This window comes from Rana temporaria, chromosome 2, assembly GCF_905171775.1.
Source record: "Rana temporaria chromosome 2, aRanTem1.1, whole genome shotgun sequence".
Lineage (NCBI taxonomy): Eukaryota > Metazoa > Chordata > Amphibia > Anura > Ranidae > Rana > Rana temporaria.
The window spans coordinates 140,992,589-141,136,429 of record NC_053490.1 but is presented as its reverse complement, the minus strand read 5'-3'; the positions used below and the strand labels follow the sequence as shown (position 1 = coordinate 141,136,429).

Sequence of the window (143,841 nt, the reverse complement as noted above, 5' to 3'; positions counted from 1 at the left end):
TATTTATAATAACAATTATTCAATAATGTAATCAAATCAAAATCACTGAAATTTGCTCAGTTGCAGAATTGTCGCTGTCATTAGTTTTATTTTTTTATGATGAATTTCCCCACAAATCGCTATTGCACAATTCTACAAGTGATTATAATTTGATATCGCTGTTTTCTAGCTGGTCTAAAACCATTTTTGACATAAAGGGACACTTTTGGTTGCTATGGACAATCTACAGTTTGCAGGCAGAAAGAACATTTTTTATTATATAAAAGTACATGCAGGGCACTGGGCAGACCACTAGGGACAAGGGGGGTGTGTATTTTTTACATACAGTACTGTAATCTATAAGATTACAGTATACTGTATGTAAGGTGTTTGTTTACCTTTTTGAATTTGGCGCCGTTCTCCGCTCCCGTGCGGCGTAACGTCGCAGGGAACGGAGATCGGCAGCACAGGAGGACACTGTGTGAATCGAGCGAGGTCCCGCTCGCTCACACAGCGCTGGATCCAGGAACAAGGTAAGCCAGCACGCGCTGCAGGCTCTGCATAGCTACCCCGAGCGTGACTCGGGGTTACCGATTTTAGCACAAAAAATCCACCCTAAGTCACGCTCGGGAATACCGCCAGGAGGGTTAAATTATATTAAATTTCCTAAATGAGTAATACGTAAAAAAAAAAATGAATGACACTCACTAAATTAAGTATAGAAGAGTGCTTCAGGACCATACACCCTGTATGATGAAACCTCAATACCCTTGACAATAATAGAGTACAAACACGCAGATATAATGCAAAGTAGCCATGTGAATTATTTTGATTGGATTAGGAAATGATCCTATGTCTGTGGGCACTCTGCAGACATCCCATGACTGATGATCTAAGGCAGGGGTCCACAAACTTTCAAAACAAAGGGCCAGTTTACTGTCCTTCAGACTTTTGGGAGCCAGTCTGTGGCCAATGTGAGTAGAAAATTCCCCAGCATCAGTGGAAGTAAAACATGCCCCATTGTTGGTATCAGTGGGAATAATAGTACCCCAATGTTGATATCAATGGGAAGAATAGCGCCCCATCATTGGTGTCTGTGGGAGGGGTATTACCCAACCATTAGTGTTAGTGGAAGGAATAGTACCCCATCATTACTGTAGTGTCAGTTGTGGATGGATCAGTGCCTGTATATAGGCAAGCAAAGGGCCACAGTTTGGAGACCATTGATCTAATGGGAATACGTTTGCCTGAGTTGGAATTTCCAAGCCTATCACTACTGCTCTTCCAAGGAAAGTGAGGCACTGAAGTTGCCCTTTAGTGAAAGAACAAGTACATCTTAGTGAAAGGCCCCGTACAGACGAGCGGACAGTTCCGATGAAAACGGTCCGCTGGACCGTTTTCATCGGACATGTCCACTCGGAGATTTCGGTCTGATGGTTGTACACATCAAACCAAAATTCGCGTGGACAGACAGCGCGGTGACGTGGCCGCGACGATGACGCGGCGACGTGCGCGACCCTGGAAGGTCAATGCTTCCACGCATGCGTCAAATCACTTTGACGCATGCGAGGGATGGCGGCCCAGCGGACATGTCCGGTAAGGCCTCGTGCACACGGACGGACTGTATGCTAAGAAACATTTGTCCGCTGGAAACCTGTCCGATCCGCCGGACATTTGTCCGGTCGGCCGTACACACGACCGAACATGTCTGCTGAAACTCGTGTGTACGAGGCCTTACTAATATGCATGTTCATGTTTATGCTATGATTGTTCCACAGAATGGTGAATGGATTTCCTGGTGACCATCTCATGGCTATGTGCAACTCAACATATCAACAGACCAGTTCCCCCTGATTATATGGTGCTGAGACTGCAGTGCATCTTCCCCCCAGCCACAAAGAATAGGACGCAGCCGACTAATACAGTTGCTTGTGTTTAAGGATGTGTTTAAGGATGCATAAACACAGATGCCTGGGGGCATCTAAATGTACCAAAAATGATTCTGCCCGATGCAGGGTGAAAATTGGACTTTAGGTTTACCGCTAGGAGCAGATAACAAGTATTTAAAGTGGATGTAAAGCCACTCTTATCCTTTATAAACTACTGCCATAGTGCTGATCTATAAGATATACACGCCTCCTGCATGTATCCTTACCTGTCAAATGTCTCCCCTCTGTCTGTTATAAGAACTGAAAAACTGCAGATTCTGTGGGTGGGTCTGTTGTCTGGAGCTCGGTGAGTGGAGTCGTGATGTCAGTAGACTCCTCACCCACCTCTACACACCCCTAATGCCCCGTACACACCATCACTTTATGTGATGAAAAAAAAATGAAATTTTCTGTGAAGTAAAAAACAACGTTTTTGAAACTTCAATTTTCAAAGACGAAGTTGCCTACACACCATCGTTTTTCTCACAATGTTCTAGCAAAGCGAGGTTACGTTCACCACGTTTTTCCATTGAAGCTCGCTTCATAACTAGCTTCTGGGCATGCGCGGGTGTAAAAACGTCGTTTTGAAAGACGTTTTTTTGCTACACACGGTCAATTTCTGTGAAGTAAAAAACGACGTTTTGAAAAACGACACATAAAATTGAAGCATGCTTCAATTTTTTTTGGTCGTTTTTTACAAGACATAAAACAATGTTTTCCCCCACACACGGTCATTTAAAGTGACGTTTTTAAAAACGTCGTTTTTTTTCATCACATAAAGTGATGGTGTGTACGCGGCATTACACTAAATTTTGCCATGATCACTAACATCCAGTCAAAATCCAGAAAAGTAACCACATGACTTCAGAAAAGGAGTGGGGGTGGGAATTAAAACATAATGCCTGTCTCAAGCTAGTGCATGAGATTTGTAAATAACTTGTCATTCACAGCAAGGGGGAAGAACGAACAAAAGTATTTTCCTGTTTGTCCGTTTATCTCACTGAAAAAAGAGGATTGCTCAGAGCTGGATTAACTCTTTGTGGCAAGACTGGGCACAGATGATAGGAAATCTTATACTCTACATTGTGACATCAAAAAATAAATACATTTGGGTTTACATCCACTTTAACTACTACAGACCTGGGCCATAGTAAAAAGACAGCCTCCAGGTGGCTCTATAAATCCGGGAGGCCGTCTTTTTACAGCCTCGGGTCCTCCGGCCACTGGAGGGAGGCGGCACCCGCGCATGCCCGGCGCGTCACTGCGATGCGCGTGCCTGGCGGCCGCGATGTCCGCCAGGTGCCCGCGAACGGCAGTTTTAGAGCAGGGACGTGGAGCTCTGTGTGTAAACACAGAGCTCCACGTCCTGTCAGGGAGAGGAGACTGATGCTGTGTCCCTTTAACCCCTTCTTCACACCCTAGTGTTAACCTCTTCCCTGCCAGTCACATTTATACAGTAATCAGTGCGTTCTTATAGCGCTGTTCGCTGTATTAATGTGAATGGTCCCAAAAATGTGTCAAAAGTGTCCAATGTGTCCGCTATAATATCGCAGTCCTGACAAAATTCGCAGATCGCCGTATTACTATTAAAAAAATAAAATAAAATAAATGTCAGAATTCTATCCCCTATTTTGTAACCACTAACTTTTGCGCAAACCAATCACCATACGCTTATTGCGCTTTTTTTATTATTTTTTTTTTTACCAAAAATATGTAGAAAACATATCAGCCTTAACTGAGAAAAAAAAATAGTTTTTTTTTTTTTTTAAATGGGATATTTATTATAGCAAAAAGTAAAAAATATTGTGTTTTTTTCAAAATTGTTGCTCTTTTTTTGTTTATAGCGCAAAAAATAAAAACCGCAGAGGTGATCAAATACCACCAAAAGAAAGCTCTATTTGTGGGAAAAAAAGGACGTCACTGTTGTTTGGGAGGCACGTCGCACGACCGCGCAATTTTAATTTAAAGCGACGCAGTGCTGAAAGCTGAAGCCTGGGCAGGAAGGGGGTATATGTGCCCAGTAAGCAAGTGGTTAAGTCCCCAAATGCAGTCTTTCTTGCTTACTATGTGGATCGCATTCTTTGTAGAACAAAGTAGGTCTGTCTGTTCATGATTATTTTATTTAACATACATGTGATCATAAACTCAAGAGAAACATGATTATGGGTATAACTCATAAAATAAATACACTGGTTCCTGAGTTCAGTGTTGGGAACCTTTTTGATAGAAAAGCACTCTTCCTATGTATATTTTGCTTGGCAATTTCAAATGGCAACTATCCAGGGCATGCCAATAAAGGGTTGTCCCTGCATTCTGGAAACAAGGAACAGGGCGGTGTCTAATGGCAAATTAAGCAATGGCACATTAAGTTAAAAAAAGCAATGCGTTAGCAATCTGGTAGTTGTGACTATGGAGCTTATTTGCTAAAGAAGTTTCGAATCTGATAAACTGTGTAAAGATTACCTTAAATTATCCAATCATGTGAAAAGAATCTACACATCAGCTTGCCAACAAACCAACATTGAAACATGAACATAAGAACAGGTCATTAGCACAAGATAATGCAATAAAATGGTCAAATGGTATAGATAATATTGTACACATATAGACTGGGCAGCACAGAGCAAACTAATGAGAAATAGATGTAAAATTGTATCAAAAATGATTGAATATATCTGAATAGAATTCCCTCACAAGGCTTCTAGTCTCTTACTTATAATTCCACTACATTTGGTGATTGAGATTCTTCTAACCACACCTTCTAAGCTTTACTCTCCCATCACGTTCACTCTTTCTTGGTTTTCACTACACCATCACATTTATACACCCCCTGGCTTCATTAACAGCACCCCTTTTCTTTCCATTCTTTTTTCTTTCTCACACCTGTCGCCCCATTCTAATGGATTTATATACCCATTAGAGACACTCACTCACTACCTTCACCAATCACTTGGTTACACCATGGAGATGGCAACCTGTGATTTGGGGATGACACCTGTGCGCCCTGCCATGTACTGGACAATTAATCACCTCAGCTCCCGAATGGACAGCCTTTTCGGTCCAGCCCCCACGCATACCATTGTCCGCATATGTTCGTGAGTACCCAGAATCAGCATTTTGTCCTTTTTTTATTATACTTAGTCAACCATTTGACTGCATACTACTCTGTTATTACAGATACCCTATGGCATCCGCCCCTGAGGAAGTGTTTTTTACACAAAACGCGTCAGATGTAGCTTTATGCCAAATAGGATTCTATTCAGATATATTCAATCATTTTTGACTCATACAATTTTACATCTATTTCTCATTAGTTTGCTCTGCGCTGCCCAGTCTATATGTTGTGACAGGAAGTCAGGTAAATCTGTGGGTGTTGTCACATATGGGACATACATTTCTGCCTTATTTAGACAATACACCAATTGTTATTAGGCGTCGGCTGCAAACATAGCCAGAAAAGGCTAAAGGCCGTTGAAAAACTTCAGCTGTTCAGAATGAGGCAATTAAGGCCTCTATAAGTAGTCCAGACGGCTACTAAGTACCAAGAGCTGTGTTATAAAATTCTCACACGCTGGTATAGAGTCCCATCATTGTTGCATAAAATGTATCCGGAAAAGACGAATATGTGCTGGCGTTGTGGTGTGGCAGAGGGCAATATGCTCCATATTTTTTGGTCGTGTCAAAAACTGCAGGCATTCTGGGCCAAGGTCCGAGATATGATAAGACAGCTGACAGGTCAGGACCTGGGTTCTGAACCAGCCAGATACTTGCTCCATCTTTCAGAGCTTTCTAGGCGTAAATATAGTAATTTGATGACCGTTCACCTTCTGAATGCAGCCAAGTCATGTGTATCAGCTCTCTGGAAGCGGGAATCATCTCCCTCTGTCTCGCAGTGGCTTAAAAAATAGCTGAAATATATACTATGGAAAGAGGTAGTGCTACTATTCAAGGCAGAGAAGAGAAGTTTAATAAAAAATGGTCAACATGGTCAGCGTATGTCTGCTCTAGAGAATATGGCTGTGCGCTGGCGGAGGCGGAATAGAGGAATATTTATTTTTTCTTCTTTTTTTTTTCTGTTCTGTTTTTGTTTTTTGTTGTGCCGGTTTGATAAATAGGAAGGACGATGAAGATTATATATACCGTCAATATATCTAGAAAAGGAAAAAATTTGGAACTGAAATGCTCTGTAAATTCCTTCTATTGCAGAATCGATTTGAGATATGTTATATATGTGATACGTATGCAATTGAAGTGTGTTTGTTTGTATAAAATCGATCAAAAAACAATAAAATATAGAATTAAAAAAAAAAAGTAGTCCAGAGGATTACCACTGATTTGCTGCATGCTGAGGCTTTCTGAGTGAAAGAGAGCAGTACTGAAAGTCTTCTGAAGAGGTGAGGAGAGGATTAATTTTTCTGTGTGATAAAAATCAAAAGACTATTGTTTTTCTGCTGAATGACCAGCACTGTCTACCCAGCAGTAGGCTGTGCTAGATTCCATAGATAGGTTCCTGTGTGGAAGGTAGACGCCCAAAGTGGCCAGGGTTTATTTTATATTTGATTTTGTTTATGCTGTTTGGATGCTTGCACTTGTTTCCAGCAAGATGGAAGAATAAACCAAAATCTTTGTTTTCAACTGTCTTCGACTGCCTGTCTGTATAAATTCAGTGTGTGGTGAACCCATCCAGGGGGTCACACACCCCGCTGCCGAGCTAACCCCTTACAATGTGTACAATATTATCTATACCATTTGACCATTTTATTGCATTATCTTGTGCTAATGACCTGTTATTATGTTCGTGTTTCAATGTTGGGTGTGCATGCCACCCACAAACATGTGATACTATGTGCAGTTGCACATGCCATCTTCATACATGTGATACATATTATTATGCACCTATGCAAATAAAATGTGTTTATTTTGTACCCAACCCCAATCAATCAGCTGCTTCATTTAAAGTCCCATATTTCCCCCTTTTGTATTACCTTGTCTATTGGTCAGCACTTCCTGTATTATGATGCTGGACCCAGAACTAGCCTCATTGCCTTCCTGAAATATTAATTCTCATAGAGAGATCCTTAGATGGGGGAATAATTGGTGCAGGCTTTATCAAGCAACCTGACTTGGTACTCCAGATATTCCAGTAATTTGGATAGGTTCAGAGCTGTCAGAGATCATTGCTGAAACCGACTCACCTTTGGAATGTCTGTGTCAATACTCACAGTTAAAGCGGGGGTTCACCCAAAAAAAAAATTCTACCATTACATTGAGCCGAGTTGTGAGAATGAAATTATGCTGTTTTTTTTTTTTACTTTCACATACCGTTTTATCTATATTTTCACCGCGGCTTCCGGGTATGTAATCTGCGGGACTGGGCGTTCCTATTCACATGCTAATTGATTGACATGCTTCCGACCGGCGCATACAGCGCATCACGAGTTGCCAAAAAAGAAGCCGGCTTCTTTCGGCAACTCGTGACGCGCTGTATGCGCCGGTGGGAAGCATGTCAATCAATTAGCATGTGAATAGGAACGTCCAGTCCCGCAGATTACATACCCGGAAGCCGCTGTGAAAATATAGATAAAACGGTATGTACGGCAAGGAAATAAAGAAAAACAGCATAATGTCATTTTCACAACTCGGCTCAATGTAATGTTAGAATTTTTTTTTTTGGGTGAACCCCCGCTTTAAGGACAGAGTGCTTTTCCTCATTGATAACTTTACACACTCTAGTCCCAGATTCAAGCTGTCTGTACCAGGAGCAATCTGGATCTCCACTATGGTAGAAGAGGCTTGGAACTGAGGGTAGCCTCATGTGAGGTAATTCTTTTGGCCTGGTTTCACCCCAGGATTTTACAGTCCTCTATTCTTCGAGGGACAAGTTTACTCAGCCTTTGGTCAGCTGATTTCCCTATTCAGTGGCGGCTGGTGCTCAAAAATTTTGGGGGGGCGCAAACGAAAAAAACAAAAAAACAATTGCAGCCTCACTGTGCCCATCAAATGCAGCCACTGTGCCATGCCATCAAACGCAGCCACTGTGCCATGCCATCAAACGCAGCCACTGTGCCATGCCATCAAACGCAACCACTGTGCCATGCCATCAAATGCAGTCACTGTGCCATGCCATCAATTGTCACCACTATGCCATGCCATCAAACACAGTCACTGTGCCATGCCATTAAACACAGCCACTTTGCCATCAATTGTCACCACTGTGCCATGCCATCAATTGTCACCACTTTGCCATCAATTGCCACCACTGTGCCATGCCATCAATTGTCACCACTTTGCCATCAATTGTCACCACTGTGCCCATCAATTGTCACCACTGTGCCCATCAATTGTCACCACTGTGCCATCAATTGTTACCACTGTGCCCCGCAATTGTCACCACTGTGCCCCGCAATTGTCACCACTGTGCCCCGCAATTGTCGCCACTGTGCCCATCAATTGTAGCCACTGTGCCCCGCAATTGTAGCCACTGTGCCCCGCAATTGTCGCCACTGTGCCCAGTAAAATGCCCCCCCGGCACTTACCTTTCTGGGGTCAGCCGTGCTTCTACCGTCCCCCGATGTCCCTCGTCCAGTCCCTCGATGACGCTTCAGGTTACGGATTACCAGAATCAGATTACCTGATTGGCTGAGACGCCTGTCAGTCTTATCCAAGGAACGCACCACCGGTACGTCCCGAGGATAAGCATTCAGGAAGCCGACTACAGCCTCAGGGCTGTACACGGAAAGCCTGTCAGAGCCGCTGGGTCTGATAGGCACTTCCACACAGCCATCCAGCTGCCGTTATTCAGCTGGCTGGCGCTCAACATCCGGCAAGCTGAATAGTGGGCGGCAGCGTCGAAAATATATAGATTCATACAATGCATGAATCTATATATTTTAGTGGCTGTGCGAGAGCCAGAGGGGGCGGCGCTCCAGCACCCTCTATGGACGAACCGCTCCTGTCCCTATTGATGAGGGGTCTGGCTCTTGTGCAAGGAAGTCTCATCCTGTTTTAAGGAATTAAAAGACACAACAGAATGTGGATCATTCTGGGGAACAGACCTAGACACCCATTATATCAATGGGCTTGTCTTTGGCGTCTTGTTTTCCAAGGTAACGTCCAGAAGGAAGTAGGTGGTGCTACTGTCATACGTATTCTGCCATGGATAGGCACCAGGAAAAGAAAATTACGATAAGTATACAATTTTCTGTTTTTTTGGAGAGATTTATTCTCACTTCCTGTCCCACAGGCAGTGTTTTACCAGAACAAAAGTAAAAGGAAATTATCCTGGAGAGAACACAGCATACCTAGGAAAATTAAGGTAACTCACTGGCCATTATACATTAGTAACACACTGGCAAATGTGACAATACATGAGCAACAAAGGGGACAATCAAAACAATTCATGGGAAACAAATGGTCAGTGTTGACAATACGTGGATAACTTCCTATTCTGCTGGCCAGGCTGTGTTCTCACCAGACTTTACCTGAATGGTTTAACAGTCTATTCAAGCTTGTGTAATTTAGTGCTACTAATTTATATGCATGGATGGATGTAACTCTCTAAAGCAATGTAAATAACAGTAGGGTGGGCTGTTACTTTAGAGACTGAAGAAGGGCATTATATGCCCTATACCCACGGGGTCCTGGAACTTCTTCTCCAACGGCTGTGACTTTCTATCATCAGCAGGACTGGGACACTAATGCAGATTTTGCATTTGACCAGATATGTATTAGGCCTCGTACACACGACCGAGTTTCTCGGCAAAAACCAGCAAGAAACTTGCTGGGATTTTTTTTTTGCCGAGGAAACCGGTCGTGTGTACGTTTTTCGACGAGGAAACTGTCGAGGATCCCGTCGAGCCAAAAAGAGAGCATGTCTTCTTTTTCCTCGATGGGAATGGAGAAACTTGCCTTGTCGAGTTCCTCGACAGCCTAACAAGGAACTCGACGAGGAAAACGATGTGTTTCGCCCGTCGAGTTCCTCGGTCATGTGTACGAGGCTTTAATGTGCGTTCTAACATTTATAATAAACTGCCCACTAGATGGTTGCTTTTCCCTTTCTATACACATACACAAGAGCGGTGGGGGAAACTGCATGCGATTCGGACAGGAATCTCGCCACATTCCTGTTCAAATTGCATGCGATTCTTTGCAGTGCGATTTGCGTCAATTTATTTTGTATTGACACAAATTGCACTGCAAAGTGTCGGTACTCAATATCAGTGAGTACTTGACCGAAAGTATTGGTATGCGTAATCGCTGATAAAAAAACGGTATTGGTGCAACCCTACACAATACATTAGGCCAGACTCCAATGACAAAAATTTTGTGGCCTGCAAATAACACATCATGCAAAAAATAAATAGAAAAATTGCTGGTCCTATATAGAGGAAAGGGTGGTTCTGAAGTGGTTAACTCTGTAATCACCTCCTTGCACATCTCAAAAGAGGTAAAGATGCTTGCCACCTGCAACATTAATGCCAAGGAGGGGGTAGGCATGTCAATGCTGCCTGAAACCTGAACTCCTGAGCATTTGGAATAATTTCTCTGTGACACCCCTGAACCTGAGGTTCTGCATTTTAGACTGAGGCCCCGTACACATGGTCGGACCGAACCAATGAGAATGAACCGAAGTTCATTCTCATTGGACCAAACCGATGGTTAGTACAGAAAAGCATCGGTTCAAAACCCGCGCATGCTCAGAATCAAGTCGACGCATGCTTGGAAGCATTGAACTTTGTTTTATTCAGCACGTCGTGTGTTTGACGTCACCACGTTCTGACCCGATCGGATTTTGGACTGATGGTGTGTACACATATCAGTCCGTACGGCCACTTCAGAGGTGAACCGCTGAAAATGGTCCGACGGACCAGTCACATCGGTTTGGTCTGACCGTGTGTACAAGGCCTAAAGGGTTTGTTTATCAATGAGGCAGGAAAAGACCGTAAGCCCTGGTTCACATTGGTGGGTTTTTGACATGTCAAATCGGCAGCAATTGCCGGCAATGGCAACATCCTAATTCGTGCAACACTGCATTTGTGGCGCTGCAGCAATTTAAAAAATTTGTTTCTGTACTACTTTTTGAGATTTCGGGATGCGATTTCCATAGACATCTGTGCATAAACCCACTCAGATGTCTGTGAAATCACAGATTTATTCCTGCAGCTCAGTGTGAACCTGGGCTAAGGGCTAGTTAACACTTGCTTCAAAACAAGGCTTCAGACAGGCTTTGTTAAAACTGACAGTCAAAGCCCATGTATCTAAATAAAATGGTTAGCTTAAAGTCCTGTTTGCACCTTGCTTTGGCTTTGCTTCAAAAAGTATACCCCATGTAGCTTTAGTGGTGCTTCAAAGCGTTTTCAAAGCCTTCATAGAAGTTTATGGCAAAGCTCCCTTGAAGCTTGCTTGAAACACCTGCAGCTTTTGAGAGGCTTTAATTCAGCTTTAGCTTTGCTTTGGAGAAATTGCAGGTATGAGATATACACACACACAGGGCATTCCTAACCTTTAACAAAGTTTCAAGCACACCACCGAAGCATCACTAAAGCTTCATCGGAGCACCACCGAAGCATCAAAAACATATCATAAAAGCATGTTGAAGTAATAGGCACTTTAATGTGTGTTAAAGCCGCATCTAGTGTAAATGAGCTCTAACAATTTATTTCATGAAAAATAGAACAAAGCCATATACAGTGCCTTGAAAAAGTATTCATACCCCTTGAAATTTTCCAAATTTTGTCATGTTACAACCAAAAACAAAAATGTATTTTATTGAGATTTTATGTGATAGACCAACACAAAAATGTGAAGTGTAAAATTCTAAATGGTTTTCATTTTTTTTTACAAAAAAATATGTGAAAAGTGTGGCGTGCATTTATATTCAGCCCCCTTGAGTCAATACTATGTAGATTGTAGAACCATCTTTCGCTACAATTACAGCTACAAGTCTTCACTAGGGTAGGTAAGAGCTCACCTGAGACTGCCCCTACCACTGTTTGCCCCAAATGGCGCTGATCACCGCCATTACTAATTTAAAAAAAATGCCATTAATCGATCCCATAGTTTGTAGACGATATGGGCCAGATTCACAGTGAGAGTACGCCGGCGTATCTACTGATACGCTGGCGTATCTACTGATACGCCGGCGTACTTTCAAATTTGCCGCGTCGTATCTTTATTTTGAATTCTCAAACAAAGATACAACGGCATTTGGCTAAGATCCGACAGGCGTACGGCTTCGTACGCCTTCGGATCTTAGGATGCAATACTTCGGCGCCCGCTGGGTGGAGTTTGCATCATTTTCCGCGTCGGGTATGCTAATTAGCTGTTTACGGCGGTCCACGAAGCTACGTGCGCTCGTCGCATTCTCTTACGTCGGCTTTTCCTGTCGTAAAGTTACGCATGTTATTTCGATGGCTTATATTTAGACTAGCCATGTTAAAGTATGGCCGTCGTTCCCGCGTCGAATTTTGAATTTTTTTTTTTTTGCGTAAGTCGTACGGGAATAGGAAAGGACGTAACGCACGTCGCCGTTCAAAAAAATTACGTCGGTGCGACGTCATTTCGCGCAAAGCACGGCGGGAAATTACAAAACGGAGCATGCGCAGTACGTTCGGCGCGGGAACGCGCCTAATTTAAATGATACACGCCCCATTTGAATTAGGCGGGCTTGCTCCGGACGGATTTACGTTACGCCGCCGCAAGTTTACAGGCAAGTGCTTTGTGAATCAAGCACTTGCGCTGAAAACTTGCGGCGGTGTAACGTAAATGGGATACGTTACGCCGCCGGAATTCTATGTGAATCTGGCCCTATAACTTTTGCACAAACCAATCAATATACGCTTATTGTGATTTATTTTTTTACCAAAAATATGTAGAAGAATATACATTGGCCAAAACTAATGAAGAAATTCGATTTTTAAATACATTTTTGGGGATATTTATTACAGCAAAAAGTAAATATTATTTTTAAAAATGAACGCTCTTTTTTTGTTTATAGCACAAAAAAATAAAAATTGCAGAGGTGATCAAATACCACCAAAAAAAAAAGCTCTATTTGTGGCAAAAAAAAGGACATTTGGTTTGGGTACAGCGTTGCACGACCACGCAATTGTCAGTTAAAGCAATATTGCAAAAAATGGCCTGGTCATTAAGCAGGTAAATCTTCCGGTCTGTACGTGGTTAAACATACACTTTCTTTACATAACAGAACATAACCATACAAAACTTATCCGGATAACTGTCCCTGACAGTGCCATATTGCCAACATTTTGTGTCTAAGGCACCAGATAGCCGAGTTGCGACCCCAGCTGCAAAGTACCAGCTCAGAGCCTAAAGCCCGTTCCACATGGGGCGGATCCGCTTGCAGCGTTCTATAGAGAAGCATGGAGCGGCCGTTCAGGTCGGCCGAAAAAAACTGACAGGCGGAGCTTAAACGGTCCGGCAGTGTGAAAGGGGCCTAAACCAGCTGACCTCAGACACCCACCGGTCTTAACATCAATATGCATTATACTGTGCACACTCGAGGACTTCATACCTCAGATGGATCCCCACCCTTTTCCCAAAAAACATAAATAGACCTCCGTCAAGGACCCCAACTGTAAAATAATACAAACAGCACAACCATAAAATCAATAATAAAAAACAAAAGGGATGGGTAGGAATGATGCTCTTTCGACGATTTCCTCTTTGCAAGTGAGCCGGGACCTCCCCTTCCGGGCAACTAAACCCCAGCCCCTCCCCATCACACCGTCCTCTGGGCCAATAAGGTAAGTGTAAGGACTAACCATGCTACATTACAATAGTTAACCCCTGCCGACCGGTTCACCTTTTCAACCTGTCATGTATGCCCTTTACTGACTCCGTTCCTCCTCTTTTCTATGCTAGCCTTTTTGGGTATGTCTGCTTTACACAACTAGAGAGAAAAATGTTTGCCCATTCTTATTTGAAAATTAGCTCAAGCTCTGTCAGATTGGATGGAGAGAATCTGTGAACAGCAATTTTCAAGTCTTGCCACAGATTCTCAACTGGATTTAGGTCTGGATATTGACTTGACCATTCTTACTCATGAATATGCTTTTGATCTAAACCATTCCATTGTAGCTCTGGCTGTATGTTTAGGGTCATTGTCCTGCTGGAAGGTGAACCTCCGCCCCAATCTCAAGTCTTTGCGTTTTCTTCTAAGATTGCTCTGTATTTTGCTCCATCCATCTCTCCATCAACTCTGACCAGCTTCCCTGTCACTGCTGAAGAAAAGCATCCCCACAACATGATGCTGCCACCACCATATTTCACGGTGGTGATGGTGTGTTCAGGGTGATGTGCAGTGTCAGTTTTCCGCCGCACATCGTGTTTAGCTTTTAAGCCAAAAAAAAATGAATTTTGGGCTTATCTGACCAGAGTATCTTCTTCAACATGTTTGCTGTTTCCCCCACATGGCTTCATGCAAACTGCAAGGGTCTTCTTATGGCTTTCTTTCAACAATGGCGTTCTTCATGCCACTCTTCCATAAAGACCAGATTTGTGGAGTGCATGACTAATAGTTGTCCTGTGGACAGATTCTCCCACCTGAGCTGTGGATCTCTGCAGCTCCTCCATAGTTACCATGGGCCTCCTGGCTGCTTCTCTGATTAATGCTCGCCTTCCCTGGCCTGTCCGTTCAGGTGGACGCCCATGTCTTGGTAGGTTTGCAGGTGTGCCATACACTTTCCATTTTCGGATGATGGATTGAACAGTGCCTTGGGAGATGTTCAAAGCTTGGGATATATTTTTATAACCTAACCCTGCTTTAAACTTCTCCACAACTTTATCCCTGACCTGTCTGGTGTGTTCCTTGGCCTTCATGATGCTGTTTGTTCACTAAGGTTCTCTAACAAACCTCGAAGGCCCCATACACACCATAGAATCTATCCGCAGATAAATCCGTGCAAACGGGTTTCAGCGGATAGATTCTATGGTGTGTACACTCCGTGGGATATTTATCCGCAGATAAATCTCCCCTGGGATGGATTTCCAGCAGATGGATATTTGCTGACATGCTCAACAAATCCATCTGCTGGAATCCATTCCAACGGATGGATCCGCTCGTCTGTACAGACTTACCGGATCCATCCGTCTAAAGGGATTCCCCGCACGCGTCGTAATGACTTGACGCATGCGTGGAATTCCTTATATGACAGCGTCGCGCCCGTCGCCGCGTCATAATAGCGGCGACGGCGCGACACGTCATCGGCAGAGGATTTCAGCGCGGATTTCAATGCGATGGTGTGTACACGCCATCGCATAGAAATCCTCTGAAATCTTTGAGAGGATTTATCCGCGGATACGGTCCGCTGGACCGTATCTGCGGATAAATCCTCTCGTGTGTATGGGGCCTGAGGGTTTCACAGAACAGCTGTATTTATACAGAGATTAAATTACACACAGGTGACTTCTGAAGGCAAAAAAAAATTAAAACCATCTATCATTTTCCTTCCACTTCACAATTATGTGCCACTTTGTGTTGGTCTATCACATAAAATCCCAATAAAATACATTTACGTTTGTGGTTGTAACATAAAAAATATGGAAAATTTCAAGGGGTATGAATACATTTTCAAGGTACTGTAGTAGTGGATGTGTATGGGTTATTTTTTGAGAAAAATTATATCCTTTAGCTTAAGTTCACATTGGAGCAGGTAAAAAATCAGTACGGCGCCGCAAAGTCGGCGGTACACCAATTCGGACAGTGCCGTTGCCGGCAATAGTCAACGATTTAGCATGTGATTTGACATGTCAAATTGCTTCAATGTGAACCTAGGCTTAGGGGCAGATCCAGGTAGATCGGAGCATTCTTCCGTCTGGCGTAGCGTATCTATGATACGCTACGCCGCCGTAACTTACAGTTTTTTTTTGGTATCCTGAAAGAATTTCCGCCGTAAGTTACGGCGGCGTAGTGTAACTTAGGCGGTGTAAGGGCGCGCAATTCAAATCGATGTGATGGGGGCGTGTTTTATGTTAATACGTCGTGACCCGACGTAAATGACATTTTTTTTAACGGCACATGTGCCGTCCGTGGGGGTATCCCAGTGCGCATGCTCGAAATTAAACCGGAAAAAGCCAATGCTTACGACGGTGACGTCATTCTACGCAAAGCCCTATTCGCGAACGACTTACGCAAACGACTTAACATAGGATACGCCTCATATAGCAGGGGTAACTATACGCCGAAAAAAGCCTTACGGAAACGACGTAAAAAAAATGCGCCGGCCGGACGTACGTTCGTGGATCGCCGTATCTAGCTCATTTGCATACTCGACGTGGAATTCGACGGAAACGCCACCTAGCGGCCAGCGTAAATATGCACCTACGATCCAACGGCGTACTAAGACGTACGCCTGTCGGATCGATCCCTCATTCAGTCGTATCTTGTTTTGTGTATACAAAACAAAGATCCGATGGGGGAACTTTGAAATTACGCGGCGTATCAATAGATACGCCGGCGTAATTCGTTTGTGGATCTGGCCCTTAGTGTCATTTTACAAGCACCTTTTTGCCAGTGCTACCTCTGCTATGAGGAAGACAGAGAAATCATTGAGAAAGGCTATTTGAAAGAAAAGAAGAAAGAGACAGTGTTTTAACTCTTTTCTGCTCTATTCAAAAACTAAAATAAAGTTTTGTCTGTACATAACCATTTGTCTACCAGTGTCGTTTATAAATGGCTGATAGTAGACCAGGATTTTAAGCATAATGCAGAAGAGTGGGTCATCAAAACTGGAGCAGACAAAATCTGGAGCAGACAAAGTCTGGAGCAGCTGTACATGGCAACCACTCAGCATCTACTTTCAAATGTCAAACTTTAGGCACCTTTCACATAGGCTTGCAGATCAAGTCCGCCTGTCAGATTTTTCAGGCAGACCTGATCGGAGACGCCATTGACTCCTATGGAGCGGCGGATGTCAGCAGTGACATGTCCGCTGACACCCGTCGCTATCTGATCCAATTCTGTACACCAAATCCAGATGGATGGAAATCCTATTTTCCATTCGTCTATCGGATCGAATGAAATGTACAGGTGGTCCGTTTTCATCCGATCTCCCCATAGAGGAGAGCGGGGCTCTGACAGGTTTGTCTCAGCACAGTGAGCGGAGACAAACTTGTCATCTGCCTGCTCAGCGGGGATCAGCTGATCGTTTCCCCGCTGAGCAAGTGGAGTCTCTCAAATGGACAAGCCCATGTAAAAGGACCCTAACGGAACAAACTGAAGATGGGAGCTAATTGGTTGTCATGCACAGATGCTCAAAATTCTGTTTGATCCAGTTTTGATAAATTCCTTCCCTCTTCACAGTTTTTAAATTTGTTCTGCCGGTTGTAAAGCCACTGCCCACCGAAAGTACCACCCCCTGGACCCACCTCCACTGTCCCTCCCGTGGACCAATAACTAGCATGGCCATTGTTCATAGGTGGAACAGAGGGAGACCCACAAATGTAGAAGAACACAGAATTGATGTGTATTACACTACTTCCGATATCAACTGTTACTTTCCCTTCCCACTGTGAAGCTAATAGAGAACAATATGTGGTCCATTAGCTTCTGGAGAATGTAGGGAGACAGGAACTCATAATTACATTATGTTATTACATAGGGGTCTATTGCAGGGATATGCAATTAGCAGACCTCCAGCTGTTGCAGAACTACAAGTCCCATGAGGCATTGCAAGACTCTGACAGCCACAATCATGACACCTAAAGGCAGTGGCATGATGGGACTTGTAGTTTTGCAACAGCTGGAGGTCCGCTAATTGCATGTCACTGGTCTATTGACTCCCTATGTGATGTTAGGGCTGCATTCACACCTGAGCGTAGGTCGTTCGGTCGTTTTTTCCGGCGTTTTCTTGCACGTATTCATGCTTATTTGTGCATTTGCATACAGCGTCGTCTGACGTTTTTGTACTTCAACGTTTTTTATTTTAGCCAATAGGAAAAATTATCATCTTTTCATCACTTGTTGCTATGTTGGTAGATTTTTTTTATCTTCTGCCTGGGTGAAATGTTCTATTGATTAAAGCGACAAAACGCCCGTAGCAAATGCTCGTTGTCGCGCTAGTCGCTTGAATCGAGCGTTTCCATTACTTTCTATGGGAAATGGAAAAACGCCCAAACCGCCCGATACACGCGTCAAAAAAGGGTCCGGAACTTGTTTGAGCTTTAGGCGTTCGGCGTCAGGCGTTTTGGAGTGGAGATGTGAACCATCTCCATAGGGAATAATGTATTTTTTCCCCTCTAGCGTTTTTGAGCGTCGCGCTTCAGACGACAAAACGCTCAGGTGTGAATGCAGCCTAATAAAGTTGCTTGCATAAAAAACTACAAAAAAAAAAGTTTAGCAACATATAAAAAAAGAAAAAAACACAATAAAAAATGTTTAAGGCTTCATTCACATGTAATCAGGTGGAACAGAGCGCATAACTTTTTGAACGTTACGCTTAGGGCAACCCATTTTAATTCATTATTTTCTCACAAAAGGAGGTGCATGACCCTTTTAAAAATTGTGCCACACCAAAATTCATTGTACTTTGTTACCATGTGTTTTGGCGCTCACAAATGAATGTGCGCTATCAAGGTGCATGGCGGTGCCATTAGGAGTTAATACCACTACCTCGTGCCTGGAAAAGGGCTGCACCTTTATGTGCATTACGGTAACGCACAATTTTTGCATGCTTTACTGTAACACACAAATGTGAAGCTACCCTAAAGCCCCCATGTACAAGTTAAAATCAGGGGTTCCCAACCCCTTTACATCACAGTGCCCCTTTACAGTGCAGACCCCTTTATATCACAGTGCCCCTTGCAGTGCAGTCTCCTTTACAAAGCAGACTGCACTGTAAAGGGGCACTGTGATGTAAATGGGACTGCACTGTAATGTAAAGGGGGGCTGTAATGGGAAGAACTGAGGACACTGTTGGACTGCTTTAAAAGGGGAACTGTAAAGGGGGAAAACAATTGTGCTACATGTTACATATCGCTGCCATTGTCAAAGTGAGAGCAATAATTCTAGGGCCATAATTCACGGTCTAAGCTGATGACCTGTAGAAACCTTTAACCCTTTTACTTCCACCAACGTATAAACTATGTTAGTGGCAACAGGCTTGTGTAAATCACAACATGCTGTGTGTAAATCTGACAAACCAACTGTTGGCTAGCAGATGAAAGTGAGCTAGTGACTCTGCAGCTGCCAGATTGCTTCCATGCAGCCTGGTAATGGCTACCCCCTCCCCCTGCACTGCGTTAATTTCACCGGAGGTCTTTCAGACTCCTGATGTCTCTTTATTAAAGACAACCTGTTGCCAAAAATGCATCACATTGGGGACTTTCTGTGATAAAAAAAAAGTTTAATACAAAAAAAAAAGTTACACCCAAGCACTTCAATCCCATACACACACATACAAACAAATGTAAAGGCATACGTTGATTGTGCTACCTGTTACATATCACCCGGAGTCAGAGCAATATTCTAGTCCCATTATTCATGGTTAACTGTTAACCCATACGGGCATTTAAAGCATTGCCTATTTTAAAGTTCCTGAAGATGCCAGGAGCATCATATCAGGTCTTTTGGTGATGTCACTTCTGGGGGCCAAATTCTGGGCTTTGGAGTGCAAGTCAGCTCTGGGAATCGGAGTGGTGAAACGGATGCTTTCCAAAAAAGGCTGTCTATATTGGTGCCGATGTATGGGCACTGTAAAATGTGAGTGGTGTGGCTAATTAATTTTTAGATATGTACATTTTATTTTTAAAGGCTGCACTACGAGTATAAACTTACTGGCCACTTTATTAGTTACACCTTGCTAGTACCAGGTTGGACCCCCCTTTTGCCTACAGAACTTCCTAAAAGCGGAGGTCCGCCTTAAAAAATTAATATTAAAAGCCAGCAGCTACAAATACTGCAGCTGCCGACTTTTAATAAATGGACACTTACCTGTCCAGGGTGCCTGCGATGTCGGCAGCCGAAGCCGATCAATCGCTCGGCTCTCGGCTGTCCCCCGCCGCCATCCTCAGTGAGGGAATCAGGAAGTGAAGCATTGCGGCTTCACTTCCCAATTCCCTACTGCACATGCGCAAGTTGTGCTAGGCATCTTAACTGGTCCCCGCTGTCTTCTGGGACCTGTGTGTTTCCCAGAAGACAGCAGGGGGGGTATGGGAAGGAGCCTGGCCAAATCACATTGGAAAAAATAGAACATGTTCTATATCTAAACTCAGATGGAATTCATTGGAATTTCTGATGAATAAAAACTCAGATGGGGTTACACACGATCGGAAAATCTGATGGAAAAAGTCCATCGGAAATTCCGATCGTGTGTACGGGGCATCAGTTTCCTGTTCTTAGCTGAAAGGAGTGGCATCCAGTGTGGTCTTCCGCTGCTGTCGCCCATCTGCTTTAAGGTGCGATTCATTGTGCAGTCAGAGATGATATTCTACATACCTTGGTTGTAACGGGTGGGTATATGAGTTACTGTTGCCTTTCTATCATCTCAAACCAGTCTGCCCATTCTACTCTGACCTCTTACATCAGGGGTGGCCAACCAGTGGCCCGGGGGCCACATGTGGCCCGCGGAGCCCTCTGATGTGGCCCATGACCTCCTGCTCTGGAATGGTGGGTTGGAAAGCACAGATTGCAGGTTGCCGACCCGCTATACCACAGCATCAGTGTTGTGAATGAAGCTGGTGGTAGAGCCCCATAAGCCGATGCTTCCTCTACAGCGCTGGCTTTTGCCACATTCGGAGTCTATGGCAAAGTTCAGCTAACCCGTAGGATAGACACAGGTGCACTACACTGCATCCGCGGTGTGGGTAAACCGCAGCACATCAGTGAAAGCAGTCTTGGGCCCTTTTCACACGCCCAGCCGGACCAAATGGGACCCTCAATTCACCTCTATAGAGTGACAGATGTTTGTTTACGCCCGTCTACCTCCAATCTGAAAAACAGAAGGGAATTGTCCTCTTCCATCAGGGCGGATCAGAGGGCCTATAGAGTAGCCGTGACCTGTCATCCGCCCGCTCCACTCATTGTGGCCCGCGACTGGTTACCAAATTGCTTAAGTGGCCCTCGCTCTTCAAAAGGTTGGGCACCCCTGTCTTACATCAACAAAGCATTTTCTTCCACACAACTCCCGCTCACTGGATATTTCCTCTTTTTCGGACCATTCTCTGTAAACCCTAGAGATGGTTGTGTGTGAAAATCACAATAGACCAGCCGTTTTTTAAATACTTAGATCAGCCCATCTAGCACCAACAACCATGGTTGTTAATAAGTTCCAATGAAAGAGGAACCTATGGGACACTAATGAATGTCTGGAAGTCCTGGGGGGGTATACAGGACCCGAGTATTGTAAAACCCATCTCTGTCTGAAAAAGCGTTGAGTATCCTGTCTGATACTATCAGGGCCATCTCCGTGAGTGCACATTTTTGTCACATGTGGTGGAAGACTTAGTACGGTATTGAAGTAGAAAGGAACGAGGAGGAAACACAAGAGCGGGAATAATTCCTATGGCGTTAGGACACACTACACGTATTTATTGGACTTCCAATTATGAATTTTAGTGTTTGAGCTCTTTTTATTTGGATACATTTGTGTAACGTGACGTTACTTTACTGTTATTTTTAGTATCTATTTACTCACCTTTTTTTTTTGCGTTTGTGTGCGCTAAAATGAACTTTTGTTTTTTACGGAAGCTAAGCGTTAGATAAACACCTGCACCAACATTATGTGACATAAAAACATAACAACTAGCACCAATTTTTAATTCAATTCAGACAATGTTTGCGGTAGTGAAGCAGGTAATCTGTCTGAATGAAACTTGCAGCGTTCTGCTCCTCATAGTACCCCTCAGGATATAGTGAGGGGAATACACGTCCCCTCCTAGGAATAAAGCCCATTCCTCACAGCTGCAAGCCCGGGGACAGAAAACACCACAGACTGTAACCGAGTAAAATCTCAGCGGAAAGGCGGAAATTCGGCACGAGGGGGGACAGGCAACCACAGAATTTCCCAGCAGGCACAGCGAGCCGCCGGTGCACAGCCTGCCCTCAGTCGCCCCCTGTGTATAGCAGACACGGGAATGTGTCTATTTGCAGGCAGGGCCCAGACAGCCAGGCGCTTTATTAAATGCCGGCAGACAGCCACCGCCAGCCCACGCTGGCCCTTTAAGGCGCGCTCCATGCTCGACCCGAAAACGCGCTGCCCACCGACTCGAAACAAAAGATTCCTCGCCTGACGTCATGGGCTTCGTCGCCGCCTGCTCGCTGGTAAACGGGCGGGGCGTCAGAGGAGAACCAATCCGCGTCAGCGCCCTCCCCCTGGATGGGCGGGAGGGGCGCGCCGCGAGCGAGGCGTGGGACGCAGACTTTGCGTTCCACAGGTGAAAGGAGGCCGTACTGTGCGGCGCGCTCCCGTAGTGCTTGCTCTGTCTGGAAAGGCTTGTGGTCGCGCAGTTGAGTGGTCGCCGTGCGCTGGTTACTATGGCGGAGCTGCCGGCCTTCTTCGTCGTCGCTATGAACGTCCTTCTGCTCGGCGGCCCCGGTCTGACGAACGGTAAGCGGGACAATAGTGTATGGGTACGGGGGGAGCGAAGAGTGGGGGGGGGGGGAGGAGGCAGAAGAGGGGGGAGGTTACCTATACACAATGTATACATGGTGGAGGAGAGGGGATGGCTGCACTGTGAGGGGAGCTCTGTGTGGAGGGGGAGGGGAGCACTCCAACCTGTGTTTAGGGAAGTGCTGATTGCTGACATCACACTGCACTCCTTCACCTGGCCAGCTCACCTCTCTGGATTCTATGAAAACATCATTGTACTCAGTCCTAGCTCACCCCCCCTGTCTGACACAACACTCCATAAGGTTGTCCCATCCTATTAGATTATCCATTTCCTGTCCTATAGACACAACAGGAAGTGAGAGGGAATCCCCTCTTAAAGCTGTATTAAACCCCAAGCCAAATGTATTCTACAGATCTTTAGATGTGGTGGCTGCATTCTTTTTTTTTTTTTTTTTTGCCAGTAACACCCCTCCTGTATTAGCCTCTTGCACACAGTGCTGATGTTTGAAGAGCAGGATTTCTGGACATAAGTTCAGACTTTTACTTTGCGTGTATTTGTGCGTATTTACTGACCAGCAACGCAGATTATTATTTTGTAACTGATCTATTTGCAGTTGTTTACGCACATGTGTGCACAGGCTCAATGAAAACAATGGGCTGCATTTCAGATTGGTAAAAAAAGCCATTTTCCTAAAAATCTTTTTAAGGCAGCAAGAGGTCTTAGGCTTCATCTACGGCTTCTACACCAATGTTTCTCAACTCCAGTCCTCAAGGCGCCCCAGCAGGTCATGTTTTCAGGATTTCCCTCAGATGAAACGGCTGTGGTAATTACTAAGGCGGTGAAAGTGATCGAATCACCTGTGCAAGAAAATAATGGAAAGCCTAAAATCCTGACCTGTTGGGGCGCCTTGAGGACTGCAGTTGAGAAACACTGATCTACAGTACAGCTGCTAAACTGAAGTTTAGGAGCAGGGGGGTGTTGTTTTTTTCAGCAGCCCCTGAACTCTCCTATGTTATCTTATGTGTCACTGTCATAGTAGTTAAGAGGTGGTTGATTTTACCAAAGTTTTTTTGAAAGCAGTTCAAATGCAAAATGCTTATACCCGTGGTGAACTGTGTTTATGCACATTTATAAGCATTTTTAAAGGTGAAAACATTTCTGATTTTTGAACATATAACATTTTTGAAAAAAAAAACACAAATTACACAACATGCTGTTGCCTGCATCAAAGCTCCTAAACTCAACCCCAACAAACCTATGTGTCCATGTACACATACGTTTTTTGCACAGTTTAGGACATAGGTGCTCAACCTGTGGCCCTCCAGCTGTTACAGAACTAAAAGTCACATGATGTATGGGCTCCATATTTAGATGTTCCTGGGCTTGCCTTGGAGTATCTGATCACAGGCAGGCTACTTGGGCTCAATGTTGGTTGAAAATTACTCTGAACAAAATGCTAGTATTGTAACAAAATACTTTTATGCATGTTAGACTCTGAATGTATTGTCTGTCAGGGGTCTCTAACCTTTCTAAACAAAGGGCCAGTTTACTGTCCTTCGGGCTTTGGGGGGGGAACTGTGCCCCCTCGTTGGTAGGAATTGTGCCCCCCTCCCTCGCTGCCCCCTCCCTCGCTGGAGCCCGCTGGGAGAAATTGTGCCCCCCCTCCCTCGCTGGAGCCCGCTGGGAAGAATTGTGCCCCCCCCTCGCTGGAGCCAGCTGGGAAGAATTGTGCCCCCCCTCCCTCGCTGGCGCCCGCTGGGAGGAATTGTGCCCCCCCTCCCTCGCTGGCGCCCGCTGGGAGGAATTGTGCCCCCCCCCCTCGCTGGCGCCCGCTGGGAGGAATTGTGCCCCCCCTCCCTCGCTGGCGCCCGCTGGGAGGAATTGTGCCCCCCCTCCCTCGCTGGCGCCCGCTGGGAGGAATTGTGCCCCCCCTCCCTCGCTGGCGCCCGCTGGGAGGAATTGTGCCCCCCTCCCTCGCTGGCGCCCGCTGGGAGGAATTGTGCCCCCCTCCCTCGCTGGCGCCCGCTGGGAGGAATTGTGCCCCCCTCCCTCGCTGGCGCCCGCTGGGAGGAATTGTGCCCCCCTCCCTCGCTGGCGCCCGCTGGGAGGAATTGTGCCCCCCCTCCCTCGCTGGTGCCCGCCTGGAGGAATTGTGCCCCCCTCCCTTGCTGGCGCCCGTTGGGAGGAATTGTGCCCCCCTCCCTTGCTGGCGCCCGCTGGGAGGAATTGTGCCCCCCTCCTTTGCTGGCGCCCGCTGGGAGGAATTGTGCCCCCTCCCTCGCTGGAGCCCGCTGGGAGGAATTGTGCCCCCCCTCCTTCGCTGGTGCCCGCTGGGAGGAATTGTGCCCCCCTCCCTTGCTAGCGCCCGCTGGGAGAAATTGTGCCCCCCTCCCTCGCTGGAGCCCGCTGGGAGGAATTGTGCCCCCCCTCCCTCGCTGGTGCCCGCTGGGAGGAATTGTGCCCCCCCTCCCTCGCTGGTGCCCACTGGGAGGAATTGTGCCCCCCTCCCTCGCTGGCGCCCGCTGGGGGGGAATTGTGCCCCCCTCCCTCGCTGGCGCCCGCTGGGGGGGAATTGTGCCCCCCTCCCTCGCTGGAGCCCGCTGGGAGGAATTGTGCCCCCCCTCCCTCGCTGGAGCCCGCTGGGAGGAATTGTGCCCCCCCTCCCTCGCTGGTGCCCGCTGGGAGGAATTGTGCCCCCCCCTCCCTCGCTGGTGCCCGCTGGGAGGAATTGTGCCCCCCCCTCCCTCGCTGGTGCCCGCTGGGAGGAATTGTGCCCCCCCCTCCCTCGCTGGTGCCCACTGGGGGGAATTGTGCCCCCCTCCCTCGCTGGCGCCCGCTGGGGGGAATTGTGCCCCCCTCTTTCGCTGGCGCCCGCTGGGAGGAATTGTGCCCCCCTCCCTCGCTGGCGCCCGCTGGGAGGCAATGTTCCCCCGCTCCCTCGCTGGCGCCCGCTGGGAGGCAATGTTCCCCCCCTCCCTCACTGGCGCCCGCTGGGAGGAATTGTGCTGGGGGAATTGTGCCCCCTGTCGTTGGGGGTCATTGGGAGGTATTGTGCTCCATTATTGGTATGAAGTGTATTGAATGGCTTTGTTATGGGCTGTATATTATAAAACGTTGTCCCATGATGCATTGCAAGGTTGACAGGTACATGCATGATGGGAACATCAGTTGAGTGTACACAGGTTGAGCACCCATGGTTTACGAGCTGTTGCGTTTAGGTAAGCTTCATCTTCCCTCTCCTGAATATGGAAGAGTCGTGTTCAGGATAGCAACCTATTGACCGCTGGCTGCGGGAAACCGTGTTTTGCCGCAGTAAATGTAGGCCAGTGTACATGAAGCCTTAGAACCCCATACACACTATTGGGTTTTCTGCAGATGTTTGTCTTCAGATTAACCAAAACCATATAATATGAGGTCAAACCTTAAGAGTTTAAATTTGTATGCAATCAGGCAGGCCCTTGCACTACATTGTATTGGTAAATCTGAAGACAAAATCCTGCAGGAAATCTAAGGCCTCATTTCCACTGGCGTTTTTACAGCCACGTTTCTGAGCGTTTTTTACAGCTTAAAAACGCCTGTCCATGTTATTCTATGGCTTCATTCCCACATAGGCGTTTTTGAGCTGCAAGTGGCATAGACGTTTTTGAGCTGTAAAAAAAACGCGGGACCAGGGCGTTCTGAAGCTCCAGAGTAGAGCTGTAAAAACGCCAGACGTTAAAAAACGCGCAAAAACGCGCAAAAACGCGACCGCGGCATTTTTAAAGCTGCAGCTCACAAAAAAAAAATTTTTTTTTTTTTTTTTTTTTTTTTTACAAAATAAACATGGACAGGCGTTTTTAAGCTGTAAAAAAGCCTAACAACAGTGGCTGTAAAAACGCCAGTGGAAATGAAGCCTAATAGTGTGTATGGGGCTTTAGAGTGGCTTCACCCACAGTTTAGGTGTGCTCCCACTGAACTCTATTAGACTGCATTTTATTGAAAGCGCATCAAAGTCCTGCATGCTACCTCTTTGATGCACTTTCGGAAAATGCCCCTTCTAATAGAAATTAATGGGAGCACACCTAAAACCGCACACACAATTGCGCCGCAGCCCAGGCTTGATGGGAGGATCGTGCAAATTTCTTTCAAATAAATTTGCACTGTGTATGGCCTGCCTAACTCTGAGCCTGGGGTACACTCTTGTGGTGCGGAAACCAGCGCGATTCCAGTGTGGGTTCCCGCATTGTATCTCCCCCGCAGGCAGTTCATACTGCCCTCTGCAAACCTCTGCGGGACTCGATACAAAGTTAATGACACCCCCAGATGAGTTCACAGATCGAAGTGCGAACCATCGATTCGGTTGGCATGGGTGCGATTTTAGATTGCAGTGCGGGGGGAAAAAAGTCCCTGCGCTTTTTTGTGCGATTCCAAGTTGAACCATACAAACTGTATGGCTTAACTCGCACTGCACATGGCATGTGATCGGCACAGCAATGCGGGTGCGAATCACATGCAATGTCTGTGTGTAAAGGAGATTGTACAATCAGATAGTATAGTGTATGACCAAAAGCTGTGTAGTTTAAGGACCCACCTGACTGGATACAAATTGGGTAGTTTCAGGTAGGTATATAGTTTTGGTAAACCTAAAGCTCTTTGGTCAGATAGTAATATGTATGGTGGTCACATGTGCATCAGTTTTATTATCTGATTGATTTGAACATTAGGACTGAATTGGCAAATAATTGAATAGCCAGAACTCCTGATTGATTTAGATGCTTTGTTCATGAATTCAGTCATGTTCTAAAACAGATTAGGAGTTACATGGTAAAAGCAGAGATGCGATGAATAACTTGCAATCGTATCTTCCATCTATCGATTGAAATCCACTTCCCCGTGTGTGTCACACTGATCGATTGACTATAGATCAGAAAATAAATCCATCATTTATGGAAGTGTGTATGAACACCATATGGATGTATTTTCCTGTACAGCATGAAAACCTAAAGTATTTTAGCAGCCCGAAGTCATAATTGACAGGCTAAGATCCGCGGAGGCTGTGCTCACATCTGAGCGGTAATCGTGTACAGGGACCCTAAACGCAGAAAGTCATCTGCGGCATACGGCCTGTTACACAAATACTGCTTGGATATGCATTCTGCCGCTGCTTATTTCAGCCTGTCATTGAGTTTGACAGGCAGTGAGCGGTATGCGTCACCTGTGAAAACATGTCCAGTTTTAAACAAATCTCCTGAACACAAAGGCAGCAATATGAAGCTGGCAAACTAAAAAAAAATGTTTCATTTAGAAACCTATTAGCAGCTCCATTGTACCTGTTGAACACTTGCATTTTTAGGATAGCAAGCCACAGTGTTGTTTTATAGGAGTTATGTGCCTGGGCAGGGATAAACAATGCACAAATCCATCAGTGCGTGATCCTCTGTGTATTTATAGTGTTTGGTGTGCTTGTAGAAGGATGGATTGTACATACCGGTGCTATTCATTGTTTCTAGTACTGAAGACAAGCAAGGGAGGAATGTATGGTGGTGTGAATGAAGGCAGAGTGTTCTGCTGGGAGAGGAGTGTGATCTGCAAAACCAGTCAGTGGTAAATTATCAAAGGGTGCTCCGGTGTTCAAAACTGATCCTACAGTAGAGTACCGTCTGATCCTCCTTTTTATTTTATTTGCACTAACCATTAAATTTTCAGGGGAACTGCCACCTTCTTCTAAGGTCTTAGTACTGTACACATACAGCTTTAGCATTTTTTTTAAATCTCTGTATCCATACAGCTTGGACCTTAGGAGGTAGTTCCCCCTGAAAACGTGTCCTGAAATGTAAAGCCTCGTACACACGATCAGATTTTCCAACGGGAATTGTGTGATGTAAGATGTTGTCGAATAATCCGACCATTTGTATGCTTCATCGGACACTTGTCGGAATTTCCGACAACAAATGTGGGATAGCATACTTTAACATTTTCCGACAACAAATGTGTGATGTTGGATTATCCGATCGTGTGTACACAAGTCTGCTGAAAAAAATCCAAAGTACAAGCACGCATGCGCAGAAGCAATGCTCACCATGACACAACATTAGCAGAAGTTGCCCAAAGGGTGGCGCTAAAGAGCTGAAAAACCTTGTAGTTTTGTGTTTGTTGGCTGACAATTCTTTGCCGTTTGTATGTAATACACGTTCACGGCCAACGCGCTTCGGACATAAGTCCTACACTTTCTCTGTGGAAAATCTGATCGTGTGTACCAGGATTAACGGTTAGTGCAAATAAAACAAGTATCTGAGACAAGACTCAACTGCGTTGGTTCAAGTGGAACAATAGTGGCTACAGTCATTAAAGCATATTGTTATACAGGATTTATATAGACCTTAGAGATGCATTTTGTGCAAAGTTCTTATTGGACAGAACCAAATCTGTAGAACAGGTCCCAATCTCTCAGGCTGAAAACGCACAATAGGAGTCTATATAAGAAAAAATCACATAGCCATTCATTCAATGAATCTATATGTACATTTGTCATGTGCAAATTGGGCAGAAAACAAATGATGTGTTGGCTTTTTAATCATTTGCAGTAGTAATATACTTCATCATGGCCTCTAGACAGTGCTTAGGAACTACACGCATCTTAGGCCCCTTTCACGTGGTCAGACCATTCCGGTCCGCCGACAAAACCGACAGGCGGATCTGAACAGCCGCTCCATGCAATCCTATGGAGCGTCGGATGTCAGCGGAGAAATGTCCGCTGACATCCGCCCCGATCCAATCAGCCAAAATTGGACGTATGGCGATATGTCCCCATCCATCCATCCATCCATATTGGATCGGATGAGATCTGATGAAAACGGACATGCTGTCTATTTTCATCAGATCTCTCCATAGAAGACAGCGGCGCTGGACAAGCCCCTCCCAGCTCAGTGAGCAGAGAGGGACTTGTCATCTGCCGGCTCAGCGGAGCGATCTCCCGCTGAGCTGGCGAACTTTGTAGCGACGGAGTCCCCCTTGTGTGAAAGAGGCCTTAGTAATGAGATACAATATAACAGTTCTAAAGAATGTTGGAAGGATTAACACATGTGACAGTTGCATCCAATTGCTGATTACCTCTAGCGTTCTCTAGAATTGTTTAAATTTTAATGTTTGTTAGACATATTAATATTTCCTACGCTCTTCGGCGCCATCTAGTGGCCATAATTGGGTCTTTTACTACTGCAAAAAATAGAACTTATGGCCATAGGAGAAGCTAGCCTAAACCACAATTTTTTGGTCAAATTTACATACATATGCATTTTTTTTTCTATAAATAGACCACCAATATATAAACATTATAAATTCTCTCCTTAAATTTGTATTTGTATTGATTTTGTATCTCAGCGTTTAGTCTTTATCCAATTTCATATAACTTTGTTACTATTGTTATTAGCACATATGTAGGCCTAAAGCAGTTTTAGAAAGTTATATATTTCTGCTTCTATATTTCCGTGCATATCTTTATATTTATGTATTTCTTATTCCCGCTTTGTTTTTCTTGTTCAGTAAGTTTTATTGAATATCAAGGATAAGTTGCAAACTTCTATTGTTTCTGCACACAGAAATGTAATATTTCATCTGAATAAAAAAAGCAATCGTAGCGCCACATGCTCATAAATAACCTGCAAGTCTGCAATGAAAAGCTGTTTCTTCTGGAGTACTTTGGTGTTTTTAAGGCTGGAAACTATCGCATCGTTCAATGGATTTGAATCGGTTCTATGTGGTGTAACTTGTAAACTGCGCTCAGACAGGGCAGCAGGTTTTTTTTAAGGACGTTTCTCACATGATCTGGCAGCAGGTTATCTGTCCTTATAATATTCTACTTATTTTGTTATGTATCTGTGTTATTAGATATTTAGAAAATGGTTTTCTATTAGAAACCCAAACTTCATATGTTGTAGAATAGTTGTCCAGGTTACAAGAAACACTTGAATCCATTGAGTATTTTATTGGGCATTTAGACAGAATCTGTCTGCAATCTGTATCCCTGCTTTTAAAAATCAAATAGTCTTTTGCCTGTGCTGCTATTAAATTGCACACATGGTCCAACCATGAGATCAGGCTGCCCTGAGCAACCCGAGACTTAATTCTGATGATGGATCCCAGCTAAAGGATAGACTAGACAGACACATTTTCACAGCTGTCCTATGAGGCTTTTAAGATATCACGGTTTCAGTTTTTTCTCTATTTGGAGCATGTGTGGTCTTTGGGTCTATCCTGTCTATATCTTGGATGATTGTACAGAAATTCTGTATGCTTGCTCAGTGTTTTTCTAGTTCATGTAGGGAAGTAATTGTACTTAACTACAGTACTAACTTTTATCAGCTCCTGAAATATTCATTTAGTGTTAGGGATTATGCATTGTGAAATGTCATTAAATAAACATACTTGTAGATTTGTTAAAATATGTTCTGCCAAGATGTGTAGGAGTATGACTTGGAATAAGCTTCTTCCAAAGCTAGCCATGAATGTTTTACTTCTATGAAAAGCTTGCATTCCTGTACTATCATACCAATTAAGTTGGAAAGCAAAATGACTGTTGCATGCATTTGTGTTGACTGTAGAGTTGGTCAGTTGCCATTGCACTTGAATGTCCACATGTCCAGCTAGGGGTAGAAGGCACTTCTGTGAACTCCATTGACTGTAATTTAGTAATATTTAAAAGCTACGTGGTGTCTGTTTGTTTTTGGATTTATTGGCCACTTGAATTCTGGATTTAAAGTAGTTGCAAATGTTTGATATTTTTTTTTTTAACATGCCTATACTTGGCTGCTCTGTCCAATGGTGTTGCACAGAGCAGCCCTGATCCTTTTCTTCTGGGGTCCCCCGCTGGCGCTACAGGTGCCTCAGAAAACTGCTTTTCATGGGGGCACCCATGCAGGCTCGCTCATGAGTTCACACCGACCAACCCCCCCCCCCCCCCCATTAAGCCATGTAAATACTTTGTGGCCCCATTTTAGTATTAGTCACCCATTGTATAATAAGAATGCACATACAGGCAGTCCCTGAGTTACGAACGACTCCTACTTACAAACTGAGGTGGCGTGACGTCACTGCCGGCCGTTTTCGCTCCACGCTGGTCCCGGCTACAGTTGAGCTGTCATCTTGCAGCACTAGACACATCCCACACTGCAATATTGCATGGACACGAGCCCCAAATAACACAACTGCATGCCCAGAAGCACCTGGAACATCCCACATCATTACACACAAGTTAAACTTATCCGAGTTACAAATTCAACTTAAAGTGGGGGTTCCGCGGTCCGTCTTTTTTTTTTTTTTTTATGCTAATTTAAGTGTTTTAATGTAGGCAAGCTTGTACTCACATGTTTAAGCTTCCTACTCCTCCGCAGTCTCATTCGGCAGCAAAGAATAATTTATAAAACTTCCTGGTGGCATTTTGCTTGTGGGCAGCGTGAAGCCCACAAGCAAATACTTCCTGGAATTCTTGACACTGTGCTCCCAGGAGACATTGCGAACTAGTCCCAGCAAACACTGAGGCGCTGAAAATTGGAAGAGACACGCCCACTCCCGTGGGAGGGATACCCGGAAGTATCTGCAATTAACTACAGATGCAAGGTATTTATATGCTAGAAAAAATTATGGATGGCGAAATGTCGATGTACTTAATGAGCTGTTCTGCATAAGCTTAAGTTGAGATTTAGGGTGAACCTCCCGCTTTAAGAACAAAATTGCAGTCCTCATTTGTTTGTAACCCGGGGACCGCCTGTACTTGATTTTTATGGATGGATCATTTTAACCAAATCCATCGGGATATTTTGGTTCTCAATAACTTACTGAATAGAACTCTCACACATTTTATCTAATGTAAAAACTAGGGTTGTCCCGATACTAGTATCGGTACCGATACCGGGGGGGGGGGGGGGGGGGGGGGGGGGGGGGGGGGGGGGGGAGAATGCTCAGATGCTTCACCCGATACCGAACTGTCCCTGTATCCTCCTTCAGTTCCCCCCTCCGTGCTGCTGCTATCCTCCTCCATTATTCTGCTCTCCCCCTCCACGCTCCATATCCCCCCTCCGTGCTGCTGCTGTCCTCTGCGTTCTTCTGCTCTCACCCTCCACGCTCCGTGTCCCCCCTCCGTACGATGCTTCAGTTTATGAATGGAGAGGAGCCTCTGTCTCCTGTCCATTCATTTTCAGTGCAGCTGAAAAAGGGACTGGGGAATCTGTGTCCTTTTCTCTGTCTCAAAGAGGAGATGTCAGAGGTCTGTTAAGACCCCAGATATCTCACCAAAGCCAGGGCTAAAAAAATGCAATAAAAGATTTTTTTTTTTTTTAAATAATAAAAATTAAAATAAACACACACACCATCCACTCCCCCCCCCCCCCCCCAAGAAAGCATTATAAAAAAATAACAAAAAAAATTGTAAAAGAAAAACTGACACGTGACACTGTCACATGACATAAAAAAAGTATTGGTATTCGGTATCGGTGAGTACTTAAAAAAAGTATTGATACTCTGTCTTAAAGTGGTATCGGGACAACGATGACTCCCATGTCTCGTGCTTTTTTCTACACATTTTAGAGTGCAAGTCAAGCCAAAATGTTTTTTTTTTTTTTATTACATGTTTTTTATTGCGTTTGTACAGTTCAAACACTTGTCAGGTTTTTATTGTCTATGTCTCCGGTCTCTGATGGTGAGATTAATTGCACTATTTGACCTTGTGAGCATTTTCTCTTGATTTGGGCAATCAAACTTAAATTGTAACGGGAACAAGAGATGAAGGGAAACCTTTCAGTAGGACACCTGTCTATGGGTGAAATTCTTCTCACTTTGGAGTGTTCCCTTCTTACTTTGAAACACAGACAAATAAAAAAAAAATCTTGCAGAGGTCTTAAGGGATAAGTTCACCTTTTGGGATCAGGAGTGCAATGCCAGACTCCTGCAGACAAGACCTACAGCTTTCAGACTGTTCCTGCAAGCAGGCTGACTGTTTACCAGATGTAGGGCTTGTGAACAAACTACGAGGCCGATCTTCAGCCTCCTCACAGTCCAGAACTACAAACCATCAGCTGCAATGGCTGATGGTAGTTGTAGTTCGTGCATTTCCAGGAAACTGAATGAATGACACAACCGTGTGGGCGGAGCCCTGCACGGCCACCAATTTTTCATATAGTGACAGCGGGTGCAGGGAGAAGCTCGCTGACACAGGGATGTGGGAAGGGGCTGCAGCTGCTGGGACATGTATGTTCCAAAAGATGACCTTATCCTTTGACCATTCCCTAATCCATCTAAAATGTCACGTTTGGGCTTTATATACACAATATTAGAACTTTCACTGTATAACCTTGGCATACTCTTGGGTGCATCATGGGGACTTATGTATTAAGGTTATAATATTAGGACATTTACACACGAAGACCCCTTTAACACTGGGGTGCTTTTCAGGCGTTTTTATGCTAAAAATGGCACCTGTAATGTGCCTCTCAAGCCACCCCAGTGTGAAAGCCTGAGTGCTTTCACACACGGGTTGTGCGTTTGCAAGACAGGGAGAAAAGTCCTGCAAGCATCATCGGGGTGGTGCGGGAGCGCTGTATACACCGTTCCTCCACCGCTCTTGCCCATTAAAATGAATGGGTGCCGTTTGAAAGCGGTGCTTTTAATCCCATTGTGAGGAGTTAAAAGCAACGCTATAATACTGCTAAAACTAGCAGTGCTTTACCACGAACACGCCCCAGTGTGAAAGGGGTCCAAGTGTTTTTTTTGTTTTTCCTTCAACTTCGTAGGCTGAACAGGAAAAAAAACGTCCAGATTGCCATGCTAACACAAGCGATGTTAGTGTTGTGATCTCCTCGCTGGACTATTGTATTCTAACAGCGGGAGAATACACACTGATCAGTGCGCAGCCATTGGCTGTGAGCTTTGATCAGATATTAGTTTTATAGCATGCTCCTGACACTGGCTTTTGTTGGACGGGGAGCTATACACACGGGCTGCAAATTAGCCGATTATGGTTGAACGGCCTACTTTCAGTCAGTTTTCGGCTTGTATACCCAGCATTTTTGCAGTGCTGTGAAAAATGAAATGGCAATTCTGTATAGGTGCTAAAGACAAGTACTGTTCTAGTTGGCACGCTATCCATATGTCCTCGGCGCCATTTGCGAAGACAGCCGGTATAGGTGGCTTGAGGGAAACGGTTGAGTCTATTTAAAATTTTATACGGTACAGAACTTTAGTGTTCTTTTGGTAATGTGCTATACAGTATGTATTTTGCATTAAATCACTGGAGAGTTCTTTCCTTGAAGCATCATACAATTGGAATATCATTACTATTTTAGATGTGAGGAATTGGTTTTTTTTTTTATTGTCCTATTAGCTAGGGGATTTATGCAAAAGACAATGCTATATAAAAAAATATGGAGAACACCGTTATTTCCTCAGTAGTTAAGTTCAAGGACAATCCTTACTCAGAAGTGTGACTCCAGAGCTTTTTACAAGGACAGCTTCAGTTATGCAGCCAAAGCCTTCTCTCTACTTTCTTACAGTAGACTGTTGTCTGGCTTGTCGGTGTAGAAATCAATGAAGAAAAATAATGGGGGCTATATGGGTACATCCTTGAAGCCAGAGATTATGCCATCTGGGAAATTCTAAGTTATAAAGACTGTTGTCTTTGGGGCTCTTTTACCAATTCAGTAAAAATAATTGTAAAAAACAAGAATAGTTGATGGCCAGAAATATTTTTGTTTCAGACTTTCCTCTGTATTGTAACCACTTGAGCCCCCCCCAGCTGTTTGCTCTCTAATCCCCTTGTGTCCCAGAGTGGTGTGTGTGTGTGTGTGTGTGTGTGTGTGTTTTTTTTTTCTTTTTTCTTTTCATTCTGTTGATGTCTCGGTTTTGCACATCACACCATTTAGCATTAGTACTCTTCCCCCACTTATTATACATTGTTCTCAGTATATCAAATAGTATGTGATGGCAGATTTGGATGCAAATGTTTTTTCCAATGCAGCATTTCTGTTTGTGCAGCCATATATTTTTACCTTTTAGAATAGAGCCAACAAAGTCTGCTGATTAAAATATTACATTAGTGCGACTTTTATGTAATGTGGCATAATAGCAAACGCAAAGTGAAAATATGTGTTTTTTGTTTTAAGAGAGCTTCATCCCATTTTCAATGCTACGTTGTCATGCACACAGGAGAAAACCTTTTGTGTATTTTAAAGCGGAGCTCCACCTAAAAGGTGAAGCTTTGCTACACTGCCACATTTAGCAGTTTTTTTTGGGGGGGGGGGGGGCCCACAGGTCCCAGGAGACCTCTGGACCATTCACAAGGCACAGTGCAACTTGTGCATTCACAGTACTAAACAGGCTGTGAAGCCACAAGGCTTCACTTCATGTTTCCCTTACTACAGATGCTGGCACCTGCACCCAAAAACGGTGAAAGAATTGGCTCATGTGAGGACATTATGGAATCCCTGGACAGGTAAGTGTCCTTATATTAAGTCAGCAGCTAGAGTATTTTTTCTGAAGGAGCCTGGAGCTCCTATTTAAAATAAAAATAAATAAGGTTGGCGTGGGCACAGCTGCGACTTCTTCCCAGGTTTGTGATCGCTAATGTGTATTCATTTTCGTGAGTCTTTCATGCCTGCGCAGTAATCACAAACCTCTTTCAGAAGAATAAATCTGGAACGGAAAAGAATATTCTATAATGGTGGGTGGGCGGCATGTGCATCTATTATAACTGCACAGGTTAAATGGGCCCACTTTATTGTGCAGGTAAATCATTAGAGGTGAAGATGTGGCCCCAGATACTTGCAAAATATTTCTTTTAGAGCGCATTCATATGGATGCAGAGGCTCATACAGCATAAAGAGCCGCTTGTTTATATGTCTGCCGTTACATGCAGACAGCCTGAGTGAGTTGATACATAGCAGTTGTATGGACTCACCTGCACATCAGAGTTTGACATGCAGTGTATGTCCAGGACTGTACAGTAGTCCCTGCGTGCTCCTCGTATGTGCGGGTGAGCCTGTACAGCTGTTGTGTCTCCATTAATCAACACAGGCTGCCTGCACACGGCTCCATGTTGCTCCAGACACATAAATGGCTCGTCACACTGCATGAGCCTCTGCACACATGTGAATGAGCCCTTAATCCCAAACCATATAATACCACTTGGTACACATGAACCAAAAAGAACAACTGTTTTGGGCATCCTTGCCCTTTCTCCAGTTCGTGGGTCACTCTGGATTTTCACATTGCCACGTGGAAAGTTCCATACTTATCCCTTCAGACTGTTTTTCATTGCACACAGCTGCTAAATGAAGCTGTGGGGAGCTTTTATGGAAGGTGGGCTTAAATTAAACCTGTTGTTTTGCATGGGTAGAGCACTGATTCGCGTTTAAAGCAGACCCATGAGTAGCTTTAAAAATCTTCATGAATAAACTCCTGATATGCCTTTTAAAGGTTGTAAAGGTACAATAATTAATTTTTTCCCTAAATGGCTTCCTTTACCTCAGTGCAGTCCTCCTTCACTTACCCCAATCTTTCGATTTTGCTTTTTTTTTAATATCTCTTTATTTGCTATTTTTTTTTAAGTGTACTTTGTGCGTGTACTCGAGAGAGGAGCCGGACTGCAGGAGTTGGGAGTAGGCAGGCCTCCCCCAGAGGCAATCTGCCATCTTTCTCCATGCCCCGGGTGGCAATGGTGGCGGGTGTGTGAGGGGGTCCTACCCGCCCTACCTGCTCCGCTTTGAAGCCCAACGGGGAAGAGGGACTCCCTATAAGGGAGTGAGAGGATCTGGCCCGCTCAACCAGCCCCGTTAGTCCTTCGCCTCTCTTTTTAGAGACCGCGTGGTCAAAGTGCGTGCATGTTAACCCAATTTCGAGTGCGTGTAAGTGTGGTGGTTTTTGTGGGAGGGGGGTGGGCGTACTAAGCGCAGGCTTACCTCGCATAGCACACCCACTGGGAGCCGGGCTGAGACCACCAAACTCAATTCACGTGTAGCCGGGATCCGAACCCCTAGCTGCAGAGGTGAATGGCTTGTCAGCGCAGTGCCAATCGCGTTGAGCAACCGCAGCTCCCTTAATAATATCTCTATTAAACTTGTTTTTCTATTACAAAAACAGATCACAATACATAAATACTTAAAACACTACACAAACAAACACATGAACAACTACGGTCTCAATAAAATCTGATTTCTATTTATAATCCCTATTTCCAGGAGATCCACAAACCTTTAACATGGACAAATACCCAAATCTACATTTTTGGTCCAACTAATTAAAAGGGGAGATATAATACCTCATTCAGAAGAGAGCTAAAATGGATAACAGAATAATACAGGGGCGGGGGGTGAGGAGAAGGGAGAGAAATACAGGAGGGAGAGGAACAAAAAAAAAAGTCCCTTGGACTACAGGAGAGTCAGGTTGCTCTCTACGTTGCAGATAAAGGAGCTGTGTGTTAGTGGGCGTCCTGACTCTCCTGGAGTCCAAGGGAGGGGATGAGCACGACACTCCACACCAGGGAGAAAGCCTCGCATTACTGTGTGGAGTTACAGACAGAAGAAGAGGAGGTGAGGGTTTCTCAGAAGAAATAAGGACATTTAAAAGCAAAATCGAAGGATGAGGTAAGTGAAGGAGGACTGCACTAAGGTAAAGGAAGCTATTTAGGAAATAAATTGTACCTTTGCAACCCCTTTAATATACAAAAAGCAGTTCTTTACCTCCAGTCAAGCGACCATCTTTGTGAAACATTTGCAGAGAATGTCACCAGGGTACTACAGGCAGAGCATTTCCTCACCACCCTACATGTTACTATGTAACATTTTGTCGGGTCACACGGTGCCGTAGAATATGCAAGAAAGCTTCTATATACTTTGACAACTTTGTGCTTAGACATTATGTGCATGCATGTCACATTGCTCCAGCTTGCACCAATGCATATACCATACCCAGCCCATGCCCCTGGGAGCTAGAGGTCGCTGAAGTAGACACTGCTACTCCGGTGATCTTACCTTGCTTCCGGGTGCTGCGCTGAGTGGTGGGCCTGATGCATTGTGAACACAGGAGGTCAGACACTCGGCAGGGGTGCCATTCAGAAAATGCTTTTTATTTTATAAATAAATGTAGAGTGTTCTCTTAATGAATGAGGTGGGGAGGCAGGTTGGCGAAGTTGCAATCTTCACCTAGGGTTGCCAGTCACCTCATCCATTTAAACCCAAACACATATCAATTACATAGGTTCTGAGGTTAATTGAATGCAGATAAGGCACAAAGTGAGTTTAATTACCACCTTAATCAGCCACGAAACCTATGTAACTAATATGTATTTGGTTTTAAAGGGATTAGGTGGCAACCCTATCTCTCCACCTTGCTCAATAAGAGAATGATTTGCATTAATTCAGAAAATACAATGCTTTCTCTGAATGGCATCTGGAAAATCTGTTCTGCCAGAAATGTACTCGGTTCTTAAAACAGACCTTCACCTGAAAAGGGACATTTCACATACCCCCCCCCCCCCCCCCCCGCCTGTCAGATGGGAGGCATTTTGGTGGCTATGCTGCCTCCCGACTGCTTCCACATGCCCATGGTAACTGTGCCCCCTATGTGATGGGGGGGAGTTGAGAAAAATGTAAATGGTAAAAAAATTACACCCAAGCACATAAAATCCCCCCCTCCCATCCTCACTTATAGCTAACATACAAATGAAAATGAATGCGTTGCGGGCACCTATGCATGAAAATGGTGACTGCGATACACGTGCATTTTTCGCCACGCGTGCCGGAGTGAAAGCACAAGACCTCTGTAGCGCTAAACTGGTGACCAATAGGGGATGTTTTAAGTCACCTATGGGATACTAAAATTTGTCACCATTTCATGGGCGCACGCACATTTAAGGTTTGAAAGGCTGGGTGGGTATCTATTTACTTCGCGTAACCTCTTCTAAATATTTTACCAAAATATTGGATAGTTTTGTTTGTGCCCTAAAACACTTAAAGTGGAGGTTCACCCTATAAAAAATTTCTAACACTGCATCCAGCCCAGTCCTGCATATAAAATGACACTGACCTTTTTTTTTTTCTTTGCCGTAGATAGCGTTTAGCCGTGGAATTCACTGCAGCTTCCGGGTAGGGAATCCCGTGGGAGTGGGCGTTCCTATTGTCATGCCAATTGATTGACGGCGCACACATCGCTTCACGACTTCCCAAAAGAAGGTCGGCTCGGTTCTATTCGGTGCCGGTGCGCAGGCGCCGAATAGAGCCGAGCCGACCAGAGCTTCCTTCGGGAAGTCGTGACGCGCTGTGTGTGCCGTCGTTTAGCATGTCAATCAATTGGTATGACAATAAGAACTCCCACTCCCGCGGGATTCCCTACCCGGAAGCCGCGGTGAATTCCACGGCTAAACGCTATCTACGGCAAAAAAGGTCAGTGTCATTTTATATGCAGGACTGGGCTGGATGCAGTGTTAGAAATTTTTTATAGCGTGAACCTCCACTTTAACTCTAGTGTGTTTTTTTATTACTAAAATGCTGTTTCCTAGACCTTTGCAATAATATTGTGTGACACAAAAAATTGCAACTACCACTATTTTATTCTCTAGGGCATGGGTCTTCAAACTACGGCCCTCCAGTTGTTCAGGAACTACAATTCCCATCATGCTTAGTCATGTCTGTGAATGTCAGTGTGTTACAATGCCTCATGGGATGTGTAGTTCTACAACAGCTGGAGGGCCGTAGTTTGAGTATCGCTGCTCTAGGGTGTGCAGAAAATATATATAATTGTAATCTTCAGGCCTGAAATGTTGTTTTTAAGTTGTGTGCAAAAAGTCTCTGACATTATCAGCTTTTAGACCCCTTTCACACTGGGGCGTTATAACGCTAAAAATAGCGCCTGCAAAGCGCCCTGAAACAGTCGTTGCGGTCTCTTCAGTGTGAAACCCCAGAGAGCTTTTATACTGGAGTGGTGCGCTAGCAGGACGGTAAAAAAAGTCCTGCTAGCAGCATCTTTGGAGTATACTGCTCCTCCACCGCTCCTGCCCATTGAAATCAATGGGCACTGCGACTATACCGCCGGCAAAGCTTTGTGGTGGTTTTTACCCTTTCTCAGCTGCTAGCGGGGGGTAAAAGCGCCCTTCTAGGGGCCAAATAGCACAGCGAAATTGATGGTAAAGCTCCGCTACAAAATAACGGTGCTTTACCGCTGACGCACCCACGTACCAGTGTGAAAGGGGCCTTAGTGAAGTTTAAATAGTTTGGTCCAAGTGGATAGAGACGAGTTTGGAGGATACTCCTGGAATCATTGACACAGCATGACAGTGGGTTGCAGCATAACAAGCATTTCCACAATGGCAGTCTCCATGCTTTTCCTCTACATGTTTTCTTTTATTAATAAGCCATACAAGCAGCGCTGAAATATCTTTCTGGCAGAAGCCTTTTTCTCCATGATCTCTCTCCAATGACATTCAGTCTTGATGTCTACAAAATTATTATACAAGATTTATGAAGAAAGAACCCTTTGGTATTTGTCCCCCCACATAAACTATACTAAATTAAGTTGGAAAGTGATTTTTTACTGTTTTCCGTAATGTAAAAGCATCTTTTCAAGCAAAGCCGTCCTTTTCATTCTTTGCTGTCGGTTTCCTATTTAATGTTCAGCTGAACTTTAAGGACATTTAGGGCTCACCTGAAGTCATGGGGTTTATTTTAGCTCCCTATCTGGAGTAGTGCCCGTATTTTTCAGCTTTCTGTTGCTGAGGGCGATATTCCTTTGCCATAAATACCATACACCGCAACTGTATAGAACAAAGCTCTAGTCTTTGTCTGGAACCTGACGTTTAAACATGACAAAACAAGTCTCTGAAGGTTGGGTTTAGACACCGATCAGACACACAGCACTAATCTGTTGACTAGGAGTTGCTTGATTCTGTACAGATGTTTACTTGTGTGTTACAATTTGTCCTAGTACAGTAAGAATGGACGTGTGTACTGTGTGTGTTGTGTAAAAGATGTATAAGATCTGCACATCCCATCCTCATTCCTCGATAAAACCTCCATAGACTTTGCTGGTTGCATACTAGCAGAGAGAGAGGTATGTGCTCCCCTTGGTGTATCCATTTCACTCATTGATCTGGGCTGATGCATTGGTTTTCCTGATATCTAGATGGAGCATAAAAACAACCATGCAGACTAATTTCCTGTGGCAGAATAGACAGACATATAAATGTGTAGTCCCAGCTGCAGTGTCAGCAGTACTAAGTAGGAATAATATGATCACCACTGAAGCACCTCTAAAGCCTTTTCCTATTTTGCTTAGGGTATTGAAATCCGAGATGGTATTTCTGGCTGAGAGGTCATTGTGTTATTAGAGCGTTTGTGATGTAACTGTGAGCTAACCTGACATGGGAGGGCTGGCAAAGGTGAAAGGGGCTAAAGGCTTTGGGCTAATCCTTGTCTTTACAGCAGGGAACTCCTCCAGTACAACACATGTTAAAACAAATTCAGCAGTTTTTGATTGCTGTTGTCACTGGCCTTCTATACGGTCAGTCAGCCATGACTAGCCTACAGTATGATCAGGGCGCATTCACACGTCTGTGTGTTTAAAAAAATATATATATATTTATTGTAATATGGCCGGTTCACACTGGTGCGATTTCAGAGATCGGATGTGATTTGCACCGCACTGCAGTGAAAATCACATGTGCAATGTGATTTCAGCCATAAAAATTGTATGGCTGAATTTGCATCAAAGTCGCACAGGAACCCCCCCCCCCTTTTTTTCCGCAGCAGAATCTAATCGCAAGAGCGTTCACACCCTTGTGATCCAATTGTTGTCCGAGTTTGCAGATCGCGATGTGCGAACTGATTTGGGGGTGTCATTAACTTTTTTAACTGAGACTCCCAGCAGTTCGCATAGGGCAGTGTGAACTGCCGCTGGGAAACATGCGATGCGGGAACCCGCAGTGGATATACAGGGTTCCCACATGACAGCAGTGTGAACTGGCCCCGCTATAATGAGCCATGCTTCTCACGTAAGGATCTGAATGTAGTCTGTCTGCGGTGTCATTGCGACGTCAGAGTTTTTAGCATATTTTGCTGTAATTGTATACATGAAGGCGCAGCTATATTACTATACTATAGGGGAAAGTAGGGTTGCGCTACTCTTTAGTACTCACGATACTATTTTTTAATTATGTCATGTGACAATAGCACTAATACGCAGCACTGGTAGGTGGCACTGATGATGCGTGGACTGTCAGTAGTTGTTTTTTTATTTCTCTCTCTCTCTCTCTCTCTCTCTCTCTATATATAGATATAGATATAGATATAGAGATAGATAGATAGATATCTCTATATAGATCAATAGATATAAAAATTGTTTTGTGGAGGACGACGACAGAGGGGGACCGCAGGAGGGTTCATTGAACAGTCAGGGATGATCGGTGGGGGAGTTACAATCACAGATCTTCCTGTTTGGCTTTCAATAAAGCATCTGAACTGCTGGGGGAGGGAGAGGAGGAGAGGCCGATGTCAGATGTTTTATTAAAAGTCACGCAGGGAGATCGGTGATTGTAACTCCCCCATCGCCGCACCGATCGTCACGGACTGTCCAGGTATCGGGTCAAGCATAGGAGCATTTGCACGAGTACTCATGCAAATGCTCAGTATCGGCAACAATACTAGTTTTGGTGCAACCCTAGGGGAAAGTAGTTGCGGAACTATCGTAGATTCTGCCCCTGCTTTCTCCAAATTATTTAACTCCCTTTTGTTAAGCGTGCGCACATATGTGGCCTCCGCTTTCAGGGGTTATACCAGGATGATGCCTGCAACTAATTCTAGCACTAGACCTCATTTCCTCCCTTTTTAAAGCGCAACCTATACAGTTTTTAGGTACCAAAGTTTGTCACCTTTCCACGAGCGTGTGCAATTTCAAAGCATGACGTGTAAGGTATTCATTTACTTGGCGTAACATCATCTTTCACATTCTACAAAAAAAATTGGGCTAACTTTACCGTTTTTTTTTTTTTTTTATTCATGAAAGTGTTTTTCCCCCAAAATTTGTGTTTGAAAGACCACTGCGCAACTATTTTTTTTTTTGCAGCAATCGCCATTTTATTCTCTAGGGTCTCTGCTAAAAATATTTGTGTGTGTATATATGTGTGTGTGTGTGTATATGTATATATATATATATTGTGTGTGTGTGTGTGTATGTATGTGTGTATATATATATATATTAGTGTGTGTGTTTGGGGGTTCTAAGTATTTTCTAGCAAAAAAAAAAAAGATTTGAATGTGTAAGCAACAAATGTCAGAAATAGGCTTGGTTATGAAAGGGTTAAAATGGATCAGGTGTCACATGTCCATGTGTACATAAAGCCTTAACGCAGAGTGCCTTGTGTGTGAGGCGTCGGTTAGCTTCCATAGGTGAACCAGCCTGTAGCCAGACTTCATTATCCAATGAGGCTCCTGGAAATGCATCGTTTTTTTGCAGCGGCTTGGCGCTACAAGGGTATAATTTAGGCATGCATGCTTTAGCAGTTTTATAGAACATTTAAAGACTATCCTGAACCTTACCTCTTTTTGTGTGAGCTGATCAGAAAAATTGAATTGTTCTGTGTATTTCTCTATTCGCTGAATGATTCCCCCCCCCCCTTCAGTCTGTGTTTTTAAAGTGCAGTCATGTATGTGTAAGGTGGATTCATGAAACTTGGAGTAAGAATGAGGAGATATGCAAGTACGGTATATGGCGTGACAAGGAATGTGCCAGTTCTTGGTTATCCATAGATCCTGTTTTGTCTGAGGTACCCTAAGGATAGGACAAAATACTGGCTATGTCTGAAGTAACTGATGATGAATGAAACAGTGGAGCTATAGTTGACGCTGATTTGTAAGTTTCAACAACATTCCATATTTAAAAAGTGGAAAAAGCTCATCAGCCAATTGAGTACCAATGTAATGGGGAGGTACCTATAGCAACATATTATCTGACCCGCTGTCTGCACCCTATATTTATCCACCCTGGTTTTTTTGTTTGTTATTGTTTTGTTAGCTTTGTTTCATCCTGTCACCCTGTTGTGATGTAAGCTCTATTAGACTTTCTTACTACTATGAGTTAAAACACAAACTGGAGTCCTTTCTCTTTTTTTTTTCCAGACATTGTTGACTGCTGCCATTTATTACCTCTTATAATGAACCCCAGTATTACCCTATTATTGACACAGGTGCTCCTAGAAGTCATGCTTTCTGGGAAATTTGTGGGATGTGTGGTCAGGCATAGAGGAATATTAAAGCAGTAATCTAGTCAAATATAAAAATGCAGATCACAAATGCATTGCATCATGCCTGCACAGGATTGTATAGTACCGCATTACCATGCAATCCGATTGCAGTGAATTTTGAAAAGCAGTGCAAACGCTACTCATGGTGATCCAGCGCAGCCTAGTTATATTAAAAATATTTTGCATTTATTAAAAATGTTTTTAATGTAACTGCCTGAAGGCTGTCTTCCCTCAAACTGCTACATAAGTCTGGGTGAATGGTTCTCACTGTGAGCCCATTAGGTCTTTATTGCAAAGCACAGTGCTATGAATCCAGACTATTTCTTTTTTTTTTTTACAACTCATCCAGACTATTTCTAAGCACATGGGCCTAGTAGGTGTGTTCAAACAGTTTGTAGGAGTGATCGGGAAGAATGCTCTTCTTCCATAGTCCAGTGCAGAAAGATCTCGATAACTTCATCAACCAGATGCTCTTCTTCATAACTCAGTGGTCAGGCAAGGTGGAAGCACTTTCCTGGCATTGCAGTGTGCTAGGGATGTGACAAAAACAGTGTGGTGAAAAACAATGCTGCCCAATGCTACTTTTTTTTTTTTTTTTTTTTTTTAAATATTTAAAAGCACCCAGAATTTTAACATTGCATAAAGTTTTGGGTTAAACATTAAGTGGCATTTTCTGCAGCACTGCAAATACATGGAAGCTCCATTTAAAACATGCATGAAATAGAGCTTAAAGGGTTTGTAAAGGATTTTTTTTATCTTAATAGCTTCCTTTACCTTAATGCAGTGCTGTTTTCATGTCCTCATTGATTGTTTTTGCTCTCAAGTTGCTGTTATTTTTTCTCTGATGTCCACACTTCCTGGTTGTCTGTTTCCTGATAACCACAGTACTGGGAGCTTTCTCTCTGGGGTCACTAATCAAGGAGGTGTGATTACTGTGTGTCTAAAACCCCTCAGCACCAATCGGTTTTGTTTTCCAAACCATCACTGCCCTGTATTGGCTCTGTGTCTCTGTACAGCAGAGAGGCAGGAAACAACATGCAAAAACTAAACTAGAAACTGCAGGTACATCATATGATTGATTTTGATCTATTTTAATAATTTTTAAAAGGAATCAGTTAACTATTATGTCTCTATACCCTGTAAACAGTCATGTCAGCAGTTCCTTTACAACTCCTTTAAATCTAAACCCTTATGATTGTGTACTGCTGAGAACAGGAGCAGAAATACAGGCAAGCCATAGTCCGGCAATGTTAAATATAGATAAAGCAAGCAAAAGGTTTAGTTATGTAGCTCTGTTTTTCCTTTGCAGCCTTTTAGATATGTTAGAAGTAAGCAGACCTGTTTAGAAATAGACATGGGAGTGGGTCTGAAAGGCACAATTTAATAGGTTTTTAAACTACATATTTTTTATGTTTTTGGAACCTGTTTTGTTAGAATCACCTTTACAGCGTGGAGTGCTATTGTTAACTCTCATAACTTACTAAGGAAAGAATGCAGGAGGAGCCTTTCCAGAGTACGGATGTATTGTGCAATTCTTCAGCCAAGCTGTGGGGTGAGGTTGAAAAGAGGAAAGTACAGACAACACGTAACAAGAAAAGCAGCTCCCAGTCAGACAAAAGTTCTCAAAACAATACTTTGTAAACTAGAACAACATTATTGTAGGCAGTCATAGCCATCAACCTGTTTAGCCCAAGTGTCATTCTCTGCAGCTTCCACAGCAATCCATTGATCTGTCTTTCCTAACTGGGCTGACAGCAGCAGGTGCAGTAATGCCATGCCATTAGATAGTGTGCCCACAGTGCCAGAGCACTTCAACTCAGAAACAGGATAACATTTATGCTGTAGAAATGGACTCGCATATATTGAGAATTATTGGGCATTACCTGGATAGAGGAGCATCAGAAGAAATCTTCATTTTAAAAGGTTGTCTGGTGAATATTAACCAAGACAGTACTGCAGCTTTCTTTTGTATTCTCGTCAGGGCTGTGGAGTCGGAGGAAATTTTGGGTACCCGGAGTCAGAGTCAGCAAACAATGCACCTTCTCCGACGTCTACTAAATTTAGATTGTCGAAACATTTATCTACCGACTCCACAGCCCTGAATCTCGTACATAGCTTAAACATTCTCTAAGCCCTCAAACAAATGTTTAATGCATTGCAGCTGACCAGTTCTTAAGGTGCTTTCATTCGTTTTCTTTTTTGTTATTACCTGGTAATCTTGTCAATAATAAACTAGTTGTCTCTAGGTGGCTATGCTCACTGCTCCACTGTATCTGTGGAGGGTGCCATGGCTGCATGGAGTGATGAGATTAGATTAGTAGTCTACACATGAAAGCTAACATTGTTTTTGCTTCGTTAGGCTCACAGAAAGTGACAAGAACACTGAATGTTGGCAAAATGAACATGTAATTTGTGTTCGTTATAATGTTCTTGGCCTGAAAAAGAACGACGAATGAAGCCATCACATCGATCGACTGCTAAGCTGCAATGTTTTTGTTCTTGGATTTAGTTTTGCTTTTAAGGATGATAATGATGGTTACAAAAAACAGCACAGAGAAACATGAGAACTAGTGGTGCGCCAAAGTGAAAATGTTGGTACTGAAAATTCAGGATGCACTTGACCCAAAAATGTGTGTGTATAGTAAAATTAATTAATTAAAATATATATATATATATATATATATATATATATATTACACATACATACATACATACATACATACATACATACATACATACATACATACATACACCTTTTTAATTAATATTGTGAATTTAAATTAATACAAATTTATTGTCTGCCACTATCGGCACCAGGGCTCAAGTCCTGCGGGAACGGAGTTCCTGCACTTTTTTCACAGCAGGAACGCAGTTCCCTTTGCAGTACTAGAGCAGCCGAGCCGCCCGAGCCAATCCATCACTAAGCAGCGATGCCCAGCTCGAGTCACTGTCAGGGGCAGGCGAATTTAGAAAGAACTTGCTTAAAATTTCATTCTAAATCCCGCGATAACTCGCGGCAGACCTCCGCAATGTCTCCTGGGAACAATGACAAAAGCTCCCAGGAGACATTGTGGCATCGAGGAAGTGACGGAATACCCGCACACTACCTGATTAATCTATATACAGGAAGTGGCCAGTAACATAAAGGATTACTAAGGTACAGTGGATAAAAAAAAAAAAAAAATGCGGTTTAGTAATTATGTATATGAGCGTATAATTTTTTTTTTTTTTTTTGGTGGGGAAATGGATCTTGGGTGGAAGTTCCCACACTTTTTTCCCCAGGACTTGACCCCTGATTGGCACCATTAACACAAGAAAATCTCTAGAAAAATACATCCCTTTTAAATTCTATGTATGTCTTCACACTGGTCCGTTGCACTTCCATTGTGGTAATAGAAATTCTGTCTGGTGCATTTTTAGTCCGTTAAAAAAAACTCACATCTACCCTTTGAAATGCATTGAAAATGCATCAATAACACACCCTTGTTGCGTTCATTTGATGTAGTTTGAGTCAAATGACCTATGAAAAACACCATAAGCATGCTAACATGTCAACAGTAAACTCATGGCAAAATCATGTGCGTCTTCGGTGCCATTATGCGCACTTTTTTTTTCCCTCTCTGCAATTTTCAGCGGCCGAAATTTCGGTGCATCACTAATGACAACTGCCATTTTTGATCATCTCCTAATTTATCTCTGACTTCTATATTTTCTGCGTCAGTCAGAACAGACCGACTAGGAAGTCTTAGGGGCTGATTTACTAAAACTGGAGAGTGCAAAATCTGGTGTATGGTAGCCCATCAGCTTCGAACTGCAGCTTAAGTTTTTACAAAATAACCTGGAACATTGGTTTCTATGCAGAGCTGAACCAAATTTTGCACTCTGACCTCAGTGTGTACTCCGAGCGCTTGCTATTCAAACTTTTTCAGAATCCATGCCTCAGAAAATGTTAATGCATTAGGTAAACATGAAAGCCAGAAAGCTAGCATTTTCAGAAGGATAGAGTGTTGAAAGCCATCTTATAGTCACCTGTAGACCAGTGGTTTGCTTAGCTGAGCTAGCGCCCCCCTCCTCTAAATGAAAGAAAATGTTCATGAAAACTCCCAGTATGTATGACATCATTTTTGGGCCAGGGCCTGAAACCAGGAAGAAATGTGTGTCCTAAGAAAAAATAAAAAGTTTAAAACAAGTAATACCCCCCCAAATCTGTTTACTAATGCTAGCAGCATAAGGAATACAAATGGTTAATGTTGATTGAGAGAGTTTAGTTCTGCTTTAAGAATGGCCTATAGGGCTTGTATGTGCTTGCAGTTGGGGGACAGTAAAAACACAAAGTTCAGCTGCATTGTTACTATCAAAGTGAACAGGGGTGTACACATGCCAGGGCTGTGATGTGTTGCTTCACTGCAAGGATGAAACCGCCTGTCGTGTTTGGTGGGAAGTACTGCATGCCAAACCCAACCTGTTTGGGGGTTAAAACAGGTGGTGTGGGGGCAACATGTCTATTCACTGCCCAATAAACACACTCTGAAAAGCTATAATTCTCCAGGGGAGTAATGCTAGTGTAAATAAGCCTGTCAGCCAACCAAGACTCGGGAAGGTCGGGATGCACCCAGATGCCTGGACTGGCATCTGGCTGAGGCTCTCTGCAATCTGCTGAGAGCCCGAGCCAGCCCCTCCTGTCCCATCATAGCCTTGTGCTCCAGTGCGCACTGGAGGGGAGAGCTGCTGACTGACAGTGATGACTCTCCACTCAGAGTGGAGGGGAAGAACTGAACAGGTCAGTGGTGGTTTCTCAGTGCAAAACACCGGGGGACAGATGCAGTATCTGATCGATGCTGCATCCACCTAGGTTAGTATAAATGTTTCTTTACAATCCCAAACTTCTGTTAAAAGTAGTATGGAATTTTTTATTTTTTATCCAATATTTGTACTTGCCTAGGTTGATGCAGCATCAGAACCAATGCTACATCTGTCCCCCCGCCGCCTCTTCACTGAGAACCGAGCCACCGATCATCACCGATGGCTCGGTTCTCTGACCTCCCAAAGAGGAGAGCTGCTGCCTGTCAATCAGCAGCTCTCCTGCTCTGCTCCTCTACACTCATTGGAGCGCTGAGCTGTGGAGGGGAAGGGAGGCTGAGACTGCCATCAGTCCAGGTACCTGGCAGATCCGGACTTCTGAAGTCGGAATGATGCACTGTCTGGACTGATCTGTGTGACTTCAGCAGAGTGTGGACTTCAGCCGCTCTCTGAAAACGGGTCACAGGAGTGCAAAACAAATTGCACTCCTGTGACCCTTAGGAGAAGCCCAGCCAAACGAGCTCAGGCTGTACTTCTTTAAGGCTAACTCCACCTTTAGCAACATGTTATGCCCATATTTAGGGCTAAGCATCCACTGATTGTATTGTGGGTGCATTGCTTTTCAGATTTGTGTGGGAAAACAAAATGGTGTTTTTTTTCATAAAGGTAAACTTTATTCTTTACCTTTTTAACCCTTCAAAATATATAAAAATTCAAGTCGATGAAATATCTGTACTGTGACTTTGATCACAAGTATCTAATATTTTTACTGATTGCATTCATATAATACAGATTACAATAATCTAAATATGTTTTATTGTTAAGGTTTTTATAGAAGGAAAATGTTTGGTGTATGAGGTCTTCTAGAATTGACTGTTGCAGCAGCTTAGTGCAGATAAAGGCAGTTGCACTTTTCCTGCTGAGTGCATTAAATGATGGCGCAACAATCCAAGACCCCTTTCACACTGGGGCCGCCTGTGCTTAAGCGGTAAAGCGTTAACCCCCGCTAGCGGCCAAAAGAAGGGGTTAAAACCGTCTGAGTTGCAGTGATTTCGAAGCACTTTATATTGCAATGGGCAGGGGTGTTTTGGGAGCGCTATATATAGCGCTCCCAAACTGCCCCAAAGATGCTGCTTGCAGGACTTTTTCTAACGTCCCGCAAGCACACCGCCCTGTTAAAGCGGTCCTCCACCCTAAAGTGGAGTCCCGCTGATCGGAACCCTCCCCCCCTCCGGTGTCACATTTGACACCTTTCAGGGGGGAGGGGGGTGCAGACACCTGTCTAAAGACAGGTATTTGCACCCACTTCCGGCCACACGATACGGGCGAAAGACGGGCATTCCGTCACATCCCGTCTGTCGCCCGTTGTGTGCTGGGAACACTCGGCTCCCAGCACACAGCGTGTGAGCCAATCGGCGGGCGCAGCGCGACTCGCGCATGCGCCGTAGGGAACCGGGCAGTGAAGCCGCAGTGCTTCACTTCCTGGTTCCCTCAGCGTGGATGGCGGGGGGAGCAGCAGAGTGACGAGCGATCGCTCGTGCTCTGCTGCGATCGGCGCTGGACTCCAGGACAGGTAAGTGTCCTAATATTAAAAGTCAGCAGCTGCAGTATTTGTAGCTGCTGACTTTTAATATTTTGTTCCCATGGCACATCCGCTTTAAGGCACTCAGGCTTTCACATTTGGGCGGCATGGGAGGCAGGTTTCAGGCGATATTTCTAGCGTGAAAACTGCTTTGGTGTGAGTGGGGTATAACTTGGATCAGGGGTAGGCAACTTCAGCCCTCCAGCTGTTTTGAAACTACAAGTCCCATGAGACATTGCAAGACAATGACAATCAGAGGCATGACTCCTAGATGCTTGATGGGATTTGTAGTTTCTCCACAGCTGGAGGGCAGAGGTTGCCTGGTATGGTATTAGGATGGCTACATCCGCTGTAGCTTTCTAGATGACATTTTGGAAATCTGTCCTGTTTTCTTGGCTGCTCAAGCAATGTCTGTTAACTTTGGGTTAAATGTGCCTCTGATCTGTTATGGCTTGTAAAAGCGACCACAGATAACAGAGGATAGATTGCAAGACCTCATTTGTTATGGCATTCTGTTGGCGTAAAACACAGTTTCTGACATTCAGCCCACACTAAAGTTGCTGCGGACTTGCCTGCTTCTCTTAGTAGGATATGAGAAGAGCTGTCGTGAGAGAAATATGTAGGTTGTCATTGACCCACTATTATAAAAATGCTCCTTGGCTGGCCATCTCTGGCTTCAATGCTCTAAGTCCCTTACCAGAAACAAGCTTGCTGCAGCTGTCAGAGCTCCTGATTCGGGTTAGTAAAAATATTAACGCCAGGCAACTGGCACTAAGAGAATAGTACTATATGCACTTCTTTCCTGGCAGGTTTCCTTTTAAATATAACCAGGTATTGAAATTTTGTGTGTCAAGAAATGGAAAATGCCTTAAATATTTTCTCTAACTGATAAAATCCAAGCATGTGATGAGCTTAAAGCTTTAAGCACACAGGAATTTTCTGCTTTTAAACTGGGGGAAAAAAATAAAATTTAAATTTCTACATTTTCTGTGACGTGCCCTACTAGATTTCCATGCCTTGTGTCTTGCACTTGTTCCTCCATAGTGTATCAAGCCAGGACCCCGGTGTACAGAAATTCAGGCGCATGTGAGCTTCTGATGCACATGAACGGCAAGAGGATGAACATACTCTTGGCACAAAATTCCCATACTCTTGGCGCTGTCTACGTGCATGAGGCCTAATACAGTCTGAACACACATGGTTTTGCTCTAAAGTTATAGTTAGAGGATCATCTTGAGAGGAGAGCAATTATCATTTTTGGAAAGTGGTTATCAATAGCGGCCTATTTCTCATGTCAGTTTATATTTTAAACTGTTGTAGTATTGGCTGGAGCTATGCTTTAAACTCAACCTGTGGCCGAGCTATGGTCACCCAATTCAGTTTTCATGACAGCATTCTATTTGCTGGGGGGTGGGGGCAGTGTGGCATAATGTGAAAGTTTGAGCATACTCGTGGCAATGGCCCACCCACCACAAAGCGGTTATATTTCACTTTTAAAGATGAATTCCAGATATTTTGACATAATAACATTTGTCTAGATTGGACCATTGTAACTTTGTATATACCATAGCACAGGGCTCGACAAAATCTGGGCGCCAGGTGGTAATTGCGACAAGAAATTGTGACCTGGCGCCCACGTCCGCCGGTAATTGAGGCCATGGCTTTGCGGCCTTGTGAAGTCCCAAGCTTCCTTCTGTGACCTGGCGCCATCTGGTGGTGGCCGTTGGCATTACAAGTAAAACCAGTTCTAATGTGTAAATTTTCACTGCCATCTCCTTCCCTCTAATTAGAACCCCCAAACATTGTATATTTTTTATTCTAACACCCTAGAGAATAAAATGGCGATCGTTGCAATACTTTCTGTCACGCCGTATTTGCGAAGTGGTCTTCCAGCGCACTTTTTGGGGGAAAAAATACACTTTTTTGTTATAAAAAAAACAGTAACAGTAAAGTTTTCCCAATTTTTTTTATATTGTGAAAGATAATTTTACTCCGAGTAAATTGATACCCAACATGTCACGCTTCAAAATTGCGTCCGCTCTTGAAATGCCGACAAACTTTTACCCTTTAATCTCCAAAGGCGACGTTTAAACAATTCTACAGGTTGCATGTTTTGAATTAGAGGAGGTCTAGAGCTAGAATTATTGCTCTCGCTATAACGATTGCGGCGATACCTCACGTGTGGTTTGAATCCCGTTTACATATGCGGACGCTACTCACGTATGTGTTCGCTTCTGCGTGCAAGCTCGCCGGGACGGGGTGCGTTTTCTGGCTCCTAACTTTTTTAGCTGGCTCCTAGATTCCAAGCAAATTTGTCAAACCCTGCCATAGCAGGCTGATGCCCCTGACATCTGGAAATCGGTGAAGTAAACACTGCTTCCGGGTCCTTTGAGTCGCCAGCCTGATAAATTTTAAAGACAGGAGGTCGGCTTGGGCGCCTTTCAGATAATGTTTGGAATTTTCTGAATGAATGCAAAGTGCTCTCTTATTAAATGAGGCAGAGAGGTAGGGTAGTGACAACATCTTTTACAACATATTACACCCATATTTAGGGAGTTCATTCAGAGATCAGTGAATAAATGTACTACAGGTCCCATCTGTCGCCAAGGGTCTAATGACTTTTCCTCCAGTTCAGTAACTGAAAAGTTTGTACCTCGGTATGGGCAGGGAACTGGAGAAAGAATCTGAAGGAGCCTGGCATTGCACCAGCGGCACACTAATCACTGGAGCAATGCCTTTCTCTCCTTTATTTATTTTTCCTGAAAAAAAAAAATATATACATTTTATAGGATTTTTCAGCACTGGGGTTTTCAAAAAAGGCAATCAAATATGACGTATGTGTTATCCCAGTTTGGCTGTAGAAATGTAGTTTAAAGTAATATACCCAGCAGAGGGATTAAGGAAGCCTGAAAGCTTTGCGTTCAGTTATAGTGTATGACATTGTCCACAGGAATGACCTCTGGAGACATAATATGTTCTCTGCATGATATACCTGAACTGAATGCCCCTGCCCAGCTTGATCACCATCTACAGAAATGTCTTTTTCTGTTTCAAGTGTTCCCATTTTGCTAGTGTAATAGAAATACGTTGCAGGTCAGCGGAAGTTGTGCCTGATGGCAGACGCACCAGTCTCCAGCAGGTTTTAATTCTGAATGGGCGAGCCCCCTCCACCTTATGTAATTGGCTGAGAAATTTTCATTTGTGCTGTGAGTGAATGAGTGTATCATTGTTGGAGTAATCTCGCCTTTTAATGATGCAAGTATTGCATCAAATGCCAAGTTTGTTCAGTAGTCACATAGTAATTTAATGAATTTAAAGAGATGCACTATTTTATATCATCTGTTAAATGACCAGTGAATCCAAACTTCATTTTTATAGCAGAGATAGTATTTTTGATTTCCCAATAGGTCACTAGTACCTGGACTCCAGTTCCCATGGTAGTTTACTAGGAAGTTTGTGCTTTAATCCAGGGGTCTCAAACTGGCAGCCCTCCAGCTGTTGCAGAACTACAAGTCCCATGAAGTTTTGCAAGGCTGACCGTTACAAGCATGACTCCCACAGGCAGAGGTATGATGGGGCTTGTAGTTCCGCAACAGCAGGAGGGCTGCCAGTTTGAGGCAAATGCTTTATCTACATTGTGTACTTGTATCAATCAATAGCTTTTCAATTCTCCCCAGTGTTGGCACAAAGGGTGGCTTTTTTTTTTTTACCTGAATATTGTAACACCTTTTTTCTAATTTTTTTATGGCCTTTATTAGATTTGGTATTTTTAGTGCTTTTTATGCTTCCAATATCCATGCCAGTTACCAATGATTGCATACATTGTTGCTGCATGTAAGCCCAGCATAATTGTACATGTACAAATGTATGTTATTTCATTATTATTTTTTTAAGTGCATAGTTTACTTTTGTATATCCCACATAGTCTGTTGTGATTCTTATCTAATCCTCTCTCCTGTTGGTGCCTCACGACTATCTGCCACAATTATTCATTACAATATCTATAGACCTAACATGGTTGTTGTCTATACTTCATGGTTTTGACAATTTTTTTTTTTGTGGGTTCTCTCAGACCTTTGCAGGCAATCTAGCTGATAGATTTTGGTTAGAGGGTAAAAAAGTCTTTAGTCTAGCAAAGATAAATTGATGTAGAAGTCAGGAGTCCGCAGGTATTTGAGGGTGTCAGGTGTTTCCTAATAAAGCATACCAGACTGTTTTTTTTTGGGGGGCCACATGTGGCCTGTCTCTCCTTTTAGCCCCTGTTCACATCGGGCCAATTTGACATGTCAAATCGCATGCCAAGTTGGAGCCTATTGCCGACAACGGCACTGTCACGAATCAATACGACGCCGACTTTGCGGTGCCGCACCAATTCCCAAAAGTAGTTCCTGCACTACTTTTGGAGACTTGTGCATGAAACCGCACAGATGTCTCTCAAATCGCCCCTAAAGTAGGACTGAAATGCTGTTTTGAAATCGTGCGGCTTCAGCATTCATTATGAACCTTGCCTAAGGGCTCATTTACACAAGCGGGGAAAAAAACACTGAATTTAGATGTGTACTCGGCATAGTTTTGTGTACATCTAAATGTAGCACCATCTCAATGATCCTGTTTACACAATTGTCTATCTGCGAAAATGTGTACTACGTTTAGCTGTTTTTAATTGGTTGGAATATGTATAAATATTGGGCAGTTTTCACAATTTATATAGTGAATTGTGCTGCACTTTGTTGAAATGACCTTTTTGGTTGCTTTGATATAAAATTATTTGTCAGAACTGTCATTTTCAGTTTTATTGGGAACAGTAAGGGGTAAAGTGATCTGTCCCATCATTACTTGTTTCTAATGCAATGGCTGTGACACTTATTTTGCAGCCAAGTGCCTGGACTGAGCTGATCTATAGCAGCTAAGATGTCTTGGACGATAAAGCTATCTTCCAAGACATCTGACGCATCACAATAAATCTTCCACAAGTAGAAACATGCAAAATTGGTTCAGAGACAATGTGTCTTACTAGGCTGATTATAAGGTTCTGCACATATATTCCCCCCTAAGCAAATTATAAATTTACAGCAAAGATTATTGCACTTCTGAGTTTAAAAAAATAAATTTTTTTACATGACATTATGGCTACACGCAATACAAACTCTATAAAAACTGCTTTAGAATAACCACATTTTAAATGGGGGGCAAATGCAGGTATTGGATATGAATCAATGTGCAGCTAGACCCCCTCACGTTACATAGTGATTAATAAATCTGAAGGCTGAAATTGTTTTGTCAGTTGCCAGTCGATCCTTCCAGAAATCTTGTTGCCTAATAGCTTCCTTTGCTTTCTGATTGTTCTGTACTCTATCAGTTACATTGTTCTAGTCTAAACTATTTCAGAGAACTATTGCACTCCATGATCTATGTTATGGAGATGAGAGGGGGGAGGTTATTGTAGTCCCGTCATGGGATGACATCGCTTCTTCTCTATCGATACAGTACAGTGAGTATTCTCACCTTATGCCCAGGTTCACATTGATCGGCGGGAATTAAGCCGTGTGAGTTCAGCTGAACTCGCACAATTTCACTCCCACTGGCAGTCCTGTTTTCGGCTGCGATTACAGGGCCATCAGTGCAGGTTTCTGCACAGATGTTAACGTAAATCGTGGTCTAAAATTGCAAAAAGTAGTACAGAAACGACTTTTTGAAATTGGTGCAGCGCCGCAGGCGTCGCTCCCATTAGGACGGTGTCATTGCTGGCAAATGCCGCCGATTTCACGTGTCAAAACGCAGCAGTGTGAACCAGGGCTAAATCGGGAAGTGTTACCGACAGGATCACCAGATAAAAAAGCCTGAAAACTGAACTTGTGCAGACATCACATCTGAAAACTGGTAAACTACAATATATTAAATTTTTATTCTTGTATATAGATACGCTTTAAGCGCCATAACTATCATTGCATTTCACCCAATGTGAAAATAGTAATGATTGTTATGCATGATACAGAAGTGGGTCAAGCAGACCAATGAGGATTTAGAAGTGTTACTATAGATAAGTGATAGTTTTATTCTGTAATTTATGTTTATCATTTTGATAACAAGTACAAGTTAATGTTAGGCTTCATTCGCATTAGCGCGTCTCTAAAGTTGCAGAATTTCCAGTGTGACGTTGGACCACGACTTTGGAGAAACCTATGATGCGACTTTGATCCAACTTTACATTCTCTGAACCGAAGTTGCATCAAGTCACACCAAAGTAGTACAGTCCCCTTCTTAAAGTTGCTGCCAAAGAGCAGGAGCGGAAGGGGTTAAATGTGTCCATTTAAAGATAGCAAGGCATTAAAGTGGAAGTCCATGCTAAAACTAAAATCCCTGCATCTAACACTAACCTATCTAGCCCTGTAGAGAAATCGGTATACATACCTTTTTATTTAAAGCTGATCCGACCCGATCTCACGATGAGTTGTCAACCACGGCTTTGCTGTAGAGGTGAGTGCCAAGGACCTGTCCGACAACTGAAGCCCCATAGTAGGTCTATGTGTGGCGTCCCTTCCCATTCATTTCACAGCTGTTGTCGGCCATGTTCTCTGCAGAGCTTCTGCAGCTGGAGATCGGATCGGTTTCAGAAAAGGTATGTATACAGATTTCTTCTTTACAGGGCTAGATGGGTTAGTGTTGGGTGTCTATAGATGCAGGGATTTTAGTTTTAGCATGGACTTCTACTTTAAAGTAGAACTATAGGCAAAAACTTTTTTTTCCCCCATTTTAATTATGTAATGGCGACATACATCAATCGACTGTACAATCAGCCCGTCAGTTTTTCCCAAGCTATAGCAGTGCTATAGCCAGAAACTCTGGTATTTCACAAACCATTCCAGTTATAGCCAAAAACACTGATCCTTGTATTTTGACAACAGGGGAGGCTTCTTGCTATCAGAATGCAATATCACAAAGAGAAGGATTCCCCCATCCACCTTTTATATGTGGATGGGGGAATCGGATCATTTTATGGACTGGGCCTTTGAAAAACTATTTTTTTTTTGGTTATCTGTGTCTGGGGGAGATTTACTCAAACTTCCTGTCCTATAGCCCAGTGCTCATCAACCCTGTCCTCAGGGCCCACTAACAGGCCAGGTTTGCAAGATAACTGAAATATATCACAGGTGATATAATTTTCTGCTCAGTGATTGCAGTATTCTAGTCTGCATCTTCCCAAGGTAATACATAAAACCTGGCCTGTTAGTGGGCCCTGAGGACAGGGTTGATGGCCACTGCTATAGCCAAAACCAAAAGTGGAAGGAAATCTTAGTGTCTGTTGGAAGATTTTCCCTCTCTTACTGTTCAGGGGACAACCCAAAATTTTGAATGCTTTTACTTTGTTTCGTGTTCAATAACGGTAAACGGGACACATGGAGAAGGTTAATCTTGATGATAATAACCAGGACAAATGGAGACTGAAATACTTAAAGCGGAGGTCCACACAAAAAGTGAACCTCCGCTTTTCGGCAAAACCCCCCCCTCCGCTGTCACATTTGACACCTCTCAGGGGGAGGGGGAGGGGGGGTGCAGATACCTGTATAATACAGGTATTTGCACCCATTTACGGCAACAGACTGCTGTGGGAGTCACGCCCCTATGCGTTAAAGCCCCCCCGCTGTCTTCTGGGAAACGCACTGGTCCCAGGAGACAGCGGGGGCCAGTCAGGGCGTGACGCGCTGCTCGCACATGTGCAGTAGGGAACCGGGCAGTGAAGCCGCAACACTTTACTTCCTGATTCCCTCACTGAGGATGGTTGCAGGGGCAGCCGAGAGATTAGTGATTTCTCGGCCTTGGCTGCCGACATCACTGGTGCACTGGACAGGTAAGTGTCCATTTTTTAAAAGCCAGCAGCTGCAGTATTTGTAGCTGCTGGCTTTAAAAAAAAATGTAATTGTTTTTGGTGAAAGTGCACTAATATAGCTTCACTCACCGTAGTACCAATTGGGACAATACTACATTGTTGAGCCAAAACCGTTTTGTAAATGTAAGAGCATTGTGAATTGCCACTGAGAACAGTGAAGCCTTGGGTCAAAATGTACTCAGGAACGGTACAGGTATGCAAAATCATATGTTGTAATACCTGTTGCAACTAGGAGGAGAAAAGAAGCTAGCAATAAATACAAACCTAGTGTATGCCGTATGAGAGGTACATAAAAGGGGGGTGAAAAGGGGAGAGTAGTTATGGAAAGAGGGTGGGCAAATTTTAGGAAGTCCCTAGGGCTTTGGGAAGCCACCGCTGTGTGTTACTAGTCAAATGCTATAGGGAAAGGAGGGAATGGTCCAGTCTGAGATTACCAACGTAATCTAACCATGGGGCTCCATACTTTAAGAAGGTTAGCGTGAGTATCATTGAGAATATTGGTTAGCTTCTCACATACCATGACTCCCCATCACCCTTTGTTTGACCTTGAAAAAATTGATAGCGTTGTCTCCACAGTTTTGCAAGTGCCTACCTGGCATCCACAAATATGAAAATTCGCCAACTTCCTTTCTCACTTAGGAAAGGTCAGAGACTGGTCTATGGAGCAGGGCTTACCATGGAAGCAAAAATAGATTTGTGTGTAGATCGTAACATATTGTAAACCCATATTAAGAATGGGATTGCTATAGGACAATGCCAACAGATATGAAGAAAAGTGCCTCACGCCCCCTATGCCACAGAAGCAGTTGGATGCGCTTGGAGCAAATTTGAGCAATTCTGACCAGGGTCATGTACCAGCAGCATGATAGAACTTCAACCACTTGCTGAACGCAGTATGTATATATACACGCTGTGGTATACCAGGGGTTATGGCTGAAGAGATAACCCCCAGTATTGTAACCCCCTCTCTGTCCAGCAATGTCATTACTGTCTCAGCCATCTGAAATTCTCCCTGATTGGCTGAGACACAGGAGCGGTGCCATTGGCTCCTCCTGCTGTCAATCAGTCAGATAGCCAATCAGCAGAGTGGGCAGGGCCGATTCTGAATGGACACGGGTAGCTGTGACTCGGCTCGGGTGTCCCCATGGCAAGCTGCTTTCTGTGGGGGCTCTGAACAGGCGGGGCGCAGGAGCACAGAAGAGGGACCTGTGAAGTAGAGGATCAGGGTTGCTCTGTGCAAATCCATTGCAACAGAGCAGGCAAGTATGACATGTTTTTTTTTATATATATATTTTTTTTATAGGGGGGAAAAAATGGCCTTTACAATCACTTTAAGGGCCAGTTCACACCAGACGCAGTTCCGTGTGCATTTTTTTTCTTCACTAAAAATTCCATGTATTCCAATGGCTCTAGTTCACACCATGCAGTCTGTTTGGTACAGAAACGGACCAGAAACTGACTGCATGGTGTGAACTAGAGCCATTGGAATACATGGAAACTGCATGCATTTTTAGTGCAGAAAAAAAAGGAACAGGAAACTATGGAACGGCGTCTGGTGTGAACTGGCCCTAAACATTTTAAGTTTTGAATACATTTTTCTAAAATACTTTAAAGTAGAACTCTGGTATTTTAAAAAGGCTTCCTTCTTGCCTCCCCCTCCCACACCAGCTTACTTTCCCCTTAATACATATGTTTTACTGTTGGGTCCATGACACTGGCAGTCTTCCAACCTGACAAAGTGAAGTTTTGTGAGATCAGATGAGTGTTTTTGTAGCAAGAGCTGCTATTTTTTTGCTAGTCTATATTTTGCTTTAGGAAACTGGCGTTCCACTTTAAGCTTGTAGCTTTATCGCCTTTGACAAAAGGTTTGTACCCGTTGATGGGAAAGACGGGTCCTTCTTTTTCCCGTCAAACGTTCTAATGACTCAGTATTATGCAATTTCTTTTCGCAATGAAAAAGTGATTGCAAAATCTTATATAAAAAAAAAAAAAAGATTTTTACTTGATAAAGCTTTTTAAACAAGTGCCAGAGAACTAGTGCTGCTTGCTGCTAAATCATAAGTTCAAGACCCTGTTGCTCCGATGCTCTAATACCCAGTGACTGCAAAAAAATTATAAATGTTATTCAGAACCTTAGTAGCCAGCACCATGCGTTGCCTCCTCCTTGTTGATGCTTCTCTGCGGTCCCAACCCTGCTGTAACAGCCTCCCAAAACCTAGTAAAGTTGCAAACTTTCTGGAAATGTCATTGTGTAGTGTTTGCTGTGACAGCGATTGGGAATAGAAGCTGGCTGTGCAGCAGATAATAGTGCAATATGAGACACTCTTGCAGTATACAAATGTTCCCCTATGGGCAGGAATGCCAGTCTTTTCGGGGGGAAGTTGGTGCATCAGGACAGCAAGAGTATCGTAGTATTTGCTAGAGTATGAAAAAATTGCACCATGCTATAACAGTCTTGTACACTAATCGATCTAATAAGTGCAACATCAAATATACACAAACCGGCCACTTTATTGGGTACATCTTGCTAGTACCAGCTTGGGCCCCCTTTTACTTTCAGAACTGCCTTAATGTGGTTGTAAACCCCATTTATGAAATCTGACCTGGGCACATATATCTGTAGTGTTTACTTCTCTCTCTCCAAAGCTCTGAGTGCCATGTATTTCTGTTGCTCCGTACCGGCAAGAAGAGTTCTGACACATCAGAGAAAAGCAGATGGAAATTTGTGGAGAGGGAGCTTTAGTGATAGATAAGCAGAGACCTTGTCTATTCACAGTACAGCTCTGCAAGTTTCTTCGTTCCTCTGCCTATGAGGGGGGGGGGCCTTACTCCAATCGGCTCACACAGTGTATGCCCAGACTCCACACCCAGTGCTGGAACAGGAAGAAAGCGTTGATAGGATGTGCACTTTCTAAAGAATGTAGAAATGGAAAGACAGCAGATATACATGTAATAACTTATGTAGGGAAATTTGTTTCATCGCTGTGTATCTTCTGAGGCTTTTCACTCTGCTGGGTATAGGAGAAGGTTTACATTCATAATTCTTCCTAGCATAGATTTAACGAGGTGTTGGAAACATTCCTCAGATTTTGTCCATAGTGACATGATAGTATCACGCAGTTGCTGAAGATTTGTCGGCTGCACATCATGATTCGAATCTCCCATTCCATCACATCCCAAAGTTGCTCTATTGGATTGAGATCTGGTGACACTGGAAGCCATTGGAGTACAGTGATCTCATTGTCATGTTCAAGAAACCAGTGGTGAGATGATTTGAGCTTTGTGACAAGGTGCGTTATTCTGCTGGAAGTAGCCATTAGATGGACATGGTCAGCAACAATACTGGCCATGACATTTAAACAATGCTCAATTGGTACTAAGGGGCCCAAAGTGTCTCAAGAAAATATCCCCACACATTACAGTTAACTAGGTTAAAAAAAGACACAAGCCAATCTAGTTAAAAAAATAAAATAAAATACAATCCCATATACACAATTCTATACCCACAGTTTATCCAGAGGAAGGCAACAAACCCCAGCAAAGCATGATCCAATTTGCTACAGCAGGGGAAAAATTCCTTCCTGATCCCTGAGCGGCAATCGGATTTTCCCTGGATCAACTTTACCTACCGTGTTTGCCGGGCGTATAAGACGACCCCCTAATTTTACATTTTTTTTAAAGATTTTTTGCCTGTACTCACCGTATAAGTCGGCCCCCCTTCCGAGGCTTCCGACGCTTCATATTTCTTCCTTCTGGAGCCATATTCTTCTTCATTCTTGCTGGAGCCAATCACGGCAAGCAAAGTATTCTATTAATGAATACAAAGCCTGCTTGGATTGGCAGAGGCTGTAACATAATCAGCCCACACCTCTCTGACTCTCAAAGCCAATCCGAGCAGGCTACTGTATGTAGCCTGCTCGGATTGGCAGAGGTTGTTTCTCCAATCCGAGCAGGCTACTGTATTCATTTGAATACGTCTCTCACCGGGATTGGCTAAGCGTTATATACTCTATGTAGCCGAAGCTACATAGAGTATTACTGCACATCCAGCAGGCATCCAAGCTGCTGACCCGACGTATTAGACGACCCCTGCTTTTTGGCCATTTTTTTTAAGTGTAAAAGGTAGTCTTATACGCCAGCAAATACAGTATAAATGTTAGTCCCCAGTTATATTATGTACATTTAGGAAAGATTCCAGGCCTTTCTTAAACTAGCAATCTACTGAGCTGGCCAGAACCACCTCTGGAGGGAGTCTATTCCACATTTTCACAGCTCTTATGCTGGCCATAACACCATACAAGTTTTCCAGGTCCACAGCCACCCCTCTGTCCAAGGTTTTACTTACCACCTCTTAAAAGGAAATCAGGTTTGTTTAAAAATGACTTCTGTCTTTCATGAATCCATGATGTCTGTTGCTTAAAATATTTTTTCCAGCAAGAACTCGTCTATGTGGTCTTTTATTAACCACTTCCATACTGGGCCTATTCTGACACTCTCCTACAAGCAGTAGTGTACAGGCATACCCCACTTAAGTACACAATGGGGTTTGTTTACTAAAGCTGGAAAGCGCAAAATCGGGCTCACTTCTGCATAGAAACCAATGAGCTTCCAGCTTTTATTACCAAAGCTTAATTGAACAAGCTGGGGTTAGAAGCTCATTGGCTCATCAGTGTTATAAAGAGGTTTGTGTCACACCTACGTCTCTATGTTCTGATCGAAGAATCTTATCTTTTGCGTCGGGTTCCGAGGGTCGCTTCGATTTTTATTTTAGCCCCTGCTTTTTATTTATTTTTTCCTGTGGAGAGAAGTGGGGGATTTATCGATGGTTCAATTCACCTCTTTCACCGTTCTTGATGAAGCAGGTCAATTGCGGAAACATGACGAATTCACACAGGCCTCATCATTGTAATCGGCACGAAAATTTTATGTGTAATGTTTTGATGGGTGGGGTAACCAGGGTATTATGTGAAAAGGTGTGCTATCAGACGTTGAATATCCAAGTTTATGGATATTATGAAAAAAATTATAAAAAATCAACTAATCTGACTGATGTATCAGATATTACTTTGAGTGCAGTGATGCTGAACCCTGGAACTAATATACAATGAAATGACTTTTCAGTGTGAGCTCTATCACATGTGATTTGCTTTGCTGTAGTGTTGGTTTTCAGCATATACATTTAAAAATGTCAGTCTTCACTCTATTGTATGTTTCAGTAAGCATTGTTAAGCTGATCCTAATCTATTTTTTTTTTTTTTTTTTTTATCCCTTTAGCACTTAGATGTCTGTGCTCTAGCTGCATCAAATCGAACTACACATGTGAGACAGACGGAGCCTGTATGGTCTCAATTGCCAACATTGATGGAATGAGACATCAAATGCGTGCATGCATTTCTAAGAGTGAACTTGTACCTGCAGGAAAGCCATTCTACTGTCTAAGTTCAGAGGACATCCGCAACACTGAATGCTGCTACACAGACGACTGCAACAGCAAGGACCTCCTGGTGCCCACTGGTATGAATTACATTTTCACACAAGTCAATATCTTTGATTCTGTCTGCTTACCTGCCTTTATTGGGGTTTGGGGTCTTTAGTTTCTCTGCTTGGGTTTTTTTTATACTTCCATGAAGCAGGAGAAAAGATATTTACTCTGTTGAAAAATATTTTTTAGACTTTCTCTGGATATGATAGAGCCAGGAATTCAGGTAGGGATAGTTTTACTCTTAGATTGGTCAAGAGATATAAATTGTCAAGTAATTCAAACCACCAGGTACCTCCCACAGCTGAAATATTCAGCTTTGTGTCTTATTCTTTTTACTGATTTAAGACATCCACAATATATAGTATGTTGCCTAGTTGAGAACTTGGAGTGCAGAAGTGTGTTATAGATTTAGATCTATATATCAATCTATATCTCTCTATCACACGTACGTACGTACGTACGTACGTACGTACGTACGTACGTACGTACGTACGTGTAGTATCTCACAAAAGTGAGTACACCCTCACATTTTTGTAAATACTTAACTGTTCTACTTTGGGGTTGATTTATTAAAGGCAAATCCAGTTTGCACTACAGGTCGCTTTAGATCTGCGTCGAAGATCTGAAATGAGGGGAAGCGCTGCTGATTTTATCCAATCATGTACAAGCAAAAATACTGTTTTATTTTCTTTGCATGTCCCCCTCGGATCTACAGTGACTGTGCTTCCAAGTGCACCTGTAGTGAAAAGTGGATTTGCCTTTAGTGTACCCCCCTGCTAAAATGTGAAGTAGTAAGTGTATAGCTTAGTGTAAATTTGTTGTCTCCTCAATATAACTCAACACACAGCCATTAATGTCTAAACCTCTGGCAACAAAAGTGAGTACACCCCTATGTGAAAATGTCCAAATTGGGCCCAAAGTGTCAACATTTTGTGTGGCCACCATTATTTTCCTGCACTGCCATAACCCTCTTGGGCATGGAGTTCACCAGAGCTTCACAGAGCTTCACAGGTTGCCTCTGGAGTCCTCTTCCCCGCTGGTGGATGTTGGAGACCTTGCGCTCCTCCACCTTTTATTTGAAGATGCCCCACAGATGCTCAATAGGGTGTAGGTCTGAAGACATACTTGACCAGTCTGCCACTTTTACCCTCGGCTTCTTTAGCAAGGCAGTGGTCATCTTGGAGATGTGTTTGGGGTTATGTTGGAATACTGCCCTGTGGCCCAGTCTCTGAAGGGAGGGGATCATGCTCAGCTTCAGTATGTCACAGTACATGTTGGCCTTCATGGTTCCCTCAATGAACTGTAGCTCCCCAGTGCCAGAAGCACTTATACAGCCCCAGACCATGACACTCCCACCACCATGCTTGACTGTAGGGAAGGCACGCTTGTCTTTGTACTCCTCACCTGGTTTCTGCCACACACGCTTGACACCATCTGATCCACATAAATTTATTTTGGTCTCATCCATGTCCTTCGTCTGCTTGTCTTTAGCAAATTGTTTGCAGGATTTCTTGTGCATTATCTTTAGAAGAGGCTTCCTTCTGGGACGACAGCCATGCAGACCAATCTTATGCAGTGTGTGGCGTATTGTCTGAGCACTGACAGGCTGACCCCCCCGCCGCTTCAATGTCTGCAGCAATGCTGGCAGCACTCATACATCAATTTCCCAAAGACAACCTTTTAGATATGACGCTGAACAAGTGCACTCAACTTCTTTGGTCGACCATGGCGAGGCCTGTTCTTAGTGGAACCGGTCCTGTTAAACTGCTGTATGGTCTTTGCCACTGTGCTGCAGCTCAGTTTCAGGGTCTTGGCAATCTTCTTATAGCCTAGGCCATCTTTATTTAGAACAACAATTTTTTTTTCAGATTCCCAGAGTTCTTTGCCATGAGGTGCCATGTTGAGCTTCCAGTGACCAGTATGAGAGAGTGAGAGTGATAACACCAAATTTAACACACCTGCTCCCCATTCACACCTGAGACCTTGTAACACTGAGTCACATGACACCAGGGAGGGAAAATGGCCAATTGGGTCCAATTTGGACATTTTCACTTAGGGGTGTACTCACTTTTGTTGCCAGCGGTTTAGACATTAATGGCTGTGTGTTGAGTTATTTTGAGGGGGACGGTAAATTTACACTGTTATACAAGCGGTACACTCATTACGTTACATTGTAGCAAAGTTTAATTTCTTTAGTGTTGTCGCATGAAAAGATATAATAAAAGATTTACAAAAATGTGAGGGGTGTACTCACTTCTGTGAGATAGTGTGTGTGTGTGTGTGTGTGTGTGTGTGTGTGTGTGTGTGTGTGTGTATATGTATGTATATAGATGTATATCTATTACACATACACACTGAGCAAAATTATAAACGCAACACTTTTGTGTTTGCCGCTATTTACCATGAGCTGAACTTACAGATCTACGACTTACTATATCCACAAAGTGTGTGTGTGTGTATATATGTATGTATATTATGTGTGTATATATAATGTCTGCACCAGAAAATCGAATGGTGTAGTTGGCACAGTCGCATCTGTTTAATCCAATGTCAAAAGATGAAACGTGTGTTTGTTTGTTTGTTTGTTTTTTTTATTTTTTATTGTTGGAGAGATCTAACTTTTAAACCTACCCTTCAACACATACACCTCCTAATTGTTTTTTCCTATGTATGTAAATAGCGCAATGGTAGCTGTTCACCACAAGGATATTTTTATTTGATTGTAATGATCTTTTAGCTCTGGTCATTCAGTATGAATACCTGGTGGCTGTGAATTTTGGTTCTGGTCAGGCTGAGCAATCATACAAGTCTATATATGGTCCCTATAAGGAATGCAGACTCCACTCCACCATGCTGATTCATAGGGAATACATTTCTCAAATGCAATTTCCCTTTAGTTGCAATGGAAAGTCTTGATAAGGCAGAACAATGTGCGTTTCCCGTATTTGTGATAAATTCCTTTTTTCTTCTCCTTTTTTTGGGGGGGGGGGGGAGAAATGTTTTTAAACTAGAGGGTGATTCATATTTAGTGCGTTTCTCAAAAGTGGAAATGTTTTGAGAATAAAAAAAAAATGATCATACAAGGTAACAAAAGATTAGACAACAAGCATTGTTTATAAATGTGATTAAAATACATCTTTGGGGTTGCTCATGGCAACCATGGCTGCATCTTGCTTCCTCCCATACTAATCTACCTCCTGTGTTAATAATGTTGGTAGGGGCTGGAGTTCCAGAGGCACTGGATTTGGAGGCAAATCCTCCTTTGTGTAGGAGCTAAATAATACACAAGGCACTACGTAAATTGTTTTGTATAGAGGTTGCCGTTTATTTTGTGAATGTTCTCAGCAATAACTATAGGTATGCTGTTGTTGCATTTAAGTAATAAGACACTTAGAAAGCAATAGACTGTAGCTTTTTGTCTCTTAAAGCGGAGGTTCACCCGTATATTACTTTTTTCCCTTAGATGGATGCTCGTTTTGTCTAGGGGAATCGGCTAGATGTTTTAAAATATGATCCGTACTTACCGTTTACGAGATGCATCTCCTCGCCGCTTCCGGGTATGGGCTGCTGGGCTGGGCGTTCCTTCTTGATTGACACCGAGAGGCTTCCGACGGTCGCATCCATCGCGTCACGATTTTCCGAAAGAAGCCGATTGTCGGTGCGCAGGCGCAGTATAGAGCCGCACCGACGTTCGGCTTCTTTCGGCTACGAGTGACGCGATGGATGCGACCGTCGGAAGCCTCTCGGAAGACTGTCAATCAAGAAGGAACGCCCGCTCCCGAAGACCCATACCCGGAAGCGACGGAGAAGATGCATCTCGAAAACGGGTAAGTACGGATCATATTTTAAAACAAATAGCCGATTCCCCTAGACAAAACGAGCAGGAATCGAAGGGGAGAAGAGAAAAAAAAAAACGAATTGGGTGAACTCCCGCTTTAATAAACCTAGTTATTACGTCAAATTCTGATTATTTTTTATTTATGTTTTGCAGGCTATACGAAACCTCCTCCATCAGGCTGGGGCCCGGTGGAACTTGTGGCTGTCATAGCTGGCCCAATGTTTCTCCTGGGTGTTATCCTTATTGTAGTGGTCCTGTTCCACTGTCACCAGCGAGTATATCACAATCGGCAGAGGCTGGACTTGGAGGATCCATCATGTGAAATGTATCTGGCTAAAGATAAAACTCTTCCAGATTTGATCTATGACCTCTCCACATCAGGTTCTGGCTCAGGTAAAGTTCATTGTAACTGCTATATGGTATAAAGTGTCGCAGGGTTAAATATGGGTTAAATATGCATATGTTGACCTAGAATTGTAATCTTATCTTGGAAATGAAGACTTTCTAAAGAAAAAGCTTGGTGTGGTGTTAAAGTTAATGCTGTATTTGATTTAATGTGATGTCCTTAGTTATTGTTAAGAAATAGAACAAATGTTTTCAGAATTTTAATGCAGCTATCCGAGGATTTCTGCAGCACCTAATGACCTTGGAACATTTTTATAGGCCATGTTGTGTAAATGTATTACATTTTTTAAGGAATTTACAGGTTTGACAAACACAAGCAAATATGAAACACATTAGGTGTCAACTCAAATACAGAAAAATGAAAGTCATTCGCTCATCAAATCGGACCAGCATGAAAAACACATCACATCAAAGCTGGCCATAGATGAATGAGTTTTTTTGTCCCCCCCCCCCCCCCCCAACCAGTAGGTTGAATGATAAAACTGACCTGACTCCTCCTCCCACACATTTAAGGTGTATGATGGAACCCCCCTGCCGTAGCATCGTACTCTGACAGTGGGGAGACTTCCCTGCTGTCAGAATACACAGATCAGTGCTGCAGTCTATAGACTGCAGTGCAGATCGAGAGGATGTTTTTCAGCAGGACGGAGGCGATTAATTAATTTTTGTACCACAGTGCCCATACATGAATTGAAATTCATTAGGTCCCTGCTGAATTTTGATCCATCTATGGCCAGACAGATACTGTCTTGTGAGGGAGATAAAAGAAAGCAGAGATAAAGAGTAAGAAAATGTGTACAAAGTGAGTACAATGGGGGGGCTGCGAATAGGGGGGATGAGAGGCTAGAGAGGGAGCGCACACCCTATATGTGCAATGTGTGTTGAGTAGTGGCTGCCATCTCTTGGCCTTTTGGTCTGTTAAATCAAGAAGAAAGGATTCATTAGGCCTCCAATTAGGGGACTGTTTCAGGGTGTCAGGAACAAGAGAAAAGTGATCCAAAGAGTTCTGGGAACCAATGAGATGTAGGGTGAATACATTTTAATGCTTGTAGTTCCTTGTAACTGAGATCCTCCTGTCCTCTTATTAGTTTTGTTACCCTTCTCTTCTACTATGATTGCCTATAGAAGTCAATGGCTGTATGGGGCTTTACAGTGTATTTGAAAGTACCTGCATAAATGTGTAAAGGAGAATACAGCTCTGGATGCAGAAATCTATGTACTATGCCCATATGCATATATGTGGGTATGCAGTTACTTGCGAATACGTGCGTACAGCCATTAATTTCTGTAGTCCGCCAGCTCTGGCAGCACACCTTAATTTACGCTGTGCGGGCGGATTCGCCCCAGTGCATGAGCCCTTAGGGTAAGTGTACGTGCTGTTTGCGCGCAGTTGAAGGCTAGTTCAAGTGCACTTCATCAAATTCAATTGAAATGCTTATCAGATCAAGGTCAGAATAGAAATATAAACACTCATGTCTAGTAATACTTGCTAAGACTTTCATTGCAGAAGTGTATTTAATATGGACTTGTATTACTAAAAAAAAGCCGCTGGTATGTAAGAGTTCGAGTGCAGCGGTATCATTTTTGCATTCCCATAAAAACATGCATATGGTCTGTTACTGGGTTACTCTTTACCTGTACTTCTAAATAAACTTCCAGGGTTCCTAGCAACATCTTTAACAGTGTTTAACAAATGTCTTTTACCCAAAAATATCACTACTGGATTGTTAAATTGTGATAATGGGTTTACAGATAGGACCTTGTACCTGTATAGTCTCAGAAGCAGCCACTCTGTAGGCTGTACATCAGATTAAAACACGTGCTAATAGTGCTGGAATTGTCTCTTTCCCTTGAATATTATAGTGCAGGGATATGCTATTAGCAGACCTCCACCTGTTGCAAAACTACAAGTCCCATCATGCCTCTGGGTGTCATGCTTGTGGCTGTCAGTCTTGCTATGCCTCATGGGACTTGTAGTTCTGCAACAGCTGGAGGGCTGCTAATTGCATATCCCTGTTATAGTAGATGGGAACCGATCTTCCTTGTTTTTCTGGCTTTAACTGAAAAAGCATAAACTTTAGCCAGAGACTCATTTGAACAACATATATACTGACATGCAATTTGTTTTACTTACAAAAAATATCTAATTCGGAGAATTATGTGACTAAAACACAGTTGCCACACTATAGCGCATCTGCAGCTGCTAGAATCCTAGTCTTCAGTATATAAATGTATTATAAATTGACAGTTTTGCTGTACTCTCCTCAGTATCTAAAGCATCGCCTTCCACGTCTCCCCACTTTGAACATGTAAAGACGTTGCAATACAGAAGAGCACGATTATCTCCATGTATAAACTTCCACTCTGTCTGATGGTGCACAGGGTATAAGATTTTAATAAAGATTTCAGGAATTTAGTCGAGCAATATTCCAAAGTCCATTCATTGAATACATAATTGGACATGACTTTAATCTGCCAACAGTTGATAAGCCTGTGTTTTTATTTATTTTTTCACTACAGGGCTACCACTCTTTGTTCAGCGTACTGTAGCAAGGACAATTGTCTTACAGGAAATAATTGGAAAGGGTCGCTTTGGTGAAGTATGGCGTGGCAAGTGGAGAGGAGGAGATGTGGCTGTAAAAATATTCTCATCAAGGGAGGAGAGGTCTTGGTTCCGAGAAGCAGAGATTTACCAGACTGTGATGTTGCGGCATGAGAATATTTTGGGATTTATTGCCGCAGATAACAAAGGTATGGTACTTCTAGTGTGTGTGTGTGTGTTTGCTACTGTTAATTTATTCAGAACTTTCAGCACGGTTGGGGATATGTATTCTATGTGAACGCTAAACTGCCAATACAATTTTCCTTTAGGTTTGACCTCATATTATATGGTTTTGGTAAATCTAAACACCTTCCATTTGCATGCAATCAGGCAGGCCCTTGTGCTACATTGCTGAAGGTAAAGCTAAGGGAAATTGAACAAGAAAATTGTATAATTCAAATTCACAAAGCAATGGACTGATGTGTTTTTTTAATTTTTTTATAAAGTGGATATTTTTTCAGAATTCATACTTCCTTGTTCAACAGTGGAAGGGGAGTCTTTGCATACACTTGTGCGACAGCTGATTGAAGGAAAGGCACACCCCCCCTCCACAGACAGAGGAAGAAACAAACATGCTGTGCTGTGAATAGACCAGCTATCTGCTAATCTATCTATAGCACCCTCCCCAACACAAATTTTCAGCTGCTTTTATCTCCTGTGTCTGAGAACTTGTCAGAAGTTATCATGCTGATAACTGAGGAACTGAGCAGCAGAAAGGCACAGGACGCTTTGGAGAGAAATAAGAAAACACTACAGATATATGTGCCCAAGTCAAATTGAATGAATCTTGTTTACATCCACTTTAGGGCCAGCCATAGATGGAGCAAATGTATTTCCTGCAACCTGTGGCTCCATTCCCCTATCAACACAGTGACAGGGGAATCCTTACTGCATAGCCTTTTTTTTTCTCCTGGTGGGGAAGCCAACCCCTTAAAGAGAATACAGTGATTATTGCTAGCCACTATAACAGCGGCTACCAATAATTGCATGTAAAATCCATCAGGCTGGTTGTACCCAAGAGAAAATATGGAAATTACAGTGCTCGCAATAACCTATACAAATTAATATGTGAAAAATGGTCATATAATGTGTGGAGATTGTACTCCAATCAAAGTGCAGTAGTGCTTTCAAACTTCAAGGTGCATCACACACCCCTCCTGTGTCCCCAAAAGACATTGACCCCTTGCTTTTCAGTCCAGGGATCAATCGGGCTTAAACGGTCGTAGTCAATGGCTTATTTACAGACGGATCTTCTAAAACTCTTGCCCCATCATGGATGATCATTGGTGGATAATGGCACCAAAAAATGAAAGGCTAATAGTGAAGTACAGTAAGATGTGCTTCATTTGCGCCAACGTGGATGGGTACTTACAGGCTGGCAAATGTTAAATCGCATGAGATATTTGCAATGGTAAAAACAAGGAAACTGCATCCAGCGTGCGTTCCATGGAAACCGGAAGTGACGTCGTTTTAACTTGAACACCAGAAATTACGTTTATGCATTTTGCCCTCCCACAAGGGCCATCAAGGATGGTTTGCGTGGAATGCATGCTGGATACATTCCTTGATTTTACCATTTCAAATAGCTAATGAAATTTTTTAATTTGCCAGCCTGTAAGTACCTATCCATGTTTGTGCAAATAAAGCATATCTTACTGCACTATTGGCATTGCTTTAATTTTTTGATCATTCATGATGGGGCAAGAGTTTTTTTTTATGGATCCTTCTGTAAATAAGCCATTAATTGCGAATGTTCAAGCCCGATTGATCCCTGGACTGAAAAGCCAGGCGTCCATTTCTTGGGGTGAGTGGGGACACAGGAGGGGTGTATGCTGCACTTTGAAGTTTGAAAGCACTACTGCACTTTGATTGGAGTACAATCTGCACAAATGATATGGACTTTTTTCACGTATTAGTTTGTATTGGTCATTGTGAGCGCTGTCATTTACATTTTTCTGTTTATCAAGTGTTGGCACTTTGTGTACAGCAGCTGCAATCACTCATTTTATTCTTATTAATCGGCTCACTTCTAGCATGAATATCTCCATCTCTCCACTGGTTGTACCCAAGTTCATCGATCACAGTGATCCAGTGTAGAAAATCGGATCACCTTAGTGTTTGATAGGCACTAATCCTTCCTGTCTAACAAATTATTATATTTTTTTTTTTATTGCACATTTCTGAATGCTATGGAAGTGATCAGGTCCTTTACAGCGGCCTAAATAACTTTGATATTAACCCGTTTTAGACATGTCCTTGACTTGAAAGAATTGAAGGCTTCTTTGCAAAAGCTTTTTTGTGTCAGATTTCATCACTCTGCTGTTGCTTTGTACAATCAGATTTTCATGTGACTGGCCAGATCTACATCTAAAAATTCCCCGAACTACTGCCGTGTAGTCCGTGTGGCACCCATAGCGACCTCTGTCCACAGCTCTCTGGTGAAAGTAATAGTTTGGTATAATAGCTCTGTCTGATTGCTACTGATTTCTATTGGATAGTCTGGCATCAGGTGTCTACAGCTTACCTTCCCCATGCTGCTCTAGTGGCTAAGTGGTTAGGTTAACAAAAATGTCAGAGTGCAGTAAAATCATCTCTGCACGTCTGAACACCCTCCTTCTTTTTTTTTTTTTTTTTTCTGTGGGCAGTTTGCTGCTTGACTGCTGATCATTTTATATTTTTTTTAAGTTTTTTTTTGACATGCAACACTGACACACATTTGCAGTATTGTATGATCATTTGCAATTGTCCCCTAATATTTGTACAGACTGTATCATATACTTTCAAGTGAACTTGGATGTGCAGACTAGACATGTGCACAGAAAAAAGTCGTTTTTTTTTTTGTTTCGTATCGTTCCGTAGGTTCATTCCCGTTCGTTTTTCGTAAGACGCCCGTTTTCCTGTTCGTTCCCGTTCGTTTTTCGTACGATGCAATTTTTTCGTATTCCGATCGTTTCGTATTTTGGTTACCGTTTTATTTTCGTACATGCGGGATGGTTCGTTATTCTGTTTAATTCATGTTCGTTACTTGTTAGACAATAATTTTCGTGAATTTTCGTCATTTTGTACTTTCGTAAATATATCGCGGGATTCGCGGCACTTTCAACACGCGGGTCATCCATATTAAGTATTGTTAAGCCCCATACACTTGGTCAGACTTTTTTAACAACAAACATAAAAACGATCGTTTTACCGAATGTTCGTTCGTTTTTAAGCTCCATCAGAAAACCATTTTTGGGTTCCAGGTTCAAAAGTCTGGCCAACTGATCTCCCTTCAGACGAAAATCCACAGAAAAGTTTATTTGGCTTTACTGTACTACTGTACTCAGCACAAAAGAGAAGCTGCTTCACTAACTAACTACACTCACTGCCCATTCAAAAAAACGAAAATGACATCTATAACAAAAGATTTGCATTCTGTATTTTGAAACCAAATTACGAACAGAAAAAAAGAATTCAGAATACAGAATACAAATCTTTTGTTATAATATGTCATATGAACATACAAACAGAAAAAGGATTCAAACAGAATACAGAATGAAAATCTTTTGTTAGATGTCATATGAACATACGACTGAAAATCAAAATACGAACAGAACAAGGATTTAAACAAAATACAGAATGCAAGTCTTTTTGTCATTTTCTTTCTTTTGCCGTTTTCGTTTTGTCGTATTTTCGTCGGATCGTTCGTTCGTATTTGCGGTTGTTCGTTATGCGGCTCATTCGTAATCCCGTCTTTTTTCGTATGTACACATTATTCTGCAGGTACGAAAATTAACATTTTCGTACGAAAATAACATTCGTACGAACGGGAATGCACATATCTAGTGCAGACACTGCCGTGGCTGTCTTGTCTCCCAGGAATGCAAAAATGCGAATGCTTCGAGGTTCAGTAAAATATTTAGGCATTTTTTGGGGTAAAGCGAAATAGAGTATAGCAGGCAGACACTGCCAATGACCCTAATCTCGGAGCTTTCATTTTATGATGATGGGAAACTTTAGTTATAAAACCATTAGTTCTGGTGGTAATTTACATTAACATGCTCTGATTAACAAATCATGATTTTAGGAAAGCCCACGGGCTTGATATTTTAGTGCATTGCATGGAGAGCTGTATCTGTCATCCTTGCATAAGTATCTTTGCACAGAATATTCTTTGTAAAGTGATGAGCAGAAAATTCTTCATCTCAAGCTACATTGTTTTCCAACCAGCATTTTCCACCCTTCCCCTGTGAAATTTGAGCCGCCGTAGCACATTAATAAGCAGATTAGTTTTACAATTCCACTGGTAAAATGGTTTATTGGATTAACATTTTGCAGACAATGGAACATGGACCCAGCTGTGGCTTGTCTCGGATTACCATGAACACGGCTCACTATTTGACTATTTGAACCGATACACAGTTACCATTGAGGGGATGATAAAGCTTGCCCTCTCGGCAGCAAGCGGCCTTGCTCACCTACATATGGAAATTGTTGGAACTCAGGGTAAGAAGTTTTTTTTTTTTTCATGCATTGCTCCATTTTTATATTCCAGATTTAGGCCTCCCTAAATTAAGAACAGAATAAACTTACTGTTTTATTTCTCTTTCAATAGGAAAGCCTGGAATTGCTCACAGGGATCTCAAGTCCAAAAATATCCTGGTAAAGAAGAATGGAGTGTGTGCAATTGCTGACTTGGGTCTTGCTGTGCGCCATGACTCTCTGACTGATACCATAGACATTGCTCCCAATCAGAGAGTGGGGACCAAACGGTGAGTCAGATCTATAGCTCTGTCTTTTGTTAATATCACTTTGGAGGTTATTTACGAAAGGCAAATCCACTTTGTACTGCAAATGCACTGTAAGTGCACTTGGAAGTGCAGTCGCTGTAGATCTGAGGGGGACATGCAAGGAAAATAAACATTTTAGCTTGCACATGATTGGATAATAAAATCAGCAGAGCTTCCCCTCATTTCAGATCTACCCCTCAGATTTACAGCGACTGCACTTCCAATTGCATATTCAGTCCCCTTTAAGTGCACTTGTAGTGCAAAGTGGATTTGCCTTTCGTAAATAACCCCCTTTGTGTTGTACTTTTGTGTTTTTATAGCTTGTAAAGGAAATTGTTGCAGCATGAAATTGTTGAAACATTAGTGCACTGAAGTGACTTTCTTTATCGTACATCACGGGACACAGAGCGGCATATTCATTACTATATGGGTTATATGGAGTACCTTCAGGTGATGGACACTGGCAATCTCAAAAACAGGAAGTGCCCCTCCCTATATAACCCCCTCCCATAGGAGGAGTACCTCAGTTTTTACGCCAGTGTCTTAGGTGTTGGTCATGGTTTAGCTTGCCTCCACATCCTTGGGATTAAGGTGGGCTAACCGGTTCTGTCCAAAGGCCTCAGTGCTAAAGTGGTCAGCAACCGGACCCCAAACCATTGGGGTATAGCCCATAATGCTTTCTGTCACAGAGAGCTGGACTCTGGGCCCAGAACTTAGAAACCTTTGGGGGCCTAATGTTTCTGTTGCCAGGGTGCTATATGGGCCCAGGACAGTGGATCCTTCATAGGAACCCAGGGCCTGAAGGTCTAGACGCCCCACGGAGATGGGGGAAGATTGGACCTCTTGCTGTGCAAAGTCCTGCGGCATGGAGCAGGTAAGTGAAGGGGAAACTTGCGGAACTTGGTTCGCAGCAGGTTTTGTCTGGGGGAAGGTCACAGCGGGACATGCCTATGGTTTATGCGCTGCATCTGGCAAGGTGAGTCACATATCTTAAGATAGGATGACTCTATATGTGTATATTCCCCATAATTGTGACCTCCCTGGTAGTATTGCAACTGGTGCTAGTAGCATTGAAAAGGGCCTGTGTGTGTATAGTGACAATTCTCTTTAAGAGAAGCCCCTGGGAATCTATTGAGGTTTCTTATGTAGAGAGTGAATGCTCTTACCTGCAAGCCTGCTCAGAGAGGTCCAGGCGGTTGCTGCAGAGAAGTAAATGCCGCTCTGTGGATCCTGGCCTGGACGGCAGGATCAGCCTCTGACCTCCTCGTGTGGGCCTCCCCCCCCCCCCCCGGCGGGCGCGCGCGTCCCCGTGATATCGGCGCAATTTTGCGCCGTTTTTCTGAAGGGGAAGGGTGGGCCCGTAGGTAAAAGGAAGGGGCGGCCCTTCCAAAAGAGTTCCCAGCTCAGTGATGTGTTGGAACTGAGAGAGGAAGGACCAGAGCGGCAGAGTGGGGCGCCGAGGACACACAGTGGCCAAAGAAGAGTATTACAGTCTTCAAAAAGACTGTCTTTCACCCTAAAGATAGGGTTTCTTTTTCTTTTCAGCAGTTTGTATTGGCAAATACTACTAAAGGGGGACAGAATGTTTTTTCTTTCTTTGGTTTAAAAAAAAAAAAAAAAAAAAAAAGAAGAAACAAACCAAGATTAATAAGGAAAGGCATTTTTTCCCCCAGAAAGGGTTTTTGGGCAACAACTATTTATTTTCCCAAACACCATTAAGTAGCGGGCGTACCTCTGTATTGTACCATGGCATCTGGTTCGGAGGGTACAAAAGGTGGGGATTCCCCCAGAGGGTCCGGGGTCTCGGACAAAGTCTTACCGCTACTTTCCCCAGAAGGAGCCTTGGTGAGACCATCGGGATCTGGGGCTGGAGCTGGCACGGGTCAGTCCAACCCTAGGGTGGTCACGGACGAGGTACTGTCCACCTCTCTAAAGGAGATGGAAAAAAGAATGGAAAAAATGATAGCCAAGGCTATGCGGGGCAGAAAACGGAATAGATCCCCGTCGCCCGAGCGTGAACCCTCAGATGAGGAGGTCCCTTCCGCAGAGGAATGGGAAGACCTCTTGGACAAGGACCAAGTAGGTTCAGGGATCGAGGATCCGGGTACGGAGGAGTCTGGCGCAGCCTCCCAAGGGGAGAGCTGGTGGGTTCAAGTTTTAACAGACTTGGTCCATAGGACGTTCAACTTGCCAGTACCAGATCTCCAAGTATCAACGGTCTCAGCTTTGGGCTCACTAAGAGCGCCTCAAACCAATGCGGTTTTTCCGATCCATCCTCTACTAGAGGAAGTTATGTTCCAAGATTGGGCCAAGCCAGATAGAATCTTTGTACCACCAAAGAGATTCTCTGCCTTATATCCTATGGAAGAGAAATTTTCCAAGAGATGGGCAGCCCCGGCTGTAGACGCAGCCATCTCATGTGTTAACAAATCTTTAACATGCCCTGTAGAAAACATACAGGTGTTCAAGGATCCGGTTGATAAACGCTTGGAAACGCTACTTAAAACCTCCTTCACTACTGCAAGGGCAGTAGTGCAGCCAGCTGTGGCTGCAATTGGGGTTGCGCAAGCATTATCGGATCAAGCTAAGCAGATGCTTAAACTTATTCCTGCCCAGCAGGCAGAAGAATTTTCGGACGTCCCTAGGGCCATACGCTTTACGGTAGATGCGATTAAGGATTCGATCCAGCAAGCGTTACGTTTATCGTTATCCCTTATCCATATGAGAAGACTCTTATGGTTAAAGAGCTGGGAGGCAGAGCCCCCATGCAAGAAGCTCCTGGTAGGGTTCCCCTTCCATGGAGGACGACTCTTCGGAGAAGACCTGGACAAATACATCCAGACCATTTCAAGCGGAAAAAGTACTCTTTTGCCCACCAAGAAGAAGTTTCGGGGGCCTGCGTTTAAACGACAGTACTCCCCTGGGCAGGGGCCCTCCAATACCAAACAGTATCGACGGCCTCCTGCAAGATCAAATTTTAACAAATCGCAGGGACAGGCCGGCGCAGGCAAGAAGCAGTGGTTTCGCAAGCCAGCAAAGCCAGCCCCCAAGCCGGCCTTATGAAGGGGCGCCCCCACCCTCGAAGGTGGGGGGAAGACTGCGTCTCTTTACAGAGGTTTGGGAGGCCAGCATTCCCGACAAATGGGTACGGTCCTCCGTGGCTACAGGCTACAAACTAGACTTCCTAAAGTTTCCTCCTCCTCATTTTCAGGAGTCAAGAGTACCAAACGATCCGAAGAAGGGAGCCGCATTAATAGCGGCATTGAATCATCTACTCTCTCAGGAGGTAATAGTAGAGGTACCAGTCCAAGAACAGGGGCTAGGTTTCTACTCCAACCTATTCATTATCCCAAAGCCCAACGGCGATGTCAGGCCAATTTTGGACTTAAAAATGGTAAATGCATACCTAAAGGTCCGCTCATTTCGGATGGAATCCGTGCGGTCAGCAGTTGCCGCACTTCAGAGGGACGATTTTATGGCATCCATAGACATAAAGGATGCTTACCTTCATGTTCCAGTTTACCAGCCACATCAAAGATTTCTACGCTTCTCGGTGGCTCTACGTCATTTCCAATTCATGGCACTTCCCTTCGGGTTGGCTACGGCCCCCCGGGTGTTCACGAAGGTCCTAGCTCCAATCCTAGCCAATCTAAGGATTCAAGGGGTCACGATCCTAGCATACCTGGACGACCTCCTAGTCATAGATCACTCGTCTCCTGGCTTGGAACGAGCAGTGGCCCTCACAGTTCAGTACCTCGAGAGGTTCGGCTGGGTCCTAAATCGAGAAAAATCAGCATTCCAGCCCACAAGGCAGTTGGAATATCTCGGCATGAGATTAGACACAGAATAACAGAGGGTGTTTCTGCCTCTGATAAAAGTCAAAGCCATCAAGGAATTAATTCTACTGGTTCTAAGCAAGAAGGAACCAACTGTTCGCCTATGTATGCGGTTACTAGGCAAGATGGTGGCCACATTCGAGGCGGTACCGTACGCCCAGAGCCACACTCGCATCCTGCAGGCAGCCATCCTGTCAGCCTGGAGCAGGAGGCCACAGGCCTTAGATATCCCTTTGCCGCTCTCATCAAGAGTCCGACAAAGTCTGTGTTGGTGGTTAGACCCTCAGAATCTACTGAAGGGGAAGTCTTTCAGCCCAGTGGCTTGGAAGATAGTAACCACAGACGCCAGCCTAACAGGCTGGGGAGCAATTTTGGATGGTTGCACTCGCCAAGGCACTTGGGCAAAGCCAGAGAAGCAGTTGCCCATCAACATCTTGGAGCTCAGAGCTGCTCGACTAGCCCTCAGGGCTTGGACGTCCAAGTTGCAGGGGTTCCCGGTGAGAATTCAATCGGACAATGCCACGGCAGTGGCATACATAAATCACCAAGGGGGAACCAAGAGTCAAGCCGCTCAGAGAGAGGTGAGCTTGATTCTCCTATGGGCAGAAGCTCATGTGCCCTGCATATCGGCAATATTTATTCCAGGAGTGGACAACCTTCAGGCGGACTTTTTAAGTCGCCAGACTCTGTTACCGGGGGAATGGTCTCTACATCCACAGGTCTTTCAGACACTCTGCCAGAGATGGGGAGTGCCGGACGTGGACGTCATGGCATCAAGACTCAACAAGAAGCTAGACAGGTTCATATCCCGCTCAAGGGATCCGATGGCCTGCGGAACCGATGCGCTGGTGTGCCCTTGGCATCAGTTCAAACTTCTTTATGCTTTTCCCCCGCTCCAGTTACTACCCCGCCTGCTGCGCAGGATCAGGGTGGAGCACATACCAGTCATCCTGGTAGCTCCAGCATGGCCCAGAAGGGCATGGTACTCACTAATCCTAAAGATGGTAGTAGGAGACCCTTGGACTCTTCCTCTACGGCCAGACCTGCTATCGCAAGGTCCGATCCTCCACCCTGCCTTACGGCATCTAAATTTGACGGCCTGGAAGCTGAATCCCTGATTCTCAGGGGTAGAGGTCTGTCTCAGAAAGTAATCTCTACCCTAATCGGAGCCAGGAAACCGGTCTCTAGGGTGATTTATTACAGGGTCTGGAAGGCCTATGTAGGCTGGTGTGAGTCCAAGCGATGGCTTTCTCGCAAGTTTACCATCGATAGAGTATTACGTTTTCTCCAGCTAGGAGTGGATAAAGGACTGGCATTAAGCACAATCAAAGGACACATTTCAGCTTTGTCAGTGTGGTTTCAGCGGCCGCTGGCCACCCACTCGCTAGTTAAGACCTTCCTTCAAGGGGTCTTACGTATTAATCCTCCAGTTAAATCCCCGCTTTGCCCGTGGGATCTAAATCTTGTTCTGTCAAGTTTACAGAAACAACCTTTTGAGCCGTTGGCTGAAATTCCTTTGGTTTTACTGACAAGGAAGTTAGTATTTTTGGTCGCCATAGTTTCCGCCAGAAGAGTATCGGAACTGGCAGCCTTATCCTGTAAGGAACCATATCTTATTTTGCATAAGGACAGGGTCGTTCTCCGCCCTCATCCTTCCTTCCTACCAAAGGTTATATCCAGTTTTCATCTAAACCAGGATTTGGTATTACCATCCTTCTTTCCTAAACCTACTTCCAGAAAGGAAGGGTTGCTGCATACCTTGGATATTGTCAGGGCCATGAAGGCCTATCTTAAAGCTACAGAGAAGATCCGGAAAACAGAGGTGTTGTTCATTTTACCGGATGGGCCCAAGAAGGGGCAGGCAGCTGCAAAATCCACCATCTCGAGGTGGATTAAACAGTTAATCACTCAGGCCTACGGCTTGAAAGGGTTGCCTCCTCCGTTATCATTAAAGGCTCATTCTACTAGGGCCATGGGCGCCTCCTGGGCAGCACACCACCAGATCTCTATGGCTCAAGTTTGCAAGGCGACAACCTGGTCTTCTGTCCACACGTTTACAAAATTCTACCAGTTGGACGTAAGAAGGAATACGGATACAGCCTTTGGGCAGGCAGTGCTGCAGGCTGCAGTTTGAGACCCTCGGATTCCGGGGGGCTCCCTTTTGAGTTAAATTTAAAAATTTATTTTTTCTCAACTAAGTTGGATTTATTATGATTTGAGTATATCTCTAAATTAAATCCTTTTGTCTTAGGAAGATGTTCTCCCTCCCCTCATTGTAAGCATTGCTTTGGGACATCCCATATAGTAATGAATATGCCGCTCTGTGTCCCGTGATGTACGATAAAGAAAAAGAGATTTTTAATACAGCTTACCTGTAAAATCTTTTTCTTGGAGTACATCACGGGACACAGAGCTCCCACCCCTCTTTTGGGGACCATTTTGGGAGGCATACTGCTTGCTACAAAACTGAGGTACTCCTCCTATGGGAGGGGGTTATATAGGGAGGGGCACTTCCTGTTTTTGAGATTGCCAGTGTCCATCACCTGAAGGTACTCCATATAACTCATATAGTAATGAATATGCCGCTCTGTGTCCCGTGATGTACTCCAAGAAAAAGATTTTACAGGTAAGCTGTATTAAAAATCTCTTTTTTACAAATGTAACATGGGTGATGTGAAAGATCATCTTTTTTTTTTAAAGCAAATAGACGATTGAGAGAACATGCATATAAAAAAACGCACAGTACATACATTTGTTTGCACACAGGAAAAGTACACCTCCTATCCAAAGACACTTACATCGTCCACATAGGTAATGTAGTTCTGGTGAGACATCAAAGAGGGCATCACACATACACTTGGAATAAAATGAAAGTAAACAGTGGTAGCAACCAGACCAAAAAGTGAAAGAATCTTAATTGCATTGTTTGCCAACACATTAGCAATTATTTTTTCAGTAAATGTTTTACCTTTGCATATCTATGTCCTGATATTGGTGTCCTTATTTCATGCATTTTCATTATTTTGTAGTCCCCTCACCCCTCCACTCCAACCCACACACCTTAAACTTGATCAGACACCTTTATACATCGGAGAACCTGGGTCCAACATGTGTAGGAACTGTAACTCCAGGTTTTCTTGGAAGGGGTGGTATGGGAGAGTGCTCAGCTCCCTCTAGTGGTGGTAGGAGAGCAATATGAAACTCAGACTTACTGGAAAAATGCAGCTAACTTGTTTGAGCAGGGTTGATTCAGAATACTTACATTAAACACATTAATACACTTGTGCTTCTCCCTTACTGTAAAAAAAAAAAAAAAACTGCTCTTTAGTTGTACTCGAAGACCAGTGTGAAGAAAAATTGCTAAAGATTTTGTTTTTTCATTTTGTAGATATATGGCTCCTGAAGTGCTGGATGAAACTATAAATATGAAACATTTCGACTCATTCAAGTGTGCTGACATTTATGCTCTGGGTTTAGTTTACTGGGAAATCGCCCGTAGATGCAGTACTGGAGGTTTGTTTCTTTCCTTAATCTGTGGATGTCTATTGTTAAAATGCACGTTTTTGACATAAAAGAATCTAGTAAAGTGACATTTTACATTTTAGAATGGTATGTTTTCTAAAAATTTGAATACAGTAAAACCTTGGTTTGAGAGTAACTTTGTTTGAGAGCGTTTTGCAAGTCAAGCAAAATGTTTTAATAAATTTTGCCTTGATATACATGTGATGTCTTGATATAAGAGTAGCTTCATGTCACAACAGAGTATAAAAAAGAAGAGAGGAGCCTCTAACTGTAGCAATATGGTTACATTTAATGAAGGTACAACATTTGGCAACTTATTGCTACACTTAGAGGTGCCTCTCTTCTCTTTTATACCCTGTAAAAAAAATATGCTTTGATATACAAGTGCTTTGGATTACAAGCATGTTTCTGGAACGAATTATGCTCCAAACCAAGGTTTTACTGTAGGTGAAAATATTTCCTTAATGCCTAAGTGCAGTAGAAAACATAGCAAACTTGCAAGGAACTAACTAGGGCACTTTCCCTGTGTATTTAGGTTAAAATAAGTAATCAGCCAGTGGGGTGCTGTATGACTTGAAGGCTTGCTATGATTTCCACTACAGATAAACATATTTTTTAGTGTATCTAAGCCCAATAATTAAAATGCAATAATATATTGTAGCTCACCAGTCTTTAGATGTGGTTGCCACATTCCTTTTCTGTTTTCAGGCCAAGCACATTTTCTGTACATAGTTACCTGTCAGAATCCTTGTGCTCTTGTAACTTCCTGTACACTAAACTGAAACCCCTAACAGTGTTTTCATCGCTTTCTAATTCCCTTTTCGTGTATTGCAAAACAATACCTGTCTATGTAATGTTTGAACATATATTCTCATTACATATGGAGACTACCTTCTTAAAGCTGAACTCCAGACCGATATAAAAGACACACATTTGCAGCTCTGTATTCATAAATACATCCTAAAATCTTTATTTTAATTTTAGTCCAAATACCTGAAAATTTATTTTGCATTCTGCTGCTAGCATTTTCTGAACATCAAGGCTCAGAGAGGGAAAAGGAGCAAAATGATATCCATACTGTAACACACACGCACATCACTTAGCCCCAACTGATCACCTATCAAATGATACAAGCCTTTTGACCTGCTGCATGGCAGAGTTTACACAGGGTTTATGACCTGCGTCTCTCTATGCGACAGTGTTGCTGATTTGCTAAAACTGAAGAGTGCAAAATCTGGTGCAGCGCTGCATAGAAAATAATCGGCTTCTAGGTTGTTTTTTTATTTTTTATTTTTTTTAAGTTAAAGCTTAAAGAGGAACTGCAGTCTGCTCACATAATTTGTAATAAAAACATTTTTGCCGTTCTGAAGCTTACCTCCAACCACTTTGCATATTTTATATATACTGTGATTCTGAACTTGTCAAATATGTGGCAGAAATCTCCCTCCACGAAGTCTGGCTGCAGCCATTTTAACTGTGGGCAGCCGAAGCTGCTGCCTGTTTACTTCCTGGATTTACACAGACACACACCTTTCATTGGCCCTCTTATGACTCACCCCCCTCCCTTCCTGGAAAACTGTCAGGAGAGTGAGAGAGAGCGCTGTGCATAAGCTTAGCCTAATTTCCCGACAAAGGTACTAGCAGAAAAAAAAAAAAAATATATCAAAGTTAAAACAACAAGTGCAGAAGATTTTAATACGCAAAGCCGCACCAGATTTGGCACTTTTTAGTTTAATTGATTCCAATGTTGTGACCTGGGGATTCGCCAATCAGACCCAAGCACTACATTCTGTAAGACAATGAAGTAGGTAACGTGCTCCAGTTTTCAATTTGTCAGTATCAGCTGATGACATTAAAGCGGTGGTAAAGTACGCTTTTTTTTATAACTATAGGTAAGCCTGTGATAAGGTGTACTTTTAGGTACAGTAAATATCTTCTAAATGTGCCCCATTCAGGAATAATTTTAATAAATAAATTTAGTAGCAGCAGTGTCGGCGCATGTGCACGGCTCGCAAGTAAAGCGGTATGTTTACTACCACTTTGAGGATTGAAGCACAAGGCATTCCACTTCTGACAGAACAATTTATTAGCACTTTATAATTCTGCACAATAAAGTATATATCTACTTTGGTGGCATGTGTTTGAATGTTCCTTCTCTGTGAAATATGTTTGATATGTACCCGGATCTATTTAAAACATTGGATGAAACTCGCACAGATTCCTGCAGTCTAGATTAATTCGCTCCGCATTTTCTGAATTCCTAGGATTGGCAGCTCTATATAGTGGCCACAAAGCAGTACATTTTCTCATTTAGCCATTTGGAAAACTCAGCCGGTTTTTGATCCGCAGCTGATAATCACGGGTGTTCTATTCCAGAAAATACAGGAAAAATGAATCCAGCCAGCACAATGTATGGGACGTTTATCAAATGTTATATAGCTAGACCCCAAAGTGTTATCAATTGACTTGTATGTTCTATATTGAGGTTAATCTGTTTACAAATGGAATTTGTTTTGTCAGAGAAGCATGTCATATTTTTATTTTATTATGACGTGTATATGTGTATTTACAGGTTTCCATGAAGAATATCAGCTTCCATACTATGATTTGGTACCGTCGGATCCTTCTATTGAAGAAATGCGCAAAGTAGTATGTGACCAAAAATTACGGCCTAACATACCAAATTGGTGGCAAAGTTATGAGGTAGGTGCTTGCTGTTGGCTTTCCACACTGCAGAAAAAGTCTGGTCACTTTACTGGCTATACCATGTTGTACTGTAAATGTAAAAATATATTTCAGGTACAATCTTTTTTTTTTATTGAGATTTTTTGAAGAAATGAGAACGATTATAATAATCCCGCGCAGGGGATGTGAACAAATAAGCATGACATAACACAGCTTAATAATGCACAGTAAACACAAATGTGATCGTGGGAATTGTCGAAAATCAACAACCCTCCGGCCAAGACCGAGGGTCAACAATAGAGTAACTGAGCTTGGTTGCTCAGAAATGAAATAGCGGAAAAATCCACAAAAATTTGAAAAACAAAGCTAAATTCGAGGACATATAAACAAAAACACAAATGAAAAGGCGCACAAATAAAAAATAAATAAAAAAAAAACGGGAAAAACAAGAGAGAGAAAGGAGAGGGATAAGAAGAACATTTTTTTTTATATAGGAGGGTGGAGAGCTAGGTGGTGAGGGGGAGACACCAGAGAGGGGAAGGAAGGATAAAGGAAAAAAAAGGGGGTATTGAGCAGAAAGGTTGGCTAGGAAAAAGACAAGGGAATGGTAGGGTACCTCCAGGTTGGGGGAAATATATATATTTTTAGAGTTCATAATTCTATATTAGATTACATTCCTGCATTTTTTTAGTGATCACACAACATTTCAGCTTACTGTAACTAACTAAAAGGCCGTTTTCTCAGCACAGTACACCAATCCACTATGTGAGTGAGAGACTTGTAAAGCACAACACATGCGAACTGAATTGCCTCTGGGCGCTGTATCCATTTCATGGGTAAGGAACCCCTTGACCTCAGAAGAGATCGGTTTTAATCTTTCTCCTGAAGGCCAAGTGGTCCGACTCCAGTCGGATGGTGGTTGGTAGTGCATTCCACAGGCGGGGTCCCTGGACTGCAAATCTTCGATCTCCTTTGGACTTGTATCTGGCTTTGGGTATCTGGAGGAGGTTTTGATTGGTGGATCGCAGGATGCGATTGGGGTTATGGGCTTTTATTTTTTCGCATAGATATTGGGGGGCGTTGCCTTGAATACACTTATGTATTAGGCAGAGTGCCTTGAAAGTAATTCTGTCTTTTACTGGCAACCAATGAAGGAATCTCAGTGAAGGTGAGATTGATTCCCATGGTTTTTTCCCAGTCACTAGTCGAGCAGCCGTATTTTGAACGACTTGCAGACGAGTGATTTGGTATTTGGGGAGTCCTAGATAGAGGGCATTTGCGTAGTCGAGTCTGGAATTGATGATTGTTCCCACCACAACTGCAATGTCCTCTTTCGGGATAAAGGGCGTGAGTCTGCGTAGTAGGCGCAGCAGACGGTGGGATCCGCTGACTACTGACCCTATTTGTGCATCCATTGTCATGTAGGTATCGAAAATTACTCCGAGACTTTTGACTTTGGTGCTAGGGGTGATAGTTTTACCCAGAATGGGCAGGGGAGTCCATGTTGACGCGGGGTGATTTTTCCGGTTAGCGTGAAACAGGAGAAGTTCTGTTTTCGAACCATTGAGTTTAAGATAACTGTTTGTCATCCAGTTATCTATCAGAGTGAGGCATTTCTCTAGTCCAAGAGAATGATCGTTTTTGTTGCAGATGCCGAAATACAGTTGTGTGTCGTCTGCATAGGAGTGGTAAAGTAACTTCTGGTTACTGATGAATTCAAAGAGAGGGCGAAGATAGATATTAAACAATACGGGCGATAAGGGAGATCCCTGAAGGACTCCGCATGACACCGTACGTACCTTTGTAAGGGACTGGTTTATATTGCAAATTGTTTTATTTTTTTTCTTAAGTTTTAATGGATATTGGCAATCTTTTCAATAAATAGTTTGCATTCCTAAAGTATATGTCGGGGGCATTTTTTCCTTTTACCCTGTTCTGAAGCGTAAAAAAAAAACGTCTTTTTCTTGCTCTATTTTCACTAGGCTTGTAAAAATTCTTGCAGGGACAATGTCGGGGAGATCAATTCCTAATATAGGTACATTCCAGAACTAGATCTCAAGAGCGCTTTCCCTACAGTGTATAGGCAGCAACCGATCAGAATTGACTCTGTTAAAGTCAAATTAGCACAGATTAATTGCTATAAGTTACTACGCTTACTAATGAGAACTCCTTTTTAAATAAGGGCTTTAGATTTGTCCATTTTCCTTTCTTGACTAAAGTTTTGTGCTTTCATTTACTAAACAGGCTCTTCGGGTTATGGGGAAGATGATGAGAGAGTGTTGGTACGCTAATGGAGCAGCTCGCTTGACAGCTCTGCGCATTAAGAAAACACTGTCACAGCTCAGTATACAAGAAGATGTGAAGATCTGAAGCCTCTCACAATGCCCCCCGAGAAAATGTGGAAAAATTCATACAAGCTGCCATGATGTAGTACATAAGTATGAGGCCTACCTCAACGTTTCTTCCCAGACAACTGCCAGATGAACAATGGGGCCTTTTGGCCAAAATGAAAGAGAACAGCACACTTCAATTTAATTCTAGGTTTGGGTCTGAAACAAACATTTTTTTTTTTTCTATATTTTATTTTTTTTGTTTTTTTTAACAGCATGAAGATAAGGAATCTGATTCAGGTGACTGCCGCATTGCCTGATTTTTATTTTCCTCCAACTGAAATAATCATGGTGGCACCCCCCGTTTCCATCTGTGAAGGGTAAAATCCACTTCATCTAACTTGGTCCACATGGTTCAGAGTATTACCTAGCATACTAGACCCTGCTCTTCTTACTGGTTCAGGTCCCAGTAAGCAAGTTGAGGTTTCACTTGGATTTACCCCTTTTACAAACAAGGAGACTCCCCTTGCAATGTACTGTGTTCTTACAATTCAGGCTTTGTACAGAATGACATTGGAGCTTGGAAGCAAACACTACACTATCCACGTAGACCCGCGTCTGTGCATGTGCAAGGGTGTGTGTAGCTATTTTTGACCTGTGTTTTTGTAGGTGTACATGTGAGCTTGTCTGCATGCGCAAGTATAAGAAAACTAAAAAAAAATTGACTTTTTGAGGCGTCTGTACGTAGATCACCGGACACTTCATGTAAAGGTTGCATACAGGGCCACTTGTCACATTTATTTTTCAATTAGTTTTTTTTCCTTTTTTTTTTTTTTTTGCACAGCAACAAAGTCCAAACTCTGAGCTTGTCTGAACATTACACTAACCATTCACTTACCAGAGGAGAGGAAAATGATGGTGAAAACCTATTGGCAATAGAAATCTTTCAATAAAAGACCCTCGGCTTGTGCTGTCCCAGCGGATGTGAGCGAGGAGGACAACCTGCAAAAATCCATCATCATTTGTAAATTAATCTCAGGTGTCAAGCATTTGCCAACAGCAGGGATTTTAAATGTTTGTGCTCATCAAATAGACCGGCATGGAGCAAGGTGGAGATTCTTTTCCAGTCTGTCTTTGGGAAGGAACTGAAAAGAACCAGAGCTTTTTGTCTTTTTTGGTCTTTTTGATCAGCGAAAAAATAAGGGCCTGTTCTTGTTCACCCAAGCCAGGCTCCAGCTGCGGCAGGTTGGAAGCAGGGTTACTGTGTGAGCGACACATCGCATTTTAAAACAGGATCTTAATGGAATGGGAGATATATATATATTTTTTTTGTTTAGCATCTACAGTACAATAACTCTAAAGCCATAACTTTTAACTGGAGTGTCTTCTTTTTTTCTTTGTTTTTCTTTTTGCTCTTTTAATTATATTAAGATGTTTGGGGGGAGGGTTGATGGGCAGAGGAGGGATTTTAACATTTTTTTTATTAAGTATTTTAATTCTTTGTAAAAAAGAGAAACAAAAAAAAATATCAGAATCTATATATATATATAAATATATACACATGCATATGTCTAAATATTACCTCTCAGTCTATTGTTTGTACAGAGATCACAAAAAAAACCAAATGCGCCAAGCTATATTTACACTGGAACTATTTGTATTTGTACATGGAATTTTCTCCTAGACGCTGGATTGGTCCTCACAGATACATGTCACATTTTTTATGATGCCATGTCGTCATTGTCTGTTTCTTCAGGTGTACACCATTTCTCTGTGTGTATCCTTCAGGGGTTTTAGTGATGTGTCCAAAGTTCTATAAAAATATATATATATATTTTTTATTACTTTTTTTTTCTTTTGGCTTTCTGTGCAGATCTGTTAAACTTCTAGTTATCTTGTCCGAGGTGCTTTTAAAGCCTTACAGCTCACTAACATACTAATGTGAAGCTGGCTTGTGCATTAACGAGGCATGCGTTTACCTTTTAGTGTTTTGGAGGTGCAGTGCGTGGTCAGTGTCGGTCGGGCTGTTGTATTTATCTGAAGCATACGTCATTCTTTGTTGTGCAATTTCTAGAGAATGCATTTACACATATATGCAACATATCATCTTCCTCAATTCAATTAGGTGATATTGAGTGACGCTTTTCATAAGGGTAAGATTGGCTGGCATCACACATTGAGGTCTGCTGCCGAATCCATTTTGATAAAAAGGCACACATTTTTATTTATTTTTTCCTGGCATAGAAGCAGTAAGCATTGCCGGTCTGCAAATTCATTGCAGTTTATTAGCTCTTTGCAGTATGCACCGATGTGCTGTAACCATGGAGACCAGGCAGTTTCTAATTTCCAGAGGAATGTGAGCGAACACATGATTGGTTGCTGTATGTTACAGTATAAGTTGATTAAAAAAATATTGGTTTGGATTTAATATTTTGTGCTTCTTTTGTGTGAAACAGGTAGGAGATTAATGCAAAGCTATATAATGTGCCACTGGAGGCATTTGTGAAGGACTGACCATAGGAAAATGCTGGTGATGCTTAGAACAGCTTCTTGGGTACCAATTGCCATTTTCATGGTGGTGTTCCTATTAAAGGAGAAGTATGGGAATCAGGGTTATTGCTGTTTTATGCTTTGGTGGATGAAGCATCGGACGACCTCTGCACTGGGAATCGAACATCGCCGATGGCTCGTAGCTCTTGGCTTCCCGAGCTGTCTGTCAATCAGCAGCTCCACTGCTCTGCTCCTTCACGTTCACTGGAGCACTGAGCTATGGAAGGGCAGGGAACGGTTGTCTCAGAGGCTCACCGAGAGACTCCTATCAGTGCCAGGCACCCGGCGGATCCAGACTTCAGTCGTGATGATGCGGTGCCTGGACTGATCTGTGTAACATCAGAGTGGCCCATAGAAGCCCAGCCAAACAAGCTCAGGCTGGACTTCTCCTTTAAAACAGATCTCTGGCTTCCATGGTCAACACTAGTTTTCATGTGCACATGGTTTTATACATGACTATGTGTACTCTGATTGTGTGGTGCAGGATCATCATGCTTTTGTGATGAAAGCAAACCAAAGTAGATCCTATTGAAACAATAATATACATTAATATAAAATAATGCATTAAATGACTAGAGAATTGTGCCAGGTGCATGGTCCTGGCTCCAGCTTGGCATTAAAGTGTACATGTCAGTACTTGCCACCAACCATGATGTGCGATATAGACCGAAATAAGTGAATGAATGTTCTTTACTGACTGGTTTCTTTCTTTGGGAAATTCATCATGAAGCAAAAGGCTTGGTTATAACTCAGTCTGCTTTGTTTGCCTTATGTTAGGCCAACTCTGTGCCAACCCTCCTATCTAAAATATAGCTCTAGCCCCTATCGAAATATATTTTTTCTTAGGCAATGGGAAAATTTCATCCCATTCTTGGGATAATTTTCTTGCCTTTTTGAAGCCCCCTTGATTCTACTGTTTTTGTGATTAGGTTTTAGTGACCCTTTTAAAGGCCACTTGGGAGGTAAGGCTGTAATTGTCAAATTTCTTCCATTGCTTGGTTCCCCTTCATTCAGTGCCTATAGGGGGCCTAGATTGTCCTGTGCAATAGAACCATCCTTTCTTATTTCTGGCATTTTTTCTCTTTAAACACGTCACTTTTAAGTAGCAGAATTTAGAAGGCACTTCTTCTCCTGGGCAATATTCCAGGTATTTATATTTCTTTTTAATTTTTGTCCAATGAATATGTGCCTTGTTCACCTACTTTAGTCATCTCAGTTGTATGGTCACAAAATGCATTATTTTTTAACCACTACATGAATTATTTGGAGGTAATATCTCTTTTTTTTTTTGTAATCATCTCAGCCTGCTGTGGACTTTTTATATATTTTTTGGGATTTGCTAAAGCGTCTTTTGTTGGAATATCGGCCTTTTTGTTTAACTTTTTTTTATGTATATAGGGTGACTATTTTACAGCTTTCGGCTGATTGGTAGTTTTTAGGCCATAAGCACATACTTTAGTGATGGTAGAATCACATATTTTTTTTTTTTTTTTAAGTTGAACTGTAGCATGAATTCTAATCATTTCTCAGGATGTCCGAAAAATGTTTTACAGTAATCAGAAGATAGGTACATAATCAACAGGGACAGTAAATTTCAGTGATTTTTATTGACTGCTCATCTGTGCTGTCGAAAATGGGATTTTGTTGCATAAAAATCTTCCCTTTGTATGCCAGTTGGGTATTCACCGAATTTTATCTTTGATGAGACAATCCGTATCAACCTATGGAATCTTTTGTGTATGGTGGGGCCTGAAATACAGAATTTGTATAAAGCATATAATGATTTCTGCTGCTGCTTGAAAATGATTTATAATAGACTATGTAGACTGTAAAGCGTGCTGCTACATGAATGATATAGAGAGTGTGGGGATTTTACTGGATGATTTTAAACATGTTTAAAGTGTATTTATACCGAAAACTTATTTTTTTGCAAATAATGGGGAAGGTTGGAACCCCAGTCTGGTTTTACTGGTATCCAGGGCTCCATCAGTGAGATTTCCCTGACTCTCCTCAGGGGATGTTTAAACAGACAGGAAGTAAGAGAAAATCTGCACTAGGGAAGCAGACCACAATAAATAGCTGCCAGTGGTTCTTGCAGTCTCCTTCTTAAGAAAGTGTTTTTACTTTTGTCTGTGTTGCTATTGGAGCTATTTCCCATCACTTCCTGTTCTGGGGACAACGGTTTTACCAGACAGGAAGTGACGGAATCTCTTCAATGGAGCCTCCGATGGCAGTAATACCTGACAGGAGTTTTAATCCTTCTACAGTCAATCTGAAAAAAGAAAAAGCTTTGGCATTAGATGCACTTTATGTAAAATACTAAACCCCATATAATAGGATTCCATACCTGCACTATGAAAGGGAACATGCTGAACATAAATTATATCCATGTACAAAGTACATGGAGCCATTTTGTGAACTGGATCATTGATAACCATTCTTTGTTTGCTAGGCATATCGTTTCATCGATGTAATACATTTCTAGTGTTTGAAAATGGCCCTGTATTTCCCAATAAAGCGAGGGCTGTAGTGGATATGAAATCTCTCTGCTGCTGAGATGTTTATCTACGCGTTGGCAGTATCCTCATTTGCACCACATTTGGAGCAATATGAGATAACAGGTAGCAGTCAAGTTTCTTAGAAGCAAAAATATTTAATTGCCAGTGTAGATGAACCTATTGTATTACCTCTAAAGTCATCTTTCAGAGAGAAACCATACAATACTGAAGGGCTTATCTGCTCAAACACTCCACAAACCTGAGTTTAAAAACTAATATTGCAACGTACCTACAGGCTGAAGCCTGGTATACAAGAATAATTCCGATGTTAGTACAGCGATCTCCCCCCGCTGAGCTGTTGTGTTCTGACAGGGAGACGACCCTCCCACCAGAACACTCCGGTCGGCGCTCTCAGCCATTTGCTTTCTTTGAATTGAGTTCTTCCTGAGTCACTGACTTGGAACAAGTATGCTGATTAAGACAAAGGAAATGCATGCCATACGAGGAACCCAGTATTTTTTAGATTTACCATGTCGACAGGCCATGGAATCTTATGACAGGTTTTCTTTAACCACTTCAGCCCCGGAAGGATTTATCCACTTCATGACCAGGCCATTTTTTGCGATGTGGTACTGCGTTGCTTTAACTGACAATTGCGCCGTTGTGCGACGCTCTACCCAAACAAAACTGATGTTTTACCACAAATATAGCTTTCTTTTGGTGGTATTTTATTACCCCTGAGGTTTTTATTTTTTGTGCTATAAACAAGAGACCATTGGAAGAAAAAAAATGCCTCTTTTACTTTCTTCTATAAAGTTCCAAAAAAATTAATTTATTAATCAGTTTAGGCCAATATGTATTCTGCTACATATTTTTGGTAAAAAAAATACCAATAAGCGTATATTGTTTTGTGCAAACGTTATCAAATCTACACAATAGGGGATATATTCAATGGCATTTTTATTATAAATGTTTTACTAGTCCTGGCGACTATCAAGGATTTTTAGCGGTATTGCGGCGGACAGATCAGGTGGCTAACTGACATGTTTGACATTTTTTTTGGGAACCAGTGACATTATTACAGTAATCAGTGCTAAAAATATGCACTGGTAGGGAAGGGGTTAAATGTGTTTCCTACAGGTGTTTTCACACAGTCCCCCACTGTATGGGGGACTGTGTGACTGGGGAAACACAGATTCAGCTTAGCAAAAAGACAGGATGTGTGTGCCCTCCCCTGTCAGAACGGAGCTCTGCCTTGTTTACACAGGCAGATCTCGTTCTGTCACTGCAGGGAACAATTGCGGGTGGCCAGTAGACATCGAGTCCGCCAGACCAGCTGATTGGCTTCCCTGCTGGCCAATGGGAGCATGTGTGTAACCACAATAGCGAGTTTCTGAGCCGACGTACACCTATGAAAGCGGCTTGTCGGTAAGCAGTTATTGATGCCAGATTGCTGAAAGCCTAAATTTGGAAAAATATAATTATTGCGGTTACATTTTCGCATTACCTTTTTTTTAAATAAAATGTTTAATCAGTCAAAAGTTTTTTTTCACAAGCATGTTCCTTTTCAGAGATAGGTTAGTCTTTGTCGATCATAAAATGCAGTGTTTTTGAATTGGCTTCTAAAACGATCCTTTTAAAGCGTGGGAAGGACATAATGTATTGACGTCAGATACAAAAAGTTGTTGCCACACTGGCTGTACGGTGTTGGCTCTAGAAGAGCTGAATTTGGTACTTCTCTTACCATCCAGGTTTTCATTGTATTGGAAAGAACTGTAAAAGAACCACTTAGACACTTTACCTCCTCAGTATGCAATTGTAAATATAATGTACGATAGAAAATCTTTTGTTAATATAAAAAGCTGTCCAATTTCTGCTGTATATTAAAAATTTGTTTTATTCATGTTATCAGTGTCTTCTTTTTCCTTAACTTCTATACTTATATGTATATGTAAATGGCACCAGTTTTGGAAGAATGGTCTTTAACAGCATAATCAAAATATTATTTACACCCATATAAACTTGATTATTTTTCTTTTAGAAATAGAAATGTTAATAGTTTATTTAATCATTTAACAAAAGAGAAATCCAAATCAATATTTGGTGTGACCACACTTTGCTTTCAAAACAGCATCAATTCTTCTAGGTACGCTTGCATGCAGTTTTTGAAGGAGCTCGACAGGTAGGGTGTTCAAAACATGTTGGAGAACTAACCACAGATCTTCTGTGGATGTAGGCTTCCTCAGATCCTTCTGTCTCTTCTGTCTGTGGGAGCTAAACCATCCCTTCCAGGACTCCTTTTTCTTTGCATTATTACTCATTATTGTACCACTCTTTAGTCCTTCGTGAACAAACTGCCTTTTGCTACAGCCAAATATTTTAAATTTTGACTGATCAGTCCAGAGCATTTTCCCCCCAGTTCTTATGTTTTCATGTATAGGACACAGAAAACAAGGCTAAGTGATTCAACTTCATACTATGTAGGAACTGGGTGGACTTTAATTTGGAATCATTCTGTACTATTGTGGTCTCTACAAATTGTCAGTGATCACATAGTACAGGGCTAATCACAGTGGATCTGAACTGTAATGGCTGCGCCCAATTGCACATATCACAATTGTACAAAATGGCACATGAATGGATGCCATTCAGAAAGTAAAAATTGTGTGTATGTATGTATATATATATGTGTGTGTGTGTGTGTATGTGTATGTGTGTGTGTATGTATGTATGTATATATATATATATATATATATATATATATATGTGTATATATATATATATTATGTGTATGCATGTGTATATCCTACCCAAAAACTGTACTGCTCTGGTGATTATATATTTATATTGTGTTCTTCATTTGACGCTGTACTACTCTGGTGACCGTATGTTAAAAGTTTTATCAAAGTTTAGTTAAACCTGACTATAAAAAAAATACTAATTACATGGTATATAACAGTGTGCATACTCTTAAAGCCTTTGGTTTGTGTAGAGTGAAATATACTGGGTTGATCCTGCCTTCAGCTATCCCTCCCATTTTCTTTCTTCACTGCTTTTTGAGATTGTGTAGACCAGCTGGGGTCCTCTATGGAGCATGCTCATATTTCAGTTCCCTTAGAGCAGTGGCTCTCAACTCCTGTCCTTGGGACCCACTAACAGGTCACGTTGTCAAAATAACTGAAATAAATCACAGGTGATATCATTTGCTGCTCAGTGATTGCAGTATTTTAGTCTGCATCTCCCCCCCAAGGTAATATTTAAAGCGGAGTTCCGGCCACAATTTCACTTTTATAAATATAAATACCCCTGTAATACACAAGCTTAATGTATTCTAGTAAAGTTAGTCTGTAAACCAAGGTCCGTTTTGTTAGGTTGTTACAGCATTTAGACACTTTATAAAATATAAATTGACTGGGGCCATCTTAAGTGTGGGCATCATGAAGCCAGACTGTATGACTTCCTGGATTTCAGCCTTGCACATGCTCAGTGCTGCACAAGCAGTGTCAGATCAGGTTTCAGCACCTGTGCTGTCCAAGTCTTTGAGACTGGGGAGTGCACAGACTCCTGGTAAGTTACACCCACTACATTCCCAGGAGTCTGTGCGGTGCATTAAGCACCTAGGTGCAAGAAGTGGGAAGATTAACTATTCTGCCTAGCAACAACACTTTGAAGGCATCTAAAAAAGTTTTTTTTTTTTCGTAAAGGACTAATGACATTTTTTTAAAACTACTGATGTAATGTTATATTTATGGGTGGAACTTCACTTTAAAATCTGGCCTGTAAGTGGGTCCTGAGGACCGGAGTTGAGAACCACTGCCTTAGAGTAACACATTTGATTTAGGTGGCCCTCCACCGTGCCACATCCAATATCTATACATACACAAATATGAATCCTATTTGTCAAAACCAAGCGGACTTTATCGGCATAACATGAGGCAACTAGTATTAAAATTGCAATGTTTTATTTCTCCAATAGTTTTAAATATAAAACAATTGCAACACCCTCTATACATAAAGTATCCAATACCAGAAGGATACCCAACCCAGAAATTAAAATATGCAGTCAACATGAGGTAGTGCTGAACAGTGCATGAATCGCCGTTGGCAAGTGGTTAAGAACTGGGGTATGTAAACTTTTGATCGGGGTCATTTGGGTAGTTTCTGTTGCCATTATGAGTTAACGCAGTTGATCGATAAAAAAAATGGATTCAGCCAAACACTAACCATGAGTGAAAAATGTTTATTATTCATATTCTCTGAAAAATGATCATGAAAGAAATCATAAATTCTGCCAGGGTATGTAAACTTATCGGCACAACTGTAGTGCCCAAAGTTTTAACAGCAAAAAACATATGGTCAATGTCCACCTTGTGTACATCCGATAGTTTAAAGCAGGAGTCAGCAACCTGTACATCGTGGTCTGGGCTTGCTGACCCACCATCCCAGAGCATCAAAGTGCAATGCAAGAGGGACTACTGGTAAAGTTGGCGCAAGAGCCACATAAGCTGATGCTTCTTCTGTAGTGCTGGCATTACATGGGGAGTGATACCAACTGCACTCCACCTCTTATCCTGGCTACTGGTCTCCAGAGTGGTGGCAGCAGCAGGAAAGAAAATCTTCCGGTTAGTGTGAAGCAATACACTGGGCATAATAGTAGCCTACTTTCACATTGATGCAGCCATCTGCTCAGTGGGGATCAGTGGACAGATTCCCCATTGAGCAGGTGGATGCCAACGGAGCCCGCCATGTGTGTAAGGATACTGTGTAATGATTTTATCACATAACGTTTGTTTACATATTTCAGCAAAGTAGACATAGCATAGGTATGTAAGAGATGGAACTTTAAAGGTGCCAAAAATACAAACTATAAACAATATAATGTAAAATGACGACTGTGTGGGATCCCTGTTGTTCTGGGAGGATGTTATAGTTGTAAAATTCAGTGTTCTAAGCGATCATAGTGTGTAAAATAAAAAAAAATCCTGATCACCTCCCTGGTGTACTACACTGTATTGGTCTGGTCACTGTATTACAGGACACAGGCTTGATAGTGAAAGATCCTGGGTTATATGCTTTTTTAGGGGATTGACAAGCTTTTAAGGACATCTTCTCTAAGCGGCCGCTGACGTCTCGCTACCACTTCCATGTTTGATTTGTCAGGGCGATCGTTTTACTGCCATTTGGATGAAGCTTTTTACTTTTTCATATGTCTGTATCCATTATAAACTGTATCCATTTGATCCATGCATTGGATCATGCACCTTTTTCCTCTTTTTTCAACTGGTAGATTGTGGTCTGGGCTTGCTGACCTTCGATTCCAGAGCATCAGCGTGCAATGCAGAGGGACTACTTGTAAAGTTGGAGCTGTACTATGGAGCAAGAAATAAATGATGCATCAAAGTGCACCACACCTGCAGGATATAATAGAAGTCTATGGCAAAGCGCAGCTAGCCCTGGAAAACCGCAGATGCGCTGCACCTGCAAGAAAACCGCATCACATCGGTGTGAAAGCAGCCTTATGGGGGGGGGGGTAAAACCCCATAGTTAAGACATGTGTTGATCACCCCGCCTCAACCGCACCTCCTTTAGCTGCAGTGCCTAGGGGGTGTACATATGTCTCTGCTGCAGCAGGAGTTGTACACCCTGTTATGGTTGGTGGGTTTAGCACCTGCCAAGCATGACCCATTCAAGTGAATGAGGCCACTTTGCAAGTGCCCTGCAACCTTGTGCAGTACAGCAAACAAGGGGTTGAAACAGGCAGCGTTGTGTAGCTTTCTGACCACCTGCTTTAACCGCTTGGATCCCACAGGAGCATGCAGTTGCGGGCCACTTGCAGAGTGGCACCATTTACATAAATGGGTCGTAATTGGCAGGCGGTAGAACCCACCAAAAGAACCAAGGGGCTTAATTCCTGCTGTGGCATGTGCCCTATATGTGGTCCCCTACTTGCGGTAAGCGTTACCCCCCCCCCCCCCCCATACAGTATCAAGTAAACCCGACTGTCCCCAGTAGTGAGAAGCGTTACTGCCGGGTGTCCCCAGTGGTGAGAAGCGTTACTGCCGGGTTTGCCCATTGTGAGAATGGAGCTGGTTGACCATGTGTGTGGGATCCTGTTAAAACAAATGCGCACGTTGCTGCGTTCCTCTGGCAGCTTTAATGATGTTTAGTGCATTTTGATTATTGTGCATGGTGATTATTAAAGTATTTGGACTTTATTTACACTGATTTTTATTTTATTTTTGAGTATTGAGGCCGGTGTTTTTCGCACATTATGTTTCAAGCTTGTAATAATCTGTTTTGGAGGCACTGCACTATTTTTATTATCTGTGTATTTTATTTCAGATTTTACAGGCAACTCTTTTAATACAAGAATAGAAGCAGTGTATCCAGGCTGATGCAAAATCGGTAAAACCTTGGTAGCTTTACCCAGACCCCATACCCTGGGGGTGGCCTGTTTTTTTTGGGCACTGGATTTTACTTTTATTCTCAGCTTGGCACTTCATGCAGCTAGCCTCTGGCTGCTATAACAAGTCCAGGGCTGTGGTCCATCCCTATGGAACTCGGACCCTAAAGACCCCCATTGTGATGAGCAGAACCTGGACCCCCGCATATATAGACCATATATAGACCAGGGACATGAACAGGTAAGACAGGGTTAAAGTGTTGATGTGAAACTTTTACTGAACGGAACAATCCCACAATAACAATGTACATATAGTGTACCTTTACTGTTACCTGGGCATCCGTTGTTCCACCTGTTAGGATAATCAACAAGCCTCACACCAATTGTGATTAACCAGAATGTAAGTTTACTGAAACTGGTATAAAAACAGTGGTTATAAAAACTGTATGAATATACAAACATTACATTAATAGTGCAATGAGTGTTCGCGAATTATTAACACTTAAAGCTTCCTTGGTATCACTCCACTCACACCTCTTATTCCCGGGGTGTGAGTGTCTTGATGCATCGATCCCTGGATTTCCAATTGCTTGACTCTGATCGACCAGGAGGGAAGTTTTGTGTTTCTACTTTGCAGAATTTACCAATTGATGATCATTCTGGCAGCAGTGTATATCGCTCCACCATTTAACCCCTTAATACTATGCACCCTACTGACATTTCAGTTGTGTAACCCGGGAGTGCCCTTAGTTTTGGTGGGAGATCTTAATGGGATCATAGACCCAAAGTTGGATAGACACCCTCCTCCATCGGGGGATCATATGACGGCAAGACCAGCCCTGGCTAAATTTATAGAGGAAGTGGGGTGGACAGATCCCTGGAGAAATAGGAATCCTTAAGAGAGACAATTCTCATGCTTTTCCAAGACGCACATGTCCTTATCCAGGATCGATGTGTGTCTGTGTTCGACTTTGGCATCCCAGTATATTGAGGGGATACAGTATCTCCCTAGAAGCATTTCAGACCATTCCCCCCCACTTGCTCCACTTGAAGGTCAGACCAGAGTCTAATTTATCGAGAGCGCCATGGAAATTAAATGCTTCCCATCACACACCAAAATTGAGAATTACATTGTAGCTTACTGTCAGACATGCCGACTACCCCGACTCGAATGCTACCTGGGATGCTTTTAAAGCCTTCCTGAGGGGGATATTTATATCAGAGGTAAATGCCATTAAACATAATACATCTGAACAGAGGGATCAGGTTGCTCAAATGGTTAAACGCCTAGAGGCAGAATACATTGCCAACTCTGGGGAGGGTTCCCGTGAGGCGTGGATAGCTGCACAGGTTGCACTGAGTAGAACTGATGCTTCTAAAGTGGCCAAAAAACGTTTTTTTTTGTTTCACTAAAATGACCTTTTATGAGGAAGGGGAACAGACAGGCAAACTCCTGGCCAAAATAGTTCACTCGCAGTGTCTCCATCCATTGGGGCCTTGCGCAATAGAATGGGAAGGGTTATGAACACTCCTGACCTAGTCATGCAGGAATTGGTGGACTTCTATTCTGAACTCTATAGATCAAAACAGACACACACACGTTAGAGGAGGTTCGGGACTTTCTACAGGGGATAGAGCTACCGTGTTTAACGGAGTCCCAGGTGGAGTCCCTAGAAGCTCCCATTAATATTGAAGAGATGTCTATAGCTACCAACTCTTTTCCCAATTCCAAGGCACCTGGGGATGATGGCATCCAGATAGAGGTGTTCAAACAGTATGGGGATGTAATACTACCAAAACTGCTCCGTACCCTGAATTCGGCTAGGGACTCACAACAACTTCCTGACTCTAAGGCAAGCCAGTATAGTTCTGCTACTTAAAACGGGGAAGGACCCACTAGGCCCAGGCTCTTATAGACCGATCTCACTCCTTCAAAATGACATAAAAATCCTTGCTAATGTATTGGTGATGAGATTGAATAAAGTATGAATTATGCACCCAGACCAGTCCAGCTTTATACCAGAAAGATCCACAGCCATTAACCTCCAGAGATTGTTCCTTAATATGCAGTCTTCTGCGGACAATACAGGGGATAGGGCATTGCTGTCTCTTGATGCTCACAAAGCATTCGATAGCCTTGAATGGCAGTATCTATGGGCGACATTAAAAAAAAATTGGATTCGGACCAGTGCTCCAATCCTGGGTACAGCTCCTGTACAATTCCCCCTTGGCAGTCATCAGAGAGGAGGGTAGAGTGTCTTCTCCCTTCCCGCGTTAGAGGAACTCGGCAGGCCTGTCCCCTGTTGCCTCTGTTGTTCGCCATTGCCATAGAACCTTTGGTGGCCTTGGTGCGTTCCAACCCCTCAATTGACGGCTTTAAATATGGACAGGCGCATGAAAAGCTCATGCTTTATGCGGATGATACCATGTTGTTTCTGGGGGAGAAACTTTGGGATCCCTTGGTGAGGCTATGTCGGTGGTTCAAATTTTTGGCTCTTTCTCTAGCCTTGTAATTAACTGGAACAAATTCATAATTATGATGCTAGACTCTGCAGCCCCTCAAGGCCCCACATTACAAAACATCCGGTTTCAACTAAATTTAAATATCTGGGTGTCTGGGTCACACCATAACCCCGCGACTTTATCACTCTTAATCTCACCCCCTTATTAGGCAGGATTAGAGACAAATCTAAAATATGGTCAAAATTGAAAATGTCCCTGGTGGGTAGAGTGAACCTCACAAAAATGGTTTTCATGCTGCAGCTTTTGTATATTCTACATAATACCCCGATGGTGGTCCCACTGAAAATCTTTAATTCCCTCTTTCGGGCTTTCCTTTTGGCTAAACAAACCTCCCAGAATTAAATTGGAGCAGCTACAGAAACCTAAGGAGGCAGGGGGGCTGGCCCTCCCTAACCCTTGGCTATATTATCTAGCTTCCAAGCTGCAACATATTGCCCGAGCTATATCCAAGGGGGTGGTGACCCAGTGTTCGCCCTATTACAGCATACGACTGGTGCAGATGGTGTAGTCACTGGTCTTGAAGCATTGCAATTTGCCAAGTCTAACAACCTCTTACCAACCTATGCATTGATTAAAAAAATTTGGAACAAAGTTTGTCTATTGCAGAATATCGAAGGATTTACAGGGCACAGCCCAATCTGGAACAATCAGAGGATGATAACTGCCCCAGATGTGCCAGAGATCACGGGGACCTTATTCACTTGCTGTGGCGGTGCCCCAAACTGCCCCCCTATTGGATGGGGGTTCTTAAAACCCTGAACGAGGTGTTTCTAGTCAAGGTTCCACAAGACCCTAAAGTCTGTATCTTGGGCATTTTTATAGACAACCTACCAATTGAGGACACCCGAAAAAAGCCATTGGCAGAGCCCTCTTTCAGGCCCGTAAACGTATCCTTCATCACTGGAAGGCCATTGAACCTCCCAAGTTGAGTGAATGAATAGCTCAGATGGGATTCACTCTGCTGTGTGTGTGTGTGTGTGTGTGTGTGTATATGTGTATATTATATATATATATATATATATATATATATATATATATATATATATATATATATATATATATATATATATATATATATATATATTATTTCTCTATCAACACAGAGGCCAACAGGGGAAATTTGAACTGTTGTGGGCCCCTTGGTTGAATACCCCAGGGTTAGCCCCACTTGAACTGGTGATAGACGGGTTGCTTCTTTAAGATGTGTGTTGGAGGTTCTTGGGTGTGGGGAACAAATGTTTACAATTAAACCATTATTTGGATTTGTATAGGGGAACGCGATTGAGACTGGGATGGTCATATGCCTACTGTAGGTTGGTTTATGGAATGTGAGAGACTACTTTTATTGTTTTTAAGTTTTTGTATTCCAATGTTTTATGGAATAATTGTTTGATTTTTTTTTTTTGCATATGTATGTAACATTTTTCCTACCATATGTGTCAAACTTCCTTTTTGGGGGAAAAAAAAGGTTCCTTGAACCTCTACTGCAGGCGCGTCTCCAAATAGGACTAGTGCTCAGAGTAACAATGCCTTGACACTGGCCACCTTCCCACTTCCAGTACGGCCGCACTAAACACACTAATGCAAGGGTATAAAACACAGCACAATACAATTTTTCAAGAGCTCCCCTGAGGTATAATGCAGTCCTTTTTACTGTAACTGAAGCACAAAACCTCCCAGTGAGAAGTGTAGTCTATGGTCTTCTTTCTTCTGCTAGCTATTATACTGCAGTGTTTCTAATCCAAGGGTTTAACAAGTAATGAAGTAACATAAAATGAAGAGTGATAACAATTCCTGCTATGCAACACACTTGTAGATGCCTCCGGTGTAGGTGTCCCTTAACCATCAGTCAACCCTCAATGAAGTATAGACTTTGAGGCCTGATTGAACTCGGTCTATTTGAATGAGACCTCCCTGTAGGACTACAGGTCTCGGCAACTCTGTGAGATGAGGTTAAAGAGGTTGTAATGGTAAATGTTTTTTTTACCTTAATGCATCCTATGCATTAAGGTAAAAAAACATCTGACAGCAACGCCCCCCCCCCCCCCCCGAGCCCCCGTTTTGCTTACCTCACCCCCTCGAAAGTCCCGGGCGCGTTCTCGTCATCCTGTTCGATTCCCAGCCTGGCCGTTGATTCGCTAGGCTGGGCGGATTGATGGCAGCGCAGCCATTGGCTGGCGCTGCTGTCAATCACAGCGGATGATGCAGTGTGCCGGGGGGGGGGCGAGTGATACAGTCAGCGGCTATGGCCGCCGCTGTATCACGGGAGCGCGCTCGCAAAAGCTTTCCACCATGCGAGGGAGCTCGCCTGAAGGTGGAAAGCTTTCGCGAGGAGGCGCAGAGACAGCCACCGAGGGACCGCAGAAGACACGGATCTTGGCCACTCTGTGCAAAACAAACTGCACAGTGGAGGTAAGTATAACATGTTTGTTATTTTTAAACAAAAAAAAATCTTGCCTTAAGTGTTCCTTTTAAGTGTGTTAAATAACTTCTGGGCGACAGCCCTCTCACCACACCAGGCCTGGAAAGTTGGGAACCTCCGCTCCGGTTGTCTCAGTCCTGCTGCCAGTCAGAACTGTCACGCTGCTCTGCAAGATGACCCAGACTCTCACTTGGCTCCGTCAGGGGTTCTGGATCCTCAGACCCGATCACACTGCTTCTCCAGCACACTGTGGTAAGGCAGAGTCAATGGCTGCTTTTCCGCTCTGCGCAATGTAGGCCCTCTTCTGGAACACTCCTTCACAGATCCCTGTAGGCAGGCCATGCGTCCAGAAGAGACAGAAAATAGCTTCACTCTGCCTTTTATTACCTACCCAGCATGCAGTTCAGCCACCTAGTGCTCATGGGTAGGTGAGTGGGTATTGTGGGTAGATGAGTCCTTTTCACAAAGTAAACAAAACACTTCCTGCTATGCTGTGAAAGTTAAAGGAGTTGTAAAGGAAAACATATTTTTTTTGCTGAAATTACTGTTTACAAGGTATAGAGACATAATAGTTAACTGATTCCTTTTAAAAATGATTAAAAATAGATACAAATCAATCATATAATGTACCTGTAGTTTCAGTTTCGTTTATGCATCTAGTTTCATGCTTCTGTGAAGTACAGAGACACAGAGCCAATAGAGGGCAGTGATGGTTTGTAAAACGAAAGTGATTGGTTCTGAGGGGTTTAAGACACACAGTAATCACACCTCCTTGAATAGTGCCACAGAGAGAAAGCTCCCATGACTGTTTTCATCAGGAAACAGACTGTTCAGAACAGAGAAGGATTACAGCAATATCATAGCAAAAACGAACAATGAGGACATGAAAACAGGACTGCAGTAAGGTAAAGGAAGCTATTTAGCTAAAAAAAAAAATGTTTTCCTTTAGTGACCCTTTAAACCAGGGGTCTCAAAGTACCGGCCCGCGGGCCATTTGCGGCCCGCGGACCTGTTTTAAATGGCCCGCGGGTGCCGCGGAAGTGTAGACCGAGGTGCATGAAGAGTAGCGTCTGTCATAAGTTCAGTTGTCTCTCATGTCACACTGCTACTCTCTGGCGGCCCCTCCTCTCTTCTCGTCCATCCCCATTTGCTTGTGACATCAGAGATGGACGAGAAGAGGGGGGGCTGCCGGGGAGTAGCAGCGTGACATGAGAAACAAGTGAACTTATGACAGACGCTTCCTGCGCTACTCTGCCTTTGAAGAAAACAACAAGTAAATGCTGACCTGTGCCCTGGTGTGCTCTCATGTGCCCTGATTGTGCCCTAATGTGCTCTGATTGTGCCCTGATGTGCTTTCATGTGCCCTGATTGTGCCCTGATGTGCTCCCATGTGCCCTGATGTGCTCCCATGTGCCCTGATGTGTTCCCATGTGCCCTGATTGTACCCTCATGTGCCCTGATGTGCTCTCATGTGCCCCATGTACCCTCATGTGCCTCATGTACCCTCATGTGCTGGGCTCTGTACATCGGGGTACCCTGTGCCCTGTACCCTGATGTGCCCTGTCCTGATGTGCTGTGCCCCATGTGCTCTCATGTGCCCTGGTGTGCTTGTATGTGCCCTGATATGCCCCATGTGCTCTGATTGTGCCCTGATGTGGCCCATGTACCCTGATGTGCCATGGGGCACATGAGAGCACATCAGGGCACAATTAGGGAACATGGGGCACACCAGGGAACATGGGGCACAGCACATCAGGACAGGGCACATCAGGGTACAGGGCACATGAAACAGCACATCAGGGTACAGGGCCCAGCACATCAGGGCACATGGCACATCAGGGTACAGGGCACATGAAACAGCACATCAGGGTACAAAGCCCAGCACATCAGGGTACATGGGGTACCCTGATGTGCTGGGCTTTGTACCCTGATGTGCTGTTTCATGTGCCCTGTACCCTGATGTGCCATGTCCTGTACCCTGATGTGCCATGTCCTGTACCCTGATGTGCCATGTGCCCTGTCCTGATGTGCTGTGCCCTGATGTGCTCTCATGTGCCCTGGTGTGCTCGTATGTGCCCCATGTGGCCTGATATGCCCCATGTGCCCTGATGTGCTGTGATTGTGCCCCATGCACCCTGATGTGGCCCATGTACCCTGATGTGCTGGGCTTTGTACCCTGATGTGCGCTGTACACTCATGTGTGCTGTGCCCTGATGTGCTGTACCCTAATGGTGAGTGGTCAGTGTGTAGTGTAGTGGTCAGTGTGCAGTGTAGTGGTCAGGGTTAATAATGCGTTCGCTGACACCAGTAGTGTTTTTGAAGTTTGAAAGTTTGCATGCAGCCCCCCATGGGATATGGAAACTTGTCTTGTGGCCCTCAGGTAATTTGAGTTTGAGACCCCTGCTTTAAACAGATCTCGTTCACATTGCATACCACCAGAGGGAGCCAAATACCAATCTTTAGCATTACATGGCAAATACCAGCACTACATTGGTCTATTACTGTATCCTCAAAGCAAGTATGAGACATAAATTGTTACTTAAATTACACTTCTGCATATCCTGAATGGTATTCATTTATATGTTAAAGCAATCAGGAAACCAGAATTGTTTTGAAATGTTTTCATATAGACTATACAAATAGAGTTCCAAGCTCTACCTTGTTTTCTCTCAAACCAACAAAAATCTGCTTAGGGATAGCCAGCTTTACAGAATGCCTTGAACTATCTCTTGTTCCAGGGTGTGGTTGTTCCAGTACCTCTGGAGGATGGGTTCAAAGGATTCTATTCAAACCTGCTCACAGTACCAAAGCCCAATAGGGATATTCAACCTTTCTTGGACCTAAAATCTCTAAACAAGTACCTTCAAGTTCCAAAATTTTGTGTAGAATCCTCAATGTGAGTTATCGCCTCTCTAGGAAGAAAGGAATACTTGGCATCCATAGACATCCAAGATGCCTATCTGCATTGCAAAGGAAACCACCTTCATAAAGCGCTTCTATCGCACCTGGAAATCCTTTCTTTGCCTGAATTCAATCCCAGAAATTACTCTGTGCCTTGTATTATGGCCTTCCTACAATCGAGACTTGACCACTATTTGGCCTGTGATATGACAGGTTTCGGACTTGCCTATTTTTTTTCCAAAAACCTCTGACCTCACCAGCCCTTGTCAAAACCTTTATTCAAGGTACAGCTCAGTTCAGGCTTTCCTTGCAGTACCCTGTACTTCATTTGGATGGTGAATGAATGAAAGATTTATATAGCGCGGCACATGCGAACTGAATCGCCTCTGGGCGCTTGTTGTTTCTGTCTCTTGACATCAGAAGAGCAGAGTTTTGATCTGCCTTCTGAAGGCCAAGTGGTTTTCCTCCAGCCGAATGCTGGCTGGTAAAGCATTCCATAGTCTCGGACCCTGGAAAGCAAACCTTCTTTCTCCTTTGGACTTGTATTTTGCTTTGGGTATCTTGACCAGATTTTGGTCGGTAGATCGCAGAACGCGGTTGGAATTATGGGGTTCTATCTTGTCGCAAAGATATTGCGGAGCCTTCCCATGGATGCACTTATGTGTTAGACAGAGTGCTTTAAATGCAATTCTGTCCTTTACTGGCAACCAATGAAGGTTTCTCAACGAAGGTGAGATTGATTCCCATGGTTTTTTCCCAGTCACAAGTCTGGCAGCCGTATTTTGCACGACTTGCAGACGAGAGATTTGGTACTTTGGGAGTCCGAGGTAAAGGGCGTTTGCATAGTCCAGTCTGGAGTTTATAATTGTTCCCACCACGACTGCTACGTCTTCTTTGGGGATAAATGGAATAAGTCTGCGTAGTAGACGCAACAGATGGTGAGATCCGCTGACTACTGACCCTATTTGTGCGTCCATTGTCATGTAGGTGTCGAAGATGACCCCGAGACTTTTGACTTTGGAGCTAGGGGTGATGATTTGGCCCAGAATGGGCGGGGGTGTCCAGGTTGGTGCCGGTTGACACTTGCGGCTGGCATGAAACATGAGAAGTTCTGTTTTAGAGCTATTAAATTTAAGATAGCTCTTAGTCATCCAGTTTTCTATTAAAGAGAGACATTTCTCTAACCTGAGATGATGATCCTTTTTGTTGCAGATGCGAAAATACAATTGCGTATCATCTGCGTATGAGTGATAAAGTAGTTCTTGGCTACTGATGATTTTAAAGAGAGGCCGAAGATAGATGTTGAAAAGCACCGGTGACAGGGGGGACCCTTGGGGGACTCCACAAGACACCGTTCGCTTCTCTGACGTGAAAGATCCCAGTTTCACTGTTTGTGATCGGTTTTCAAGAAAAGAGGAAAACCATGGTAGATCACCTTCTGCGACTCTGGCTACTTCAGCCAGTCGCGTCAGTAACAGTTTATGGTCTACCGTGTCAAAGGCGGCACTTAGGTCCAGTAAAACCAGGAGACAGGATTCTCCTTCGTCTGCTGCTTCAAGTACGTCGTCCCATATTTTCAGTAATGCTGTTTCCGTTCCGTGTCCGGGACGGAAACCTGATTGTAATGGATCCAGTAGATTGTGGGTATCCAGATGCTGTTGCAGCTGTTTTACCACTACTTTCTCCATTACCTTGGAGAGAACGTTTAGGCCTGTTATGGGACGGCGATGAGTTGGGTCCTTAGGGTCTAGGGTAGGTTTTTTTAAGATGGGCTGGATTGTGCCCTCTTTCAGCAGGGAGGGCACTGTGCCTTCCTTAAATGACTGATTTATCAGCTGCGTGATAGGTGGTGCCAGGATGTCGGCACATTCCTTCAGCAGTTTAGTAGGGATAATATCATTAGGTGCTGTGCTGTTTCGCAAAGCACCAATGATGGTTTTTGTGGCCTCGATGGAAGTGGGTTCCAGAGTGAACATTGTCAACTGTGGGAAGTTTTCGTTAGTGTTATATGGTTGATTGAAGTGGGTGTTGTTCTGTCGAATGCTTTCCCGGATTCCCTCAATTTTGTTAATGAAGAAATCCGACAATTCATCGCAGAATTCTTGGGAATCTGAATTGGGGGCTTCAAGACATCCTGGACTCATGGTCTGGGTGACCATCTTGAAAAGTTCGCGGGGGCGGTTTGAGGCGCTGTTGATAGCCATAGAAAAATGTTGTTTCTTGGCTTTGAAGATTTCTTTATGGTATTTTCTCGTTATTGCCTTGTAGATTAAGAGGTTTTCCTCTGAAGCGCTTCTTTTCCAGGCGGCTTCCGCCCTTCTGCGCTCTTGCTTCCGTAGCGACAGCTGGTTGTTGAACCAGCCGGACTTGTTTTTCCGGATGCAGGCTTTGCGTTTCGGTGCTACTAAGTCGGCTGACTGTAGTAGGGCTGCATTTATGGCATCCAGTGTATCTGAGGCTGTTTGATGTTGATGGATTGTATTGATTTTGCTTCCCAAGGTAGATTTGAAGAGCTCAGAATGGAGCTTCTTCTGAGATCTAATCCAGTGTGTTGTCACTGGCTTGGGTGCTTTTATCAATGGGGGAGTTTTGGAAATTGTGAATTTAATTGCATGGTGATCTGTCCATGGCAATGGTTCATTTTCCAAAATGCTTATTTTCAGATTATGTCTGAAAATTAGGTCGAGCGTGTGACCTGAAGCATGTGTTGGCCCGCATATAAGTTGCTGTAGCCCTAACCCTTCCAGGTGGTCAATACAGGCGTCAGCCACGGGATCCTGTGAGGAGTTTGCCCAGAGATTAAAGTCCCCGAGCAGCAAGAGGTGTTTGCTGTTTAGGGTGTAAGTGGAGATAAACTCCATCAATGATGGTAGGAGCTGCGATTTTGGCCCAGGTGGCCTATAGCAGAGAAGAATGTGGACAGTCTCCTGGGGGTTAGTTTGAAGTTGAAGCGTAAGGGTTTCCATGAATGGAAGAGGATTTTGAAGGACCGGCTTAGTGATTGCAAGGTGAATCTTGAGGATCACCGCCAGGCCTCCTCCTCTTTGCCCTATTCTGTTTTCCGTTATAATGCGATAATTTTCTGGCACCAGTTCTCCGAGAATGGTGTTACAGTCGGCCGAGAGCCAGCTTTCTGTAATAAAGAGACAGTCTAAATCGTTTTGTAGTATGAAATCGTGGATTTCTAATCGGTGTTTTACTGCCGATCTTGTGTTGACCAGAGCACATGATATGTGCTTAGGCTGGGATGACTGGTTAGAATTTTTGATAGTCGATCGTCGATCAGTTCTCAAAAGTTGCTCTGTTATTAGGGCTTTTTTGGTGACGGTTGGTAATGCTGTGGCGAAACGCCTCAGACCCCAAATAGTTTCTGCGGAGTATTGCTGATTGGCCATGGTCGCCAATCGCTGGGGGGGGGGGGGGGGTGCCGGTGTTTGAGTGATAATAGAGAGAAGATTCACTGAGTCCTCTCTCTCGGCTTTTTTTGGTCCAGAGGAAGGCAAAAAAAACCTGGCCGTGCTTGGCCAATTATGCTGCGGCAGGGAAAAAAAATTCCTTCCTGATCCCTGAAAGGCGATCGGACAATCCCTGGATCAAACACTATTGGATTGTGGAGGGGGGAAAAGGGGGGGGGGGCAGTGTCTCTGTTTCTGGGGTGTACCAAGATGGCTGCCAGACAGGACACAGGACCCAGGCTTGGGGGGCCATCAGCTAGGTAAAAAGCTGGCTGTGCTGACCTGGGTTGCTGATCGGGGGATGATGGAGTCCTCCAGGGATAAGGCCTCCAGGGATAAGGGGGGGAATAGTCCGGAGGAATTCTATAGTTTGGTGGCGTATGGACGGCGCGCTGGTAGGCTGCGGTTGAAGCCGCGGACTTTCCTAAGGCGCGGCGGCCGCGAAATGGCCTAGGCTGGCGCGGGCGTATGAAAACGCCGAAACAAGCCGCAAATTAAGCCAGGGGGTGGCTGGGGGTATGCCTCAATCGTGGGTGGCCGTGTGGGGGCGATGCACAGTGCAATAGCGAGGCGGAGAGCCGCAGTGAGGGGCAGATGCGACGGCTGTCCTGAGAAGGACGGCCATCAATGGTTGCCCAAGATGGAAAGCCCTGAGAGGCAGGGTCTTACCTGCGGAGAAGAGGGGGTCCAAAATGGAGAAAGGAGCTGGTCCTGGGAGCTGCGGTGCAGCGAAGTGTACAGAGCCTGCCTAGCTTCTGACTGTCAGGTCTGGGTGGGAGCAGACTCGTAACGGAAGGTCCGGAGCGCCCTACTCAACCTCTGACACTGACTGACTGCTGACTGACTGACTGACTGCTCTTGCTGATTGGATGGTAAGGAGGAACCTGGTTAGAAATGTTTATTGCTTCACCTGCATTTTAGTTTGTCATCTATTTTATAGCCCCCCAAAAAAAAAAACCCTTTTTTCTATATCAAATACCCCAGCTTTTTCTGTCAAGTATATATATATATGTTTACCAAATTTCTTTAATAATGCAATATAGTCATGGACGGTGCATTATTTGAAAGTCTTGAAATTAATAACTTATTCCAGATTTATTATTTTCCCCCTATCCATTGTAATCTGATCCCTGCACATGCTTCATTTAAAGTCCCGCTCTCTCTCATTCTTTTTATTAAAGTTTCACTGTGTTATTGCACAGCTATTTAGACAATATTTGCTTATCCGGGAGTTCAGCTTTAATGTACAATGTAATTGCTAGATGGCAACTAGAAAGAACCCTGCTTCTATGCTGTACACGTTGGACTTTTTTTTTCTCACATATTCTGTGCAGGCTGGGCATCTGAACTGCTGGTTTTTACCAACTACCCTTTTGTGGGCTGAGACTTGATGACACACTGGGGGTTATTTACTAAAGGGGAATCCACTTTGCACTACAAGTGCAAAGTGCACTTGAAATTGCACTGAAAGTGCACTTGGAAGTGCAATCGCTATAAATCCGAGGGGGACATGCAAGGGGGAAAAAAACAGCATTTTTGCTTGCACATGATTGGATAATAAAATCACCAGAGCTTCCCCCTCGTTTCAGATCTACCCCTCAAATTTACAGCGAGTGCACTTCCAAGTGCAATTTCAAGTGCACTTTGCACTTGTAGTTTGCACTTGTAGTGCAAAGTGGATTTGCCTTTCGTAAATAACCCCCACCGTTTAAGAGAACAGTGCACGCGTTGGCACTGGTTTTAAAAGTGCAACAGCTTATTGGATGGTAGATACAACACTGGCAGTCCCAGGGTGCCACCTGCTGTACCAACTGGTCACAAAGCCAAGGCATTTTTTAACACTGGTGCACCACTTTGGCCAATGAGTTTTTTTCCCCAAGAGGTTCACACTTTTTTTTATTTTTATTTTTTTAGTTGTTGGCACTTTGGTATCAAACTGAACAGCCATCGCCCAGCAGCTGCATTTGACTCTACTATACAAAATCTAATATGCGCTATGTGCAAGGTCATGCTTGCCGTGGAGGAAAATGATGTGCTTTGTGCTCCCAGTCAGAACCACCTGCGTTGGTGGCTATTTCTGTGCCCTCTCTTTTTCTTCCTTGGATGCTCATTTCTCTTTTTGTCTTAGTGAATGTTTCTTCCCCCATTATGCATAATTTTAAGGCTCAGTTAGTACAATTTGTAGCTCCCTCGTTTGCAAGGGCTTGTATTGGTTGTGAACAAGGCCGTTGCGCCTGAAACACGTATACCTCTGTTGTATTTTTATCCTTATGGAGATATAATAAATTCGGACTGATTTAAAGAGCATTCATGGAGTTGCGGATTGTCCTTTATCCTTGTATTGCCCAATGCCTCTTTCCCCCAGCAAAATTGGATACAAACATGTCAAATTTTTTGTTACTCCTTTGGAGGATTTGTTACGGCTCACTGGGTCCCTCCCTCCCTCCCTCCCTTCAGGGATGTGTTTCCACCAACTGAATTTCCAATAGCACAGATGGCACTTGTTTGTTTTCTAATCGTGGCTGTGCATTCCCCTTTCATACAAGATGAGATTGTATTTATCGATATATTAAAACACAGCAAAACGTTAGGATCCTTTCACATTGACATCATCCATTCATTCACTTTTTTGCTAAGAAAAAAGATTGTTTACATCAATTTGTAGGTCAGTTCTGTTCAGTTTACATCAGGCTGCATCTGGTGTTTGGTTTCTGCAAGAACTAAAAAAAATAAAAAAAAATCATATGTGACAAAAATACGAACAAAATATTTTTCTTGCCTAAAAAATGTAAACGGACGGCATACGTTCAGATCAGTTTAAATGGAAAAGACAGACCTGAAGAGACAGTTTCCAGGATTCATGATTCCGCCATCCATCTTGAGTGTGGTTGAGAGAATCAAGTCCTTTTCATTCAACCCTATGGTTGAATAAAATAATTGCTAATGTATGGGCTGCCTTAAAACTCACAGCCCATTCTACCTCCTCCCCATTAATATATAATTCAGCATGATCAGTTTTCCCAAAATTAATTATTAATTTATTTTTTGTAATGAAATACAAATTGTTCACTGAAAAAAACCTCTGTCAGCATTTGGACCTTCTGTCTATACAGTGCTTCTTTAGATATCAACGCCACTATTTTATCACACGCAAATGTCCTTAAAGCATTAGTGCTATGGGAGGCAGTACGATCATATGTATGGAGAGAATAAAGAAGTGGACTTGGGCACACCATACATTTATACATTTTTATTTACATTCAGCCAGTGGGTTTAAAAAAAAATGCAATCGACTATGTGGATGGGGGAATTGCTACGGCTGAGCTATTATTGTGTTCTAATGGTGGGTAGCCTTAAACGCCATCTAAACACAATCCGTGTTGCCAGCTGTAGCCAGTGGCACTGATTGCTCAGGAAAACACCCGACAGGGTGGTTGTACAGAGATTGACATCTGTACAACCAGGATGCCCACACATGGATCAAAATTCGACTGAATGTTTGTGTAGGGCAAGCCTGATAATACAGATACATAGGATGTCTTAGGAAAAGGCTTCATAAGAATCCAGACAACAGGACAATAAGTCCAAAAAGAAGCCTTTTCGATGAGATGCTCTGAAGCAAGGTAAAGGAACAAGGTAAAGGTACTCATTTACCTTGTTTCAGAGCATCTTATCGAATAGGCTTCTTTTTGGACTTATTGTCCTGTTGTCTGGATTCTTATGAAACCTTTTCCTAAGACATCCTATGTATCTGTATTATCAGGCGCCCCCCCCCCCCCCTTCTTTCCTCTCTTATGTGCTATATCTACTTTGATTTTAAATGAGTATTTTTAAAGGATTTTCCCGCAGTTTGCAATAAAAGTCTATGGCTATAGTATTTTGACACATTATATGAGCAGCATTTTTATGGCTGCTTAATGATGTTATAATGCTAGATATACTTTGATATGTATATGCATTTAAGAGGGTCCTCTATCAGTAACCTAATTTGATCAGATTTTTGGTATTTTTTCTTTTGGCTTTTGAGCACTCACTGTGGGTGGCTGGTTGCTCGGAGTCTGGTCCTTTCCTGCCGTGAGGGTGGTTTTCCACCCACCTACCTGTGGGGTGTTTTTCCTTTTTTGCCCCCCCTTTCCCTTTCATCATCTAGGGACACTAGAGCTCTGGTTGGTAAGTTGCCTTCTCTTTTCACTTGTGGACTTGTTTACAGGTGGACCTCCAATCCTAAATAAATGTTTATAATGATTAATTTCTAAGTGGTAATTCAGTTTTTTGCCTTTATTAGTTGCTACCTGTATAGACGGTTGAGACGTACTTCCTCTGACAAAGCCCCAATGATTGAAACATGTAGGGACTATGTATGATCTTCTCAGCCCACAACTGATGCCACCACCATTTTGGAATCGCCCTACCGCGAATTCATTCAGTGATATTGCTCTAATTTTACCAATTTTGTATCATTTACTAATAACATTTATTGTATACTTTTTATTAAATGGTAACTGAGTCTTCCATTGTGTTCGATACTACTCTAACAGCACCGTTAGTCCCGTTTTCCTTCTTTTGCTCTTTATATACATCCAGTATATATACTCCTCTGCCTCCTGCACAAGCTTGCTTGCAGATCCACTCCTTGTCCTCCAGCACAACTCTTGCTCGTAGAACTACAACACCCAGGACCACTGTTTGAATAGTCTAACACAAGGCTTGGTTAGACTATTAGCAAATGCCCTTTACAGGCAGGGACCATGGGTCCCTTTGGTGTAGCAAAGAAAGTCCTAGTGCACAGCTTTCCTATCTGTGGCTACTGCTCCCAGTACCACCTCTTCAGGCACTGCCAGCCCACCTGGTTGCAGCTGCCCCCTTCTCCTGCCTGGTCCACCACAGTCGTCCTGACTGACTCTCTCCCAGTCCTCTCAGGCTGCCTGTCAGTCCCCCCGACTGTATGTCACTCACCAGCCCACCTGGCTGTCTTTCTCTTTCTGGAGATTTCGGTTTTTCTGGAGATTTGCCGGTCAGTGTTCTCCTGCTGTCCTCTGCTTGCTCTCGTGCCACTGGTCAGGATTCCCCTGTCGGTCTTAAAAAAGGGGTTCCTTCTGCCCCCCCCCCCCCCCAGACTAGGGTTACTCTCAAAAGCCTCAGACGGGCTAACACTCCATCTCCATCTTCTATCCAAACTTTACTGCCCCAGCTGGGCTGACTCTGAGTATTTGAAGGGGCAAATGGCGATTATTGCCACTTTTTACGTCAAACGGTATTTGCACAGGAATTGTTCAAACATGCTTTTTTGGGGGGGGGGGGGGACTTTCATGAATTAAAAAAAAAAACGGCAAAGTTAGCCCAATTTTTTTGTATAAAGTGAAAGATGATGTTACATCGAGTAAATAGATACCTAACATTTCACGCTTTAAAATTACGCACAGTCGTGGAATGGCGCCAAACTTTTGTGCTTAAAAATCTCCATAGATGATGCTTTGAATTTTTCTATGGGTTACCAATTTACAGATAGAGAGGAGAGGTAGAATCGTTGCTCTTGTTGTAACGCATGCAGTGATACCTCATATGTGCGTATGCGTGGGTACAGGACGCTTTAAATTTCATTTTCTATTTTACCTTTATTTTATTACTTTTACACTTTCTCTTAATTTTATTTTTTTGATCACTTTTATTTCTATTACAAGGAATGTAAGCATCCCTTTTAATAGGAATAGTGTGTGACATGTCCTCTTTATGGCGAGATGTGAGGTGTTGTAAACTTTTACCTATACCCAGTGAAGTGATTAGCCTCAGGTGATACACAGAGATTAAATAAATCCCCCTACATACGTTGTGCCTGTTTATCTTCAGTCTTCTCTACATCTATTAAAAGTCCATAATTTATAAAGCTTGTCTGAGCCGTCTGAAAATAGGGGGCAGGGAGCTGAAATTACACACTGCAAAGCTCTGACAGCTGATTGGAAGGAAGCACAAAGGAACATAATCAGCTGGAGCTCCCTCCCCTGTCACTTTTTTTCTTTTGGTGTCAGGAAAATGTGTCAGAAGTGATTCATGCAGATAGAGTACCGAAGCAGCAGACCGAAATTACACTTAAGCCCCATACACATTATTGGATTTTCTGCTGATTTTTGTCTTCAGATTTACCAAAACCATATAATATGAGGTCAAACCTTAAGATTTGTAATTTGTATGCAATCAAGCAGACCCTTGTAATACATTATTTTGGTAAATCTGAAGGCTGCAGAAAATCTGCAGAAAATCTAATACTGTGTATAGGGTTTTAGTGCTCTGGATTGAGACAACAACACACTATAGAAGGATATGCTTTGCTCATATTTCATGTCTGAGATTTACAACCATTTTAGAATACTATGGGTTAACTGTACGGATTATATAAGAATAGATTTGTACTCACTAATAAAGTATATGTCACTACACCGTTACACTTTTTAATTGTTTATTACAATGTTGTTCCTCCTCCTTGAAATGTCATGAATGAACGTTCGAGCCTCTCCTTTTCTCCATCACTTCCATTTTTTTTTTTAGAGCAAGCTGTACACATTAGTTTATGTGATCATGTGCACTGCTCTCTGAACCCTACAAATCCCATAGTCCACAATCCTTGGTTCATCTTGGGATTTAAGACAGGATGTCAAATCACAGCAAAAAGTACATTTAAAGGGTAACTCCACATTTCAAATGGCAAATAAAATAAATAAATAGCATATACTGCGACTTATTATGACACAAGTCATATTGTAATTGAATGTTTTTAAAAATTCCCTTCCTTTTTCAACCTGCAGCCGCTGTAATTTTCTGTCAAATGCAATGCAATATGGCTACCTGGAGGTATTTTGTACAGAGAATGTGTACTGAACACGCCCCAGAAACATTTCCTGGTTGTGCGATTGGCTCACTGATTTTCTCAGAACTCTGCATTAAGATACTGCGGTCAGATGTCAGGCACCCCCTGCAACAATAATTGCATTTTTGGTGAGATACTCCCAATAGAAAAATCACATCGAAGGCCCCTTTCACACTGCCGTGACTTGAAAGTCGCGCCATTTTGCCACGATTTCAAGGAATGCCTGTCTAAACTTGAGGTCTATGGACCTCAATTCGCATCAAAGTCGGACCAAAGTAATCTCTGCACAGATATGACTGTTTATCATTGAGAATCATGGGGTATGACTTGTCATGTGACTCAGATGTCCAAAAAATTGCACAAGTGTGAAAGGGGCCTTAAGGGATGCAGACCCTGCAGTTTTCCTCAGTGCCCTGCAGGTGCAGCAGCTGATTGATAATTATGAAACCACTCCCATACAGATTCAATAACCACATGGACACAGACAAACACAGGGATTTCTTCCTAATAACAAAAGGTAGGAATCTGCAACAAAGTTTGTTAAAATCCTTATAATGTACATAGATCACCCAGGGGGGAATGTTTTGTTCGCAACAAAAGTGTAGTTACTCTTTAAATAAATGTATCTTTCACAAGGTAACTAATAGTTTCATTTCCAACCAGCAGGTGGAGCCCGGACTTCCTTTTAACTTATATTGAAGACTCACTTTGCATGATTATGACAGAATGTGATCATGCACAGTAACCGAAAGCTATCTGCTTCTGTGAAGTAGATCCAACAGGCTTCTCATGTTATGGTAATAGGAATGTTCTGATTTTCAACCAAAAACTCTTGTGTAGCCTTGCCACTCGTTCCAACATTTGTGCATCTGTGTAAGTTCATGTCTGGAGTAAGATAATACAAATACTCTGGTGTAAAGTCACATAGAAATGTAGTGGCCAGAACAATCAAGGCCAAGTCACGGCAGTAACTTTTTAACATTTACAAATCTTATTGTTTTGCTAATATGTAGCTGGTTAGGCCTCATGCACACGAGACGCTGCTAAACACGTGTTCAGAGGCATTTGGACAGCTTTTTCAACTGCCCCTGAACACATTCAATGTTATCCTATGTGTCCATGCACACAGTCACGTTTTTCTGCGTTTTTCGGCAGTCGCGTTTATGCTAGTTTATGCTCGTTTTTTCAGAAGCAAAAAAAGGGGTTCAGATGCAAAAGTTTTCACGTTTCAGACAAAACACAGCAACCACGTTTAGCCTCGTTTGCGTTTATAAGCGTTTTTAAAGGTACCCTTTTTTTTTACAGCAGAAAATAAGGAAATATCATTTAAAAAGCTTAATATATATATTTTTAAGTGTGTGTGTGTGTGTGTATATATATATATATATATATATATATATAATATAGGGTTGTCCCGATACAAGGACTGAGTACAAGTACCGATACTTTTTTTCAAGTACTCGCCGATACCGAATACCGATACTTTTTTTTAAATGTGTCCCCAAATGCAGCCATGTCCCCCCTATATGCAGCCATGTCCCCCCTATATGCAGCCATGTCCCCCCATACCTAGATGCCGCCGCCGCCGCATGGGTTAAACAGCGTGCGGGGAACATCACAGCTTTCTTTTGAATAGCTGTAGTATTCCCCGCTGCGCTGCGTATAGACACTCCCCCCTGCTCGGGATTGGACAGATCCCGAGCAAGGGGGAGTGTCTATACGCGGCGGGAAATACTACAGCTATTCAAATGAAAGCTGTGATATTCCCCGCACGCTGTTTAACCCATGCGGCGGCGGCATTGCGGTATGCGACGGGGTTGGCGGCGGCATTCGTTGGGGGGGTGGGTGGGTCAAGTATTCTATTTAGGTATCGGGGGTATTTGCGGGAGTACAAGTACTCCCGCAAATACTCGGTATCGGTCCCGATACCGATACTGGTATCGGTATCGGGACAACCCTAATAAATATATATATATATATATTACACACACACATATCTATGCTCTCTCTGCTGCTGCTCTCTGATGAAAATGGCAGAAATAGTTACAAATATATGCTTTCAGAGCTTTGGGAGGGTCTACAATGTATGTGGTATAAACGCTGATAGACGCAAACGCGGTAAAACGCAGCGAAATTTGCGGCAAAAACAGGCGTTTTAAACGCCGTTTTTTGCTGCTGAAAACGTGTGTTTAGATGTGTTTGTATTTGCTTCTCGTGTGCATGGGGCCTTATAGAGTTTCTGTTGGAGCTGGCAATAGTGTCTATGCAGCTATAATATGGTGAGATGCCATGGTACGTGATACATGACAAAATGGGGTATGAATACTTTTTTAAGGCACTGTAAATATCTACTACAACTGTTCATTTTGCAACTTGCTTCAAACTCTGCAAAAAATAATTTGGCAACTGAGCTACAAAATAGCTGGAATCACTATGACACAGTTTTCACCGGTCATGTCAATTTTACTAGTAACAAAACAAAAAAAAATGCAGGGAAATGTTATATATTTTACAAAATTAGCTGTCAACTTTAAACACAGGTTAAAAAATTCCCTTGGAAATCTGATTGTTGCCTTATTAAAGTACAAGTGATGCAGGCAGAGGGCGCTATATCACTACACAATGGATTTACTGATCTGATAACCAAGTTCCACCTTCTCCAGAAAATGTGTTTTCACATCTGTTTCTCCCTTAGCTGTCTTTTTTTTTTCTTTTGATTTCAGATCAGATGAGTTTTATACACACATGCTTTGGCATGTTGCTTGTGTCTAGGCAATATACTTTGTATCATTTTTTTTTCCAAATAGTTGTGCAAGAGTCGGTTCACACAGCAGTGGCACGACTTCGGGGGCGACTCTGCAAGGTCGATTTGCAAAACGACTTCTGTATAGAAGTCAATGCAGGTCACCCCGAGCCGCCCCCGAAGTCGTTCAGGAACCTTTTTCTAAGTCGGAGCGACTTGCGTCACTCCTATTAGAACAGTTCCATTGCATTGAATGGGACGCGACACGTCAGGCGGCTGAGCCGCCTGTCGTGTCGCCCCAGTGTGAACCGGGTCTAACCGTAACGCATGTTACCACAACAAATACATTGTGTTGTGGCGCTATTCATTTTGAATGATCCTTCCAACGCAATGTACAGTAGCCACTAAAAGGACAATGCATACCTACACAAATGGGGTGCATTGTAGTTGGTTGTATTAAAAAACTTAGTGCATGTGTGACTTAAGATGCACTGCTGGCTCCTGCAAAATTAGTAGGCTGCTTATAGCACAGGGCACTGTAACATGTTGCATTAACGCAGATGTGTTAAAGGAATACAGCCTGAATGAGCCCCTTTAAAAGCGGAGGTTCACCCGAATTTACAAATACTGCAGCTGCTGACTTGTAAAAAATGGACACTTACCTGCGATGTCGGCAGACGAGGCCGAGCAATCGCTCGTCTCTCGAATGCTGCCGCCGCCATCCTCGGTGAGGGAATCAGGAGGTGAACCCTTTTACGACTTCACTGCCCGTTTCCCTACTGCACATGCGCGAGTAACGCGGCGCGCGGTCACTGGTCCCCGCTCTCTCCTGGGGCCAGTGTGTTTCCCAGGAGACAGCGGGGGGGGGGGGGGGGCACCGGACGTGGCGTAGACTTCCGCAGATAATGCGGGAGTCTATGTCCAGAAGTGGGTGCAAATACCTTTAGACAGGTATCTGCACCCTCTCCCCCCTGATAGGTGCCAAATGTGACACCGGAGGGGGGAGGGTTCCGAAAAGCGGAAGACCCATGTTTGTGTGGAACTCCGCTTTTAGTGGATAATAAACTCCTACATAAGCCCACTAAAGTGACTAGCCTCAGGTGATACAGAGTGATGGATTAAATCATGGGTCTTCAAACTATGGCCCCCATCATACCTAGTCATGTCTCTGAATGTCAGAGTTTTACAATGCCTCATGGGATGTGTAGTTCCGCAACAGCTGGAGGGCCGTAGTTTGAGGATCCCTGGATTAAATCCTCCTACATAACCTGTGCCTGTTTATTGCACAAAATACCATCCAAGGTTGGTTCATAAATAAATAGTCCTGGTCAGTAGCAGATGCTAGTCCAGTTTGTGACAGAAAAATGGCAATAAAGCAGATGGATGACCTCACACCGCTATCTGTTAAAACATTTTTTTTTTTAACCATGAAGACAATGCAAGAGAAAGGGACCTGCTAACGCATTTCATGCAAAGGCACTTACTCGTAGCTTACTACCATAAAGTTGTGCAGATATTCATAAACCCATAAATCTATTCCTATCACAGCTGAACACCATCAGTGATTTAGCCCTCACATAGGAGTTACTATACTTTAAATCGCATGTGCGAACAGAACCTTGTCCAAATTCCCAAGCATAACAAAACTGGGTTGTGTGTGTGTCTATATAAATATATTGTACTATGCAAAAGTTTTAGGCAGGTGTGAAGAAGAAAGTGTTACTTTTGTTTAACAAAATGGAAAGTATTAAGTGAACAGAAGAGAAATCCAAATAAAATCAATATTTGGTGTGACTACCATTTGCCTTCAAAACCACCAATTCTTCTAGATACATTTGCACACAGTTTTTGAAGGAACTCGGCAGGTAGGTTGTTCCAAACATCTTGGCGAATGAACCACAGATCTTCAGTGGATGTAGGCTGCCTGAAATCCTTCTGTTTCTTCATGTTATTTCCAGACAGACTCGATGATGTTGAGATCAGGGCTCTGTCGGTGGCCTAACCATTACTTCCAGGACTACTCATTCTTCTTTACACTGAATATTGTGCTGAATGACTTTGGCTGAATATTTGGGGGCCATTGTCCAGCTGCAGAATATTTGGGACCTCCTTGATGGTATGGCATGATGGATAAGTATCTGCTAGTAGCATTGAGGATACCATTAATTGTGACCAAATCTCCAACCCTATTTGCAGAAATGCAGCCCCAAACTTGCAAGGAACCTCCACCATGCTTCACTGTTGCCTGCAGACCCTCATTGTACCGCTCTCCAGCCTTTCGGTGAACAAACTGCCTCCTGCTACAGCCAAATATTCACTCCAGAGCACCTGCTGCCATTTTTCTGCATTAGATGTGGAAACAAGGCTACGCGACTCAACTATGCATTTAATTAGGCAGGCCAGCAGAATGAACAAAAGGAAACAAATCCATCCTCCCCATCCATACATTTGAGGTGGATGGGGGAGTCCCTCCTTCTTAGTGATAGGGTTCTGACAGAAGGGAGGCTTCCCCTCCAGCAGAATGCACTCATCATGACTGCTGGCTAAAATAGCAATACTGATCAAGCAAACATTTTCCAACAGGCTGGTTGTACAGAAATCGATTGATGGACCGACTTCTGCATGACCAGCCTTTAGATGGATTGAATTTTTGCCGGTCCTCAGTGATCCAGATGAATTTTGATCCATCAATGACCAGCTTAAATTTCCACCCACAACAGACAGAAATACCCACCTTTCCCCAAAATAACCAATTACTGTCTATTTTCATTTCGTGGATTAGCAGGACAGCAGTAGTAATATACTTTCTGAAGCCTTTGCTATATAGCTTATTTTTTTCCCTGCATAACTTTAACTTTTTACATAACTTGTTTTTCTGCATGTAAGATACAGCAAAGAGGGCATTTCACCATAGCCCTCAGGTGTGTTCCAGGATCTGTAGATTACCTACAAAACATACAGACTGAGGCCGGGTTCACACTTGTCCGACAAACGCTCCGACATTGGGAGCTCATGTCGCATGACGTGTGAAAATTAATGTTTCCCTATGAGAGACGTCTTAACTGGTCCGACACAAGTCGGTCCGACTTTGAAAATGCTCCCTGTACTACTTTGGTCCGACATTGATCCTACTTCAGCCCATTGAATATCATTGAAGTCGGACCAAAGTAGGATCCTTGTCCTAACCATCCGACTTTTGACATCAGACATGTGATTACAGCAGCAGTAAAAGGAATTTATCTCGCACTGGGATTGTTTTGATTGGTCAAAGAACAAGTCAGACTATCACAAAGTCGGATCAAAGTAGTATGCTTTTCATGAAAGTTGGATGGATGTAGGATCAATGTAGAACCAATGTCGCAGAGCAAAGTAGGATGAAAGTCATACTGCTGTCATGTAGTATAGTGTGAACCCAGCCTCAAACACTACATCAGAGGTAGGCAACCTTTGAGAGGTGGAGATACACCTGAACAACGTAAAGGGGTCAAAGATCACTGGGGTTCGGCAGCCTTTTAAAAAAAAAAAGAAGAAATATACTAGCAAGGCTTAATTAAATAGAAAAAAATGCACTTGGGGGCTAAGAATATGCATGCATCCTACATGCTAGGAGGAGTAGAACTGGGGGGGATCCGTAGTGGAGAAGGATCTGGCGGCTTTGGTAGATCATAAACTCAATAATGGCATGCAATGCCAAGCTGCGGTTTCCAAAGCGAGCAAAGTCCTTTCTTGTATAAGAGAGGTATGGACTCCAGAGACAGAGATATAATTTTGCCCCTGTACAAATCATTAGTAAGACCTCATCTGGAATATGCAGTTCAGTTTTGGGCACCAGTTCTCAAAAAGGAAATCGGAGAACTGGAGAAAGTGCAGAGAAGGGCAACCAAACTGATAAGAGGAATGGAGGAGCTCAGCTATGAGGAAAGACTAGAGGAACTGAATTTATTCACTCTTGAGAAGAGGAGAATAAGGGGGATATGATCCACATGTACAAATATATAAGAGGTCCATACAGTGAACTTGGTGTTGAGTTATTCACTTTACGGTCAACACTGAGGACAAGGGGGCACTCTTTACGTCTAGAGGAAAAGAGATTTCACCTCCAAATACAGAAAGGTTTCTTCACAGTAAGAGCTGTGAAAATGTGGAACAGACTCCCTCCAGAGGTGGTTCTGGCCAGCTCAGTAGATTGCTTTAAGAAAGGCCTGGATACTTTCCTAAATGTACAGAATATAACTGAGTACTGACATTTATAGGTAAAGTTAATCCGGGGAAAATCCGATTGCCTCTCAGGGGTTCAGGAAGGAATTTTTTCCCCTGTTGTAGCAAATTGGATCATGCTTTGCTGGGGTTTTTCGCCTTCCTCTGGATCAACTGTGGGTATACGATTGGGTATATGGGATTGTACGATATGATTTTTTATTTATTTATCGAGTTTTATGGTTGAACTAGATGGACTTTTTTCAACCTAACTATGTCACTATATCATAAAACTGTAAAAATATAAACTTGGCTTACCTTAAGAGTGGACTGTGCCAGTCAATAGAGAAATGGATGATGTCAGTAGGGCAGAGGACAGTGTCTGTGGAGAGCAGTGAATGGTGTCAGTAGTTTTTATTTGTATTATTTTTTTAATTATTGAAATAATAATACAAAAATAAAATTATACAATATTTGTTGACACTTTTTTTAGGAGCCCTGTTGGGGGGTTTCAGAGAAAGGGAAGCACACAATGGGGGCCCGGGCAGCAGCAAAAAAAAAAAGAGGAACACGGGCAGTGGAAGCATTTACTGGATGCCCTGGATTTCCCCCCTGCAGCAGCTGACAGCCTTCGGGAAAGCTAGAGGAGGAGAAGCTGACTTTCAGCTGCTGCTGAAGGAAAATACAGGAGATCGTTGAAAAGGCAGGTAATTTCAAAATCCAATTCCAAATGGCGATTCAGATTTTACAAACCCCCCCCCCATCCTGGTGCCCCAAGGTGGATGTCTAAGCGGCCTTATGCTGGTGCCAGCCCTGCCCAATAGCAGTGTCCTCTGCTCCCTTCACTCCCCCTCCTACAGTATTATCCTCTGCCCCCCCCCATATCCAGTGTCCTTTGTCCCCCCATGGCAGTGTCCTCTGCCCCCCTTCCCCCCTTATAGCAGTGTCTTCTGCCCCCCCCCCATTTCCCCCATGGCAGTGTCCTTTGTACATCCCCTTCCCCCCTATAGCAGTATCATTTTTCCACCCCCCTCCCCCTCTTAGTATCCTTTGCCCCATCCTTAGATGTGGTGGCTGCATCAGTTTCATATTTTCAGGCTAAGGACATTTTCAGCAAGGTCAGAAAATACATGTTACACTTGTCAGAAATGCAATGTTATATGTCATTTGTACATTATTAATCCCATCAATCCACTATGTAATGGAGATGAACAATTCAGACATGTTTAATCTCCGGGCTGCATGACAACCATACAATAGATGCCATGGAGTGTAGACACAGAAAGACAGGAAGTGTGATTGTTATTCACTGCATTGCCGTTGAAAATGAACAAAAAAACAACAAAAAACTCTGAAAAAAGATAACCAAGGCAGCCACCTCAAAAAGAATTTTAAGAGCGAATATTTAAAATCTTTGTTTTTGGGTTTAGATATGATTTAGGATAAACATCTGTACTGACATAAGTGTATGCTTGGCTGTATTTTTTTGTAAATTCTAAATGGCTACATTTTATTATAGCATCCCAGATGCACCCAGCTGCTCCTCGATTCCTAGGCCTTCCATTGGCCGAGGTCCTGGCAGTGGCCAGGAAAATCTGCTATAACAGTGTTCGCAGATTGTGTGAGGCTTTCTCAGCCCTGCATTGGGTTTGGCACGCAAAGATGATGAGGTGTATTTTTTAGCACAGCTAGGGCAAATAATTTACAGATAGCGCCCATCATGTGTTTATGCGAGAGCTTTAAAGTGTTACTAAAGTCTTGTTTAAAAAATAAATCGAATAGAGCACTGATTGGGAGCCTATTGACAGACCGTTTTTGGACAGGCCGATGTCGCCTGACATTCAGCCCATGTGAACAAGGCTTAAAGGAGTTGTAAAGGAAAAAAAAATTTGCCTAAAATTAATGTCTGCAAGGTAGACAGACAAAATAGTGTAATGATTCTGTTAAAAAAAACAAGTAAATACCTATTAAATTCCTTCATCTATATCACCTCCGGCGTTCTAGTTTCTGTTCTCTCATTCACTTCCTGGTTTGCAGCGCTCGTTCATGTAAGAACTACATTTCCCAGTATGAATTGCGGCACGCCCAGTAATTCACACCTCCTTGAAGTCTCTAACACGTAGAGAGCGTCCTGCCGCACAGATGTAGTTCCCAGGAGGGGGTGACCACCGCAGTAAAGCCTCCCTTCATGGTGGTGAGTAACAATCAGACAAGCAGGAAGTGAACAGAACAGAGAAGAAATAGAGCAACTTCTGAGCAAAAACGAACAATGTGGAAGTGAAAAGAGAAATGTCTGCAGGTAAAGGATGCTTATTATGAAAAAAAATGTTTCCTTTACAACCCCTTTAAATACCCCTGCAATGCATTCATAACTGCTGCAGCAATTCGTGCAGCGCATACAATCAATGGAGCCCATTGCTGAATGCTGGTTTTGGGATATACTCACTGTATAAGACGACCCCTCACTGTGCCATTATACACGTCTCGCTGTGCCATTATACATGCCACACTGTGCCAGTATGCCTGTCTCACTGTGCCATTATGCCTGCCTCACTGTGCCATTATGTCTGCCTCACTGTGCCATTATGCCTGCCTCACTGTGCCAGTATGCCTGCCTCGACGATCTTCCTACCTTCTCCTGTTTGCAGAGTTTCTCAGGCTGCGGGCATCCATTATTCAAAAGCCGCGCCTCCTCCTCAGGCTGTTCCGTGATAGGCAGAACACTAATTTTCCCAGCAGAGCCTCTGTTCAGTGTTCTGCCTATCACCGATGTCCTCTCGTCCGAGGCCTATTTTGTAGACACTATAACTTTTGTGCAAACCAATCAATATACGCTTATTGCAATTTTTTTTTAACAAAAATATGTAGAAGAATACATATCGGCCTAAACTGAGGAAAAAAATTTTTTGGGATATTTATTATAGCAAAAAGTAAAAAATATTGTGTTTTTTTCAAACTTGTCACTCTTCTTTTGTTTATAGCGCAAAAAATAAAAACCGCAGAGGTGATCAAATACCACCTAAAGAAAGCTCTATTTGTGGGGGGGAAAACATAAAAATGTCATTTTGGGTACAGTGTTGCATGACCGCGCAATTGTCATTCAAAATGCAACAACGCTGAAAACTAAAAATTGGCCTGGGCAGGAAGGGGGTGAAAATGCCCTGTATTGAAGTGGCTAATAGGTAATTTTACTTACCATTTAATATGTTTTTGCATTACTCTTTTAGATTCATATAGCACCTTATTTATGAGTAGGGATGAGCTTCGTGTTCGAGTCGAACGTATGTTTGACTCGAACATCGTATGTTCGATCGTTCGTCGAAATACGAACAAAACAGGTCGTTCGCGCCAAATTCGAGTGATGCGCCCGGCCCATAATTCACTGCGGCATTGCGCGCTGATGATTGGCCAAGCATGCACTATGAACCGCATGCTTGGCTAATCATAGCGCTGTCAGTACAGAGAGCCGTAATTGGCCAAAGCCAGGGTGGCTTTGGCCAATTATGGCTCAGGGGGTTTAGTACACGCCCCACACTATAAAAGGCCGCCTGCAGGTCGGCCTTGTGTAGTGTGTTCCGGCGCTGGTTAGTGATCAGTCAGAGAGAGCGAGGGAGAAAGAGAGAGAGAGAGTGTGTCATTTTTTTCTAGGTAGATAGAGCAGGCAGGCAGGCAGGTTAGTCAGTTAATGTTACAGTGTGTAGAGGATTTATATGCATCCCAGGTGTTGTATATATATTTATTTATATTGTATATATATTTATACACTGTATAGTTTAGCTAGATCCGCTCTCCCTAATTTACTGACAGGCAGGCAGGTGATTGTGCTAGCTGCAGTATTCTCACGTGGTGTACTGCCCGTGTCCTCTGCAGTGTGCACCTAAAGCTACGTGGTGTGTGTACTGTCTGTGTCTGTGCTATTTTTTGCAATGATTTTCATCCATATTGCAGGGACCAGACATTACATTAAAGCCGCAAGCATTTTTAAATTACTTTTTTTTATAGTAATCTCATTTTGTGCAGGGACAGTTCTAAACACGTGCCACTTCACAGGCATACTTTAGACACCCAGCAGGTACGATATTTAAAGGGATTTTTCATTTTTTTTTTCACTTTAAGCATCATTAAAATCACTGCTCCAGAAAAAACTTTTTTTCCCATTGATACATGTTCCCTGGGGCAAGACCCGGGTTCTCAAACCCGTTTTACCACAATAACTTGCATATTAGGCTTATAAAATTAGCACTTTTGAATTCGAAAGTTCGAGTCCCATAGACGTCAATGGGGTTCTAAATGTTTGTGCGAACGGATGGTCCGTTCGAAGGTTCTGGTGCGAACCGAACGGGGGGGGGGGGGTGTTCGGCTCATCCCTACTCCTGGGCTTAGTGATGGGCTGCAGCTGTCACTTATAGCCGCCTGTTCCAGCAATAAACCCTGCAGGAGCATTGGAACTCTGCAAGCTGCTGTGCTCCAGTGAGCCCTACACGGACCTCAAATTGGGTACCAGGGAGGGATGTAACATGTTGGGGTCACCAATACTGATATTTCATATAATTCGTAATCTAGCCTGCAAAGTGATGTTTTCTTGCAACACAGTTTTGAAGACAATTTTTTTTTTGAATCCATGCTCAAGCCTTCATTGAAACAAAGAATGCACATTTACAAACAGCCATCTCCAGTCAAAAAAAAATTGTGACTGGGCTTTAATGGATTAGCAATTGCACACATTTTACATAAATCAGTGTAAGTGCAGCATGGCCTGAGATCAATTAGCTTTATTAGTCTTTTTTTAGTGTTTGTTTCAACAATCCTATGCTTGTCCCAACCTATAAAGCACCACTATTATCAGTATTGTTAATGGTTCAAAGTATTAAAAGAAATTAAATGCACACTATTATATGCCCTGTATAAACGATTCTTTTGTGGCTCTCCAGTGGTGATTTTCATGCCCAGCCGGAGTCCAGCAGTCACACACTTTATGCATTATGCAAAGGAAATCAATAAATACGCTAGGGATCACTCTATTAAAATGCTCTTGTGTCGCAAAACATCACCTAGTGACCGTTCCTCGGTGTCAGGAACAATGCCATTGATTCTCATTATTATGTCTTTCCAATAGTTTTTTGGACATGTATCTTTTAGTTGCTGAATTTAAAATGTAAAGGGACTTCTTGTTAACCAGTAATATATGGGTCATCCGTAGTATTTTTTATAAACTTTGATACTAATAAATGAGAAGTTACTGTAATTGTATCAAAGCTTTGGGACCTACAGTATTTCACAAAAGTGAGTACACCCCTCACATTTTTGTAAATCTTTTATTATATCTTTTCATGTGACAACACTGAAGAAATTACACTTTGCTACAATGTAAAGTAGTGCGTGTACAGCTTGTATAACAGTGTAAATTTGCTGTCCCCTCAAAATAACTCAACACACAGCCATTAATTGTCTAAACCGCTGGCAACAAAAGTGAGTGCACCCCTAAGTGAAAATGTCCAAATTGGGCCCAAAGTGTCAATATTTTGTGTGGCCACCATTATTTTCCAGCACTGCCCTAACCTTCTTGGGCATGGAGGTCACCAGAGCTTCACAGGTTGTCACTGAAGTCCTCTTCCACTCCTCCATGATGACATCACAGAGCTGGTAGATGTTAGAGGCCTAGCTGTACATGCTCTGAATAGGGAAATAAGCAAAGACCAGAGAAAAAAAGAAAAAAAAACTGACTTTAGAAGGTTCCCACTATAATCCTGGATAGGAAAAAATGGCCTTGTATTATAGTAAAAGTATATAATTTATTTAGATCACATTAAAAACACATATAATTGGGGGGGGGGGTGTATATATACACATGAACATATCTGAAAGGGTACACTGTCTTTTACAAGAAAACATTTTTTAAAAGGGGGTTGCCATCCGGGCCCCTGGGGACTTACAGGTGTACTGCCTGTACCCCCCTGATGGCGGCCCTGTGTGGGGGGCACTAGACAGATCTGTAAACGGGTGAAGGTGGGGGTGGGATATTGGAGGGCACACTGGAAAGTTATTTTAGCCGAGGAGATGGGCTATACACAAATGAGATCTCTGAGTGATTGGGGAAGGAGTCAGACTGGAGAGATCTGTTTCAAGTGGGGGAGGAGCATTAGAGAAATCTGATAGGGGAGGTGGACATTACATGTAACTAAGGATGAGCTCTGGCATGTTCGCACAGAGCCCGCCAGGACATCGGCACTGCGCTGCGCTAATCACAGGCAGGGAGACATTGTCCCGATGCTCAGCTGCAGAGATCGGGAAATGTCTCCCTGCCTGTGATTAGCGCAGCACAGTGCCGACTTCCTGGCAGGATCTGCACGTGGACTGTGCGAACACGCCGGAGCTCATCCTTACATGTAACCATCCCACACACATACCTTAGAAGCCATATTTGTAATATTGGTGCTCTGTCTATGATGGCATAATGATAGTGTCACAGTGGGGTCTCCATGATTGGTAGTTATGACTCAAAATATAGGCACCTGCAGTGGTATGCAAATGTTGACTTTCCTTGAGCTTGGCCCTACCTCTTCCTATCTCTTTAATGTCCCTAATTGTCAGGGAGAATACCTATCACATTAAATCACCAGTAGAGAGGCTCAAGATTATGAAGAGGAAAGGCCAAAATTCGAATTTTACAGGAAAAGGTGACATTTTTATATACACTGATCTGCCTGAATAATAACGTTTTCACAGAAGGTAACAGTTGCTTATGCAAAAATTCATCTTATATCTAGGTTTGTGGGCAGTTTAGTTTAATTGCATAGTGAAAAGTGGTATGAGACTTTATCCAGCATATCCTACCCTTGAAATGTAGAATTATATCTGAATATCAACCAATTACAGGGTTGTGGTAATTTTATAGCATGCCAATTTATCTTGGGTATCCATTATGCATTCTACAATGCTACTCCATTCTCATGACTATAAAGATTAAAAACAAATTAGCAGATATCAGATAAAGACAGATGAGGCTGCTACCCCCCCCCCCCTCCTTTAGCCTTATGTTGTATGGTTGCCATGGTCAACCATATGGTCACACACAATGGCCAGTGCCACAACCCACCTCCTACCCTGCTGTGCTATACAATCCAAAGCTAGCTGACAGATATTAGCCGTTGATTACATAAGTCTAATGTAGCTAATCACATTGCTTTAGTAACACTTTGAAAAAAAGCTCAGGCCTAAGGCTAAAACTATATATTTATTGATGTTGTCAACATAAACAAGTTAGAGTTTTCAGATTTAAACGCAACTTTTGTGGAGTGTTCGTTCATGTTCCTATTGTTCCTATTCATCCCTTGTTTTGTTGTCGTTCATTACTTCCCTGACTATTGTGTGAAATCCCCCTTCCCCCTACTTGTAGGCTGCTGCCTTTATTTTCCATAACAAATCCCACTGGAAAACATTAAAGATTCATTACATTAAGGTCTTCAACAAAGCTACCTTCTGTCTATTACATTGCACACGTGGGTTATTGAGCTTCTTCAGCACACAGTTCAAGGAGCGAAGTGTGCAGTAATAATCAACTAATCACAATGCACCTAGTGTGCTCTTTGCACTGGTATAAAAAAACATGAATATTATGCTGCATCAGTATTCAAATATAAACTCATTATTATTGCCTCATTTTATTGGAAGCTTTAAAGTCAGCTTTTCTCAACCTGGTTCTGCAAAGTGTCCCCCCCCCCCCCTGGAACCATGAAGACCCCCTAAACAGAAGGTCAGTTATCTGCAGCTCAGAGAACCCCAGGGTAGTTGAAGAATGGCTGCTATAAATCCTAAAATATATACACAGTACCTTAAAGCAGGAGTTCACCCATTTGTGTTTTTTTTTCCTCTTTTCCCCATAGCTGGATGCTCGTTTTGTCTAGCCATTGATAAAATTTCCCAATTTGCGGGGACCCCTAACAGTAAAATTATTTTCATAGCGTGTGTTGTCAGCACCCAAGGCAAGACAGGTCATTTACACCCCTAACCCACAGACATTTAGTGCTCCCTGAGTCCTTTTAATGGCAACTATAATCACAGGTAGTGTCACTCACTGTGTCTCCGGCTTCACTGTGTTTCCGACTTTGTGGTGTCTCGTAGCAGTGACACCTATGCCAAAATCAGAAAATAGGGTCTCCTCCAGCCCCCCCACTTCACATTCATCACCAGTCAGCTGACCTCTAGTCTTTTCCCCCCAGCCATATGCCGTTAACTGAAATTCGAAGATGCTGAGTGGGCAGCTGAGGGCTACAGGAACAGCCCAGCTGGGCATCTACAGGCTCCAGGGATAGCCCTGCTGGGTGGCTGCAAAACGGCTGGGAGAGTGATGCAGGGTTCAGGAACAGCCCAGGATTCGGTGACCCCTGGCAAATCATCATTCGACCCCCGGAGGGGTCCCGACCCCCAGGTTGAGAACCACTGGTCTAGGGGAATCGGCTATTTGTTTTAAAATATGAGCAGTACTTACCCGTTTTCGAGATGCATCTTCTCCGTCGCTTCCGGGTATGGGTCTTCGGGAGCGGGCGTTCCTTCTTGATTGACAGTCTTCCGAGAGGCTTCCGACGGTCGCATCAATCGCGTCACTAGTAGCCGAAAGAAGCCGAACGTCGGTGCGGCTCTATACTGCGCCTGCGCACCGACGTTCGGCTTCTTTCGGAAAATCGTGACGCGATGGATGCGACCGTCGGAAGCCTCTCGGAAGACTGTCAATCAAGAAGGAACGCCCAGTCCCGCAGCCCATACCCGGAAGCTACGGAGAAGATGCATCTCGTAAACGGTAAGTACGGATCATATTTTAAAACAACTAGCCGATTCCCCTAGACAAAACGAGCATTAATCTAAGGGGAAAATGTGTTCTCCATGGGTGAACCTCCGCTTTAATTCCAAAATGCTGTTTGGGTAGATAGACTACAGACATTTATGGTAGAATATTGTGTCATTCAACTAGTAAAACTTTGCTCGATGTTTAGTAATACACATAGGGTGTGCGCAGCCTATTGTATTAGGTTGTGCACCCCAAAGCTCATGTGTGTGTGTGTGTGTGTGTGTCTGTATGTGTGTATATATATATCAAATTGAAGGCTGTGTAGTCCATAATTGGTTTAACGCAAGTAAAAGAGCAATTTAAACCAATTATGGACTACACATCCTTCAATTTGCTATAAGTTTTGCAGTAAGTATGGAGGCTGCTTTGTGTGTGGTGGCTTGAACATCCCATTCAGATTACATATATAACTCACCCTTGAGAGGAAAAAAATTACACATACCGTATATATATATATACTAGCTGAATACCCGGCGTTGCCCGATCTTCCTATCTTAACCTTTTGGGGAGGAAAATCATAGTAATATAAATATACCCATCTTTTATATAAGGGTGTAGGTAAGGGTTAATTTAACTGTCATATATTTTTATTTGGCATATAAGTAATATGTGTACCAGGTATTATTGAAATATCTCCAGGCGCACAGAAGTTATGTGGGAACATACATTTCCCATTGATTTGCATGGGACTTTAAACAAAAACCCTGACCCTCACAAATGGGGGTAGTTAAGGGATAAATTAACTATCCTATAGTTTAAGTGGACATATAAGTAACATGTGACCAAGTGTTATCGAAATATCTACAGCCGTTTGGAAGTTATGAAGTAACATGTATTTCCCATAGAGTTGAATGGGACTTTAAAGGAAAACCCCGACCATGGCAAATGGGGGTGGGTAAGGGTTAAACCACCTATCCTATGTTTGTTGCTGACATATAAGTAACATGTGTGCCAAGTTTCATGTTAATATCTTTAGCCGTGATGCTGGAACATGAGAGAGAGAGAGAGAGAGAAGAGAGAGAGAAGAGAGAAGAGAGAAGAGAGAAAGAGATGGGGCAGATCCACAAAGAGAGTACGCCGGAGTATCTACTGATACGCCGGCGTACTTTCAAATTTCCCGAGTCGTATCTTTGTTTTGAATCCTCAAACCAAGATACGACGGCATCTGGGTTAAATCCGACAGGCGTATGGCTTCGTACGCCTTCGGATCTTAGATGCAATACTTTGGCGTCTGCTGGGTGGAGTTCTCGTCGTTTTCCGCGTCGAGTATGCAAATTAGCTATTTCCAACGATCCACGAACGTACGCGCATTCTCTTACGTCGTCTCTTACGCGCATTCTCTTACATCGTCTCTAGTCGGCTTTTTCCGGCGTATAGTTAAAGCTGCTGTTTTACGGCGTATAGTTAGACTTGCCATGTTAAGTATGGCCGTCGTTCACGTGTTTATTTATTTTTTTATTTTTTGCGTAAATCGTCCGTGAATCGGGATGGACGTAATTCACGTCTATGTTAAAAAATATGACGTCCTTGTGACGTCATTTAGCGCAATGCACGGCAGGAAATTTAGGGATGGCGCATGCGCAGTTCATTTGGCGCGGGGATGTGCTTCATTTAAATGAAAGACGCCCCCTACTCGCCGATTTGAATTAGGCGCCCTTACGGCGCGAGAGATAGACTACGCCGCTGTAACTTACGGCGCAAATTCTTTGTGGATTCGAAGTTTAAACAAGTAAGTTACAGCGGCGTAGCGTATCTGCCAATGCGCTGCGCCGGTTCAGATCTCTGTGGATCTGCCCCATAGTGTATATCTATCTATATTATATTATAATACTATATATATATATATATATATATATATATATATATATATATATATATATATATATATATAATATACATACAGTATCTCACAAAAGTAAGTACACCCCTCACATTTTTGTAAATATTTTCTTCTATCTTTTCATGTGACAACACTGAAGAAATGACACTTTGCTACAATGTAAAGTAGTGAGTGTACAGCTTGTATAACAGTGTAACTTTGCTGTCCCCTCAAAATAACTCAACACACAGCCATTAATGTCTAAACCACTGGCAACAAAAGTGAGTACACCCCTAAGTAAATACATATATATATACTTATATAACATATATATGCTTATAAATAAATGTAAACAAACATGGACGGTGTCTGTAGGGCAGTGAACATGTCAGTAGGGAAGTGGATGGTGTCAGTCAGTATAGTAGTGGAAGGTTCCTGAAGTTTTTTTTATAGTTTTACCTTTTTTTTATTAGTTAAAAAAAAATAAAAAATTAGGGGCCTCGTTAGGGGGCTTGAAATATCAGTAGTGTAAACAGATACCTGATGTTTCACTTTTGAGACAGAGAGAAAGAGACTAAGGACAGAGATTTCTGAGCTGCACTTCAGTGAATGAATGGGAAGTGCAATGTGCTCTGTGGCTTCCTGTTTATTCACAAACTAAAGCATAGTAAACACCGTTTTCTATGCTTCAATTATGAATGGACATAGGAACGATCAGTACTGATCACTCACTGTGGTCAATCAAAAAATGGACCGGTAAATAACGTATTTACCAGCCCCTTCCCCTGAAGAGTGTGATATTGGGCATAATGTGCTAAACCTTTGGGTAAAAAAACAAAACCACAACTTTCAATAAGTGGACAGGGCATCTGTGAACAGAGGAGGTTCCCTTTCTGGTAAATTAACCACCAGTAATATAATCAAATTAGTTGTGAGCAGAGGAACTACTGCTGCAACCAGCAAATACATATTATCCATACGTATATAGAAACATGCCAATGTGGGCAGTAGGGGAAATCTGTGCTGGCACACCCTGTGCGCACGCCTATGCCAGGTATATATAGTTATTAATAATGATTCCTCCAGAAGAATTTTGCAGTGAAGTTCAGTTGCAGGGGCCCCTGAGGATGATGCAGTGTCCATCTTTGTGTCAAGGACATGAAAACAAGATCAGCAGTGATGAGGAGATCCTCCATCCATTGTTCATCCAGCCTGGAATAAACTTCAGCTTTGAAGATCTATATACTCAAGCAGGATAATCATAGACTTCCTACATTACTCAATCTCAGTGGCGGCTGGTGCTCAAAAAACCCCATCAATTGCAGCCACTGTGCCCATCAAATGCAGCTACTGTGCCCATCAATTTCCGCCACTGTGCCATCAAACGAAGCCACTATGCCCATCAAACGAAGCCACTGTGCCATTAAACGCAGCTACTGTACCCATTAATTGCCGCTACTGTGCCCATCAATTTCCGCCACTGTGCCATCAAACTAAGCCACTATGCCCATCAAACGAAGCCACTGGGCGACCATAGCGGCGACCATAGATAGATTCATGCAATGCATGAATCTATCTATGGTGATAGAGAGGTGGCACGAGAGAGGGGGCGGCGCCCATGTGCCCCTTACCACTGATCAATCCCATAATTCACAGGAGAACTAAGCCATTAGCTGAATGAATTTAACATCACTATCCCATCATCATAATTATTTATTATTATTTTTTTATTGCATTTAAAAAGTTCCATAAGCTCAGTCATGCATATACTGTGTGAGCTCACACCAAGCCTGTTGTGACTTTTGATTTTCTAGCACCTCTACGGTAGTTGTACAACATTATAAACAATATGAAGAAGTAATGTGGCTAGATGTGTGAAGTATCTTTGTAACAGTTTTCTTCTAATGCAATGATGTTACATTGTATATATTTTTGTTGAATAAATAACGCTTTGGGGGGGGGGGGAATACTCCAAGCAAATAAAGTCTGCGCATGTTTTGCTATAAGGGATCAGGTCAAGCTGTCTTATAGCACAAGTTTACACCGAAAGGTAAACAGTGGGGGATGGGTTTGACTTTTCTTTCGTTTACATACTTGCTGGTTAACAACTGCTACTGTTATCCTTTCACCTTGAGCCATACCTAGGTCAGTTAAAAAAAAAAATGTTTAAAGGGATTGTAAATCCTTGTGTTTTTTCACCTTAATGCATCCTATGCATTAAGGTGAAAAAACACCTTGCTGTGCCTGGCCCCCCGAGTCCCAGTTTTACTTACCTGAGCCCCGAATTTCCGTGGGGGCGATCCCGCATTGCTTTCCCTAAGCCTTGTCGGCTCTTCATTGGATAGATTGATAGCAGCGCAGCCATTGGCTCCCGATGCTGTCAATCAAATCCAATGACGCGGCCGCTGGGGGCGGGGCTGAGTCATACACTCATCAGCTATAGACGCAGAGTGAATGACTCGGGAATGCGCCTGCAAAGTAACCCCCTCGGGAGAGAGCTTCCCAGAGGTGGTTAGCTATTGCGGGGAGGAGCCGCGAGAGCCGCCAGGGGAACCCCAGAAGAGGAGGATCGGGGCCACTCTGTGCAAAACGAACTGCACAGTATGACATGTTTGTTATTTAAAAAAAGAAAAAAAAACCTTTAGTACCATTAAATTCTTAACAAAGTCACAGAATCATGTTAAATGGATGAAAGAAATTTTCATGATATGAAAAATGTCCTAAAGATATGAAATGGGTTGGCTTTAAAAATCGGTATCTATACAAAAACAGTATCAAATAGCCATTACTGTTTTTACATTGTTTCTTTAGTATGTCATTAAAGAGGAACTATAGGTAGGTAGAGGATACTAATGTGAATCTAGCCAAGTAGCTGCCAACATAAAAGGTGTTCTCACACTAATGCCGCGTACACACGACCGTTTTCGGGTTGTAAAAAATGACATTTTTAATGGTCTAGAAAAAATGACGTTTTTTTCAACCCGATCGTTAAAACAGCCTTGCCTACACACGATCGTGAAAAAAAAAATGCTCTAGCAAAGCGCAGTGACGTACAACACGTATGATGACACTATAAAGGGGAAGTTCCATTTGGATGACGCCACCCTTGGGGCTGCTTTAGCTGATTTTGTGTTAGTAAAAGACGACTCGCGCTTTTCAGTCTGTTACAGCGTGATGAATGTGCTTACTCCATTACAAACGCTAGTTTTATCAGAACGAGCGCTCCCATCTCATGCTTCTGAGCATGCGTGTTTTTTTCACGTCGTTAAAGCCTACACACGACCATTTTTTACGACGTTAAAAACATAGTGAAAAAATTAGAGCATGTTCTAAATTTTTAATGGCCATTTTTTACATCGTGAAAAATATTCTGGAGCCCACACACGATCGTTTTTAATGACATTAAAAAAAAACATTATTTTTTACAACCCGAGAAACGGTCGTGTGTACGCGGCATAAGGGTAATTGACAATGAAGGGAATGTGGCGCTTACTAACAAAATCCTAATAAATAAGAAACTATTATAAAATATAAAATTCATCTACATTAAAGTGCATAGATAATGTGCAAACTTTGCTTAAATAGGTAAGTAACAATACCTTCAGTATTCCTTCCAATAAATGTGCGTACAATATGGAATTATGTGCAAATTGGCTACAGTGGCCCAGATTCAGATACAAGTTACGACAACGTATCTCCAGATACGCCGTCGTAACTCTAAGGCCGTGTACAGACGACCAAACATGTACGATGAAAGCGGTCCGCCGGACCGTTTTCACCGTACATGTCTGCCCGGGGATTTCTGTATGGTGGCTGTACTCACCATCATACAGAAATCCGCGCGTAAACAATACGCGGGGCGTGGCTGCGCCGTCGCCGCGACGACGTGGGCGGCCCTGCCAGTTCAATGCTTCCACGCATGCCTCGAAGTCATTCGACGCATGCGAGGGATGGCGGGCGCTCGGACATGTACGGTAGGTCTGTACAGACGACCGAACATGTCCGAGCGGACAGGATTCCAGCGGGCTGTTTTAAAACAAGTCCAGAAATATTTGCCCGCTGGAAAAAGGCCCGGCGGGCAAATGTATGCTTGAATCCTGTCCGCTCGGGCCTACACACGACCGAACATGTCTGCTGAAACTGGCCAGCGGACCAGTTTCAGCAGACATGTTCGGTCGTGTGTACGGGGTCAAAGTGTGCGGGGTGGTATCTATGCGCCTGATTCTTAGAATCAGTTATGCATAGATTTCCCTAAGATCCGACCGGCGTAAGTCTCTTACACCGTCGTATGTTAGTTGCATATTTACGCTGAAAGCTAGGTGGCGCTTCCGTATATTTACGCGACGAATATGCAAATTAAGTAGATACGCGGATTCAGAAACGTACGTCCGCCCGGCGCATTTTTTTACGTCGTTTACGTAAGGCTTTTTCCGGCGTAAAGTTACCCCTGCTATATGAGGCGTATCCAATGTTAAGGATGGACGTCGGGCCAGCGTCGAATTTTCCGTCGATTACGTTGTTTGCGTAAGTTGTCATGAATAGGGCTTTGTGTAATTTACGTTCATGTCTAAAGCATTGACGATTTGCGGCGTAATTTGGAGCATGCACACTGGGACTCTTTTACGGACGGCGCATGCGCCGTTCGTAAGAAACGTCAAATACGTGGGGTCATGATAGTTTAACATAAAACAAGCCCACTACCAGCCAAATTTGAATTAGACGGGCTTACGCCGACACATTTACACTACGCCGCCGTAACTTAGGGCGCAAGTTCTTTCTGAATACGGAACTTGCGCCCTAAGTTACGGCGGCGTAGTGTATCTGAGATACGCTACGTCCGCCGATAAATACGATAATGTATCTGAATCTGGCCCAGTATATCTATATACCAGCAGTAATTTCTTCCAATAAACATGTGCAAATAGTAGCATAAAGTTTGTGCAAAAAAGCAATCAGATATTCAGAAGAAAAAAGTGCAAAAAAAAGTAGTCCCATGAAAGTGTAAATGTGGTCAAAAATAAAATAAACCATGTAAACATATCCAATCGTGTTGCAAAGTTCATCAAAGTTAAAGTGCAAGTGCCACCATCCAGTAAATTTCCACCATTCGGTGTGCGCAAGATAGTTTGCCCCAGCATCTCACCTCATACATTAAACAAATAGGCCCCTCTGTTATTTCCAAACTGTCCGATCAATTCCCAAGACGTTCACGGCAGAATCACAATCACAGGGTAATAAGACTCATTTGCATGAAAAAAAGAAGAGGAGGGCTCCATTGTGCAGTATTTTCATAAAATAATTTAATATAAACGTAGTAACTTACAATTGAAGATACAGATAAACAGCGTAGTATACATGGGAACTTCCAGTCTTGCCCGCAACCGGAAGTGACGACACCCAGCTCTTTCACCGACGTGTTGCGTCACTGCTCACATTACTTTTTTAAAGGGTATCATACCCTTTGAAAAAGTCACATGACCAGTGACGCAACGCATCAGATAAAGAGCCGGGTGTCGTCATTTCCGGTCGTGGTTGAGACTGGAAGTTCCCACGTATACTACGCTGGTTACCTGTATCTTCAATGTCAGATTAATGCACATGATAGAAGACTCCTGGTCTGCTAGCTGATAATACTGATTCTCTTTGGAAATCAAAATATGTATAAATGAATAAATATGTACAAAAGGGGGTATGGTATCCTTATACTTGTAAAATTTCAGAGAATATATAGTAAACTATCCGTAAGTATAAATGTGCACACACTGCCAACCATGCCACAACGCTGATCTCACCCTCGGCCTTGGGAAATTGTAGAAGGGTGGGGAGATGGAACCAGTGAGAAACCGCAAAACCCAGAACCGAAGCGGAAGATATATGTCCCAAACTGGGAAGGCCTACACCCTGTGAGGGAGATACACAGCGTGACCGGTCTGAGGCAGCTCCCCCTCTCTATCCACCCTTCCCCAGTATACAAAGCTCCCCCCCCCCCCAGTACAGAGCTCTCCCCTTCATCCACCGTGTCACGGTCTGGGGTCAGGCTTGGAGACCAGTAGCTATAGCAGTAGGGGGATTTCCATTGACCAGCAGGATTGGTACACAAGCAGGTCATCCTGACAAATAACACAGGCTCATTTGAGGTGCAGAGCTTCTGTTGGTGGAGATGGGTTTAGCTGCATGTTCGCATCAGGTTGTGTTCCTCAGGATCACCCCCACCAGGAGGTGAGAAAGCCAGGGTCCAGTAGCAGATTTTTTTTTGAAAAGCCTATTACGTGTGAACACACCCAAAAACTCCACCCGGTGCAGAAAAAATGCGCACACACATAAAGAGTGTTCACAAAAACATGCAGACGGGTGCAACGTCAAGTGGTCCTCCTGTGAAGAGGGACCCAAACCCTGATCCCCCGGGGCGTTAGGCTCCAGACGGGGACTGAGGTACTGTGGTCCGAGCAACTGAAGCCGACACGGACCCAACTTCCTCGGAGGGACTACCGAAACAGAACCCTCCCAGTACTAGGTGGGGCTCCCCCGAAGGGAGACCCCATGAGAGCAGGCGAACTAAGCCAGAAGGCCATGTCCACCCACTCCCAAGATGTTCAGGGCTGGCCCGAGGACCCGCACCCTACTAATCACACAGTGACACAAAACGTGCACAACAAAAAAAGACAAAAAAGTGACAAACATAGGCTTAAATTAAATAAAGTTGGGGAAAGGGATAGTGAAGAGGAGAGTGAAAGAAGTGGTCATTGTGTTCAACAATGACCAGGCCCTCCGGCCAGTAGCAGATATAGCAGGTAAGGACCAAACAGAAGTGTAGTCAGTAAGCAAGCCAAGGCTTGGTTGAGGATCAAGCCAAGGGTCAAACGAGTATTAGCAAACATATGGATGGCAGCAGGAAAGACAAAAGTGAGATACAGGCTCAAAAGAGCACAATAATCTGGCAAACTGGAAGTCCAGATACATGGCTTAAATCAGGAAGTTCATGGAAGGAGTGGAGAGTTCAAGGTTCAAGACAAGGACCATTCAGGGGATTATCCAGTGAACTGTCCAGCATTCCAAGTGGCTCAGCAAGAAGAGACATTGCCTGACACAGCAGAGATTCTTGGTTCAAATTCAGGCCCTGATAAACCTCTTCCCCTGTACACAGCCCCCCCCCCCCCTCTCTGCTCCAATCCCTAGTGCAGAGCTAGTACAAGGCCTATGTAATGTACAACGTAGTGCTCAGGACTGTAACATAGCATATGGAAGGAGTGATGAGGACTATTTAACCGCTTGCTGTTCGTTGCACACACATTTACATCGGCAGAAGGGCTCGTACAGGCAAACGGGTGTACCTGTATGTCCCTTTGAATTTACCACTGCCCAACAAGTGCAGCAATTAGGACTATGTAATATACAACATAGTATACAATGTAGGAGTCAAGACTATGTGGGTGGGAAGAGAGCAGGCAGGCAGGCTGATGGTCACATGACAGTAGCATTAGTCCCCAGCTATAATCTTGTGGCCATGAAAGTGTGTGTTTGCTGAGTACCTATTACCCCCCAGTGACAAACATATGGGCAGTCTTGAGTACAAGAGCACTGGCTTCTCCCTCTGTGAATGGATGAGGGAGAACGCTCCTCCGCTTCTTCACTCCCCTTGTCCATTCACAGGACGCTTTGCATTCTAAGAAAACAATATTATTTTTAAAAGGAGGAGGTGAAGTACAAGCAACCCATTATCCTTCACTGTATGAGAGCCGGAATGGTAAGACTCAGCGCTGGATGTTTGGCGCTTACTATACTGTTGGAGATGAATGAAACTAAGGCCCTGTACAGACGACCAAACATGTCTGCTGAAACTGGTCTGCGGGCCAGTTTCAGCAGACATGTTCGGTCGTGTGTAGGCGCGAGCAGGCAGAATTCCAGCAAACATTTGCCCGCCGGGCCTTTTCCCAGCAGACAAATATTCCTGGACTTGTTTTAAAACCGTCCGCTGGAATCCTGCCCGCTCGGACATGTTCGGTCGTCTGTACAGACCTACCGTACATGTCCGAGCGCCCGCCGTCCCTCGCATGCGTCGAATGACTTTGACGCATGCGTGGAAGCATTTAAAAGTCAGGCCCGCCCACGTCGCCGCGTCATCGTCGCGGCGACGGCGCGGACCCGCCCCGCGTA

General features: G+C 43.3%; 1 protein-coding gene across 1 annotated transcript; it reads left to right on the top strand.

The window, feature by feature from the left end:
• The first annotated feature begins 22,267 nt into the window (after positions 1-22,267).
• Positions 22,268-92,576, top strand: ACVR1B (activin A receptor type 1B). Its single transcript, XM_040341227.1, has 9 exons — positions 22,268-22,471; positions 64,275-64,514; positions 68,474-68,713; positions 71,246-71,476; positions 75,645-75,812; positions 75,922-76,078; positions 83,321-83,445; positions 86,027-86,157; positions 88,384-92,576. Exons 1-9 carry the CDS (start codon positions 22,399-22,401, stop codon positions 88,507-88,509), a joined length of 1,491 nt encoding a protein of 496 aa, XP_040197161.1. The 5' UTR covers positions 22,268-22,398; the 3' UTR covers positions 88,510-92,576.
• The last annotated feature ends 51,265 nt before the right edge of the window (positions 92,577-143,841 follow it).

Bases quoted from the DNA above. Each gene is read 5' to 3' on its own strand.
- ACVR1B (XM_040341227.1), top strand. From the start codon at position 22,399: ATGGCGGAGCTGCCGGCCTTCTTCGTCGTCGCTATGAACGTCCTTCTG. The intron at 22,472-64,274 runs GTAAGCGGGACA...TTATCCCTTTAG, and splicing joins CGGCCCCGGTCTGACGAACG to CACTTAGATGTCTGTGCTCT. The intron at 83,446-86,026 runs GTTTGTTTCTTT...GTGTATTTACAG, and splicing joins CCGTAGATGCAGTACTGGAG to GTTTCCATGAAGAATATCAG.